This window comes from Tenrec ecaudatus, chromosome 3 (assembly GCF_050624435.1).
Source record: "Tenrec ecaudatus isolate mTenEca1 chromosome 3, mTenEca1.hap1, whole genome shotgun sequence".
Taxonomy (NCBI): domain Eukaryota; kingdom Metazoa; phylum Chordata; class Mammalia; order Afrosoricida; family Tenrecidae; genus Tenrec; species Tenrec ecaudatus.
The window spans coordinates 101251183-101362727 of NC_134532.1; the positions used below are offsets into that span (position 1 = coordinate 101251183).

At 42.5% G+C, this 111545-nt stretch overlaps 1 protein-coding gene, 1 long non-coding RNA gene and 1 other non-coding gene across 4 annotated transcripts; 1 reads left to right on the forward strand and 2 right to left on the reverse strand.

Moving 5' to 3' along the window:
* The first annotated feature begins 816 nt into the window (after positions 1-816).
* PRSS12 (serine protease 12) lies at positions 817-87924 on the forward strand. Of its 2 annotated transcripts, none has more exons than XM_075543884.1 (13): positions 817-1324; positions 22280-22418; positions 26071-26249; positions 28155-28305; positions 35398-35576; positions 42752-42893; positions 46779-46975; positions 51641-51782; positions 66034-66239; positions 72195-72273; positions 73456-73578; positions 84991-85271; positions 85778-87924. In XM_075543884.1, the coding sequence occupies exons 1-13, from the start codon at positions 871-873 to the stop codon at positions 85930-85932; spliced, it is 2427 nt and encodes an 808-aa protein (XP_075399999.1). In that variant the 5' UTR covers positions 817-870; the 3' UTR covers positions 85933-87924. The 2 variants fall into 2 exon arrangements, with proteins under 2 accessions (XP_075399999.1, XP_075399998.1); XM_075543883.1 differs by having other exon boundaries at positions 820-1324; positions 85723-87924.
* On the reverse strand, positions 87811-88725 carry LOC142442684 (uncharacterized). Its single transcript, XR_012783453.1, has 3 exons — positions 88363-88725; positions 88069-88105; positions 87811-87956 (listed from the first exon to the last, which is right to left on the reverse strand). It is a non-coding gene; the product is annotated as an uncharacterized LOC142442684 (long non-coding RNA).
* LOC142444125 (small nucleolar RNA SNORA24) lies at positions 88176-88306 on the reverse strand. The gene has a single exon (XR_012783788.1). It is a non-coding gene; the product is annotated as a small nucleolar RNA SNORA24 (small nucleolar RNA).
* Positions 88726-111545: the final 22820 nt, after the last annotated feature.

Below are 111545 nucleotides of genomic sequence, written 5' to 3' on the forward strand. Positions count from 1 at the left end.
CAGTCAGTGGCCGGCACGCGTCCATCCAAGCACCCGGACGCAAAGCCAGGGCAAGGAGGTTTCAGCCTTGGAGGGACTCACAGTTTAGCCAAAAGGCATTAACGTTCTTCCTGGGCGTTGGTAACCTTTATTTAACCTGCGTGCACTCCGGGGAAAGTTTTATCTCAAGCTGTCCAGACTTTCCTTCCAAGGATTTCAAAACAGAAAACGCGATCCGGGATGGAGGGTGGAGACAAGAAGCGTTTCAGGGATGGATGTCAGGCTTGGGTGCAGCCCGACCAGGAGCCGGGGTGGTAGTGTCTGCCGGCAGGAGTCAATCAGGAGCCTCCCTGGCACTGGCACGCTCTGGCTGGCGGCTCGGACGCAGCCAGGCTGGGCAGCTGGCAGCCGGGAGCCAGACAGGGGCCAAACAGAGGTCTGGGGAGGCTGCGCGACTCGCGCCTACACGGGCAGCGTCCTGGGCTCGCCCCCCGCGGGCCCTCCAGGGCTCAGGTCCCACCACTGCCCGGCAGCGCTGCGCAGGAGCTTGCAGACGGAGCTCCAGGTCGCACCGCCCGGGGCTGCGCAGCCCCAGCAGCCCACCCGCTATCCCGGGCCGGGGGCGGGGCTAGAGCGGAGCCGGGGGCGGAGCCGGGTCCGGGGGCGGGTCCGGGGAGGGAGTAGGAACCCGGTGGGGACTCGCAGCCGGCGGCGAGAGAGGCGAAGGAGGCGGTCCCCGCGCGGGGGGGAGGGGGGCGGGAGGGGGCTTTAGAGGGGGGATTCGAGGCACGCTGCCGCCCCGCCCCCCGCCCCCTGCCCGCCTCCCTTTCCAACCCCGGGAGCCCGGGAGCTCCGGAGCATGGACCAAAAAGCCGCGGCTGCACCGGCAGGATGCAGCTCGCCGGGATCGGGGTGGCTCTGTTCTTAGGGGCGATCTCCGGAGTGGGCAGCTTCGATCCGATGCTCAGTTCTTCCCTCTCCCTTGCCACCCAGCCGCTGCCGCGGAAGACCCCGAGCCAGCCGGCTTTGCCCCGGGTCCCGCGTCCCCTGCGGGCGCTCGCCGCCCAGCGCCTGCACCCCGCGCCCGCAGCGCACTCGCCCCGGCCGCCGGCTGCGGGCTGCCCCGCCGGGGGGCTGTGGGTCAACGTGACGGACGCCGGCGCCGCCTGTCTCCGCTGGGCCGAGGTGCCGCCGTTCCCCGAGCGGTCGCCCCCGGCCGGCTGGGCTCCGCTGCGAGCGCAGCGCCACAACTTTTGTCGGAGCCTCCAGGGCGGAGGGCGACCCTGGTGCTTCTTCGAGAACGCCGCCGGCCAGGTGGACTGGGGCTACTGCGACTGCAGACACGGTGAGTGCACCGGGCAGCGGCGGAGCTGCCCCCGGAGTGGGGCCGCCGGGCTGCGGACGGGCACGGGTGTCTCTGGGCGAGAGCGGGTATGCACAAACGCAAAGGTACTCGTGCGTGCAGTGTGTGCAGTGCAGGTTGTCAAGGGTAACAGTGTCTGTGTAAGGTGCCACTTGGGTGCCTCTCTGCTGTGTTTGTAGTTCCGCCAGCCTTGAGGGTACTGCCGTATTTGCATAAAAAGAGTCAGAGAAAGGGAGGAGATGAAGTTTGGGAATAGCTAAGTTTGGAAAGGTAAATAATACGTTTACTATGATCACCAACAGCCCCCTCCACTCCCCGTAGTTTCCATTTGGGAAAAGGTAGATTTTTGTGTGTACGTTGTTGCAGTTTTTGTTTTTTTTTGTTGCCTATTTAATCCTATTGTGGGATTGAAAAAGTACAGCAGAATTTGCCTGTTTCTAGTTTTGTCAAATTAGACCTTGCAGTTGACCACGGACCACAGTGTAGCTTGTCTGATGATGACGTTCAGATCCTGAGGGCACAGCGCTCTTAGAGTAAAAGTCATCAGGCAGGGAAAGAAAGAAAAAGGGAAAACAGGAGGAATAGTAACTTTCTTAGTATAGAAGTAACTGGCTATGGCTAAGTATTGTTTATTTCCACCGTTCCCTTTTATATGCTATTTGTGGGAGATTGAGATTCGTGAGCAATATTAAGGGTTAAAGTTAGGAAGGCACTTTCATGTGCTCACGAACAAGTCACATGAATACATTTAATGTAAATGACAAAGCTACCTTTTAACCGTGGCCCCATTTGAATTGATGGGGTTTGGTTTAATTAGGACTTTTTAACCTTATTTTACTTAAACAACTGGCGGGGGTGGGGGGTCCTCTGTCCTTCAGATTCATTTTAAATTCCTCATCAAACATCTTTTTTGGGCAGGTGGAAGAGGGATTTCGTGACTTCGGATCACAAAACAATTTTTTTTTTGCAGGTTAGCTTTTCTGACGTCATTTTTACCCTCACAGAAATATTATTTATCTCTGCCTTCCATTGCATTAGTGCTCCGAGTTAAAGGAAAGGGATAGGAAGGTTACGATCAATTATCCTTCATCCTAGAGAATGAAGTCATCACTATCCTCGTGTTTCATGGACGGAATGCAAATGTGACAATAGAAAATTGTGGTGACAGCAAGCAAAGAGCCCTAGCATTGTCTTATTATTTACTGTAAAGGATCTATTATAATAAAATCTAAGGTTTAGTAAACACTGATACTTTGTTTCCTCTCCGATTATTCTTCACTGCCTAAATCAGGGTGCAGAATTTTTAGGAAAAGGATACATTATTTTAACACCTAAAGTACACACCAGAGAAAGAGAATAGAATTTAAAGCTACAAGGCCACCGGGTCATATTGCTCTTTCTGATTTCAGACACATGACTGTTCTTTATATTCCAAATGAAAACAATTTGTCCTTCAGTCTCATAGATCCTCCTTTTTTATTTGAATATTTTTACGTACTTGAATCTAATGGCAGCTCAGACATTTAATGTCCATAACTAACTCTCATTAGACAAAATTCTAAAGGTGTCTTTTCTGGAGTAAAGTGAGTGAATACAACAGAAACAAAAGAAACCATCCAGTAGGAACCAAATGCCTTTCTACCACGCCCCTCCCCACCAAAGGAAAGCAACCAGCTATGTAATAGTTAAATTACTTTAAAAATTCAGGCCTCATATTCAAAGCTTCCCACTCTGTCCTTTCCACCTCAGGTTCTGGGTAAGCATGATCCATAGCTTGGAAAGGATAAGCAAATTCCAAATCCTAAGACTGCCCTAGCCTGTATATTTCAGGTAGGTGTGTAGTCGAAATATCCTTGAACGGTGAAAAGCATATTGATTGAGCTACTGTGTTTTAGAAAAACATTGGTGTCAGTTTTAGCTATGTCAGTGCTACGCAGTGTTGGGTAAGACTATTAACTCTTTGTTTTCTTCATCTGGAAGGTTTTCATTCTAAGGACCGCCCCAGCATGCATTCAAGATGACCTAAACCCAAATCCAAATCTACTGCCACCAAGTCCATTCAGACTCACATTGACCCTATAAGACAGACTATATCTTCCCCGAATGTTTCTGAAGTTGTGAATCTTTACCAGAGCAGATGGCCTCCTCTTTCTCCCTAGTAGGCAGCTGGTGGATTCGAACTGCTGACCTTGCAGTTAGCAGCAGTCCAAATTGTAATCCACTACACCATGGCATCTTGGAAATGACTGGTCTGATAAAATCAGGATTAACAAGCATTCTTTCTGTGCTGGATAGTAACCCTGGTGGCCTAGTGGCTAAATGTTGTACTGTTAGCCTCAAAGTCAGAAGTTCAAAACCACCAGCCCTCCTTAGGTGAAAGAAGAGTTCTCCATGAAGAGTTACAGTCTCAGAAACCCATGGGGGCAGCTCGATCCTGCTCTGTAGGGTTGCCGTGAGTCTCAATTGACTCGATGGCATCGAGTTTGGTTTGGTGTGTGGTAGATGATGGATTAAGCACGTTATGTTCATTTTTTCATTTACTCTTGCAGCGACCTTATAAGATAACATCTGATAGATGAAGATGCCAGAAGGCACAGTACGAGACATTTAGAAGTAAATACGATTAAATGTGCACACTCCTCTCATCTTACGGCTCACTTTGCTTTCGTTGTCTACTTATCTACTCATGTGGAAGTAAGTACTTGTGCTCAACAGTGAGCCTCGTTTTGTAGATAAGGGATAACATGAAAGAAATAGAGAGAGGCATTATCTTTGGTGAAATGCACAGGACTTCCACTTTCTTATGACTTGAAACTTTCCAGGTTTGTTTGTTCTGACTTTTAAGACATGTGACAAAGGCAAAAGAAAAGAATTTATAACAATGAGATCTCTTCTTAGAAACCTAAACCCCAAACCATTCCCCGATACTAGAGTTGGAGAGAGAAATGGTGTGACCATGGTGGAGAGTTTGATGAAGCCCAGTTGAAGGGCTGGGTCAGGAGGAGGCAGAGGCAGTCCCAGATCCTGCCCTCCCAAGTGAGCCAAGGCAGGGTGTTTGCTTTTATTTGGGCCTCTGAGGTGCCCGTGGCTCAAATGTCTGGGATAAGGACCATGGTGCCCGGGCCTTAGTTGTCTGAGGCTTCTAAATCTGTGCTGAGGAATCATTCAGGGCACCGTGCCAAATCAGAACTTTACATCAAGAAGGAGCCCAGGCCAGGCCCAGCCCATAGATCTAAATGCTTAGCAGGCCCTCTGCAAACTCAAGTAGTGGAAACAGCAGGGTGAAGTGGGAAGCAGAGAGATCAGAGGCCAGTGGGTGGAGTCATGTGGCTCCAAGGATGTTGGATGCAGGCAGGGCTCTGACAATTCTCAGGGTACAGGGAGCCCGATGGGTCCACTCCTGGCAGCAGACGCCTTAGCCTGGAGGAAAGCGAAGTGGCAGAGAAAGACAGTGTGTCAGTTAACATAATCTACTGTTAGTTTAAGGAAGGGGTGGCGTCTAGCCTGTCAATCAGGTAATAGGCAGTGAGGCCTCTGTGTGGGCATGGCCTTCTGAGGATTCTGGGAACTCAGGTCTTTCTCCCTGGAGGTGGGACACACATACTCTCTGCTTGATATTCCTGTTGACAAGCCACTTGGAGGCACACTGATGGCATCAGAGCTCTGGACCTGGAGGAGCCATTGGAGATCCACCACCACTGAATCCACAAAAATTTCCACCCACTGACCTGTGATCTTCCATTGCATGTGTTCCCTCAGTCTGTAGAGGAATTTATAGACTGGTATTGGACATATGGGCTAATATTGGACTTATGGACTTGATCTGGACTGGGCTGGGATGTTTTCTTAATATGAAATTACTCTTTGATATAAAGTTCTCTCTTATACACATAAGAGTGTCTCTGGATTTGTTTTTCTAGTCAACCCAGACTAACACAGGCAGTTCCCAGAGTCCCTCACTCTTATACAAAAGGCCACAACCCCAAGGTGGTGTCATCAGGCTATCTCTTGATTGACAGGTTTGAATACCCCTATCCAGGAGTGTCTAGTTGGCATATCTCCGTCTACCACAACAGGGCTGAAGAGTGACCACGTCTAAAGAGGAGTTACAGTGATTTGGTATCCAAAGATTCATTCTCTGGCTACAGTCAGGGAAAACCTGTGGCTGAGCATCCTAATCCACCTAGCATGTTTTGTGGGAGGTGATTCTATGAGTTCTCTGCCCTCCTACCCTCTTGTAACTTAACCTTGCTAGGATGAGGTGTAAGGTATGCTGACAGTTGCTTTTGTGTGACTTAGCAAACAGTGCGCTGTTTCTTATTTGTCCAGGGTGAGATAATCATGATCTAGTTCACCAGACTATGCTTATTAATTACTGAATGGGAGGTAGGTGATTTTGGCATAGTGGTTACACTTTGAACTGCTAGCCACAAAATCCAACAGTTTGAAACCACCTGCTCATCTGGAGAAACACGAGGCTTTCAGTTTCCATAAGGAGTTACACTCTTGGAAACCCACAGGGGCAGTTCTGCCCTGTCCTGTACAGACGCTATGCATCAGAATCCACTCAATGACAGGGAGTTTGGTTTTCATTTGAGAGAAGGAATGAAGAGAACTCGAACCCCTCTGTTTCCCCAACAGTACTTTGCAACAACAGAATCTTGGCTGAGAGAAAAATCACCTTTCCCATCTCTAGTTGGCATCTGGCACTAGGGACATCACTTTGTTACAAGAAGTTAAATGGAACTTCCTGACAGGTGGCTTACACCTGATGGGTAAACGGGGAAGACTAAATGGTAATGCTCTCCTAGTTGAAATGTTACCAGCGAGAATGGTGTAAAGACCTCATTTTTTATGGTGCCGCCCTTGACTGTCCAGATGAACCGACCCAGCTCCACATGTCTGATTCAAATCGAGAAAAGGGACATGTTGGACAAGTACCACTGCTTATGGCTGTACTCTTTGAAGTCCATCTGTTGTTGGAAGCGAATGTGAATTTAAAAATTGCCTCGAAGCTGTTCCTCTTTTTTTCTTTCTAATTGAGTCTATGTAGCAGGTGCTAAAAAAACATTTGTTAGCAATACCAGATTGGATTCATTCTCTGGCTTGATATTAAATATTTAGTTCAATCTGCTTTTCAGGACAGACTGATTGTAAATTACTTTCGATTTGGGGCATCCCTAACTCTTGGCTAGATTAAAGAGTCTTTAGAAAGAAATGAGATGTCTGACAACTTTACCATTTCTGAGCTATTATCCAGAGGTGTGCACAGATATAATTAGTTACTATATTCTCATGCATTAAGGGAACCATTGTAAAGGCAATTGGGGTTTAACTAAACTCTCCGTTAGTGAGAACGAGCCTAACTAATAGCAAAGGACCAGTAGCAGTACCTTCGTTTGATGGAAATTATGCAGCAAATAAAGTGATCGTTGTAAAGAGTAGAAGTAAAAAATGGGGACAGGCTTATGACAAAGGCAAAGGGAAAAGACAGGTACAAAATGACACATTGTGCGAAAATATGGATGGCTGTGGAAAGTTGCAAAGCGAGAAATGATAGCTATGTGTCTGCAGTACAAAATGCCTGAAACAAAAAGAGACTCGTTATTCATATGGCAAGAAATCCATGCTAGAGGTAGACTTACCTCAACTACACTCCTGGCCTTCAGGTCGATGCTGATGCTTAGTGATGCCATGGGACCCCGGGGAGAAGGGACCCTGTGATTTCCAGGATTGTAACTCTTTACAGACCAGAAAGCCCTATCTTCAAAGGGTCAAACAATGGTGTGCGGGCTCCATCTGACCTCCTCCAGCTTCAGTAGGGAGACTCCGACTCTTCACCATCCAAGGCCAGTTACCACAAGACTTGCCTCCCCCTCCATTCTTCTTTACCCAGTTCTGATATCCACCAGTCCTCCCATCGCGCACTCTACTAATATCTCCACTACATTCAATATCTGTTGCAAATGGTTACACAGAACTCACACACAATACTCCCTATTCTGGGGGCTTATTTGGGGAGTTAACAGGTTACCCCACAGGAGGAGAAAACATTAAGACACAGTCCTTCGTCCAGAGCAGCGCCTCTTCTTAACCAGAAGCCAAGTCTTTCTGTGGGTCTCAGACTCCTAGTTCTCCGCTCCATGTTGCCATTAGCAGGAGCCTCTGCCACGCTGGGCAGGGATCACGTTGGGCAGGGATCTCGCAGGTGCTCTGCTGGGGGCTCTCCTCTCTTGGCAGTCCCCGGAATCTCTGTTCCTGATTCTAAGTTGGCTCTCTCACACTCCGGGGAATGATAAAAATGGACCAATTCCCCCGAATAGTGTTTCACACACCCATTTTGCACAATCCCACCCACTCATTTGGTGGGAGTCCCAGAGAAATGACTAGAAGAGTCCTTGGTAATTTCACTTCCCTACACGGGACCGCAGCTGTATTTCTCTGCGATACTCTTGGCTCCTCTCATCCTACGGTAACTTTAATCTTAGGCTTGTAGCAAGATGGAGGTCGCTGGGTGGTAAAAATGGTTAGTGCTTATCCACTAACCCAGACACTGTTAAAATCCACCAATGGCAGTGGGTTCAGTGTGGATTTGTGTGGTGTGGACCATTTGTACTTAGCTACTAACCAAAAGACAAACACTTTGAATCCACTCAGATGCACTGTGAAAGAAAGCCCTGGTGATCTAATTCCTTAAATGCCCTCCCACCGATCCCCACCTCCCGCCTCACCAAACCAAACCCAAAGAGCTATGGAGCGCCCTCTGACTCACAGTGGGTTAGCAGGAATGGACGCAGGGCATGTGGATTTACATGAACAACAATAGAGCTTGCCGATCCCCACCTCCCGCCTCACCAAACCAAACCCAAAGAGCTATGGAGCGCCCTCTGACTCACAGTGGGTTAGCAGGAATGGACGCAGGGCATGTGGATTTACATGAACAACAATAGAGCTTGGTCTGGCTAACTGAGCATGCACTCTTGTTTTTAAGATACCGTGTATTTGACTGTTTTTCAGATACCGTGTATCTGAAGTACATAATCCATAGCTGTTGAGAATACTGATATTAGGTCAGTTGTTAGATCAGCTATAGTTTTATTTTTAGTTTCTGAGCTTCGCGCTCACACCATGTTTTCCTGAAACGTTTCCTGAGCTCGCGTGAGATGATGCAGCCTCTACTAGATGAACAGACCACCTGGGTCCTCTGACAGAGGCCACGCACTCCACGGCTGAGGCACCACGAATGATCAGCACTTCCTTTACCTTCCATGTGGAACATGTTCTGGAAGACAGATACAGGGATGAGTATCCAGCATCGTCTAATTTCATCATTCTGTGCTGCGCAATAAAATGGTCATCCCGATACCATTTTTTTAACCCAATACCATTTGTTTATCCCAATTCTATTTGTTTATGTGGAACTCAGGGACTCATAATTTGAGAGCATGTCTGCTAAGGAGACATCGTTTATTGCTGGTATACCCTAACTAAACCCTAACTAAAAAGGCTGCTCCTTTTTCTGTAATCTCATATAAAGTTTTAAACCAAGAAATAATTTATGAAATTTATAAATTTCTAATTAAGTACAATGTAATTGGGTAGAATCGGTCATTCAGAGGAAGGTCTCTCATTTTGAACTAGATCAATTCCATTTTCTTCTCCGCAGTAAAGGTGGCTTCATGAATAATAAATGAACAGTTAATATGAATTATAGATGGGAACTAATGGAGGCAAATCTAGTTGATTTTGCTCTTCGTTCAAGGATATACCATACATTCAAAGCTATCTTGCTTTCTTTTTAACCTGGGTCGATTCAAAAACACTTAACCATTTCTTAGTGCTAAACAGGTTTACGTTAGAGTAAAACATAATTATAAAAAATTTGCACACCTCATTATGGTATAGAAAGAACATAACGTGAGAAATAACAGCATCCCCTCTGGTACCTGAGTAGGAACCCCGGTGCTGCAGTGGTTATGAGTTGAGTTGCTGAGTTAGTTTACTGTGCCAACCTGGCCTATAAACACATGAGGGATTAATTCAAGGGCGGAGGGATAAATGGCTTGGTAGGCCTCGCCTTTCTAGTTCTTGGGTCTCTTGCTTTGTGATGGCTGCACCAGGGTGCAGCTGCCTTAGCCAGTTCCAGTTCATCTGGCAAGGCTGACTTCCTGAAAGACATCTCTGAGGAGAAGCCACATGGACCTACCCTGATGCAGCCCTGGGTGCTGGAGCAGCCATGTGGAGACCCTGCCAGTGCTGAGATGCTTACTTACTCACTGATTCGGCTTTTCTCCTGCAGTTGGCATCATTGTATCTGTTTTGTGAGCTGGAGGAGGACTTTGTGGACTGGTGTTGGACATATGGGTTAATGTTGGACTTGTGGGCTTGGGCAGCACTGGGTTGGGATGTTTTCTTGTTGCTCACTTACCCTTTATATAAAACTCTCTCTTATGCATATCAGTTGCTGTGGATTTGTTTCTCTACAGTACCCAGACTAACACATTATGGTACCTTGGGGGTGGGGTATTGGAGAAACAAACCATAAGATGGAGAGTAGATGTTTGTTTGACCTCTCCCTCATGGTGGTTTTTCTTCTTTGGCTAGCCAGAGGTCAGAGAAAGCCACACTGTTTACTTGGTTGTTTTCTGGGGAAAATATGGGAAGTAGGAAAATAGAAAGTTTGTAAGCCCACTTGATTTCAGTCATTAAAATGTGATGTTTAGATGGGTTTAGGCCACATCTTCAAAGAAAAATATGACCCACCCAGTGCTTTGGAGTACTCAGGAACCAGTAGTCTTTGTCAGAAGCTGGACAAAGTCTGGAACCATGAAGAAAATTCCTCTCTGTGACTGAATGTTAAAGGGAGCCTGTGAGCAGGCTGAAATGCTTGCCAGGTGACCACCTGGATCCACTTGTTGAGTGGAAGTGGGAGAAATGCACCAATAAAGAGACGGGTTGAGTTTGGCCACTGACACCTGTGCACTTGGTTTACAGGAATAAGAGGAGACGACGAGAGCGGGTTGACTGGTCTAAGTTTCATGACGTAGCATGAGGGGACCAGGCTTGTTGAGTATTGATGAGAACCCATGGTCTAAAGGCAAGGCGACCAATCGGCACCCAGTGGAGGCTGAGTGAGGCAGCCCACATTGAGTTGACCAGAACCCGACCAGCTGGAGATTTTTTAGTCTGTGAACTGGTGCATATTGTTGCTGACGTTATGGATGGCCTGTCCGGATTTGACTTTGTTTATGGATGCAGATATCACAAGGTTCCAACTGGAATGAAGACTCTTCATGTCTAAAAATATGATTGTCTTCTCAGAGTACTGGGTTGATGTAAGTGGGCAGTATATAAATTGGATACCCAAAATTGGGGAAGGTAAAGGCATGAAGTGGTTGGCTTACAAACTTTCATAGTTGGGGGTAAAATTCACAGGATAATAGGGTTAAGGTGTTACTTAACTGCACTTGTGAAGCTGAAGAATTATGTACAGGTGCCAGGTTGGCAAGGGGTGGGTTGAGTTAGTTTATTGTGCCAACCTGGCTGATAAACACGTGGAATTAATTGAAGGGCGGAGGGATAAATGGCTTGGTAGCCCTCGCCTTTCTAGTTCTTGGGTCTCTTGCTTTGTGATGGCTGCACCAGGGTGCAGCTGCCTTAGCCAGTTCCAGTTCATCTGACAAGGCTGACTTCCTGCAAGACATCCCTGAGGAGAAGCCACATGGGCCTACCCTGATGCAGCCCTGGGTGCTGGAGCAGCCATGTGGAGACCCCTGCCAGTGTTGAGATGCTTACGTACTCACTGATTTGGCTTTCCTCCTGCAGTTGGCATCGTTGTGTCTGTTTTGTGAGAGGGAGGAGGACTTTGTGGATTGGTGTCGGACATATGGGTTAATGAGTTAATGTTAGACTTGCGGGCTTGGGCAGCACTGGGTTGGGATGTTGTCTTGTTGCTCTCTCTTTTACATGAGTTGCTGTGGATTTGTTTCTCTAAAGTTCCCAGACTAACACAGTTCTAAACCACCTGCCCCTCCAGGGAGAAAGATGAGGCTTTCTACTCCTGTAGAGAGTCAGTGTCTCAGCATCCCAGAGCAGCAGTTTTACTTTGGCCAAAAGATTGCTACGAATCAGTATTTACTTGATGGCAGTAAGAGAGAGATTGTACCAACAGGTCCCAAATAAGTTGTTTCAGATAGTGTTTTATTCCCTTCATGTATTTCATAATGACCATTTAATGTATTTTCCTTAATGTTGTATCTGGTATAATGCGGCATTACATTGAATGTATTTGCCAAATATGTCAAATAATTACACCTGTTGTGATGGATGTAAGGATTTGAACAATGGCTTGATTCCACCTCCATTCCCCCAGAAAACTTGGAATAAATTTTTTGAATGTTTTATAAACCTGTGAAGTTCAAATGTAAATGAAGGCAAATTTGTGTGTGATCACATGAATTCTTAAATCTGTTAATTCGATGCTTTTAGTTATAGTTTTATTGAGAAAACACTACTGAGACGGGCCTAAATTTACTGTCTCATCTTTCTCTCAAACCAGTGCAGCCATTGTCTGCGTGCAAGTGGAGCCATCGATGAATTGCTGTGGTTGGTTGTCATTGAACCCTTCTTCATTTTCATTGGCCCTCTACCAAACGTGGCGCCCTCTCCTGGTCAACGGCTTTTCAAATGCATCATTTCTCCTGTCCTTTTTCAGTGTCCAGATTTAAAATGGCTGTGACGTGAGTGAAAATGATGGCTTGGGTCATTGGCATTCGGTCACATGCTTAGCCCTAAAACCCGCTGCTGCCTCACTCAGAACCATTGTCAAGATTGGATTTCAACTTCTGGCGGGGGGGATGGAAAACCTCCTCTTTCTCCCGTGGCCTGGATGGTTGTCTCAGTGTCCGACCTTGTCCGTAGCAGCCCATGCACCACCTTCCATGCCGCGGGCTCCCTGAAGCCACCAGCACTCTTAATCGGCAGCAGGGGTAGGAGCTTCCCACCATAATGCAGGGGAACGCTCCCTCACTCCCTTTCAGTCAATTCTGACTCCCAGTGACCCTATTCCAGCCCAGAGGGCAGCTATCACCCAGAAGCAGGGTCTTACTTGTGTGTACTTACTAATTGTGGAGGCGTAAAAACATGAAACTGAGTTTGTTCATTATACCTTAGCAAGTAAGCACGAGTAAGCATTTTGTGTTGTTTTTTTTTAAATTATGAACTAAGTGGTGGTGATGGGGAGCTAGCCTTTTGTACGGGGTGTTCTGTGAATTGGAAACAGGGCTTCCATTCCGGGAGAAGAGGCCGTGGGGCTAGGAAAGAGGCAGATACCAGCCAAACTTAGAAGCAGAAATGTTGAGGGGGTAGAAAAACATGAACATTTCCCAGCAGGATTAGTAAGGAAGCACAAAAACACCCAGGCCCACCTTGCTTAACTGGGTGATAGGCCTTGAATGGTGCCCACACGTGTGCAAAGTAGAACTTCTCCCTAGTGTTCTCAATGAAGCGACCTCTGGAAACAGATGTACGGGTCTTTCCTTTAAGGCACCTCTGGGCGGGTGCCATGTCCACTTTCTGGTCAGGAGTGATGTGCTTAGCCCTTTGCACCACCTGCTCCCCAGAGTCCTTTCACCAGGGTCAAGAAACCCAGGGTCAGTTCTTCCACTGGGAAGCAGTGTGAACATCCTGCCTTGGTTCACCCATACATTTTCACACTCTCCATCTCCTCCCCTGATAAGGAAATGTGTCTTATCTGCCCTTTACGTTTCATTGTCAGGGGAGGCCTGGGGGAAGGGTGCCCCCACCTTGCTTTGCTGTAGGATTCCTTGCATGGTCAGCCTTTCCCCCTTTGCCAGATTCCATCTGACTAACAGGACAACTATGCAGTATTTACCAATACTGGTCTAGAATGTATCTGAAGAATTGTATTTTTAGTGACATAGCCATAGAAATTCATTTACTTGACGTTGAGCCTGTTTCTTCTTCACTGAGCTAAGGGTATGTCCCCACCTCCACCTAATAATTTTGCACCTGTACCTTTGTGCAAGCACATTTTTGTACAGATTGTACAGCACATGCGTCACACCCGTCTAACTGTAGGATAGTCTACACTGCCAGGTAATCTGACTCGTATAGAACAGAGTAGAACTGCCCCCCACTCCCCCCGGGTTTTCAAGGTGGTTCTCTGTAAAGGAGCAAACTGCTACATATTTCTCCCACAGATTAGCTGGTGGTTTCAAACCCCTGAAATTTTAGTTTGCAGCTGAGCAGGTAACCATGATCAGCTAGCTTAAACTGAAAGAACTCAAGAAAAAAAATTAAAGCCTTGAGTTGCAATATTGAAAGACTCAAAGAGAAAAGTCTTGAGTGATGCAGGAAACATCAAAAGAAAATGGAAATGATTCACAGAGTCACCGTACCAAAAAAAATTCATTGACATTTCACCATTTCAGGAGGTAGGGTATGAACAAGAACCAATGGTGCTGAAGGAAGAATGGCATGAACACACGAGTCACACGCAAGGCTGTAGGAGTCAGTGGCATGCTAGCTGAAGTGTTTCAACAAGCTGTTAGGAAATTTGGGAGACAGCTGTTTTGTTTTGTTAATTTGACTGGAAGAGATCTATATCTGTTCCAAAGAAAGATGACCCAACAGGATGCTCAAATTATAGAACAATATCACTGATATTACATGGAGTATAATTTTGCTAAAGAACAGTCAAGAATAGATGTAGTTGTACATTAACAGGAGTTATCAGAGGATATGAGTTAAGGGCTTTCATTGCTGATGCCTGATGGATCTTGGCTGAAAGCAGAGATTACCAGCAAGGTGTTTACTTGTATTTTATTGACTATGGTAAGGCATTTGACCCTATGGATCATGACAAACGATGAACAGCCTTGAGAAGACTGGGGATTCTAGAACTTTTATTGTGTTCATGTACAGCCTGTACATGGATCGAGAGGCAGTTGTGTGAACACAGCACGGGAATACTGCAGGGTTTAAAATCAGCAAAGGTGTGGGTCAGGGTTGTATCCTCTCACTACACTTATTCAATCTGTATGCTGAGCACATCATCAGAGAAGCTGGCTTATATGAAGACTAGGACACCAGGATTGGAGGAGGGCTCATTAGCAACCTGTGAAATGCAGATGACACGACCTTGTTTGCTGGGAGTCAGAAAGACTTGAAGAACTTGCTGACGAAGAGCAAGGATTGCAGTCTTCAGTATGAATTACAACTCGATGTCAAGAAGACCTAAATCCTTATAACTGGATTAATAGGTAACATCATGATAAATGCGGAAAAGCTTGAAGTTCTCAAGGATTTTGTCTTGCTTACATCACAACTAATGCTCACGGAAGCAGCAGTCAAGTGATCCAACCACACATTGCACTCGGTAAATCTGCTGCAGAAGACCCCTTTACAGTAACGAAAAGTCATGACATTTTCTCTTGCCTCATATGCATGTGAAAGTTGGACATTGAATAAGGACGCCCAAAGAGGAACTGATACATTTGAATTGTGGTGTTGGAAAGAAAGAACCATGGACTGTTAAAAGTACAACTAAATCTATCTGGGAAGAAGTAAGACCCGAGTGGTCCTTATAAGCAAGAATGGCAAGACTTTGTCTTACATAATTTGGACATGTTGTCAGGAGAGCTTGGTCCTCAGAGGATGACATTATGTGGGGTAAAAGGTGAGGAACGGTAAAAGAAAGGAGGGCCCTCAAGGAGATAGATTGGCATAGTGGCTGCAACAATTGAATCACGCATAGGAACAATTGTGAGGATGGCGGGGGATTGGGCACTACTTAGTTCTGTTCTGCACTGGGTGGTTATGGGATTGAACTGACCCGATGTCACCTACCAACAACACCAACAACCAAATTTTCAAGACCAAACTCACTGCCATTGAGTAGATTCTGTCTCATAGTGACCCTATAGGACACACTAGAACTGCTCCTATAGTTTTCCAAGACTGTCCATCTTTATGGAAGTAGAAAGCCTCATCTTTCTCCCTTAGAGTGGCTGGTGGTTTTGAACTGCTGCCAAACTCATAACACAAAATACAACTCAGGCCCCTTCAGGGTAATCTGAAAGGATAACCAGAAAGCCACTCTTCTGCTGTGCCACAGTATGCAGACAATTTTTTCTTCTATCCCCTTAAAATGTCTGCTAGAGATGGACATTGGTCCTACACTCAAGTACTCCCTCAATGAAAGAATACTTTGTTCTATTAAACTGGCATTCTAGGATGCTCACCATTCCGATGTGATCACTGAAGGCAAAGTGGGTGCATAAGCAAATGTGAAGAAAGCTGATGGTGCCCGGCTATCAAAAGATATAGCATCTAGGATCTTAAAGCCTTGAAGGTAAAAAAGTGGCCATCTAGCACAGAAGCAACAAAGCCCACATGGAAGAAGCACACCAGCCTGTGCGATCACGAGGTGTCGAGGGATCAGGTATCAGGGATCATCAGAACAAAAATCATATCATTGTGAAGGAGGATGGGAGTGCGGAGTGCAGACCCAAAGCCCATATGTAGGCCACTGGATATCCCCTCACAGAAGGGTCTCGGGCAGGAGATGAGCCAGTCAGGGTGCGATGTAACAACAATGAAACATATAACTTTCCTCTAGTTCCTAAATGCTTCCTCCCCACCCACTATTATGATCCTAATTCTATCTTACAAATCTGGCTAGACCAGAGGATGTACAGTGGTACAGATAGGAACTGGAAACAGGGAATCCAGGGTGAATAATCCCCTCAGGACCAGTGGCAAAAGTGGCAGTACTGGGAGGGTGGAGTGGTAGTGGGTTGGAAAAGGGAGACTGATTACAAGGATCTACATATAACCTTCTCCCTGGGGGACAGACAACAGAAAAGTGGGTGAAGGGAGATGTCGGACAGGGCAAGATATGACAAAATAATAACTTATAAATTATCAAGGGTTCATGAGGGAAAGGGGAGCGGGGAGGGAGGGGGAAAATGAGGAGCTAATGCTAGGGGCTTAAGTGTAGAGCAAATGTTTTGAGAATGATGAGGGCAATGAATATACAAATGTGCTCTACATGATGGATGTATGGATTGTGATAAGAGTTGTATGAGCCCCTAATGATAAAAAAGTGCTAGATCTTTTTTAATACTTCAAATATTGTGGTGAAAGTCAATATGAGATGATGTGTAAAATAATAGCTGAAGTTTTAGAGTTGTTTGTTGTGTGGCAGGGTCTTTGCTTAGGTTTGTATGGTGTGAGAGAGCTTAAATTCTAAGCAGTAGAGCAATATAGGGGGATAGTTTTAAAGAGTAGGAGCCTAGCAAATAGTTGCTGCTTTTCAATTGCTTATTTCTCTGGTCTATACATGTCCAAAATAAAAAACAAGCAGAAGTTTCTGCCTATCTTAAATACATAGTAATACCGATTGTGTACTTACACTTTTAAAACTATATTAGAATCTAAATTCTGAGCACTAAGTTTTCAGAAGGCTATAGATTACAAGAAAAGCCCGAAATCCAATTTTGAGTCTCCATGTGGATTAAGCTGTCATGAATTCCCTTTGACCATTAATCTGCAAGCCTTGCCCTCAGACCGAGTGTAATCAAATGTGAATTATTTATCAACCTATTAAAGGAAGAAAAGAAAAGAAAATGGATTACTACCACTCCCCTGTGGAGGGACAGCAAAAAAGAGGAAAGCCCTGGACAGGATGGATTGACTCTGACTGCAATGGTGGCCTCATGCATAGAAGCCAGTTTGAGGATGGCGCAGGACTGGGCCTTCCCGTACTGCTGTGCATGGGTGGATCAGAACCCCCCTGGATGTTACCTACCAACACCACTTCCTTAGCCATCCAGGGTAGTCTTAGACCTTAGGGAATTGCCTGGATACTTTTTTAAAAAATTAAAATACCATTTTATTGGGGGCTCTTACAGATGTTATAACAATTCATATCAAGCATTTGTACATATGCTGCCATAATCATTTTCTTTTTTAATAAATCATTTTATTAGGGCTCATACAACCCTTATCATGATCCATACATACATCAATTGAGTAAAGTACCCTTATACATTCATTGCCCTCATCATTCTCAAAATTTGCCTTCCACTTGGGTTCCTGGAATCAGCTCGTTTTCCCTTTTCCCCCTCTTCCTCCCTCCCCACTCCCCACTCCCTCACGAACCCTTAATAACTTATAAATTATTATTTTATCTTACATTGCCCGGCGTCTCCCCTCACCCACTTTCCTGTTGCCCATCCCCCAGAGAGGAGGTTACATGTAACTCCCCAAGATTGGTTCCCCCTTTCTACACCCCCTTCCCTCCCGGTGTCGCCACTCTCACCGCTGGTCCTGAGGGGTTCATCCGTCCTAGATTCCCTGTGTTTCCAGATCCCTACTGCACCGCTGTGCATCCTCTGGTCTAACCAGGTCAGCAAGGTAGAATTGGGATCATGATAATTAGGGGGAGGATCCAGCATCATTTTCTAAACAGTTACTTTCTATTGACCTTTATGTACCAGGGTAGCATAGCAATGAGTTACATCATGACTACCCTCTTGGGAGACTACCTTGGACCGGTCTTGTAAGCTCTTCTTTCTAGCATATTGTACTTGTCCAATCAGGATTCCATTCCTGCTTCTGCCATCTCTCCTGCAACTGCGATGTATTGATTTGCTGCTAATAATACTTTTGTGGGTTCTCTGTAAACCCTCAGATGCTATGATGACCTTGTGCTAATGGTCTCCCTCATCCACATAGTGTGTCTTTGTTTTGTTTAAGACTTAATAAAAGTTCTCCATCAATTATATTTAAGATGTAGGGTCTCTTTGTCCCCCACAAATATTCAGAAGCACGTTATTATGCTGATAGTAAGGATAACATTTTTTACATAATTATTAGAAGAATCGGGAACTTCATAGAATTATACATCATGTATAAACACTCAGCCGGGAGACCAAGGCAAATGGATTCTTTGGACTATTTCACAGCTTTTGAAGATCCTAAAGAAATGACAAACTTAGTGTTGGAGTACTGCTTAGAAAGTGTGTGAGCTGAGGATGAGGGTGCGAATTCTCAAGGAAAACTAAGTAATCATTGACATGCAAATGAAATGTTCAGAATGGCAAATTTTTTATTCTTTGGTAAAGGCAGATTGGAAGAGCAGCCTGCTTTCCTTTCCATCGAGCAGGTCTAGCCAAATGAATCCAGGTGTGTTTGGAGCATCTGAGAAATGATGATGGATTGGATGTGGACCTGGACACTATTTCGGCTTCTACGTGGCCATCAGAAGGAGTTTGGGACCATAATTAGATTTTAGGCAGTGTTTTCTCCTCACCATCTCTTCGTGCCTTAGACATTGAAGTAACAGGCATACATTCATTTCCTTTTGATTGCTTTCTGATGAGGAATGCAAGACGCTATTGTGACGGTAGGTACATTATATTACTTAATGATGTGGAAGCAGAGTTTCAGTTTACCTACACATTTTCCAGCCATTTACTAGAAAAGATAATTGACATTAAATAGATACAACAAAAATATAATTTTAACCATTCTGAAAGTAAATAATTCGGTGATGTCAACAGCGTTCACCACACTGTGTAATCCTTTCCCCAAAGTCTTCATCATCTTCAACAGAAACTCAGCACCACTTCAGCAAACATTCCTCGTGTCGCTCTCCCCGGGGCCCTAGTGACCACCAATAGGACGTTGTCACTTGCCTCTCCTAGCTGTTTCATGCAAGTAGAGGGCATAGTTGAGGTGTTGTCGTTGACTTATTGACGTCCTCTGATGTGTTCTAGAGTTCTCTGTGTTACAGCAAGTACCTGAACTTCCTTTCTCTTTCCGATGGCATCGTGCTATGAGAACACTAGTAATCCATTCACCTCTGTACCTTTAAAAAATCCTATGTTCCATTTTATGTTCCAGTTTTTGAACCTCTGTATCTCTGATTGCCATATATGAATTTTAACTGTCCTTTGTATATGATTGTAAAATCTGAGTGTGCTACACGACCATTGAAAAATGACTGTTTTTCAGGTGTACAATATGGTGATGTCAGTTACACTAATCATCCCCCAAACCATGAACAGAAACTCACTGCTTCCTTAAACTGTGGCTCCCACTTGCCCCCTCATTCTCATTCTTGGGAACCACGTAAAACTTTATAGTCTCTCTCCACTTGCCTATTCGTGTTATTTTATGTAAATGTGATCAAATAACATTTGTCCTTTTGTGATGGACTTACCTCACTCTGAAAATGTTTTCAAGGTTCATCCATGCTGTAAAATGTATCAGGACACTAGTGAGCATTATTCCTTTGCATGTTATTACTTCATTTTCCAATCTTTTTGAGACAGGTAATCTGGTGGGCAGTTAACAAAGAAGTAACATATTTATTTAAATATCTCAGAGAATGCTTTATTTGAGGTGAATACATGAGTTTTTTTATTTGCAACAAACTTCTGGTAATTGTGGTAACCGTAGAGTATGTAGATCTCTGTAAAAGGGATTTTGTGATTTAAAAATTATTGAACTGCTATTGAACTCTTCAGACACATTTCTTAAAAATCTTCTGTAATTTTTACTTTTCACTGGATGGGGCAGTGCTTTCCTCATGCTTAGACTGGATGAAAAACCAAGTCAAGCCCATCCCCGCTCCTGGCAGCTCCCTGTGTGTCTGAGCAGGCTGTGTTCTGTATCAGAGGCTGATTTCTTTCCGAGCTGATTGCCAGGCCTCTTTTTCTGAGGCACCGGGGGTGAACTTGCACCAGCAACTTTGGCTGGCTGCTGACGGCATTCACCCGCGGCTTCGCCAGGGGCTTTCCCCTCTCACTCTCTGCCATCCAGTCAATTGGGACTCACCGTGACCCTACAGGACAAGGTCGAACTGGCGCTGGGAGTTTCCAAGACTGGAAATCTTCATGGGAGTAGAAGGCCTTGTCTTTCTCCCATGGAGTGGCTGGTGGTTTTGAACAGCTGACCTTGTAGTTTGTAGTGCAATGAGTAACCACTATGCCACCGGGGCTTCTCAAGGGACTCAGTGTCAGAGAGGTGGGAAGAGTATGAAGGAATTCCTGAGTGTTGCCAACGGTTGCATGTGCTCACGTGTTAGATGGCAGGTGGGTGCTTCAAACCCACTGAGAGATTTGGCAAGATGTGCAGGGAGAGGTGAATTTCTAGAACGATTTAATTATCCTAAACAACTGCGTACGCTTTCCTTAGACTAACATTAGGCAATGTTTGTGAAATGAATGAATGTTTCTTCAAATGATGGTCATAGTCTTTAGAACTCTCTTGACTTTTGCTTGATGCTAAAAGGAGGGGAAAGCACTTTACTCTTCATAGTGGCTGAGCAAGTCCAACAGAAGCACACCATATCAAAGCAGGTCTTGGCTATGTTCTAGAGAATTGACCATTTTGTCCTGTGTTTCGTATCTATGGCCTCGTGTCAAAAAAGAAGGTAAGACAGAAATGATAAGAAGTCAAGGTTAAAAAAAAGAATTCAAGGTAATAGTTATTTTAGTCATTTCTCCCCTCGTGAAACTATAATCGAACCGTCTGCTTAGTTTCGAAAGAAAACCGTGTAGCTATTTTACGGAATCCTGGTGCGGCAGTAGTGCAGCTCTTGCCTGCTAACGGGAAGATCAGTGGTTCAAGGCTTGAACCCTCCAGCCCCCGAGCCCCACGGGAGAAAGATATGGCATTCTGCTTCTCAGCCCGAGATCACAGCCCAGGAAACCATGCGGTGCCTAGTTCTATTCGGCCCCACAGGATCACTGTGAGTTGGAATCAACTCAATAGGAACACATTTTTAAATCTGTTTTCAAAACAACGACATTGCATTTTATAATTTACGCTGATAGCAGAATGAGTTCTATTCGGCCCCATAGCATCACTGTGAGTTGCAATCAACTCAATAGGAACACATTTTTAAATCTGTTTCAAAACAACGACATTGCATTTTATAATTTACGCTGATAGCAGAATGAATTCCAAAACAGCTTGTTAAATCCTAATTTAAAGCAAAAGCATAGACTCTGAACAGTGGATGTCTCCCCTCCAGTGTGAGAATTGTGACCAGTAGGGCTTGCAGGCAAACAAGCGGCCATCTAGCAGGGAGGCAACACAGCCAAGGAAGCACGCCAGCCCGTGCGATCACAGGCATCCACAGAATCAGTTATCAGATGTTAGAGGACCCCCAAACAACCATATTGAGGAGAATGAGGCGGAGGGGGAACGGAGTGGAGAGCCGACGCCCATCTGTAGACAATTGGGCATCCCTTTACAGGAGACTCACAAGGCAGGGATGAGCCAGTCAGGGTGCAGTGTAGCAACGATGAAACATACAACTTTCCTCCAGTTCTTTAATGCTTCCTCCCCACTCAGTTCTACCTTACAAATCTGGCTAGACCGGAGCATGGACACTGGTACAAATAAGAACTTCGGCACTCGGAATCCAGCAGAGATAAACCCCTCAGGAACAATAATGGGAGTAGTGATACCATGAGGGTAGGGGGAAGGTAGGGAAAGAAGGGGGAGAAAAGGGGAACTGATCGCAATGATCACTGTAGAAATGCTCCCCCCCCCCCCCCGGGGGAGGGCAAACAATAGCAATGTGGATGAAAGGAGACAGCGGCTGGTGTAGATATGAAAAAAAAATTTATATTTTATCAAGAGGTCACGAAGGTGGGAGAGTGACAAAGGGAGGGAAAAAAGAGGAGCTGATATCAAGGGCTCCAGGAGAAAGAAAATGTTTTGAAAAGGATGATGGCAACATATATACAAAGGCGCTTGATGCAATTGATGTGTGGATTGTTCTAAGCGTGTAGTGGCCCCCAATAAAGAGATATATAAAATAAATAAATAAAAGAATGGGCTCGGTATGTTCTGTGATCTGCTCCTGAGGGCTTTGGGACTCCTGTTTTACTTTAGGGGCAGTACGACTTCGTGGTGGCAAGAATGAATTTGAAGGAGTCGTGGAAGTGTATGCACACGGTGCTTGGGGCACAGTCTGCAGCAGCCACTGGGATGACTTGGATGCGTCTGTCATTTGTCACCAGCTGCAGCGTGGGTGAGTTCGGTCCTCGCTGATCAGATCAGTCTGCTCCCATCTGAAAATAAAGCTGGGCACCCGCCATTGCTGTGGGCGGGTTGTCCTTCTTCACGGTCACTCTCCTCGTTCTCTATGAACGAGCCACGAAGAAAGGGCCCAGGGGAGAGGAACATGCTTGAGACACATGTATTTCATGCCACCTCACAGAACAAAGAAATGAGCCAATACCAAGTGCATGAAAGTTAAAAAGTATCTTTTGGGTTTGGCGTTAACGAAATCATTGTTTAGGTATAGGAAGCAAGCCATTTGAGTCTAAGAATGATAATTTTTTTAATAGTCTGTACAGCCTAGGTTGCTGTCATGGAGATTAAAAAATGTTTTCTTAAAAATACAGAGAAGGGCCTCCTCCCAGGGGGCCACACAGCAGAAAAGTGGGTGAAATGAGACAGAGGTCAGTGTAAGACGGGGGAAAAAAAAGAATTTATAAATTATCAAGGGGACATGGGGGAGGGAGGGTGGGGAAGTGAGGGAGGAAAAATGAGGAGCTGATGCCAAGGGCTCAAGTGGAAAGAAAATGTTTTGAAAAAGATGACAACAGATGTACAGATGTGTTGGACACAATGGATCTATGTATGTATGTATGGTGATAAGAGCGGTAAGAGCCCCCAATAATCATAATAAAACAATACAGATTCACCAATTCAACATTTTCCCATGTGTACACTTCAGGAACACCAGTCACTTCCCTCTTGGTGTATCACCGTCATTAATATTCATTGCCAGATTCACCTTGACAGAAACTGAAACTCAACTGGTACTCTTTTACCAATTTAATTAACCAATTAAAACGTTTTACTGTGGATCGGTGAAGATTGAGCAATTCCGTTTTCCATTCAGTAATGTCATGCACATTTTAGTGCATGCCTTTGATTGCCATCCTGCAAGGTAACTTCACTCCTTCAGCGCCCTCCCTGGGTCTCCCCTTCCCTCCCCCCTCTCTTCTTAACCCCTGCTACTACAAGAACTTTGTCCTTAGGCTAGTGCTGCCTTTTGATCTCAAATGGTTGACTGCTCTAAGAACATACCTCTCGGGTGTTTTGCTTTACTTTACAGACCTTGCTGGAAATTGAACCCCAGGTGTGAGTTTAGTCCCAGGTCTGAAGGGTGACTAAGGGTCATCAGTCTGGGGTGCAGGGGCGGGTGGTGGTGGTGGCAGATAGGAGGGTGGATTGTATGGCCCCGTAGAGTTTCTAGCTGAACAGTGTGCTCGCTACTTTCAAGGTTCTTTAATAAATGAATTTATTTTATTTTAGCCAATCTAGTAGGACTGAGGCGGTATCTTTCTGTTGATTTTGATTTGCAAATCTCTCATGGCTAATGATGCTGAGCTTCTTTTTATGCGTTTGGTGGCCATTTGAATAACCCTTTTGGGGAAATATCTATTCAAGTGCTTTATTATTTTTAACTTTCTACTTTTAGTCATCACAAATTCATTTTTCTTTCTGCGTGTGCAGGAAGGGATGCTCACCTGCGTTCTTATTGTGTGCAGAGTTCAGGCTTGCTGCCCCGGCCCTCTGGTGCTTCCATCCACCCAGCAGTGTGCTGCCACCGGGAGAGGCTGTGGTCCCTGCTAACTCTTTGAAATGGGCTGTGCACAGGGAACGCTCCCAACCCCAGCTCATCTATGCCTGTGCCCGGCGCTGCACCTGAAGCACCTAGCTCCACTTTGTTGTTTGTTTCCATTGTGGTGCTTAGTGTTCTGTTTTTGTGTCTTATGATTTTTCCCCTTGATAATTATTATCAGAGACCTATATAAAGCACAAGCATATCTTTACATTAGAAACCCAAGTCAAGAGCACTAGAAGCCCTCATGGTCACACCTGGTAGTGAGCAGGTCTGTACTTAGTCAAAAGCGCTACAGGGAGTCCTTTTGAGAACTGAGCGATGTAATAACTGATCAGGACAGTCCAGTCTCTACATTTGTTGAGGACTTGCAGCTGTAGCCAGTGTATGGACTGGCTTCTCCTTATCCACCTAGCTGCGTGTGCTTTTATTACTGCTGAAAATCTGGCTAGAAACATAATTTCCTGTGAGTCTCAGGGATGAAAAGGCAAGGATAATAGAGTGGAGATGCAAACGATAGTGTGGTTGGTGAGGAGGCTTGCTGTTGAAAGGATGTAAGCTGCCCTGCAGCAAACACCAAGGTAAGATAAGCCCATCTGAGTACATTTATTGTCTATTTGTGAACTTTAAAAGTTGCACAACAACAACAGAGGAAGCCAGCTTTATTGCTGTGGCAACACATTCATCTTTGAGACAGACCCCAAATATTTACGATTTGTTTGATAGATGCTGTTACATGGAGAAAATTCTAGAGGTTGCTATGCTGATCAGAGAAACATTTAGTTTAATTAAAAAAATAGATTTCATATCAGCTCATACATAGCAGAAGTTATTTTTGAGAATATGTGGTTTGGATGGGCTAAGAATGGAGCCCATCTGCAAGTTATTATTGTCACCGCCAGTTTCAGACTTTTACTCGCGAACGATTGCGGAAGGGGCTCGAAAAGTGCCTGGAAAAATGGAATGAAAAGATGAGATCTCCAAACGATTAGTGGATTGCTCCCTTGACATCCTCTTGTTTAGATGGAGTAATACTAATCATTGTGGGAACATTAGCCTAGGAAACTGGAGTTAGAATATTCAGCCCGCCAGTCTTCACCTTTTCTACAGTAGAAGACAGAGCCTTAGAGAGTGAGTCCAGACCAGAATCCAAGCCTTATTGGGCTTGATGTGGTCCCCTAGACTTCGCTTTCAGATCTATAAGAACTCTAACTCACTGCTGTTATAGCCATAAAACTCTTAACGCACTCACTTCTGGCTCATAGCAACTCTATAGGACAAAGTGCAATTGCCCCTTTGGACTTCTTAGGCTGTAAATCTTTACGGGAGTAGAAAGCCTCATCTTTCTCCTGAGGACCAGTGGCTAGTGGTTTCAAACTACTGATCTTGTGGTTCACAGCCCCATGTACAACCCACAAAGACGTCCATGTGGAGTAAGGCACATACACATCAATAGTTAATCAAGATTGTGAAAAACCTCCTTCAGATTCCATAATCACTCCAAGGGCTGATCAAGCATTTTGTGTCCCATGAAATGTACACAATCTAGTATGCTTTTCTTCTTTCCAAATTAATTTTGGTTGGTTTTCTCTCTAGTAGTAAATTTAACAGCTTATCATGTGATCTCCCTTCTGACCCATTTTAATTTGGTCTAGTTTTTAATATTTTCTACTTTTTATTGACAGATGTGTTTCACTGTTCTACTTTGTTACTGTTGCTAGTTGTATGATTTTCTGCATTTGACTTCCAAGATAGGTAAATCTATAGAGGCCATAACTGGATTAATGGTTTGTTTCTTGGGGGTATGACAGGGGATGTTGGGGGGAAATGGGGGAGCTAATAGCAATGAGCACAAGATGGAAGAAAGTGTTCTAAAATTACTTGTGAAAGTGATTGTACATCTCTTCTTAATGTGATGGAACTATTGAATTGTGGGATATGTGAATTATATGCCAAATAAAGCGGTTATTTTTTTTTTTAATCTAAAAGCTTGGTAAGAAGTCTCACCTGCATTTGTACAATCTGACACTGCTCATTCTACTTCCAGAAGAAAAGGAGTAGCCAAAACAGCACCACTTTCTGCACTGGGCCTCCTTCCTGTTCACTGGAGCAACGTGCACTGCCGCGGAGACGAGGACAACATCCTGCTCTGTGGGAAAGACGTCTGGCAGGGCCAGGCCTGTCCTCAGAAGATGGCAGCTGCCGTCATGTGTAGCTTTTCCCATGGTAAAAAGCAAGTTATTATTTTACGTTACTATTGCCGCGTTTCAAACACAGTCCCAGGCGGTAAGAATCTCTTTGTTAACTCATTTCCTGGGAGAGTTTGAAACACAGTCACAAGTTTGTAGTGTCATCTTCTACATTTTAAACAAATAGTCTTCGTATGAGTACATCTAACAATTTGATTTTCATTTTATTTTTATAGAATTTCTTATTTAAGTGTCAACTTTATATGCTTATGGGTATATTATACTATTTACATGCATAGTATACCGAATTACATACTGTATAAGAAACATATCTTTTGGTAATGGAAAATCATAATGGAATCTAAATGCAAAATCCTCTTTAAAACAAATATACAGAGTATACAACACAATATTTTTTTTCTTTGGAGAAGGGAATATAATCATGAGTTGAGATGCTAACTGCAAGGACGACAGTTTAAAACCACCAGCCCCTTCTCAGAACTTTCTAGCCTTGTAAAGAGTTACAGTCTCGGAAACTCCCGGGGGCAGTTCAGTTTTGACTCCATAAGAGTGAGCTTTGTTCTTGAGGCGGTAGACTTTTATGGGAGCAATTAGCCTCAGCATTCTCCCTCGAGTGGCTTGTGAGTTTGAACCTCCAACCTTGTGGCTTAGGAGTCCAGCATCCAACAGCACCTCCCCTGTGCTGTAGAGGGGTCAATTTATATCTAAGCCTGATGTCGCTTTTTCATTCTGTTGCTTGATTTATATAATTAGCATGGAAGATTGCGTTACCAGCACTCAGCTGAGAGCTAGCAGGTCCGTGGCTGGCACCCACTCGGGGGCTCCAGCTGTCACAGTCTGCTTTCCTGAAGATTCCAGCTGTAGAAACCCTACGGGGCGTGATCCTGGGTTCAGCAGAGATGCTGTCAGTGGGAATTGGCTCAATCACAGCAAGTTTTACAAGCATGTGCTGAAAATAACACCCTTCACAACAGATAATCGGCAGCAAATGTTTCTCCTGCTTTCATTCAGACTTTATCTCTCAAAGTGATGACTGTTAAGTGTCTAATTTTGGGGGCATATCTCATTGATTAAAAACACATGATATCATTAAAGACAATTATTACTGTTTGGCTTTTACACAACATCTGAGTAGAGGGCAGTCTCTGGGGTAAGGGTGGGAGAGATGAGTTTATCAGTTTGATATGCCCCTTAATGCTTGGAAAGTATCATTTATGCTTGGCCGTGCCTGCCCCCGTGTGTTGGTTGGATTAAACATTTCCACATAGACTTGAGAGAATTTAGCAACATTCTATTCTGTTCCGTTGGCCCATTTATTTAACACTGCCTCAATGTTTTCGTTGCAGCTGGGTGGCTTTAATGAAGAGAAATTTATTTTCTCAGAGTCGAGGAGACGAGATGACTGAATTCAGGCTCTAGGGTCTAGAGGACTCTGCTCTGGTGGGAAATCCTTCTCTCAGGTTTTAGCTCCTTTGTCCCTTGAGGTTCTCCACATGGCATCAGCCTTTCTTCGCTTGCCCTTGCAGACTTCTGGGCCTAAATTGTTTCTTTTATATTCAGAAGTGATTGGCTTAAGATAAACCATACAACGATAGCGCAAACCCCCTGTCTCCAGGTCTGTTCTGACTGTTGTGTGAAGCAGCGCTCTGTGGGTTTCTGAGACTAACTCTTTACAGGAGCAGACAGCCTCACCTTTCTGCTGGAGAGGGGCTGGCGGTTTCAAACCACTGGTCTTGTGGGCAGCGGGCCAATGCCAAGCTCACAGCTCCACCAGCCTCGTTGATGTAACAAGCAGCATCCTCCTGCGGATGCAATAGAAGCTGCGGTTTACAGCACAGATTTTGATGGGACACAATTCAGTCCCTACCACTGCTCCATCTAAATATATAGGTTTAATTGGTTTTAATGTCACATTCCACAGCCCTCCCCTTCCCAGCCCTCCGCCTTGCTGGGGGGAGCAGCGTGTATGAAGGCCGCGTGGAGGTCTACCACGGGGGTCAGTGGGGAACCGTTTGTGACGACCAATGGGATGATGCGGATGCCGAGGTGGTGTGCAGGCAGCTTGGTCTCAGGTGTGCTTTTGTTTTGTTTCATTTTTCTTTTTATCTATTATATTTACCCAAGGCAGGTGGTATTTGTTTAAGCTGTAGGTTTCCTTGAACAAAGAAAAAGTTACCTTTGGAATTTTTTTTTTTGTACTAGGCTGTGGACTCCATGTAAAGAAATTGCCCGTAGTCCTGCAGGTTCCACGTGCTTGTGTTTGCGTTTAGGTGAAACTCTAAGCCTTTAACGGCTTTTCATTGTTAGCCTTTTCTTTCCTTCCAGGGAACGAGCAGCATTGTCAACCATGGTGACTGGACAACGTAGTGAAACACAAACACAGTGGTTCTCAACTGTCCTCATGCTGCGACCCTTTCCTACAGTGCCTTGTGTGGTGGCTACCCCAGCCATAAGATTATTTTCATTGCTACTTCACCACTGTCATTTTGCTACTGTTATGAATTGGGGAGCCCCCATGAAAGGGCCATTTAACCTCCAAAGGGGTCGATACCCACAGGTTGAGAACCGTTGACTAACAGATGTCTAAACGTTTGAACTCTGCTTCCTTGTTTGCTATAGAAGTGCTTAGAACAAAGGTTCTCTTTCATGTACAAAGTTACCATGTAGGCTGTGGAGGAATAACATGTGCACGCAGGACAGCGTGCCCTGATGCTTCCGTTGCGATTATTCTAGGATGCTGGGTGATTAATGCAGATCTTCTCGTCTTTCTCTTCAGTTCTCCTGAATATTTGGGATGATAAGTCTACAAGCCTCAACAAAATTCTCTTCAGGGATTTTTTTGAAGTTAATATTTTAATTTAAATTTGTATAAATGATTCTGTTTTACATTTGGAGGGTAGTGGAAAGACCTCTTGAGATTGCAGCTTTGTCCATTGTGTCCCATTAAGCATAATCCTTTACATTGAAATATGATTTAGAGACCTTAACCACATATGCAATACTTCCCACCAGCACCCACCCCCGTTGACTCCTTTGTGTATGTTTGTGTTGACATTTAAAAGTAAAATTGAGAAAATTAAAAATTTTACCTGTAAATACTTTAGTATATACCTTGCTTAGATAAAGTACAATGATCACAAATATAATTGGCCTTAACATGATTAATAATCATAATAACATGATTAATAATCATAATATTCAAATGTCCATAGCTGCCTTTACAATATCCTTTACAGCTGATTTGTCTGAAGCAGGATTTAGTGCATACTTTGGCAGTGTCTCTGGATATTATGTCTCTCTCTCTCTCTCTCTCTTCTCCTCTCCTCTCCTCTCCTCTCTTCTCTTCTCTTCTCTTGCTGCCTGATTGTGGAGATCAGGTCGGTTGTTCTGGAAAATGTCCTACCTTCTGGGTTTGCCTCATTTTTTTCTTCCTAGTGTCATTGGTTTATTTTTCCCTCTGGTTCTTGTCATTCCTGAAACTGAAGGTCCAGGGCCAAAGACTTGAGATCAAAGTAAGCATTTTGGCTAGAAATTGCCCCACGTGATGCATTCTCCTCTGTAGGAGCCCCAGGGACGACCTCTGGTTTTCCACCACTAGTGAGACTAAGATTAAAGGCGATGTCGGCTACATTTTTAAATATTCTGACTGTGTATCAGCTTCCAGACCACTTTTCCCAATGTTTCCAGGTGCTGTGTTTAGAGTGGGTATAATATAAGAATTATGAGCATGATCACTGGACTCCAAATGACTTGAATTTGAATCATACCTCTGGATTTGAGAGTAGTTACAGCATTCTTCCTCATTCACAGCCTATTTTGTAATATATAGGATATAGAGTCTATAATTTTACTTGGATCCACAATCAATGTCCATGGAAGCAGCCATCAAGAAATCAAAGTACTGCAGTGGACACATTTGCCCTGCCCAAGACCGCTAGTTGAGTTTGATCCCAGCCATAGCCTTTTTCATGAGCTCCTGTGCACGAGAAGGCTGGGCGTTGACTAGGGAAAGCTGAAGGTGAATTCTGGTTGGGCAAAGACTATGTCATAGAAAGCAGGAGAAGGAGCAAATGTGTTTTGGAGGAAGTGAGGATGATGAGACCGAATTACTCGATGAGCTCGTGGAATGGGGACATGCTATCTGAAAACATCAGACCCTGGAGAAGGGTTTCATCCTCATTGAAAAAAAGGAGCCCCTCCAGGACAGGGATCAGGAAAACGGCTACAAGAGTGCGTTCACATAAATGATGGTGTGAGGATGACACAGGGTTGGATAGTGTTTCATTCTGTTGGATCTAAAGCCGCTATGAGTTGGAACCAACTTGACTGCACCAACAAGTGTCTCAAAAAGGAGCTCTGGAAGGACAGTGGTGAAGTCCTTGGCTGCTAATTGAAAGGCAGATGATTAAAACCTACCAGACACTCTATGGGAGACAAGAGTGTCTTTATTGGCTGTCTACTCTATGAAAATGTATGGGACGTAGCTATGCTGTCACATAGGGTTGCTATGAGTTGGGATTGGCTTCACGGAACACAAGTGTTTACAAGTGGGCACTGATGACTTAGTGGTAGAATCCTCACATTCCACATGGACATCAGCTAGGGTTCCCAACTAATGCACCTCATGTGCTCATCACCTGTCGGCTAGTGATGGCTGTGTACTGGTATGATGCCAAACAAGTGTCAGTCAATCCAACCTAGGATGTACTAAGGTGCAAGGGCTAGTGATTTACTTCTGAAAAATCAGTCATGGAAAACTTAAGGTTACAATAGTCTGATCCAAAACTAATTATGTTGCTGGCTCAGGACTGGGTGGCATTGGGTTCTGTTGAACATATGGTTACTATGAGTAGGCTGCCAGATCAGAGACATCAAACAAGAATGTGTAAAGCAGTTAACACACATAGAATGTTCCAACACACATTAGCGGTCAAGGTCAGTCTAAGAACTGTTGTATTTCAAAGAAGGAACCCTGGTGGCACATAGATAAGCTACTTACTAGAATCCACCAATGCTCTTGGAAGCAGCAGTCAAGAGATCCCAAAGCACATTGCATTAGGTAAATCTGTTGCAGGAAAACTCTTTATAAAAATGAAAAGCAAGGATGTTTCTCTGTGCACTGTGGTGTGCCTGACCTAAGCCATGGTATTTTCAGTTGCCTTATGCATCTGAAAGTTGGATGTTGAATAAGGAAGAATTGATGCATTTAAATCATGTTGGTGTGGAAGAATTTTGAAGGTACCATGGACTGCCAAAAGGACAAACAGATCTGTATTGGAAGAAGTATGGTCAGAGTGCTCCTCAGAGGCAATGATGGCAAGACGTTGGACATATTGTCATGAGAGACCAGTCCTTCAAGAAGGAAATCATGCTTGGTAAACTGGAGGGGCCATCAAAAAGAGCAAGACCCTCAACAAGATGGGTTGGCACAGTGCCACAACAATGGACTCAGGTGTGGGAACGATTGGGAGCATGCTGCAGGACCATGTGGTGTTTCATTTGTTGTGCACAGGGTAGCTATGGGTCAGAACTGACATGATGAGACCGTAACTTTACAGGAGTGGAAAGCTTGTTTTTCTCCTTTGGAGTGGCTGGTGGTTTGGAACTGCGAATCTTGTGGTTAGCAGCCCAACCTGCAGCCCCTCCATTGTAAGATGTTCTATTTTTCTCCGGCCTGAGTTCATCCATGTCTTTGTAATGCTCACCAAATGACTGGGTGAGACCCTGTGCATAGGGCATGAGAAACACTAAGGGAGGGGTGGGTCAGCTTTACTCTTCCTCTGGGTACAAGAAGCCATCTCAGGAGCAGGAGCCAGGCACCCTGCAATCATCAAGAAAGAAGAGCCACCATCAGAGCATATTGAAAGCCCTTCCTGAAGTGGCAGCGGCACAAGAGACAGAGCAGGGGAGCTCTGGGAGGCAGAGTGACAGGCTTCCTAGCCTGGGGAGAAAGACAGAGCCTTGGCTTTGAGAGGCTGAGGATCAGAGAAAGATATACTGCTGTGGACAAACAATTGTATCCTTAATTTCTTTGGTTCACTTGATTTTTTAAATCCTGACTAGGGAAGGTAACCTGTAACTTCTCTAGTAAAGCCCCCTAAGCATTGCCTCTGACTTCGGTGTAGTCTTGCAATGGGTTATTGAACCCAGCAGAGAAGTAGAGTGCCTTGGGAGGACCAGTTAGTATCAGAATAGTTAGGGTAGCGGCTGTCTAACCTGGTGGCACTCACCCGTGGGCTGTGTTTAATCGGATTCTCCTTCTCCCGACTGAGGCCAGAGCAGCCAAATGTGGCCTCTCTGCCATATCCCCACTGTGGTTTTAAAGAGAAGTTTCTTGTTTGGAAAAGGGATTGAAAGGAAAAATGCCTCTAAGTGGAAAGGCAGTAAATCCAGTTTCATCGAGATTTGCTTTCATGGTACGTGCTCTGATCCTCTGAGGTGACATGGTTCGTGTGTCTTTCTTTCATCTGTTGTTACGGGTCTCTCATAAGATTGCAGTAGAGCCAGATTCTGTAGCTTCTCTTCCTCTCTAATTTGCTTTGCTCCCTTAAAGGCTAAGCACTTTGAGATGAAATTGGTTTTTAATGGCATGTGGTTGATAGCAGGTAGCTTATTGTTCGTCTGAATTTATGATCTGTTATTAAGCAAAGTTAATCTCAGTCTTATTTGCTTTGTTGAATTCCCAGTGGGACATGACATCAAGCCGCCCTGGAGTGGTGCTTGCAATTTCTTTGTGAGATGGCATCTTTGTTAACCCTCATCTTTTAATGGTATCTGTATTGCTTGGTGGCTGGCAGCTTTCCAAATACAAAAAGAATTACTGTACGTAAATTCAATTAACCTAGAACTCGGAGAAAGATGAGGTAACCAGATGTTAGGGAAAAAGATACCTGAGGATGTTCATGTACACAGTGATGTTTCAGACGAGACATGCTAATCAGAATGTTTCAGGTGAGACATGCTAATCAGCTATTTTTGTGTGCTTCACATTAAAAGCATTTTATCATGTTTTTTTAAATTTCAAAAAGCATACTTTGGATCTGGACATCATATTCTATATTTTACTTCTTAATATGCATAACATTACTTAGCAAAGGGTTAGAGAGATAGAAAGACTTTCTTCCCAAATGTACTGATTTAGATGAAGGACACATCAAGAAATAGTAGCTTCACATTTTGGTTTAATAAAGGTTTCTATGATTTTGACTTATTCTCATTAATAATTCTATCTAGAGAAGCACAACACTTTTGACTTATCTCCACACTTTCATCCAGAGAAGTAGAAACTAGGTTTCTATTCTGCAATTAAATTTATTTTTGGCAAAGCTGATTAAAAAACTAAATTCTTTTTGGCAATATCATTCACGCTAGATTTTTTGGGTGAGTTTTATATTTCTTCCATATTTGTCTGAATAGAAAGATATGGATCTTTAATGTTTGTCCAGCAAAACTGCTCAGAGTTCACTGTTCTATAAATACCAACTAGTGATTTAAGTGTTAAGATATTGGGTTTAAAATGTTAACCTTGTCCAAATGCCTTATCAACAATCTATTTTTTCTAACTGTTGTTCACACCTTCTCCTTTACACATTTCTTTATCCTTGGCACAGCCTGCCTTTAATGGAAGCGTGCTCGGTGTTTAAATTGCTGTGTCAAGAGCCCTGGCGGTAGAGTGGGTTATGGGCTGGACTGCTAACCCCAAGCTCAGCAGTTCAAACTCACTGGCCACGCTGAGGAAGAAGGGTAAGACCTTCTTTCTGTTCCCATGAAGATTTTCGGCCTCGGAAACCCACGGGGCAGGTCCACTCTGTCCTGTTGGGATGCTAGGAGTTGGGATTGCCTTGATGACAGTGAGTTGGGTTTGGGTGTTTTTAAATGGCAATTTTAGATGGATAGCAGATTTCAGATATTTTGAGTTTCTAATACACGTCCTCCCTCAACAGACACTCCCCTTATGTCGACTGAAGGTAGTCAGGCCAGGTCCCTTTTAACCAAATAACTTGGCTATCCAAGAATTCTCCAATGTTGGGATAGTATAGCCATTAACAAACTTCTTTGCCTTCTTTGGTTATAAAACCTCAAGGCAGTTATGACGTCATAAGAAAAGGGCATCTTTGGGGGATTAGATACAGTGTTATTGAAAAACAAATTGAAAAGCGAATACTCTAAAAATTAAATGGCTAAAAGAGACTCAAAACACTCATCTGAAGTCACTTGTAATTTTGGTTTTCCTTGAAATAAAGAGCTTTTGAATATGGCTCTACTTTTATTGTGGAGGAAATAAATTTAGCACAAATAAGTGTTCCCAATAACAATGTTTTAATTAGAAGTAGGCTTATTTGTGAGTAAGAGAACTACAAATAACCGCAGCTTAAACAAGATAGGAGTGCATTTCTCTCCCAAATAGAGACCAGAGCTAGTTAGCGTGATGATTCCCCAATCATAAAAGTACCAGACTCATTTCAGCGGAATGTTTTCCCATCCTTAGCATGTCAACTGATGGCCCAGGACACCTGCTCTTGTTCCAGCCGCCACCTTGATGTTACAGTCCATAGGAGGTCTTCCTGCCCCCTCCCTCGAAGAGATACGTGACACTTCAACCTCCATCTCAATGGTCAGAATTTAGTCATCCAGAACGGGAGGTTGGGAAATGTCTGGAGAGTTTCTGACCACTTAAAAAAAATCTGAGGTTCCATTACTACTGAAGAAAAGAATAATAATTGAGTGATTGAGTAACAATTGAAATGTATGAAGACAGAAAAATACATGATCATTGGGTTGCATTGAAAGGGGAAAGCATGAGTTAAACATGGTGATGCTACTGTTGAATTGACCTTGGACCCAATGTAATATCGAGTGGCATGAAACACATTTTTCCTGGTTACTCTTCCTAGCCCATCTTTGTCTGGAAGCTCTGCTGAGACCTGTTCGGCATCATGGCAACATGCAAACCTCCACTGACAGCTGGGTGGTGGCTGAGCAGGAAGCTCAATGGCTAGGGATGGAACCCAGGTCTCCCACAAGGAAGTCAAGAATGCTACAAACGAATCACCAGTGCTCTCATGTGAAATCATCATAACTATTTCTTTACCAAAGACAAAGGAAATAAGCCAGATCCCTAAATAATAGTGTTTAACTTGGAGTTCTTTTATTTTCATGGTCAGTGGCATTGCCAAAGCATGGAACCAGGCATATTTTGGGGAAGGATCTGGCCCCGTCCTGCTGGATGAAGTCCGCTGCACTGGGAATGAGCTCTCTATTGAACAATGTCCCAAGAGTTCCTGGGGAGAACACAACTGCGGCCATAAAGAAGATGCTGGCGTGTCCTGTACTCCTTTGACAGGCAAGGGTTTCACATATAATTGTTGCTGATGAAATTTTTTGTAAAGTTTTAATTTTGTAAAGTTTTAATTAATTGCTTAATTTAAACATTTGTTTGGTAGTAAGTCTAAATTGAGAAGTTGGGGGAGGTATGGAAGTCCAAATGGTGCTATGGACAAGAGTTTTTACGTTAAAAATGCTATAAAATTAAACAAAGATATGAGTATTAAATATTTAGTGTATTCACTTATCTTGTTTTGAGTCTCAGAATATAGCTGTTAACACTGTATATAAAATTGTTAATTAGAGCACCTATTAAAGAGACCAAAGTAATTGTGTTTTAACAATGTCAAGTAGCAGTCCACTTGTCAAAATCTCAAGAAAGGTAAGAAGATTGTGGGTGAAGGCAATAGAGTACACAACTATGTTCTTATACATTTTGTGGGGTAAAAGGGGAAATGGACAGGCAAGTGTGGCTGGGGCATTATGAATCTACTCTAAAATAAAAAGAACTTAAGAAAAAAGATGCTTAAAAAATCTTTTGGGGGGATTTTTTTTTAACGATTTGAGGTCTGGTTGCATAGTGGTTATGCACGGGGCTGCTAACCACAAAGTCCACTGTTCAAAACCACTCACCGCACCACTGAAGAAAGACAAGACTTTCTACTCCCTTAAAATGTTTCCGTTTGAGGAACCCACAGGACAGCTCGATCCTGTTCTATAGAGCTGCTATGAGGATGGAATTAGCTCAATGGCAGTGAGAGTGTTTATCGAGGGCTAAATTCGTGTCTTTCTAGTTAGCACTGTGGGGTAAGTGTTGAATTGCTAACAAGATCTGCCACTCAAACACTTGCTGATGAATACGAAGGAATGTAGCTGTCAGTGTGGATGACAACGCAATTAACAACCCAAACCCTCACAACTGGACTGACAGGTAACATCATGATAAATGGAGAGAACTGATATCACAGTTGTCAAGGATTTTGTCTTGCTTGGCTCCACAGTCACAGCTCATCAAGAGATCAAAAGATGAGTTGCATTAGGTCAATCTGCTGCACTAGACGTCTTTAGAGTGTTGAGAAGCAAGGATGTTACTTTGAGGACTAACGTGCATCTGACCCAAGTCAGTGCATTTTTAATTGCCTCATCAGCATATGAAAGTTGGATAATGAATAGGAAGAGCGAGGAAGAATCAATGCATTTGAACTGTGGTGTGGAGATGAATATTGAAATTACAATGGCCTATCAAGATGAGGTGTCCTGTTCCCCTACAGGTGTTGTTGCTGTTGTTATTAGGTGCAGGCTGCTTGGTTCCAATGCACAGCAACCCGATATGGTAGCTTGTTTGTGGCTGTGATGCTGGAAGCTATATCAATGGTATTGCAAATGCTAGCTGGGTCACCCAAAGTGAACCGGTTTCGGCAGAGCTTCCAGACTGTGCACGGACTACAAAGAATAGGCTGTTCACTGCTGAGGAACTAGCCACTGAAGATCTATGGATAGCATCAAAAGATTGTCCGAAACTGAAAACCTCAGGACTAGAACAGAATCTTGTCAGAGAAAGCTCAGGGAGATGATCTCCACCGCCCAGTCATCGGTGGAGATGGCTGAGGAACAGCTTCCTCCTCAAAGTAGAGTTGATCATAATGGATGGAATGAAGCTTGTGAGATTAAGCCTTCAGGACCTTCATTTGCTGGTGGGCACAACTCACAACGAAAGAAGCAACTGCAAGCATCTATTAATAATTGGAACTTTATAACATTTATTTAAAATATCATTTTATTGGGGGCTTGTATAACTCTTATCACAATCCATGCATACATCCATTGTGTCAAGCACACTTGTACATTTGTTGCCCTCATCATTCTCAAAACATTTTCTTTACACCCGAGCTCTTGGTATCAGCTCCTCATTTTTTCTCCTTCCTCCCCCACAAACCCTCAATAAGCTATAATCATCATTATTTTTTCATGTCTTACACTGTTCGATGTCTCCCTTCACCCACTTTTCTGTTGTCCATCCCCCAGGGAGGGGGTTATATGTAGATCATTGTGATCAGTTCCCCCTTTGTCCCCCCACCTTCCCCTTACCCCGCTGGTTCTCTCTACTCTCATTATTGGTCCCGAGGGATTAATTTGTCCTGGATTCCCCATGTTTCCAGCTCTTATCTATACCAGTGTGCATCCTCTGGTCTAGCTGGAATTGTAACGTAGAATTGGGATCATGATAGTGGGGTGGGGGTGGAAGCATTAAATAACCAGAGGAAAGTTGTATGTTTCGTTGGTGCTACCCTGTACCCTGACTGATTCGGCTCCTCCCCATGACTCTTCTGTAAGTGGATGTGCAGGTGCCTACAGATTGGCTTTTGGTCTCCCCTCTGCACCCCAATAATTGGAACTTTTAATGTATGAAATGTGAATCTAGGAAAACTGAAAGTCTTCATAATAGAAATGAAATGTGTAAAGAAAGATTGATATCATAGGCACTAGAGAGCTCAAATGGACTGCTTTGGCCATTTTGAACCAGAAAATCATATACTTTTCCCTCTGCCTGCAATGACAGATTTAAGAGGAGTGGCCTTTGTCACATTCATCATCAGAAAGGACATGTCAAGATCGCTCTTGAAGTACAAATCTATCTGTGATGGGGTTATATTTATCCATATACATGGACATCAAGTCAATACAACTGTTATTCAAATGCATGCACCAACAACTAGCTAGTGATGAAGAAATTGAAGAATTTAACCAAAGTCTTCAGTCTGAAATGGATCAAGCATGCAACCAAGATGCGTTGATAATTACCGGGGCCTGGGTGTAAAGGCTGGTAACAAAGAGCAGCAGGAGTTGGGAAATGTGGACTTGGTGAGAGCAAGGAAGCTGGGGATCAATCACAGGACAGAATTTTGCCAGACCAGCGAATTGTTCATAGCAGGTACCTTTTGTCAACAACACAAAAGGCTGCTATCTATACACGTGGGCTTCTCTAGCTAGGATCCACAGAAATCCAATGAACTACGTCTGTGAGTGACAGGCTGGAGAAGCTCAGTATCCGAAGGTGAAAGCAGACCAGTAGCTGACTGTGGAGCAGAGCACGAATTGCTCATGGAAGTTCAGGTTGAAGCAGGAAAAAATGAAAAGAAGGTCACGAAGGCCAAAATATGACCTTGAGTGTATACAAGTTCAACAGCTGCGAAGCCCTACATCGGTTTGCTGAGTCAGAATCAACTAAGTTTGCCTATGCTACCGTTTTTATTAGCAGTAGAACACAGCTGTACTGGTGAGAGCTTTGAGCTAGGGAAAGGAGAGCTTGTTTCCTAGTGCCTAATTCTCTCTTGGGACATTAATATGATGCCTGAGCATTCCATTTTCTTCAGTGTTGATTTTCTGCTCCTTCGAATGAGGAAAATAATGCCTGGAATATTCGCCTTGTAGTGCCGCTCTGATGAACAGCTAGAATAATATGGACACCAGTGCATTGTCAATTACTATAGTAATAGATGGTTCTGGGTTTTGCCAAGTCATGAAAAGTATAATCTCTATCCAAGGTTGTTTCATTGAAAGGTTTGGCATTATTTTGCATGGAAACACATTTTAAATTTTGTTTGGTATGAGTTTATGGTATTGTATCTGTTTAGAAGTTCTTTCTGTTATTCTCTGGAGTTTATTCATTGAGTTTAAAAAATCAAATTTGGACTATGGTTTTTATCATTTGAAGATTATTTATGAATAATTAAGCACTAATTTTGATGATGATAGTTCAAAGATGGCTGCATCAGTATAGTGATAAGAAACTTCCAGAAATCTAAGCCAGTGTCAGAAGAGGGTGTAGAATGAGGGACATCATTGATCCTGGCTGAAAGCAGAGAGTACCAGAAAGATGCTTCCCTGTGCTTTATTGGCCATGCTAAGGCATTCAATTATGTGGATCATAACAAATTATGGATAGAATTGTGGAGTGTGGGGACCCCAGGGCACTTAACTGGACTGTTCAAGAGCCTGTGTGAAGACCAAGAGGCAGCAGTAGGACGAGAACAAGGAAATCCCGTGTGGTTTAAAGGCAGGTAAGCTGTGAACCAGGATTGCATACTGTCACCATTGTTATTCATTCTGTATTGTGAGCAAATGTCTGAGAGGATGGATTCTATGAAAGAGAACACGGCAGTAGGGTTGGAGGAAGACTTAATAATAAATTGATATGCAAAGAACGTAATTTTGTTAAAAGTGAAGAGAGTTTAAGCACTTGATGATGAAGGTGAAAGACAATAGCATTCAGTATGGATTATACCCCAACATAAGAATAAGACAAAAATTTTCACAATTGAATCAACAATGTCATGACGAAAGGAGAAAACATCAAAATTGTCAAGGATTTTGTTTTACTTGGATCCACAATCAATACCCATGGAAACAGCATCGTGACTCCTTGAAAGTCTGAAAAGCAAAGATGTCATTCTGCGGACTAAAGTGTACCCCCAAGCCATGGTACTGTCAGTCATTTTATGTACAGGTGTAAGCTGGCCAGTGAATAATGATGATAGATGAAAAACCAATGCATTTGAATTGTGTCCTTGAAGAATATTGAACGTACTATTGACAGAGAGCATACAAGTAAACGTGTCTCAGAAGTGGGGATGGTGAGATTTCCTACTCTAAGCCTTAGACATGTTGTAAGGAGGCGAGACCATGCTTGGTAAAGCAGAGGGCAGCCGCAGAAGAGGAAGAAGAGCTTCGAAGAGATGGGTGACACAGTGACTGCAGAAAGGCTTCAAGCATAGTGAGGATTGTGCAGAGAGTGCAGAAGTGGACATCTAACAACAACACCAAGAAATAATTCTATCATGCCATTGTGCATTGTACGTGGTGCTGCGATCCACGGGGTCGGCCGTTTGAAACCACCAGTAGCTCTGAAGGAGAAAGACTGGGCTTTCTACTCCTGTAAACAGTTACAGTCTCAAAAACCCACAGGGGTCTTTCTGAGTCAGTATTGACTTGATGTCAGTGAATTTGACTTGCTTTTTACTGTTATTTCAACCACCCCTGTTATCACCCGTGGTAGAGAGGTTTCAGCAGAGCTTTCTGACTAAATTGATTAAGAAGAAAAGCCTTTCCATCTGTTTCCAGAAATTAAAGCCCACTGCCATCGAGTTGATTTGGATGCATAGCAAACTTATAAGTTTGAATGTAGTCACTCCTTAAGGATTTCCAAGACTGGAAATCTTGATGGGAGTACATAGCCTCATTAAAAAAACAAACTATTGAAAACCCTATAGATCACAATGAATACTGATACTTCCACAGAGTTGATTCTGAGTTACAGTAACTCTGTAGCACAGAGTAGAATTGCCCTTTTGAGTCTGAGAGTTGAAATCTTTACAGGAGCAGACAGCCTCATCTTTCTTCCTCAGAGGGTGACTGGTGGGTTGGAACCACTGACCCTGTGGTCTGCAGTTCAATACATAGTCCACTATACCACCACAGATTTGAAACCTCTAGGTTGGAAGGCACTCAAAATTGGCAGTAAAATGGACTTGATTATACCAGCATTCATCAAGATGTAGCTTCATTCTGATGGAGAGGTTGACATGAGTTGGCCCTAAATCAATAGCAATTTATGATACAGAATAATAAATGCATTGACATCGCTATGGATAGAGGTATAAACATAGGTGTGTATATATGCAAATACTTTAATTCATAAAAATAAAGGTATTGGCCTATGTACATATATTTATACGGCAATACACTGAGGTAGTGGATGGACTCTGGGCCTCTGCTCAAGCCCTGCTTCAATGCAGGAACACTTTGTTCTAACAACCTGGCATTCTGTGATGCTCACCCTCCTGGCACAATCGCTGAAGACAAAATGGGCTCCTAAGGAAATGTGGTGAAGAAAGCAGATGGTGCCTGGCTATCAAAAGGTATAGCATCTGGGATCTTAAAGGCTTGAAGATAAATAAGTGGCCATCTAGCAGAGAAGCAACAAGCCTACATAGAAGAAGCACACCGAGCTGTGCAATCATGAGGTGTTGACGGGATCAGGTAATACGCATCAAAATACCCCAAATAAACACACACAAAAACCCCTTATCGTTGAGAATGAGAGGTGTCAGAGCAGAGACCCAAAACCCATCTGTAGACAATGGGACATCCCCTCACAGAAGGGTCACCAGGAAGGCATGAGTCAACCAGGGAGCACTGATGAAGCACACTATTCCTCTGATTCCTTGAGGCTTCCTCCCCGCTAACCCTAGCCCTGTCTTTCACTTTGGTCTAGACTTGAGCATGTGCACAGGTACAGATAAGAGATAAAAGTTCAGGACACATGGAATCCAGGAATGGGAATGGAACTATTGCTACCAGGAGGATAGGGGGAGAAGAGGACAGGAAGGGGGAACTAATGAAATGATTGATACATAATTCCCCCACTTCTACCCACCAGGAGGACAAACAACAGAATCGTGGGTGAAGGGAAACAGAGGTTGGTATAAGATATGAAAATAATAATTTATTATTTATCAAGGGGTCACGAGGGAGGGAGGGCAGAGGGAAGGAAAAAATGAGCTGATACCAAGGGGTCAAATAGAAATTACGTGAATGTTTATGAAATAATGATGGCAACATATGCACAAATGTGTCTGATAGAATTGATGCGTGGATTGTTATCAGAGCTGCAATAGCCCCCAATAAAATGCCCTTTTAATAAAAAAACAAAAAAAACCAAAAAATGCATTGACATTATAGATCAATCTTTATGTCAAATAGCTAATTCTGTCCTCATAGTGCAATAAATTTTCCATTTGCAGTTAAATAATTTTGGATCGCTTTTGTTCTATTACATTTCTTTTCCTTTTTCAGTTTGGTTTTTAAATTTAAATGAGCAATGTTGCTCAGAGGTGACATTTCCCAAATATTTAATATGAAGGAATATAAGTAGCTACTTTGGAATTATATCATAATATATTTATATTATATGTAACGGAAAGAAAGGTTATTTTGCCCATATAAATATGTGTTAAATCAACCTTCAGAAACTATTCATAGGCTTCAGGGTCTCCATACAGCACATTCCTACTACACGTTTACAGAAGACTCAGAGAGAGGCCTGAACACGGTGATATCTCGAGTGAAATGAAATTGCTGCTTTTCTTTCTTGGAGAACTGCTTTGCTCAGTCTCCCTGTCTCTCTCATCACAGATGGGGCCATCAGACTTATAGGTGGGAAAGGCAACCACGAGGGTCGCTTGGAGGTATATTTCAAAGGACAATGGGGCACTGTCTGTGATGATGGCTGGACAGAACTGAACACATATGTGGTTTGCCGACAGCTGGGATTTAAGTAAGATTCATCTGAATTCCATATTATATTTTCAGAAGTCTCATTTTTCTAATCTCTATGTGTGATTTCCATTAACACTAAACATACATGTTCTATCTATGTATTAACCATTTATTGGTCTATCTATCTTTCTGGAAGCAATGTGGTAGAATTCCCACCTTCTCTACAGGAGACGCCGTTTTGATTGCCTGTTAATGCATCTCATTCACAGCCACCATCTGTCATCTGTGGATGCTTGCAAGTTACTACAATGCTGTGTGGGTTTCAGTGGAGCTTCTGGATGAGAAAGAAAGGCCAAGTGATCTACTTTCAAACATTTGCAGTGAAAATCGTATGGATCACAATGCTTTAATTTGAAAACCATCAGGGAGGTGGTTTAGGGCGGGGCAGTGTTTCACTCCTCTGTGCATGTGGTCACCATGAGTTAGGTCCAACTCTATGGCACCCAACAACATCCATCCTTCCGTCTATCGATCCATCTATCCATCCATCCACATCCATCCATCCATTCATTAATCCACCCATCCATTATCCATGGCAATATCATAATAAATAATAATTACATTTCTAAGATGATGACTCAGACCTACTGTTTATAAATCTTCTTCCCCTTCACCACTCCTGACGTGAATAGCTGATTGATATCATGGATGACTGCTTGAGCTGTGTGTTTCTTCAAGTAACGTTGTATGTGTTAAAGGGTCACTTTATTCTCATGCACTCAGAATGTGATGATAATTGTCGATTTTATTTGAGAACACCACCTCTTGTCATGGGATGGTAGCCTTGGTGGTTAAGCATGAGGCTGCTAATTAAAAGGTATGCAATTGGCTACTTTGTTGAGAAAAATGTGGCAGTCTGCTTCTGGAAAGATTTATAGCTTTGGAATCCCAGTGTGCAGTTATATTATGATCGACAGGGTCATGATCCGTTGGAATCAACTTGATGGCAACGAGTTGGGCTTGGGTTTGGTTTTATCATGAGATGACCTCAGAATTCACCCTTGCCCTCATCGTTCTGAAAGCTGAGTACTACACTTGGGAAATATAGTTCAATTCTCACAAATAATACATTCCAGAATAAAGACTTAAATAGGTCAAATAACTGTAAACGATGTCTTTGAGTTAACATTCAAATGGGGCACATAATGTCCTCTCTTTTTATTTTCTATGCTTCTGTGTCATGCTTACAGTAATTGTCTCAATCTTTACTACTATTGGCAAAATGATTTCATTTTAGTATGAAATAGAGCTAATTCACTAACCTTAAAGATAGACCTTTACTCATGCTTAATCAAGGCCTTGCTTAAACAGGTTTTTCCCTTAATTCATAAAAGTCAGTAAAATTAAGGAACATTTGGGAAAGAGAAAAAATAAGAAAATAGCTGGCATTGTTCACTAGCAAACCATTACCATTACAACTTAGGTTTGAAATGTGTTATCACCTGTAATAGTGAACATTTAAAATTTTCATTTGTTTTTAACACATGGAAATTTATTTTCTCACCTATAGCCTAATAGGGAGGCTAGAAGTCCAAATTCAGGGTGCTCTTGGGCCATCTTCAAATGGCATGGCATGGGTCTTCTCCATATCCTTGCCGCTCCCTTTTGCTTGCTTAAGCTCTTTTTATTTCTCAAAAAGAGATTGACTTAAAACACACCCTCCACTAGTCATGTCCATTAACATAACACCACTCTTCCCAAATGGGATTCTAACCAGAGAAACAGTGTTAAGATTAACAACACAACTTGCTGCCATTTGGGCGATGCTGATTCAGCAACTCTATAGGACAGGCTAGAACTGCCCCTGTGGGTTTCTGAGACTGTGATTCTTTAAGGGAGTAGCAAGCCCCATCTTCCTCCTAAGGAACTGGTGGTTTCAAACTGCTGACCTTGCGAGTCCCACCCCAACACAGAATCACTATGCCACCAGCGACCACTGAAAATTCAGGACATGTAGTTTTGTATTCCTGCTTATTTTTCACTTTATATTGTTACATAGTTATAATTTTTAAATGATAAAATGCCCGTTCAATGTTCATGCCATGATTTACTTAATATTTTGGTTAGTTTAAGTTCTCCTGTTTTAATTAATGCTGTCATGAAAATTAAATGCACATAATTTTCCCATACTTTGGATTTTCTCTGCCAGTGCAAGGAGTGCATTTGTTTCTGGGTGGACGCAAACGGCCGACCTGTAGGTTAGTTTTCAAGTACTTAATAACTTGCAGCGCCCAAAGGACTCCATTCTTAGTAGAGAAATCATAAAGTCACATGTTAAGGTAAAGGATTTGTATAAAATTTATGAGGAAGATTTGAACTTCATAGACTCTTATAACTTAAAGAATTTTTAGTTCAGTGATTTTTGGAGTTTTAGATTTTGCAGAGCAGAAAAAAATCAAAATTGATGAAAGGATGAAAGAAGGGGCAGGGTGATTTTGAATTTCTTCTTTCTGCACTTCTTTCCTATTTCTACAGGTAATGCATTATATAAAGAATACCTATCGGTATAGCGATGAAGTGCTTGGCTCAAACCCTCCAGCCACTTCTTAAAGATGTGAAAATCGACTTTTGTGAAGATTTACAGTCTTGGAAATCCTTCCGGCAGTTATTACTTTGTTGATAGAGTCACTGTAGGAATTAAGCAATGAATTGTATACTATATGCAAATTATGACTTTCATTGTTGTTGTTTGTAGCATAGTATTATATAAAATTAAATGAAACACAAACTTAATTTATGAAAATCACAACATTGAGTTCATATCATCTTAGGAAAAGCCAAAAGTGCTTTGGTGGCTAGATGAGTTAATCGTGGGACCACTTAACTGAAAGATTAGTGACTGAGCCCACCAGCCACTGCTCAGAGGAAGATGTGCAACATGCTTCCACAAAGGTTGATAGGCTCCAAAACTCTGTGGAGCAGTTATACATTACCCTATAGGTTTGATGCAAGTTGGATAGACAGCAATAGGGTTTGATTTGGGTTTATAGAAAATTAAGAACTCTGTCATTCTTGTTTTGATGTGTAGGGAGTGATTTTCATCACAGATTAGGAACAGTACTTGAGGAATCATTTTACTAATACGTAACTTTCATTTTGGAGAAGGAAATACTTTTTGATATCTGTATCAAACCAACTTGGGAGAAAGATGAGGCTTTCTGCTCCGTAACGAGTTACAGTCTTGGACACCCACGGGGACAGTTCTGCTCTGGCCTTATTGGGTCACTGTGAGTGAGAATTGACTCCAGGGCAGTGAGGTTTGGGTTTCTGGGTTTTTAGAAATCAGAGTACATCTCAGTGCCATCAAGACAATTTCCACTCATTGGACCCCTACAGGACAGGGTAGAGCCGTCTCTTTGGCGTTTCCAGACGGTTCATCTGTGAGGGCGCACAAATCCTCAGCGTTCTCTCTTGGCATGGTGGTGGGGTCAAAGGACTGCCCTTGCAGTCAGCAGTCCAGTTCATAACCTATGTCCCATCAAGGCACCTTCTGGGAATCATGAGGTCTTAAGAGAAGGCCTAAAGGAGGCGAGTGGAATGAGCTCAGACGGCTGATCAGAGTCACGCATCCGAGAAGCAGTCTTGCTCTCTAGCTCACAGAGTTCTCTCTCTGGAAGTATACCGATTTTAGCAAATTGAGATCTTTTTCTTTTTCTCCATTCTCCCTAGTAGGTGAGTGAATGCAAGAATGAATCGCACGAGCCAATTCTTCATTAGCTGCACTGTAAATGAATATAAGGTGCTCAGAGGGTTTAAAGGTGGGCTGTAGCGACCACTGCTTTTAGAGTCAGGTTCCCCCCGTTGGGTTGCTTGTTTTCTGGTTTGTGGATCATTATAGCAAGAGATTGCCGTTCTGTGCAAAATGTTTTTGTTGTTGCCACAGATACGGCAAGCAGGCCTCAGCAAGCCCTTTTGAAGACAGCACCGGGCCCATCTGGCTGGATGATGTCCGCTGCTCGGGAAAGGAGACCGGTGTCCTCCAGTGCTCCAGGAGACAGTGGGGGGCACACGACTGCAGCCACCGCGAAGACGTTGGCCTCGCCTGCTACCCGGCGGGCCACGGACACAGACTTTCTCAGGGTGAGGCCCCAGCATCTGTCACCGCTCAGCCTCTGCGCCTCCGGTGTGGTCTGAAGTGTGAAATGTTCCTCTCCTTCCACCTCTTTGACAGCACATTTGCTGAAATTCTCGATTTTCAAGTGTTAACCGTTGAGAAAAGTAACTTTTGGAAGCTGCCGGCCAGTTTTATGGATTTTTCCCCTTCATCTATTTCCTTACCTGGGAGCCCGAGTTCCCCCACCCCATGGTTGTAATTATGTATATCTGCAAGGGGGGGATAAAGAAGCCATCTTTCTGTACCCTTATCCCCTCATTACCTGGTCTACCGTTGACGTTAATGAGCTGGAGGAACAATGTTAAAGTATAAAAAAAGAAAGAATAACCACCCCTAGACTCCCATGCATTTCATCATTAGTCCGGGGGTCCCTGGGTCTTCCCTGTTGCCTCTTAGTAGGTCCCAGCTCTCAGGGGAGAACAGATGTGGCCCATGGGGTTTCCATCACTGCCACCTGGATAGCCGCAGACCCTCCGTGTGTGCTCCTAAGCGAACCTTCCTTTGGAATTAGTAGTTTACTCTGCTTGATAAGGTAGTCTAGAAACTCCTCAGGGATCTTTGCTGTTCCCCGGTTCCCAAACCCTTCACACTTACAGACTGTCGACAAGTCTATAGCTCCTCCAACAACCCTGAGCATTTTACAGACAGTGACTTCCCCCCCTCCCACCCCGCCCCATGAGCAGAGAGCATCACTGACATCCTCAACAACCCTGACAATCTTTCACATCTGACAAGGAGCCATATAGAACCACAGGTACAAAGTACTTGCTGGGCTGCTGCCATAGCTCCCTTTTATGTCGGCACACTTATTTTTGTGACTGAATGAAGTTGAGCTGCAACCACCACAGGTGCCCTGCCCTTTTCTCCTCATGGTAACACCAATTCCTTTCTTTTTCCATAGTTTATTTAAGCTGCTGTTGTTAAAAACATACACCGCAGAACTTCGGCCAATTCAGGAGTTTCTTCCCGTGCGATTCAGTGGCATAGATGACGTTGTTCAAGTTGTGCGGCCATTTCCACCATCCTGTTTTTCAAAGGGCTCGCTCCCTGTTAAGCTCACCAGCCCCTCTGCTTCCTATCTAACCTCTCTAGTTGCCACTGGCGATTGTTCAAACCCCTCTGGCAGCCTTCTGTTTAGAGACCATCAAGTATACACCTTCTAGGTTCTAAAAATAGAGAAACCATTCGATCCCCTTTTTGAATATTCCAAACAGGAAATGATTGATTCCTCGTTACAGTGTAAACTGTAGGTCATGGTAACACTGAAACTAATGATACCAAGTAGAAATACATTTTAATCTATCTCTTGGAGACCACATTGCCAGTTTTCTTTTAATTTTACCCCCTCTCCCCCTGACCCCCTTCTTATTGAGGATTTATGATGAATTGTTGAAGGAGCTAGAACCTCTTTACTAAGAATGAGCCCTCTCAGCCTCAGGTAGGTAGCATGTGTTTGGATAAGATCTGTTCTCTTCAGGTTGGCTTCCTCTGGAAAACTGGTGTCAACGAGTTCTCTGATAGCCTGAGGTTAAATATGTCTGTATGGTGAGGACAGCTCATCTTTTCAGTTCCCCTGAAAGTCTTTTTAATTCTAGATTCTAGATGTATTTTTTTAAATATTCAAAACTGGGTGGTAATAATTATTAATAAAATATGCCATCATTATTACAAAACCCATAGGTTCCAATCTCAGTAATGTGTCTATTAACTAAAATCATTTGTCTGAAGAACATTCTGTCTGAGCCAAATATTCTTTTGACATAGAATCATATTCCTATTTCTTTAACTCAGAAAAGTCATTGTTGCATTGCTTATTAGATAATATTATATATTTTAAAATGAAGCTTAGATATAATCCTACAATAGTGACATGAACAGCATCTTTGAAGAAACAGAAGTTTCTTTGTTTGTACTTCTTTGGGCAGTACAATAATAGCCTATTGGGCTACTAAAATTTTCAGTTATTTAAAGTGTAAATTCTGGATCTTTGAAGGTTCATGAAACTATTTTTAAGACGAGTTGAAGCTCAAATGACATTTTCTAATTTTGGAAATTTGGTAAGTGGGGTGCTCAGAACAATTGTCTAGGTCAGCAAAAGGAATCCTAGTAAGAACCTAATTAATGTCTGTGTGGATGCGCGGGGTATTTCTGGGGTGCTGGGCATGTGGGTTTCTCATTTTAATACTGCATAGAGTGTAACCCTCTAAATAGTTTGTCCTATCAAATATTTCTTTAAAACGAGCTTGCCTCTTAATTCTTTAGCATAGAGTTAGAATTCTAACTCAGCTGTATGCTATCCTTTACCTTTTTTCCGGAGCCCTGCTGGAATGGTGGGCTATGAGTTGGAATGCTAGCCAACCAGTCAGCAGTTTGACCCCACCAGCTCCTCCATGCGAGAGGATGCGGCTCTGTACTCCCATAAAGGTTTGACCGTCTTGGGATCCCACAGGGGCAGCTCTGCTCTGTCTTATAGCGTCGGGATGAGTCTGAATAGGTTTTCTAATTTTAATATATTCAGTCATGGTTAGAGGGGAAATGAAAATATAAGTCTAATAAACAGTTTGGGATATAAAATTAAATATGCTGTAGGCTTGCTTAGTCTCCTCAAGCATTTTTAAGTTATCTTTTAGTTTCTTTAATTTTATTACTCAAACAAGGAAAGTATTATATTAAGAAGAAATCCTAAGTATTAGTACAATCTAATTTTCCAGATTTAATTTCATGACTATAAGCATTTAAACTGTATGCACCTTGAAGGAAGACACTGTGTACAACAGAATGAAACACAACGTGGCCAGACACCGTCCTCTTATTCATTGTTATGTTTAAACTCATTGTCACCGCCATGGTGCCATCCTATACTGCTGAGGCTCGTCCTCTGTGTAGCTGACTTCACTGAGCATGACGTCCTTCTCCAGGGCCTGGCCCCTCCTGGTAACATGCCCAAAGTACATGGAGCCTTCTGGGTTTATTTCTTCCAAGATAGATAACAGTAGTTCCCCGTTTGGGCAATTTATGGTATATTTACCTTATATTTAATGCATTTGGCAATGCTATAAGTCAAAGTCATGAATTCTTCTTCCCTTTTCTTTATTCATTGTCATAGCATTAGGTTCATTCAAAAACACCAAACCAAACTCACTGCCATTGAGTCCGTGCTGACTCATAGTGATGGCCTGTGGGTTTCTGAGCCTGTAACTGTTTTCAGGAGTAGAAAGCCCAGTCTTTCTCCCCTAGAGCTATTGGTGGTCTCAAACTGCTGACCATGTGGATCGAAGCCCAACTCGTAATCACTACACCCCCAGGGCTCTCAGGCTCTTTCAGGTTATTCATGTATGCCAAGGATATATCTATCTATTCCTTCCCCCAAATCTGAGCTTTAAAGTACACCTTTCTAGCTATGTTCACAGAGGAAACAAAAACACCACCAATCTAATGTCCTTTTAAAATGTCCTTTTGTTATTCAATTTTATCCTCATTTAATGTCCATTTATTACTTAGAAGTTAGCGGTAGTAAACTAATTCACAATTCGATGTGGGTTTACCCTTGGGTTGCTATAGGAAGGAGCAGCAGTTTGAGTCCACCAGGCGCTCTGAGAAAGGGCGGTGAAGTTGTCTTCTCCTGCGCTAATGTGCGCGCGCTCTCAGGAGCTCTGGGAGCAGGTCTACTCTGCCCCAGAGGCTGCGAGGAGAGCGGAAGCTTTATTCACTCTTTATTCCGACGTTCACAGCTACTGCACGCGCTCTGTCTGCTAGACATGTTTCCAACTGTTGGAGACACCGAGATGAACAAGGTGCGCTCCTTTGACCTTAAGGCCTCAAAACATATATGGTTCTTTATGGACATAGTTTACTCTCTCTCAAATTTTACTCAGGAGTCTGGCTGCTGGCTCCATTGGCCGCACCTTAAACCATTGTGAGTGTTTTACCTGGCAGACCTCAAGGAGAATGCTAGCTACTTTTCCCAACTAGGCTTGATACACAGTCAATGCATTGCAATCCCCGATGGAAAGTTCAGCCAAGCACACCCCCGCCCACCTCGACATGCCATTTTTCACATCTGCATTCCCAGACACCTGAGAATGGAAGCCTTGCCCAGGCCGCTGTGCTGAAGCCCGTGTGTCCAGGGGCAGGGGAGGGGAAGCTGGCATATGCTTTCTTCACACTGACTCAGGACTCACGTCTTTCCTCTTCCCTTCCTCTGCCCATTGGCTGGGCTTCCACAAAACTGGGACTCCCCTTTTCAGGGTTCCCTCAGCACTCAGATGAGTCCCCAGGTTTATGTTGATCTACCTGACCCTGGCCTGAGCGCTGATCCTGGGGAAATAAGGAACAGTGGGGGTGGGGGGGGTGGCTGAATAGGTATTTTCGTTGGCTTTCTCCTGCTTACTTTCCCAGCAAGTGATTAAAGGCCTGGCTGTTTCTTTCATTTTGGCTCCTTGTCCTAACCCGCAACTCTGACATCTCACAGCTCTGCGAAGCTCCACACAGCTCAGCCCCCCTGACAGACACTGCCCAGAGGACTTTATAGCTGATGATGTGTGAAAGGAAAAGCTATTTTGTAAAGTCACTCATGTTTAGCATCAGCTTGCTTGTTCTGCCTTTTCTAATGCTTTTGAATCATGACTTAGGTTTTCCCGTCAGACTGATGGATGGAGAAAATAAGAAGGAAGGACGCGTGGAGGTCTTTATCAATGGCCAGTGGGGAACAATTTGTGATGATGGATGGACTGATAAGGATGCAGCTGTGATCTGTCGGCAGCTTGGTTACAAGTAAGGAAACCATCTATAGTTACGAGATTTGCCTGATGGACATCTTTCTTTCAAGGCTTCGTCTAGTGAGTTATTTCCTACCTAAAATTAAATGCCATCATTCACTTGAAAAATTCATGGCAGTATGCTGATTTGATTCATAATTATTCAGAAGTACTAAGTCAAGTCTATTTAAAATGTTCCAGCTTCTCTTAAGGGATGCACATATGTCACATATCAAATGAATTTTTTATTTCTAATAGGAAAATAATCAAATATATCTTACTCTTAATAATGTTTCTTTCCTAGTCTAAGTAGTTCACCACCTTTACATGGTGAGTTATGTCATGTCAGTCTTACCTTTTAAGACTCATGAGTTATTGAAATGATACCAAATGCTCACTGTGTTCTTGGGCAAATGAAGAAAATAGGGTAAGGACATTTAAGTGGAAAGATAACTTTCCTCCCATTTGTTTTACTTTTATTTGTTGTTTTTAAAATATTTTTATTGGGGGCTCCTACAGCCCTTATAACAATCCATACATCCAGTGTGTCATGCACCTTTGTACATATGTTGCCATCATCCTTTTCAAACATTTTTGTTCTACTTAAGCCCTTGGTATCAGTTCCTAATTTTTTTCTTCCCTCCCCCAACCTCTCACCCTCATGAACCCTTGATAAATTATAAATGATTATTATTTTCATATCTTACACCATCTGCAGTCTCCTTTCACCCATATTTCTGTTGTTTGTCACCCTGGGTGTTGTGTCTGGGGTGATATGTCAATCATTGATATTGGTTCCCCCTTTCTCCCACCACCTTCCTTCTACCCTCATTGTATTGCTACTCACATTATTGTCCCTGAGGGATTTATCTGTCCTGGATTCCCCGTGTCAGGATCTCCTGTCTGTGTACTAGTGTACATGCTCTGGTCTAGCCAGATTTGTAAGCCAGACTGGGGTCATGATAGTGGGGGTTGGGGAGGAAGCATTAAAGAACTTGAGAAATGTTTGTTTTGTCGGTGCTATACCGCACCCTGGCTGGCTTGTCCCTTCCTTGTGACCCTTCTGTGAGGGAGTGTCCCCTTGCCTACAAATGGGCTTTGGGTCTCCACTCCGCACTCCCCCACCTCATTCTCATTGAGATGATTGGTTGTTTAGAGTCTTCTGATGCCTGATACCTACCTGATCCTGTTGACACCTTATGATCACACAACCTGTTGTTCTCCTTCCACATGGGCTTTGTTGCTAGATGGCTACTTGTTTATATTCAAGCCAGTAAGACCCCAGACTATATCTTTTAATAGCTGGAAGCTGGACACCATCAGCTTTCTTCACCGCATTTGCTTACACACCCATTTTGTCTGCAGTGATCCTGTCGGGAAGCTGAGCATCAGGGAATGCCAGATTATTAGAACAAAGTGTTCCTGCATTGAGGGAGGACTTGAGTAGCGGCGCAATGTCCTTCTGCTACCTTAATAATAAACCTATAAATATATGCGCACACATTGATTTCCCATTGTTATATGTAAATATATTTACATATGTATGTGCCTGCATTTAAACCTGTATAAATGTCCTTGGCCTTCTAGTTCTTTCCTCTATTTCCTTTTACTTTCCTCTTGTCCTACTATCATGTTTGACCTTTATTTGGCTTTCAGTAATTCCTTTTGGCTACGTTGTACTTGATCAAACCCCACCAGGCATCCTATGCTCTCCTTCCCATTGATTTTTAGATCACTTGTTTTATTTTGTCGCTGGATTTGTTGGCTATCCCCTTCCTTTCTCCCTCTTCCCCATCTCCCGTGTTCCTCCAGAACCTTTGGTCCCATTGTTTTCTCCTCAGAGTTGTTTTCCTGCCTATTATATAGATAGACACGGGAGTTAAAAAAAGAGCCTATCAATCAGTGGTGCTCAGCCTTCCTCATGCCGCGACCCTTTCATACAGTTCCTCAGGTGGTGGCGACCCCCCAACCATAACATTATTTTCGTTGCTACTTCATATCTGTAATTTGGCTAATTTTATGAATCAGGCAACCGCTCTGAAAGGGTTGTTCAATCCCCGAAGGGATCACAAACCACAGGTTGAGAATCGCCACTATAAGTACTTCCAGGTCTGACTGTTGACCTTTATGAATGTTTTCCGATCGAGTCTGATGAGGTGCCAAGCCCTGCCCCCAAAGTCTGTTTTGGGAATTCTTTGGGGACTTGGTTGCTTTACTCCCCTTGCTGCTCTGTTGTGTTCCCTTCATGCTTTGCCCCAGTGTGTGTGTGTATGTCGGGGGAGGGGGGGAGGGGTGTATCAGACCAGGCACAGTCCCACACTGTGTCTCCAGTGTTGTTCCCCCATAGTGATATGGGTGAGTGAGGGGATGCCGTATCTTGTGGTGGGGCCAGCCCTACAGTCCTCTGTGTGCATTGGCTGCTTCGAGCAGGACTATCATCCTCAGGGCTTGGTGGGCCAGGATGCAGTCCCCTCTCACCTCTCTCTCCTTCCCTCTTAGTTTGCTCCAGTGTGTTCTGAGCAAACCCACCCCTCGCCCCAATCTGTCTCTTCAGTGCTGTCCTCTGTAGTGGATTCTTCTGGGGAGGGTCCACATAGCTGGGATTGGCCCCAGCCCCACAGACCTCTCTGTTGGTTCACTGCTTCATGCCAGTATGTTGCCTTCAAGTCTTGGCGTACCAGGTTGAAATCTGGCCCTTCTCTCCCTTTCCTGTGGAGACATAACCAATACCCTCCCCGTGGGTGGGTTAATGCCCTGTCTCCCCACCCCATGTCCTCTTCTTTTTTGTTTCCCTTCTGTTCAGTTGGCTGCCATATGAATCCCTGGGTTGGGTCTGATCTCTGACAGAGTGCCTGGACCTTACCCTGGGAACTTTTGCACTTAGTAGCTTTTCTCCTATGCCCCCTGTGCAGAAAGTCAATTTTAGAATTAAAGTACTATTTGTCTTTCAGGGATTGAGAAACCATGGCCTATATATTGTATAAATCAGGGTCTTCTTCAGTCTTTATAAATCACATAGGACGAGGTACTAGGGGAGTTCCTGGGCTTCATGAATCTGATGTGCTCACAGGTCGGGTCAGTCCTCTTGTAGCTCCCGCATTGAGTGAGCTGCGAAGCTGTCTATGCCCGCTGAGTCAATTCTGACTCTTGGTGACCCTGTAAGGGCACGGATTTTCACAGGAGGAGAGAGCTTCTGGGTTAGCAGCCCGACACTAAGCCAGTGCCACCACAAGGGCTCTTGAAACTGTCCATAAGAATCCCCAACCTTTCCCTCGCATCAGGCCAAACTTGAAAAGTTAACTGTCAAAACATAACCAAGAAAACCAAGCTCAGTGACATTGAGTCAACTCCAGCTCATGGTGACTTCCCAGAACAGAACGGAAAGGACCCTCTGTGTTTCAGAGACTGCCGAGTGGCTGGTGGCCTTAAAATGCTCATCTTACAATCAGCAGCCAGACACTCTAGGACTGATTTTTTTAAAAAATTAAAGAAATGATGTATTGAGAAATATTCATGAGTAACTTGTCTTAATGGTGTGTCAGTATTTTTTTCTTTTGCTTTCATTTTGGTTACAGAGAACATTAGAGAGTTTTTTTCTCCTTCAACTCGTGGTTCATGCTTTACTTGTTCTGCTGTAAAGGATTCCATTACTGAATAATCAATTAGAGAGACCTTGGAGCGCATTGAGAAGCTCACAGATAGATATGTGGGTTGGCCTTCCATCCTTTTTGCTTTCCCGCTGTAGAAATGGAGTTCCTCATTTGGCTGTCAGAGTCTGGAAGTGGAGTGGGGGCCACACTTGAAATCCTCCATCCACACGCGGGGGATGACAGGTACACCTCTACCCTCCAACCTTCTTTATGCTCTTCTGACCCCACCCATCTCTCTCATGGCACCCCGCTTCCTTGCTGGGTACAGTAAGCCCCGCAGCACTCACAGCCCGTCCTCGTGATTGTGGGGGTATGAGGTGCACTACAGGTTACAGACTGCCAAAGATGGAGTTCTTTTGCCCACAATGGCCCTTCTCAGCCTTCCTGGCAGGCTGCTTCTCTTTGGTTCTCGCCTCACAGCCACATGACCTGTTGGTTTCTGTCCGGCTTGGGCAAGTGTTGCAAAGTTCCTTTAGAGCTGATAAATACCCAAAGGGCACCACATTCTGCTAACCAGTCTCCTGCTGAATGGCCCACAGCATTACTCATTCCTTCCTCGTGGTCTCCGTGCTGCTCCTCGGCTCTGTCTCATGGTCTTTGTGCTGCAGCTCTGGTGCCTGCACCACTTTCGGCAGCCGTCTATCCACTGGCTGCTCTTCTTTCTTGATGGTAGTGGGATTCCTGTACCTGCTTCGGAAATGGTTTGTTTTACACCCATTGAAATGGCAAAACTGACCAGTTCCCTCTCTTAGTATCTACTCCCATAGAGAGTTACCCACAAGGACAGGTCGATTCTCCCTCTAGAGTTGCTGTGAGTTGGATTTAGCCTGATGGCTGTGGGTTTTGAATTTTGACCCATTTGTATGGTCTCATCAATCGTTTGGTGGGAGCTATAAAGATTATGCATAGAAGAGCCATGCCAAGGAATTTCGCTTTACTGAGCCTCAGTAGCACAGAAGGTTAAATTCACAACTACTAACTGATCACCTGTTGACTGTTTAAACTGACCCAGAGGTACCTCAGGCAAAAGGCTTGGTGGTTTGCCTTTGAAAACACCATGAAAAGCCACACAATACCCATGGAACACAGTTGTACTCCAACACATGGGATTGTCATGAGTTGGAATGGACTCCATGGTCACTGTTTTTTTGTTTTTGTTTTTAAATTTGGGCATGTCTAGGAGCCCTGGTACTGTAGTGGTTATGAGTTGGCCTGAGATGTGTATGGTTGAAAATTGAAACCACAAGCAGCTCCCTGGGAGAAAGACTGGGCTTTCTACTCCTGTAACAGTTACTGTCTTGGAAACCCACAGGGGGTCGCCATGAGTCAGCATTGACTCCATGGCAGTGAGTTGTGGAGGATGACTTAAATTGTCAGGTTGGCCTACATTCAGATTTATTGTTACTCTTACATAAATGACCACAGTTTCAGGTCAATGTAATGATAGTGCCGGTGTAATGATAGTAACAAATTGGGCAACCCTGTATTTTAGCCAATATGTGAATTTTTAATCAGGGAGTATTTAATGAGAAAAATCAGTTATTTAATAAATGTAAATATATTCAAATGTTTAAAAAATTTTCCAGTGTGCTGAAATGGGATTTCATATAAGAACACACACACACACACACACACACAAGAGAGATATGTGATTAGTACACACAGAGAGATATGTGATTAGTACATGACCTCTTTTTACTGTTTTCAGCATCTTTATTTTATTATTTTTAAATCATATTATTGGGGGCTCTTATCACAATCCATGCATTCATCTATTGTGTCAAGCACATTTGTACATATTTTGCCATCATCATTTTCAAAGAATTTTTTTTCTACTTGAGCCCTTGGTATCAGCTCCTCCTCTTTTTTTTCTCCCTCCCCTATTCTCCCTCCCTCATGAACCTTAATAAATTATAAATTATTATTATGGTCATATCTTACATCATCCATTGTCTCCCTTCACCCACTTTTCTGTTGTTTGACCCCCCTGAGGTAGGGGTTATATGTCAATCATTGTAGTAGATTCCCCTTTTCTCCCCCTACCTCCTCCTTGCCCTCCTCGTATCTCTATTTACATTATTTGTCATGAGGGGTTTATCTTCTGTGGATTCCCTGTGTTTCGGGCTCTTATCTATAGCAGTGTACATGTTTTGGTCTAGTCAGATCTGTAAGGTAGAATTGGGATCATGATAGTGGGGAAGCATTAAAGAACTAGAGGAAAGTTGTATGTTTCATTGGTACTATACTGCACCCTGACTGGCTCATCTCTTCCTTGTGACTCTTCTGTGAGGGGATGTCCAATTCTCTACAGATGTAGAGGCATGACATCTTTTTCTCCATGTGTATTTCAAATTGCTAACAATCTTTAGTGAAGTGATGTTTTACTTCAAGCTGTCTAAAGGCCGTGTCCTTATTTAATGGAAGTTCCAGAGCTCTGTCCTGCAGCCACCTTTATCATGTTGCAGGATTAGTATCGGATGCATGGGTTCAAAGTGCCGGTACAAGCCGCTGCATAATAGGAAATGCAGACACGAAGTAACAAACCCAGGAAATATGAATGGTAATTAATGTATAGATGCTTAGCGTGAACAAACACTCAACGATGCACTGCACCGCGCCTGACAAGATTTAGCATACAACATACTGTTTTGAAGAGTTGATAGTGAATGTGTTGGGAGCAGTTAAACGTATGGAGATAGACCGCATAGCTGTGCTGGAAATGCCATTCTATTAGGGCGAATCCAGTAGCAAATGCTTTGATACGGGATTGTTCTTGAACTGCATATTAGGAATGTTTCTTTGGAAAGAAATAAAAACGCTGTATCTCACTCTTTTAGTTGATAAGTAAGTAATAAAAGACAAAATATACAACACAATTTGATAATTAAATCTAAGGGGAAAAATTGCCAATGCTATTTATTTGCTCTTTTCTTAACTTGTACATTTCTTTAAAATGTCAATTTAACTGTTTCCTCGAACATTATACTGTAGTTTCCCAGAGAGCTGACAGAACGTATTAGTCTCCCATTCGACAATGTACTCTTGGTTTGCTTCCTGCCATTCGTGCAGGCTCCTCTGTTACCGGACCCTTCCAGTCCTCACTTCATTGACTCGATGGGAGTCCTTTTCCCTTTTGTTCTTGCCCACAACTTTCTTCCTTTTGAACTCTGTTTTTAATGCAAATGCTGGTTTGGGTTTCTGGTGTTTGAATTAAAAGACATTTAGTTAACACCGTATATTTTGCTGTGTGTGTTTGTGTGTGTGGCTAAACTAAAACTCACTGCCATCTCGAGATGAGTTCAATCCAGAACGACCTTACAGAAGAGAATAGAACTGCCCTGCGGGTGTTCGGAGACTACATCTTTACAGGAGTAGAAAGCCTCATCTTTCCCCCAAACCACATGTAATAGGTTAGTTGAACTAGTAAAAAACGTCTGCTTTGAGCATTATTCTCATTTAAGGGCTATCTGCAGGGAGTCAAATTAATCACAGCAGTTTGAAAACTTAGATAGGAATCTTAAGGGTCAGGGAATGTATAAGGAGGAACGATTGACGAAGGCTAAGAATAGTTGCAACCTGAAGAATGCAGTCGATGTTATTGAGCAACATGTTCAAACTGTGATTTGGTGTAGGTTTTGCTGTTCATATTCTGAACAGCAAGAAAGTGTTGGGGTAGTAGTGTCGTAAAGGAAGGATTGTTATGTGAATGGCGTGGGTGATTGTCTACCCAGACAGCTCAAGGGAACCAACTGGAAAGATCAGAAATACATATTCGTTTAACAGAATAAAATACTTTAAATGAACCATCACTGCTTCTGCAGTATATCTAGAGAATTAAAAAAAAATCTTATTGACAGGGTCTCTAAACCTAAAAAAATTAAACCAGATAAACAAAAGTACTAGGAATAACTTTTACAAATATTGAGACCTATGTAAAAAGTGAAGTGTTGACCAGAACAAGAAGACCTAGTAAGTGAAGAGAAAATACATACAATATTATGATCTTCTGTACATCTTTATGAGAGCAGAGAATTCCATCTTTCTCCCTCAGAGCTCCTGATTGTTTCAAACTACTGCCCATTCTGTTAGCAGCCCAAATTGTGATCCACTTTGTCATCAGGGCTCCTACATAAAATACTACTACAAGTGAAAATATGTCCTCTCCCCTATCTCATTTGGGGTGTGTGTGTGTGTGTGTGTGTGTGTGTGTGTGTGTGTGTGTGTGTACTAGAAAGGGGGCTTAATTCTCCAATTCATCTTAAACTCAAATCATGTGATATTGGCACCACACTAAAAACTTGCCATCCTTGTCGATAGGTCAATGACACCAATTACTATAACAAGTGTTTCGCAACCTTGCTTGTACATTAAAATCACTGATTTTGATGGTTTTTTTTTTATATATTAGCTTGGCAAGGCCCATCATGTACCTCTCCTACTCTGTTTTGCTGGAGGAGGACCCTGACGGAGGCAAGGGCTTAAGGAAAATTATGTACGAGGATGCTCAACCTCACTCCCACAGATTCTACTTTAATTACTGCGGTCATGCTTTGCTCTATTTTTAAAAGCTCCCTTACTTAATTATAAGATGTAACCAAGTTTGGGAATTACTGGACTATTGAGACCAAGAAAGGGTCTGCATTTTTTCTTAGAATGATAAATAAATTTTAAAAGGCTTTTCAATTAGCAGCAAATGTTTGTGGGACAAATGAGCATGAATTTAAGGAATAACCTTAAAGCAAGACTTATCCTAATGCTAACCAGAAATAGATTCCAGAAGGATACTTGCATTTTAAAGACTTACCCTGTAATACAGTCATACATGAAGAACTTTGAAAAATGTTTTTTTACCAAAAATTCCATGCTCAGGAAGAAATATAAACTGCCCAAAAGACTGATGTATAAATATAGATACTGCATTGTGTAAATCTGCTGCACAAGACCTCATTAAAGTGTTGAAAAGCAAGGATGCTACTTTGAGGACTAAGGTGTTCCTGACCACAGCCATGGTATTTTCAGTCACCTCGTATGCTTGTAAAACTTGGATACTGAATTAAGAAGACCAAAGAAGAACTGAGGCATTTGAATTATGGTGCCGGAACAGAATATTGCAAATTCTGTGGACTACACGTAGAACAAACAAATCTATCTTGGAAGAAGTATAGACAGAATGCTCCCTGGAAGCAAGGCTGGGGAGACTGAATCTCACATACTTTGGACATGTTGTCAGGAGAGATCAGTCTCTGGAGAAGGACATCACACTTGGTAAAGTTGAGGGACAGCAAAAAAGAGGAAGACTCTCAACAGGATGAGGTGATACTGGCGTCAGCGATGGGTTTGAACACAATAAAAACTGTGAGGATGGCCCAAGACCATGCCGTGTTTCCTCCCATGTATACAGGGTGACGATGAGCGGGAACAGTAGTCAGTGGCACCTAACACCGTCACACACGCACACGCACGCACGCACACACACACAATCATTTACCTCATGTGTTAGTCCAGGTAGACTAGAGAAACAAATTCATAGAGACTCATATGGGAATAAGAAAGAGGTTTATAAACAAGAGCAATTGAATATTGAGAAAACATCCCAGGCCAGTCCAAATCAGTCCCGTAAGTCCGATATTATCCTATTTGTCCGACACCAATCTATAAAGTCCTCTTCAGACCCACGAAGCACATGCAATGATGCCGAATGCAGGAAAATCACAGTTCGGTGGGTTGGAAATCTTTTATGAATTTTGATATAATTAATTAAAAATTGAGTGAGTTTTATATTTAGAAAAAAACTTTAAAGATATTATTAGTTACTTGTCTGATGGGAAGTATCTTCCATGGCTCTAATGTTTTTAAAGGGTTGAATAGTTTTTTCCTTTGTTACTTATGTAAGAACAGCCATGACTAATACTGAAGAAAGGACTGGGTTTCGGTATGCCGTGAATGTGGTGCCCGCTACAAACATGTGAGCCCATGTCTCCTTGCCGAAAGGGGACTGTAGGTCTATATCGCTCAGATCATCCAGTTCAATCAACTACTTTCCCCGAGTTCAAAGATTAGCACAAGGAAAGCCCAATAACTTTAGCTTCATTAACTGGAGTCATTTTGATGTTAGAATTCTAGCCCAAATTTTAATGAGCTAGCTTCTTTTTTACTTAAAACGTGTCATCGTGTAGTGACAACGCATGCGTGCCATTAGTACTGTGGGTACCAGAAGAGAAAGTAGCTCTGAAACTGGACGCTGAGCCTTCTTTTTTAATCTGACATTTGCACTTGTAGACCAGTAGACAGGCTACAGGCACTTAGACAGCCCAGGCTGGGACGGCCGCCCATGTGTTTGCTCAGCATACCACATTCGGAAAATGTGCTGGAGCAGCGCCTCTAAGCGGGATGTACATTTCACTTTGTCTTCCTGCCAGAACTTAATGAAGGTTGTTTCCATCATTGAATGTCTGGAAGGTAAATAACTTTGAAGCTTTCTATGATTGCTGTTCTTTCTAATGTTTTACTAGGAATTGCCTTTTATCCCAGTGCCCCTTTTGCATATGGTGTGCATATGAACACAAGTAAATATGCAATAGCTGTCTTCATAGGGTGGAAATGAAAAATGAAATGCTGCTGAAGAAAAATGTGAAGTGATGATATTTTAAAGGATATATACTAGCTGATTGTTTGCATTTTTTTGTTTTCACATCATCGTTTTTAATATCCTCCCCCCGCCTTTCTTAGAAAGCATTTCATTGTTTACAATGATCAAATCTATGAGTCATTTGCACAACCCAGGATCTGGGCTCAGTGAGCAGTCCCCTTGAGTCAGAGGTTGGTCCCACCTCTGGGGAATGCAGAGACTCCCAAACATTCGTATAAGTCAAAAAGCAGAGCACCCACCTTGGCCATTTCCCCAGAGAAGGTGGAAACATGTTATGACGATGTTCCTTCGTCAGATGGGTCCCCTGTAGAAGGCTATGAGAAGGACAAGCAAGTAGGCACAAGACATAGACTCCCTTGGGTTCTACTCGTCCCTCCCTCAGTGCAGGAAGAAGGCCTGCAGACAGGTGCAGAAGGCAGTTTCATACAAGCTTCTTGGCCTTACCCTTTGTCCAAGCAAACCTATCCTCCCCCAGTCGAGAGTTGAGACAAGAGAAGTAATAAGACGAACTCCACTACAGTGCCCCCAGCCCATTTCCCTGTCATGCCCTCTCTAGTTAAGGCCACTGGTTTCAGATTCCCCTGGGCATTCCCAGGCCAAACCTAGTCTCTGTGTCAAAAGGATGAGATGCCAGGTAATTCCTATAATTCCATCAGTCAGTTTGGCAGAATTGTTCTTGGTAAGCAAGCAGTGGATCTCCAATGCCCCACTATAGATCTTCATTTGTATCTAGACGTGGGGACTCGCTGACCTTTCACCTTCAGGACAGACTCAGACCTCATGTGGGCATGAGGGAATGCAGGAGCAGTCTGATTCTTGCTCTGCCTTGCAGGCACCTCTGTGAATTTAACATCCCGGCACTGACACTGACCCAACAGCCCATGGCAGTTGCAGGAAGGACCTTTGCTGTTGGAGATGTAGAAGCCCAGGTGCTTTCGCTGGGTTTGTATAGAGATGAATGAGGATGACAAAGGCAATGGTTCCCCCATTGGTGGATACTGATATCTTCAGTCCCCACGCCCAACCATCACACTCTGATCACAAGCCCTCCCTCTTAATTTCTGCATGCTTAAATGCAATCAATTTAATAACTACAGTAATAACTAAGTTATACTAATGCTGAATGATATAGCTATGTACTAGGTATTGTCTCATTTAATCTTCATAATAATCAAATGAGGAAGTTACTGCTCTATCTAGTTTACAGGTAAGGCTGTCCATTGGTCTTCGCCAGAGAGGTTGCATACTTGTGTAAGTTGTCATAACTAGTAAGTGACACAACTGGGATTCACACTTAGCTCTCTAATGCCAGAGCCCACTTTCCGGACCACCAGTCATGCTGTCTCTTAACCTGGTAGTGATATTCACCAAACTCCAAACCCAACTCACTGCCTTGAAGTCTATGTCAATTCATAATGGCCCCACAGGAGAGGGTAGAACGGCCCCTGAGAGTTTCCAAGACTGTAACTCTGTACATTAATAGAGAAGCCCATCTTTCTTCTGTGGAGGGACTGGTAGTTTTGAACTGCTGACCTTGCAGTTAGCAACCTAATGTGCAACCAATATGCCCTGAGGGCTCCTAGTGACATTCACAGCCCTCTTAAATTCAGTGGTTGGGTTGTTTCAGTAATAAATGCTTGTGCATCTAGTGGTGAGTAGATTGCAACCATAGCAATGACAAAACATAGTTTCTCAACAACTGTGTTCTTATGATTTGTCGTTATTTTCAAGGCATCATTGCACTGATGATAGATAACATTTGTGTCTAACATAACGCATTATTTCCTAAAGTCAAATTCAATCTTTTTGATCTATTAACATCTTATTGCTAATTATGAAACCAATTCCTATTCATTAGATATTATTTTAAGAAAGCTAGTCAATGAAAAAAAGTGGGGTTTTTTTTGAGTATGACCTATCTTGCCTAGTCGAATGTCCCCAAGTTCCATTCATATTGTAGCTTGTATCAAGACTTCCTTTTGCCAGCAGGCTGAGTAGTGTTGCATTGTATGTATCTATCGCATTTTGTTTATCATGTAATAGACATTAGTTGTTCATAGCAGTGAACAAATTTTTCTGTATTATTTTGCTTCTGTTCCCTGTTCAGCTCATTCTTTTTGTACCTGTCACTCCACCCATAAATGCTCCAAGATCACCAAGCCTTACAGCACTTGGCTCTAGTTCTGTGGTCCGCAAACTGAGTTCCCCCAGTTCAGGGCCTGGGGGCATCCCATTCTGTGAGCAAGCCTCATACCCAAAGGCACGTACTAACTTTGGGAGCAGAAATCCCACCATTCTGTCTCATGCTTTGGCATGGTTGATAGAACTCTTCTGAGGTGTTCCGTGGCCATTACTATAAATTCATTGCGCCCCTTAAGTTTCCTGTGTAATCTTTTGACATGCTGGTGTCACTTTAATTCCATGTAGATCGTTCTTAAAAGAGCGCAATGCTAAAACAGACATACTTCTGCAAACAACATTTTGATTCATCTTTTTAAAAAATGCTGTCTCGTTGTTTTGTTTCGTGTCTGATCTGTCAAATGACTGAGGATCATAAGCAGCTCTTCATGTACAGTAGTTGTTGGCCGCTTGAATGTCTTCTGTGGTGAGAAATCCTCAGCAAGCAAGGTGGCGTCATCTGCGTGTAGCAGCTGGCTAATGAGTCTCCCTCCACGCCTGCTGCTGCATCATTCATATAGAAGACCTGACTCTGATTGTTTGTTGTTTGCAGACTGAATAGGTACGATAACCCTGACGCACACTGCGATAGTTTATTGTGCCAGCCTGGCCGATAAACACAAGTAGGATTAACTAAAGGGCAGAGGGATAAATGGCTCGGTGAGCCTCACCTTGGTTGTTCTGTGCCTCAGTTTAAAGGGGTACACTACCTGTGGGATGCCTAGCCTGTGGACTGTGTCGCTGTAAGTTGAGGTCCCTTTAAGCCCACACGATTGGAATGTTCATCTCTGGAGCTGGGGACTGACAGTTGGGGATCTGCCTTGCTGCTTGCTGCCTGGGTATATATAGCCCAGCTCCCTCTACAGAAGGGGACTGGCAACTGGCAGCTCTCAAAACTTGAAGGACTGCTAGTGTCTCACAGCTTTATAATTTAACTGTTAGTTTCTTGTATTATCTATCTCTATATTATTTAACAGTTTATTTCTTGAATTATATATCTATCTTTATAATTATATTTATATATAATTACTAGCAATCTGGTTTGTCTCTCTAGAGAACCCTGTCCAATACACACACCTTCCCTGATGTCAAACCACAGAGGATCCCTTCATTGTGTTCAAAGTACTGCTTCTTGGTCTATGTACAGATTCCACATGAGCACAATTAAGATACAAGGGTTCTTATCCTTTGAAAGGTAATTTGTCATGATTGACACAATCAAAATGCCTTTGCATAGTTAATAAAACTATGATCGCGAGCCCACGGTATTATTGCAAGAAGAAATGCAAGCTGGACGGAAGGCATCAGTGAAAATGGGATTCCAGATGCTTCAGCAAACACGCGCTCAGTCATCTATGTCAAGAAACTTGAAAGACAGGACCTTGGCCACATGATGGAAGAGATCCATAGTTATGCTCATTCCAAAAGAAACCTGGTCAACAGAACACACTAATGATGGAGCAATAGCATTGATGTCACACGAAGAAAAATTTTGCCGCATATAATTAAAACATAGTTGCAACAGTGTATCGACAGGGGACGGCCATAAATTCCACCCAGATTCAGAAGAGAACATGGTATGAGGAATATTATTGCTATTGTCTTCTAGGTTGAAAACAGAGAATACCAGGAAGATGTTTGCTAGTGTTTTATTGACTATGCAAAGGTGTTTGTATCCAGTATATGCAGATGCCCATTTCAACATCCAAACTTTAAACGGAACTGTAGAATGAGAGCATATGTTGTAATTCATTTCGGTGTATGATTGACTGAATCTCCACATGTTCCAGGGGTCCTGCCAGAGCAAGAACCATGGCTTATTTTGGGGAAGGCAAAGGCCCCATCCATGTGGATAATGTGAAGTGCACAGGAAATGAGAGATCTTTGGCTGACTGCATTAAGCAAGATATTGGAAGACACAACTGTCGCCACAGTGAAGATGCAGGAGTCATCTGCGATTACTTCAGCAAAAAAGCATCAGCTAGCAGTAAAAAAGGTAAGCAGCCTTTGGGATCCTATAAAAAGCAAACAATATACATCCCCAGTTCACTACTATACAAGGGAGCTGCAAAAGGTTGATGGTAATTTTCTATCATTTTTCAATTCCATTTTCCATCAACCGTTGAACCCCTTTGTGTGTAGTACTTTGATAACAAAAATCTCATGCAACAAGAAAATATACTATCACTGTGTGTCTGGTGCTAGTATTTAAAGGCCATGGTAAAGCTTATCATGAGCATAAGGTTCAGAGGCTGGAGTGGATTTACAGGATCTTACAGTTCCTGGGAAGGAGACTTGGCGGGGCTGTGGGCTGATAACCACAAGTTCATAGATTCAAACCTGCTGGAAACTCCTTGGGAGAAGGATGAGGGTCCCTGCTTCCATGAATATTTACAGTCTTGGAACCTCAGAGAGGGTTACTCTAAGTCAGAATCCACTGCATGGTAGTAGTTTGGGTTTGGTTTTTGTACAGTCCCCGGAATTCTCCACTTTTTATATTTACAGCCAATTACATACCATTCCTTCTCTGAATGTCATAAGAATGGCCAGATACGTTTTTATCTTTAAAAAAATACACCAGATTTATTTCATTAAAAAAGAAATGAGATGAGAGGATGAATCAATGAAAGGCACTTACTTCACTTATTGTAATTCTTTTTAAAGAATAGAGATCATTTTTAAAAAGAAAATGACATTGTATGGGTTCTACCTTCTGAAATTAAAAAAATTAAGGAAAATGAAAAGTAGTCTTTGGTATGATGCAATAAGTAGGTGTTTCTGCTTTTAAAAATAGAAAAGTTGTTTCAAGTCCAAAAGAAACATATATGGAGAAATTTCTGGTCATGTTTTATGGATAAAATAATGATTTATCTGGGTTAAAAGTTCATTATTATGATACATTGGGTTGTCTTAAAACACTAACTGAGGGTTTTCTTTTTCTAACATCTTGTAAGGATTGTAAAAGGCTAACAGATGAATTGGATGTTGTAAATAAAATTTTCCCACCTAAGGGGCTTCAGCGTGTGCAGAGGAAAAGACTTTGTACTTTGTTTTATGTACTATTAATTAGACATATATATATATATATATATATATATATATATATATATATATATATATATATATGTATGTATGAGGGGTACCCAGAAAAACCCGGAAAAAGTTCCACTGGGTGGAGCTTTCATCACATGCATTTTTCCTGCTAGGTGAGCATAGAGCAATTCCCTCTGAATTAGTGCACCCAGTGGCGTTGCCTGGGAAGGTTCTCTGTGGTCACAGTGAATTTTTTCTTAAAAGCAGTTTCACTTGAATTTCATTTTTAGTGATGACCGATTTAAGAGAAGAGTGTGCAACTGTGAAATTTTGTTTCCTACGTGGGAAAATGCCGCATAAACTGTTGTGATGTTGAACACAGTTTACAAAGACAGCACTAAGGGAAAAACTCAAGTGTACCAGTGGTTTTTTCATTTCAAAAATGGTGAAATGTTGGTCTATGACAAACCTCACTCTGGACATCTGTCAACTTTCTGAAAAGACAAAAATGTCAACAAAATTCATGCACTTGTTCTCAAAGACCTATGATGGACCATTGAAGAGGTAGGGAAGTTAATCTGGACTATCTTGGAGCTTGGATCAGTGAATTTTTATGGAAGATTTGGGGATCAGAAGGTCACTGCAAATTTGTGCCTCAGGTTCTGACTGACCAGGAAAAGGGGCATCCAGTGGACACCTGCTGTGTTTTGAAAGAGCGACTCAGAAGGGAGCCGTACTTTTTGTCCAAAGTCACTACTGTGACTAGATGTGGTGCTGTCCTATGAATCAAAAGCAAACGTCAATCAAGCCGGTGGAAGATGCCATCATCACCTCACTCCCCCCAAAACTCCACAAGTGAATCCAAAGACCAAGACGATGCTCATTTGGTGTTTTTTAAATTTTTTTATGTGATAGTGCATATGGAGTTCATTCTACCAGGTCAAACTGTTAATCGAGCTTTCTATTTAGAGATTCTGAAAAGATTGCATAACAATGTGCGACAAAAAAAAGGACTGATTTGTGGCAGATGGAGGACTGGTTTTGCCACCAGGACAATGCACCTGCTCACACAGCCATCTCAGTGCGCCAGTTTTTAACCCTAAAATCAGCATGCCTCTCTTGCCCATGCACCTTACTCACTGGACCTCACTCCATGTGATTTCTTTTTGGTTCCGTGAATGAAGAGGCACACGAAAGGACAGTGATTCGATGACTCAGAACAGGTGAAGAAGAAAACGAGGGAGGTGCTGTCAGCCATAGAAACAGACGAGTTTGAAAAATGTTTCCAAGAATAGAATAGCAGATTTGACAAATATATTAAGTGTAATCGGGAGTACTTTGAAGGTGATAAGGTTATTTTGTAAAAAAGGCTAACTACCTAGCTTTGAAAAAAATTCTGTTTTGTGGGGAGTACCCCCTTGTATCATGGTAAACCAAATTTCCCCCTAAATATTGATTACCACTTAGTTTATTAAATTCCTTTTAATTCTTTAAACTACAATTTTAAATGGAATATTAGAATTAATGTTACACAGGTTGCTCTGAAGGAGTTGCCAATGCCAAGCCAGTTGTAACAAAAGGAAGGATTTATTGTTTTGACACATGGCTCAGTGGATTCTTTTCTGGAGACTGAGCCCCCCGCTCCCCGTCTGGGAGCATTATATAAGGGAGCGGAGTGGATTCACGTGGTTGTCTGTGGTTGGCTGGAGAGCCAGAAAGCAGGAAATACTGAAGCAGAAACCAGCAGTTACACAGGGCTTGAAGGGTTGACTGATGTCGCCCCAACTAGCAAATTGATTAAAGAAACTCGCCAGGGCCTTTCTACTCTTCCACATAAACCTTCTTTAAAATATGCCATGCCATGCTTTTGTTTTTCATCATTTCTGCATTTGCTCTAATGCCTTCTGACAGTTGTGGCAATGTTGATGTTGTTGTCCGTGGCCATTAAGTCAGTTCTAAGTCCTGGTGACTCCTGTGTGCACAGCCGTGCTGCCCTCGAGGGTTTTCAAGGCCACGGCCTTTCAGAAGCTCTCGGGCTTAATTTCCATGGTATCTCTGCGTGGGCTTGAACTCTCAACCACTTGGTTAGTATTTGAGACTTTAAACATTTTTGTCACCTGAGCACCACACCTTAAATCAAATCATTTCAGTCTCAGACCAGTGTGGTCTGACTCATGAACCTATTGACGTTGTGTTGAGACTCAGGCTCTTGTGACATCTATCAAGGTGATTCAAACACAAGCCATGTGAAGTAATCCTTTTCAAAATCAGTTTCCTGTTTGCTCCCCCACCCTCTTCATAACAGTGGATTTCATGGCTTTAAGTAAGGTCGAGGTTTTACTCTCTGGAGCTCTGCCCAAGAATGATGTCACCTTTAAGGCTTGCCTGCTCAGTATGACATCAGTCTTTGTCCTGGTGTTGCATGCACTGATTTGGTTTGGAGCGTTATTGGAAGCATGTCTCGCTACAGTCTTATCATTTACGGTGTCACTGTAAAGGTCAGACTCAGAGTCTCACGGCGAGCCTCTGCGATTGGACAAATCATCAAGTGGGAAGGGGAATCAAATGAACTTGGCCGCAGCCCAAAGCTGATTCCTATGAAACGAGGGCCAGACATGCTTGGGTCTTTCAAAATTCTTTTCCCAATTCTGACACCAGCCAGCACTCTCTCCTTCTCTGCTGGGTTCAGTAACTCATCGCAATGGCCAGACAGAACTCAAACAATGTTCATGCTTATGGGGCTTATGGGGGAAGTTCACAGGTTACAATTCACGTTCAGAAATGCTCATGATAAAGTGCTTTGCTCAAGACAGCCTCTTCTTAATGCTTCCCCACCCCCACTATCATGACTCTAATTCTACCGTACAAATCTGGCTAGACCAGAGCATGTACACGGGTACAGATAGGAACAGGAAACACAGGGAATCCAAGACAGGTCAACTCCTCGGGACCAATATTGAGAGTAGCCATACCAGGAAGGTAAGGGGAAGGTGAGGGAAGAAAGGAGGAACTGATCACAATGACCTACCTATATCCCCCTCCCAGGGGGATAGACAACAGACAAGGGGGTGGAGGGGACGACATCAGACAGTGAAAGACTTGAAAAAATAACAATAATGTGTAAATTATTAAGGGTTCATGAGGGAAGAAAGAAGGGAGGGAAAGGGAGAGGCAAAAAATGAGGAGGTGATACCAAGGGTTGAAGTAGAAAGACAATGCTTTGAAAACAATGATGGCAACATATGTACAAATGTGCTTGAGACAATGAATGGATGGATAAATTATGATAAGAGTTGTACAAGCCCCCAATAAGATGCTTAAAAAAAAAAAAAGACAGCCTCTCTGTTGTCCTTGGCCACAGCCACACAGCACTTTGGCCTCTTTCATACTTGGGCAGCGGTTCAAAACTCATGTGGCCTTGCTCATAGATGCCCATGTGGGCGTGTCAATTCAACCATAATCCTTAGTGTTAATGGGCGGAGCGCTAGCTCTGTGTGTCAGCAAGCGAGCTTCTCCAATCCTTGAAGGCACCTCACTGCAGTTTAGCATCTTGCCTGAAGGCCCTGAGCTTCCTGCTGCTCTGCCACTCCTCAGGCACTACCACTCTGGCTCCTGGATTGAGGAGGTCCAGCAGGCAGGGATCTTGGGGTTCAAAGAATGCGCTCCAATCCTGGTAATGGGATCATTTTATTCCTATCGGGATATCAGTATTAACCAGTTCCCACATTACTACCACAATTAATACTGTTGAACAACCACTCAACATGGAATCATATAACCCTCTCAGCATCTCTTCCCCCACTTTCTCTCACCCAGACCTATCAGGAAAAGGACGGAAATCTGCATGGTCCCACATGGGAGCTTCAAAGATTATAGCTAGAAGAGCCGCAGCAAGTACATCGCGGCACCCAACTACCCTTCGTGTGAACAAAAGGACTGAACCAAAGGAATAAAATATTCCTACATAAATTAATGTAGTTAATTTCAAAACTAGGCATACCTTGTTCTTTGGTATAGCACCGTTTCACATATCCTGTTAAAGTGACTCTTTCATATTCCATTACAAATTTATGACCTTCCATAAAACAAACACCGTTGAGTTACCCTCTGCGTTTCAATGCTGTGGCATCTTTGATAGCAACCATTTCCTCCAGGCCCGTTCAAATTTGACCCTGCCATGGTTCAAAGAAGTAGCTGCTAAAAAAGACCCAGATCTTCTAGTACAGAAAACCGTTAGTGGCTAACATCTGTGTACACAAAGAGCTAACCACTACTGTTTCTGGGCAACTCCTTTCTTGGATACTCTGTGTGTCAATGCAAAGTCAGATCAAACTTTTATCCCAGGATTTTGCCCTTACTTAGCAAACTCGCTCAATGGCACATGACTATCGAGTGGCAGACTATCTGATTCCAACGCTGGGGGTACTTACAAACAGTACGTCTTTCTGTTGCTTTGCTTGAATGTATTTTACTCCCCCGAATTACATTTCATATGTGGCTTAAAACAGTGCTGCAGGTGGAAAGTAGGTGATGCAGCCCATTACTGTGTTTGCAAGCAATTGTCTTGATGTCCGTACTGCTGCGGGACTTGAATACAGCTACTGCCATCAGCAGAGAAGACGCAGGGAGGAGCCACCTGGTGGGGCTGGCCCATTAGCTGCCTGTGAACCCTTCTGAGAGCTGGATTGGTAGGAAGCCTCACACACTGCCTCCCTGGCTTGCAAATTATTGCCACGTTGGTCCAATTAAACAACAACTTTTGCTTTGCTGAAAAGAAAAAGTATTGCATAATTTTCAGAGAAATGGTATTTTAGAAATAGTGGAGGAGGGAATAACTAAGTAACACTCTATCCTTTAACGTTTCTTGTCCCTCCGTCCACAATGTGCTAGTTTAATGGATGACCTGTTTCTGCTTCAGGTTCCCTTGCATCCGTGTGTGGTTTGAGGTTACTGCACCGCAGACAGAAGAGGATCATTGGCGGGAAAAATTCTTTAAGGTAAAAAACCCGTAGACGAGATTTTCTTTTTATATTACAGAATTTTTGTGTACACATAGAGTTACAAATTTGGAGTTGTCTACTCTTATACAAGGGTTTATCTTATCCATTTTTATCTTCGACATTATCCATTGTAATCTTCGACAGATTATTTTGAAATTCTACTGTCATTCGACATATATTTTGGGAGCCCTATGGCACAATGTTGGGGTGTAGTTCAAAACCGCCATCCCATCCTCGGGAGAGAGATGTAGCTTTCTACTCCCAGAAAGCGTGCTAAAGTCTCAGAAGCCCCACAGGCACAGTGTCCCAGCCCTACAGGGCCACTCACTATAAGTCGGAGTCGACTCAGTGGCAGTGAGTTTGGTCTTTGTGACTTTGACCTATATTTGTGTAGACCATGTTTTTATACCACAATCCCCTGATCATGAAATGAATATGGTGCTGGAGTATTATGTGACAGCAACAAGATACTATATATATTTGTATACAAGCCGTTTTCCAGCACATTTTTAATGCAGTTTTTGTGATAAAATTAGGTACCTTGGCTGATATTCAGGTTGGTTTATACTCAAGTATCAGGAAAAAATATTCATTTCATTTAGACTGTATTTGTCACATGATTCATGCTAATCTAATTTTTATTTGTTTAATAATTATTGAAACACTCAATACTTTATTTATTAAATACTTCTTTAGACTGCTCAGGGGAAGTAGTTGAATGAGAAGTTGATTTTACATCTAAAGCTTGAAATGCAAACCTGTTTACACGAGTGTCAAGGGTAGGTGAGATGCAAAAAAATGTCTATAAACAAATTTTCAACACTGTACAAGGATCCTTCTTGAGAAAAAGGGACTTTTGCCATAGAATCATTTCCTATCACTATCACCAAATGTCCACTATGATGGCTTTAATCAGAATTTTTCTTTGCTTTTCATTACTCTGTGGCTGCTGTCTGTGGGTAGTGGCAATAGTGACGCACGGCTGCTAGTTCAAGGTCGACAGTTTGAGTCCAGCCAAAGGCACCTGGGAAGAAAGACCTGGTGGTCTACTTCAGAAAGCATCAGCCAGGGACAACCCTATGTCGTACAGCCCTCCTCCGACACATGTACAGTGTCAGGAGGGGGAGTTGACTCAAGGACAGCGGCAGGTTAATATGTGCTTGCTTGCTTGCTTTCTAGGGGGGGTTGGCCTTGGCAAGTTTCCCTTCGGCTGAAGTCGTCCCATGGCCACGGCAGACTCCTCTGTGGAGCCACCCTCCTAAGTAGCTGCTGGGTCCTGACAGCAGCTCACTGCTTCAAGAGGTACGTGTCCACCCTACCAAAGAGTCCCTGTGAACTTTTATTGGCCAGCTCTTCCGATCTCATCCTACTGTACAGCATGTTACAGAAGCCGTGGGCTTCTGTCTGTGCCAGTCGTCTGGTGGAAGTGAGGGGGTGAGATAGGAGTAATGCCACTGATATCTTGGAAGCTTGGGACTCCTCTGCTATCCTGGTGTTCAAGCGACTCTGGGTTTAGGCAGAAGATGGGTTAGTCCTCGCTGCCCATCTCATTATGTGACACGATGCACTTACAACGACTTTGAAACAAATCTTAGGTCTCCTACATGGGCCCCTGGCCAGACCTGAGTTGCCTTATATGTACCATCTCAAAGGCTCCCACGGAGGGCCCGGTGATGGCTGGACCACATGGAGGACAGTGGCTGACTGGCCAGGGATGCTGTCTTCTCTTCATTCTTGATGTCTCGGTCCGGCCAAAGTGGGTAGGGGGCCACAATGGGATGAAGCCAGATTACAGGTGGAGAAGGGGACTCTGGGCCAGAGCCCAGAGATAAGGGAAGAAAGCTAAAGAGTCTGAATGGAGCTCAGGGCTGGTATAGACAGAGGATGAGGGGTCCAGACCCAAGATGGGTGACATGAGGCAGTGAGCGGAGAAAGAGTGAGGTCCTCGCACAAAGCAGGTGATGGGAGGAGTGTTCCGCAGCCAGTACTGACCAGCACCACCTCCGACCACACGTGCTGCACAGTAGAGAGGAAGGCAGCGTGGAGAAGGGGGCGGCTGTGTCAGGTGCACCGCAAGGTGGCATAGGGGCACTCGACAATGAATGACAGGGCCACGGAGAACATTGTCACCAAATGGGCTCAGTCCCTGACTGCGATTGCACCGGAGGACCTGGTCTTTGGGATGGAACCATAGGCAGGAGTGGCTATTCTTCTCCCAAGAACATATCTGAGGGCAAAACCATATCCTTGAATATTTTGATCTTCTGTATTTATACCTTTAAGGAGCAACTTTAGATTACTTACTGCGTTTTCTTATGCATTATGCACACATGATATTCCCCCAGTGGCATTATTCATATAAGTGTACTATGCCTCTCTTATTATTTATTCATGTTACCGACTTCAGTTGGCTTTAAGAAGACAGAATTAAGCCACGAACCAAGCAGTCCTAATATATCGTAATGGTTTTACCTAAGATGATATGATAAGGTTCTCACGTTCAACTGTTGCGCTAATGCACTGCCATTATCTATGTGAGTAAATAGAAACAGATGCATAGTTTTGATCATTTCTTTTCCGATTACCAGAGGGACTACACAACTCGATCTGTGACTTCTTAACCACAGTTTATATCTTTATTATAGAATTATGATAGAAGTCACATTTTCAGACTTTTTATGCTTGCAAGCAAGGAGGTTATAAAAAAGGATGATCCCTTCAGGACCAGGGGTGTGAGGGGCGATACCAGGAGGGTGGAGGGAGAGTGGGTTGGAAAGGGGGAACCGATTACAAGGATCCACATGTGACCTCCTCCCTGGGCGATGGACAACAGGAAAGTGAGTGAAGGGAGACACCGGACAGTGTTAAATATGACAAATTAATAACTTATAAATTATCAAGGGTTCATGAGGGAGGAGGAGTGGGGAGGGAGGGGGAAATGAGGAGGTGATGCCAGGGGCTCAAGTAGAAAGCAAATGTTTTGAGAATGATGAGGGCAACAAATGTACAAATGTGCTTGACACGATGGATGGATGTGTGGATTGTGAGAAGCATTGTACGAGCCCCAATAAAATGATTTTTTAAAAAGAAAAGGAACAGAGTAATGATGATGGGAAGACAGGTGAACGAGGCCAAACTTCACTTCTGGGAACGTTATGAGACATGCGCAGGGTGTTCTTAGGTGTGCCATGCTAGAACTGGTTTCCTTAACGTCATCATTTCCATGTGTTATATCTGTTGGTGCATTAATTATGTGGAAATGTTATTTGAGGGGGAGAAGGACAGAAGTGATAAATTTGAAGGAAAAAGTAGTGTAGTTTTAGTGTTTTTGAATCTTCTTTATGTCTTTGGCATTTGGAATGTCTCTATTTTTACTGTTTTGAAAGTCAGGTCTCATCTATTTCATTCTGGACTTTAAAACAATTGAGTCCTGGTTATTCCCTCTTGTCCCAAACATTGTATCAATCCAGTCTGAAGACGTCTCAGTCCAGAATGGGGGCCAGGCACAGGAAGTCCGAGTACAGAGTTAGAGAATTCGCAGGGGCGGGGACTTTTTCCTTCTTGGTTACTAGCCATGTCCACATCATGGATTCTGGTGTTTAAAAATGTATTCTGATGCTTGTCGTAATATCGATGATAATTGAGGCAAAGTGATGAGCCCATGGTGTTTCATTATATTATTGTCTCCTAATTTTGTGTATTTGAAACGGCTTTAAAAAATATTTTTAAAATGGGTGCCATATGACTGAGAAAGCCACTCAGGCAAAAATATGTTTTGTATATTTTCATTTGTGACATCACATGACACATATTTTTGTCTCGTTATGTAGGTTTTGCTCATTCACATTAACTGCCATGTGAATATTGCTGGCGTCGTCTGTTATGTCTTTTGGTTAGCAGTTCGAGACCAGTAGGGTAAAGATGAGGCATTCTACTCTTGTAAGAACTGGAAACCCACAGGGCTAGTTCTACCGCGATCTATCAGGTCACTATGAGTCAGAATTGATGGGATGGCAGTGAAGGTCATAGACTCAATCACAGTTGACTTATTCACCTACTGACGATAGGTGGTTTCTACTCTTTCAGTTGCAAAAACCAATGCAGTGCCCTTGTACTTGTGTGTACCTCATTTGGCAAATATCCCAAGGGGTCATTTGGCTGGGTGTAGCATATGGTTCCTTCATTTTCCTAGTCACCCCGAATGTACTCCATAGAGTATCTGTGCCAGGTGAAATCACAGTAGGAGGCCTGGTGGCATAGTGGTTTCACACTGGGCTGCGCTGATCCACAAGGTCAGCACTTTGACGTGATGAGCCGCTCCGAGGGAGAAAGATGAGACTCTCTATTCCATTTAAGTTCCGTCTGGGAAACTCATAGGGTTAGGTCTGCTCTGTGCTACAGGGTCACTGTAAGCTGGCACCCACTTGATGGCAGTGAGCTTGCTATTTGTCTATCACAGTTATGGTTTTCTTTCCTCACAGACCTTCCTAACTTTGGTGCTATCAAAGTTTTAAATTTTTATTTCTGCTTTAAAAAAATAATTTTATTGGGGGCTCATACAAATCTTATCACAATCCATTCATACATCAATTGTGTAAAGCACATTTGTGCATTCATTGCCCTCATCATTCTCAAAACATTTGCTCTCCACCTAAGCCCCTGGCATCAGCTCCTCATTTTCCCCCTGCTCCCCCTCCCTCATGAACGCTTGATAATTTATAAATTGTTATTTTGTCATATCTTGCCCTGTCCGATGCTATTAAAGTTTTAAATTTTTATTGATCATAGAGTTATTGAATTTCCTTTTCATTATAATTGCTTATCATTCTCTTCATTTTGGTGAATTCTTTGTTTTTATTCTTTTGGTTTTATTTTTTCTACTGGCTCTACTACCTTTCTATAATTCATTTGTATAAGTTTTGGCTATGTCCCATGTTTTTGTTGTTGTATGTTATAAATATCTTTTCTCAATTTGGGGCATGTCCTTTCACTTTATAGACTTTTTCTTTTAAAAATAGTTAAAATTTTAATATAGTTAAATGTGTTAATTTATTCTTTTAACATTTTATAAAAGCTCTTTATATCCTATTTTAAAAATCTTTTCCTAGCAATGAAGATGTTCTCTTTTATCCTTAAAATATTACATTTTTGTTTTTTTATATTTAAGGTTTTAATCTAGCTACAGTTTATTTTTTTATATAGTGTGCAGATGAGACCTGAAATCTATCCATTAGTTTCCCCAGCACTTTTAATAAGACATTTTAAAAATTCTTGACCCACTAATGCATGCCCACTCTGCCCTTGTTATATGCACATGTATTATTGTTTCTAGGTTCTCTATTCCACTTGTCCATTTCAGTAAATGTTTATGTATTACCTTTCCATAACCTTGGTGATTTGGAGGTTATAAATATATAATGGGGTTGCCATGATTATGTTTGAAGAGTTATGGAGAAAGCTATAATGCGGTCACCATGATCCTTACCCTTATCCTATTGAACATATTAATCATTAAACCGAAAAAAGACACTGATGGAAAGTTAATTATATTTTTGAAAGCCAGGAGTCTGGGAGGGAAAGCAAAAGTGTTGGAAGACAGGACTGTGCTGGCAACGCAATAGCCTTGATTCCAACAGTCTGAAACAAGGACAAAGTTAACTGCTCGTGAGAGAAACTTGTGGTCTTTAGTGCCCTGCAATTCTGTGCCCACAAGCTTAATTCAATCTTGGGTGGCACAGACAGAAAAATAATGTTCAGACAAAGCAGCTAAGAGAGCCTTGATATTCTCCATCCTACTATCTTCCAGTCACCGTGAGGGATAAAAGTACTGGTTTGGCCTCACAGATTGTGCTTCCTTTCGGGTGCCACACCATGAAAGACGCACATGAAGAGGCAACAAAAAGGAAGATGTCTCAACTATTTGTAAGAAACTGAGGATGCTTGAAGAGAACCTTTGCAGGGTCACATAACTGGCTTTTAAGATATTTAATACTGATTGTGTTGAATCACATTAGATTTTTGGCTGTGGCTTCAAATACTAAGATGATAAAGGAGATAAGAGAATTGTTGTTTTATCATTTAAAGGGGAGTTTTGTTGTTAGCATTGTTTTTATTTCTTTAGCACTTGTGTTGTTCCATCTGTTCTGCCTCATAGCTACCCTGTGCACAAGAGAACAGGACCCATCCCCGTCCCACACCATGCTCACAATTGCCGTCATGTGTGAGACTGTCGCTGCAGCCACGGTGTCAACCCTTCTTAGGGAGGACCTGCCTCTTTTTTGTTTTACCCATTGGTGTCTTTTTGCAGGGCCGTGCCCAAAGGACACGGGACAAAGTCTTGCCGTCCTCACTTCTAAGGAACTTTCAGTTTGGACTGTTGCCAATGCAGATTTCTTTTGCTGGCAGTCCACAGTTCAAAGGTGGAATAGCAAATTTGGAAGGAACAGTAAATTCTGTTAAGGAGTCTGATCAAGCTGAAAGAGAGGGACTGTACTTCCATATTTGTACATAATATCTATAGTTGTAAAAAAGGAGAGGGCAGACTGAAAGATGGAAAGCTGAGGGGAGAGTGTTGATTCAGTGGGAGAATTCTCATTTTGCATGTGGGAGACTCATGTTTGGTTCCTGGCCCATTCAGCACCCCTCTGTCCATAGAGGTTTATATGTTGCTAAGATGCTGAGCAGGTTTCCATGGACTTTTCAGACTAAGAGCGACCCGGAAGAAAGCCTAGTGATGGGGATCATCTTCCCCTAAGCAGCCAATGAAAACCCTACGGGTCAATCATGGCGCTGGCCTGGGACTTGCAGCACGTCGGTCCGCTGTGCACAGGTTCACTGCTAGTTGGGGGTTGGATCTGGGATTTGAGTGTGTGTGTGTGTGTGTGTGTGTGTGTAAAGGAATTGAAAAGACATGAAAAATCATATAATGATTTTCTACTTCATTCACTAGGCGATTGGAAACCACTAAAGGTTTTTAAGACTTGAAATTGGCTCAAAGATGAATTTTAAGAGTTCAATCATTGAGAAATGTCCTAGATAAATGATGAGGGGGTAAGACAACATTCTTAATCTATATATCTGTGTGAAAAGTAGGGGTGGTGTCTGACCACCTCCAGCTACGAAATGGGTAAGGAAATGACCATCATCAGCATTGGCTGCCAAGGCCAATTCCTCTGGGGCTGAAGTGAGACATGCCTCCACCCACCAAATATCCTACCAAGGTTGACATCATCTGCCCCTCCCACATCACCGTGTTTTAGCTGGGTTCAATAATTCATTGCCATAGCTACTCGGAGCACACAGATAATACTCATGATTATGGTTTTTATTAAAGAAATTAACAGGCTACAGATGTACAGGATCCAGTCCATTGAACAGGACAGTCTCTTCCTTAGTGCCTACTTGAATGCCTCTCTCTGGTCTTTGGCTTCTCAGCCACATGGCCCATTGGCTTCTGCTTAGTCATGCAATATTGCAAAGCTTTTTAGCACTACCAATAAATGCCCACAGGGAACACTACTCGGCCATACGTCTCAGCCTGAAGCTACCCATAGATGTTCTGTGGACTGGGAAGCCCAACACGCTGTCTCATGCTCTTGGTTCTGTTGCTCCTTGTTGCTACTCTGGTATCACAACTGTCTCCTAATCCAGGAAGTTTCAATTGGCTTGGATCGTGGGGTCCAAGGAATGCACACCACACCTGGCTATTCTCTTTCGAGCACTAAGAGTCCCCATTTCCTGTGCCTGAAAAAGCTCCTTTTATACCCAACTAGGTGTCAATCACAATCTACCCTGGTAACGTTCATTCACAGCGGAATCATAATTTCCTGTCAGTGTCCTCCCCTACCCTTTCTTACCCAGACCAATCAGGGAAAATATCATTTGGTGGAAGCTACAAAAGCTATGGCTAGAAGAGTCATGTTAAAGAATGTCCTGCAGTGCAGTCGGTGAATGAACAGAAATTACATTTTCTACGCATGCCTATGTGCCTTTTTTTCAGAGGAACTTGTGTTTGTCCAGTATCCCCCAAAGATGAAGACAATCTAGGATAGGCATTGCAGGGAGATCAACTGTAAGCCTACTGTAATAACTAAAATAACAGATGTAAAATGTAAGGACGAGAGAGACGGTGACAAGGATCTTGGTACAGTCTGATAGATAGACATTTGGATCTGACCATCAAGATAAAGGTTACAGTTTTAGCTTGTCTAATTGTTAATTGCTTAAGAGCCCCCTCCTCTGGAAAACACAGGGGATACCTCTTCACCTTCCATGTGGGGGATCCAGGATCAATTCCTGGCCAATCCATCTGGTCTATGTAGCCAAGACCCATCATCTGTCAACTAGAAGTATGCTGTTTCTGAATAAGGCACAGATTATTGCTAGTATGAAGGTTATTTTATTGTATGTAATGAGAGCCTGTATGTTTATGTTCTTTTTCTTTATAGTCACCAAAATAGATAAATAAATTTAAAAATCACAAACCTACTGCCAGAATAGCCACGATTTTATATCTTTTTCAGGTGGAAAAACTCTAGGAATGGTGTCTTGGGGAGAATGAGCTCAGAATGCAGTTCCTCAGCACCACTGGTCTCGGCTCGCCTCCTGTTAGTAGCCTCTTTTCACAGATCAGGCATCTTATTAGAGGGATCCCCATTTCTAGTCATCAGCTTTTAACTTCCTGAGTGCCCTACAGTTTTTGTATATTTTGAGGCATCCGGTATGAATCACTGGTTAAAGGCTGTCAATATCTTTTATTCTTCACATTTTTTCCTTAGGATTAACGCAATGCAGACTTTGGAATATAATGTCCAAATAGCTGAGTGTAGCAATGAATGTGCGCATGACTCAGGACTGGGCACTGTTTCCTCCCATTGTGCATAAGGTCACGAGGAGTCTAAACGGCATTGGTGGCATCTAAGAGCAACAACGGGCAGGTTGAAGAGGAAACTTGGATAACGGTTCTTGTTGTTCTGTTCATCTTGCACAATGTAGCTTGCCTTTGCTGCCTGCTATTCTAGGTGACAGTTAAGGACTCTCAAAGCATGCTGTTGACTGCCATCACGTTGATGCCAACTCACAGTCAGACTAAGGGTCAGAGAAGAACTGCCTCGCTGGGCTTCGGAGGCTATGCGTCTCGACACAGCAGAAAGCCGCGGCTTTCTCCCTCAGACCAACGGGTGGTTCAAATTGTGACCTTGCCGTTAGCAGCCCAAAGCATAGCCCACTACATCACCAGGTTTCCTTGTGAGGACTATAAGCACCATGTAAAAATCATCTCTCTATAGAAGTGCAGCAATATATGTGACAGGAAAAAACCTTGCAGACTAAACAAATTCCTTGTCATTTCTTACTCGGATAACAAGCAATCTTTGCAGGGCAGTGTTACCTGAAAAAGCATCGCCTCTCCTATTTCTGCAATTCTACCCCAAACTTGATTTCTCCAACATATATAGGTTTGCTTGATTTTATCTTTTTGACTTTTTGCCCGGAAGCGCCATAGCAGCTGGAAGTGGTTGGAAATGTCTAGATCTTGGGAACTCGGAAGACGATCTCCGGAGCAATGAGCCGTGTGCCCTTACCTAACATTATTCTATCTTGATCTAGTGGCGGTTGGAGCTGACGAGACCCAAGAACATGGTCTCCGTGGACATACACAAGACGATAACCATTTCCTGAGCTCACATGTGTGAGGCACAGAGGAAGGCTCTGCAACTGGAACCATTTCCACCAGTTGCACTTCAGTTAACCACCTTTTTAATTTCCTCCAGACAGCGAGAAAAACAGAGCTTAGCAGTTGCAGATGTGCATGGACTGATGTAAAATGTTTTCTTGTAGAGATGAATCCATGGAGAGACGACAATAAAGAATATGATCCTGCAGCTTGAATTGTTAACTGTTCCATTTTTATTTCTAGTACATTTTTGTTATTGTTTATTTTAAGAGTCTCAGAGAATCAGGCATGTACTGAGCTACATGTCTTAGATTCTCTCGTGTTTAAACTTGTCTGGGAATTTCAACCTGCTTTTGAGGGGGAGTTAAGGCATTTAAGCAAAAGAAACATCTGAGTGATGTGTCAGCCAAAATGAGAAATGTGTGCTTTAGAAGCAGCTTTGAATATCATAAACAAAGTCTATCAAAATAACAAATGCTCAACCCCAAAGGCTTGAATGTAAACTGTAGAAACCCCGTGAGAAGCCTGGCACCATAATAAATGCTTTCAAAGTTGGCATATTGGGAACCTCAGTCAGTGTTATTCGTAAAGTTTACAGTCACACCCACTGGAAGAGGTTACACTAGAAGACAAATATTTGGTTGGACAATGAGCCCAGTCTCATGCTCTTCAAACCTCAAATCTATTCTAAAAATAATCTAAGTTACAGGAGTGTGGGAATCATGGCCCAAGTTCAGTCAGTCCGTTCATTACCTTTAATCATGTGTCAGTAACCCTATGTGAGTAGAAGGCATCATTTTTTTGCCTCAGAGCAAGCTGGTGGTTTCAAACTGTTGACCTTGCAGTTTACAGTCCAATGAAGAACCTGCTACACCACCATAGCTCCTCCTTAAAAGCATCGATACTAATCAGTGACTTCAATTTGGCAAAAATGGTGCTCCTTGTTATGTAAACACTTTATTCATTTTTAAAAATTTGAAGCCAATTTAGGCAGTTCCTGTTATATTCAGAAATAAAAATAATACACACTTGCCCTTTAATATTCTGTAAATTTACCCTCATTTTGAAACCTTGAGCCGGCCCACACTTTCATTTGCTGCCCTGGTGACTTTAAAATGACTGAAAAGAAATGGAGGCTTCTCTTGCACTGAAGTCAGGTTAAATAAGAATCCTATGTACCCGTTCCAACTACCCTACAAAGACACAGGAATGGATATTGTGTGTGACCTAGCAGCTGCCTGTGTGACCTCCTGATTTGTGAACATATGAATAAATTGCCTGGGTTTAAAAACACGCTGAAACATAGAACACAGTGTACATGGAGAATATGTATGTTTTTGCTTTGTTTTGCATTTTCATGGTAGCTGCTAAGATGCTTACTTCACTTGGTGAAATCCTAGGAGTTCAGGGGTAACAGTTATGTCCAGTTGGGGAACAGTGGTTAAGCCTGACTATTTGAATTACCTGTGTCCCTACCCCACCTGTATTCATTTATACTCTGAGATGATTTGGGCTGGATATTTGCATTTAAAAAGTAGCACAGATAATTCTGATGGACACCCAACATTGAAAAGAGCATTGATTCATTGGGGGGAAAGGTTTTTGTTTTTCTTCCTGAAACAAAGACTTTTGTAATATTTCTATTACAGTATGGTAATTGATCATCTTTCCTTTGGTTTCTGAAGTTACACGTGAGAGGCCAGTGTGCAGGTATACATGGATGTCTTCAAAAGAAGTCACTGAGCATACACTGATTAAGTTTTCTCTGTGGCAAGCACTTTGTTTAGAGCTGAGGGTACCAATGGCCCTTGCCCTCAAGTCATCTTTAATTCGGGACAACTGCTGTCTTACAAGCTAAGCCCTAGAGAGTGTTAGAGCTGCTTTGGCACTTTGGGAATGATCCCAGTGTGAGGATCTGTAAGGGCTTCCTTGAAAGATAAGATTGGCCTCTACGATCCATACCTGTCAGAGAGGAGCAAGGGATGAGAGTGGAAATAAAGACACAGGTGTGAGGCATAACTTCAAGGAGTTTAAAGGACACGGGCACAGGGACCAGACTGGAGGCGCTTGTTTATCACTGAATGCATCTTAACTTTTTTCTGTGGAAGCCTTTGAACAGTTATGATAGCAGACAGAAATACCACTCTGCTGCAGTGCAAAGGATGGAATACAGGGAAACACTGAAGCAAAGAGGCCATTGAGTCGATTATTACTGTTGTCCAGGAGTGTGCACATGTGATCAGAGAGCCCAGGCCCTGACAAAGAACATCATGCATGGTAAAGCAGAGGGGCAGTGCAAGGGAAGACTGCCCATGAGACGGATACACTTTTGAACAGTTGTGCCCTCCATTCACAGGGGATAGACAGAGAACATTAAACATAGAAATTAGTGAACTGGGTAGTTTTTTAGAAAGTTGTAAATGCTAAGAAACAAAGGAAAAATAGGACAGCATAATAGGGGTTGGGAGTGTTGGAGCTCGGGAGACTTGGAAGGTTGGAGTTGAGATTATTTCAGGGAGTATCAAACTAGGCTCCACAGAAGTGACCTGTGAACAAAGATTTAGGAAATTAGGGAATAAAATTAATACAAAGTTCAGCAAAGGGAATAATTGTGCTAAACATGTGAGGCAGACACAGTCTCTGTCCTTATACGGCTTCACACTAAACTAACAGTCTCGGAATTGACAAAGAAATAAAGAGCAAACGCAGACAGTAACTCTGCCCTTTACAATTTGTTCCTTTTGGTGGGGAAGTGAGAAACTAATGATTCTCCTTTCTTCCCTACTCATCTTACACATTTGTTTCTTCTCAGAAGTTGGATTAAGACTAGAAAAGAATGTGGGCTAAATCGTGAAAATGGTCAGGACAGTGGGTTTTCAGGTAAAGGGCCAGGGGGCCAGACAAACGGAACGGGTGCGCATACAAAAGGAACTGATGCCTTGAACAAAGATTCACAGCATGTCTATGAACTTTTCTTGCTGTTAATCACCATTTTCCAGTGACTTGAAATCAAGCCTTCATTTGCTTTCTCTGCCTCTCAGGTACGGGAATAGCACGCGGAACTATGCTGTTCGAGTTGGGGATTATCATACCCTGGTGCCGGAGGAGTTTGAAGAGGAAATTGGAGTGCAGCAGATTGTGATCCACCGGGAATACCGACCCGATAGCAGTGACTATGACATTGCCCTGGTCAGATTACAAGGGCCAGAAGAACAATGTGCCAGATTCAGTAGCCATGTTTTGCCAGCTTGTTTACCACTGAAAAGAGAGCGGCCACAGAAAACGGCTCCCAACTGTTACATAACAGGATGGGGTGACACAGGTAATGTAAATAATTCCAGACTAGAGAAGTCTAGGTGTTTTCCTGTTAGGGATTATCCACCCCCTTGAGTGTGCAATGGATGGTAAATCTTTAAATGGTTCCAGGCTTAGTGGTTTGGAATTACCAACTGTGAAACTATATCCTGGGAAGGTACCCTTGGTTTCAGTTAGACCTGTACCGTTGGCCTAGTGGGTGGTGAGTTGAGTGCTAACTCCAAGGTCAGCTGTTGGAGCCCACCAGCCACTTCAAGGGAGAAAGAAGAGTCTGTCTGGGAAACCCACAGAAGGCAATTCTACTCCATGGGAGGCAGAATCTATACAATAGCCATGGGCTTGCTTTTTAAGTTTTCCCCAATAGGGATTCTTGCCCTCTACCTCCCTACCTTTAACTGTTTAAAGTAGACGTGTTGGCTGGGATCTCATTGACTAATTCAGCTATTTGGTGTGAACAGGACAAGCCTATTCAAGAACTCTACAACAAGCAGCCATCCCACTGCTTCCCAAGAGGTTCTGCGAAGAACGCTACCAGGGCCGGTTCACAGGACGGATGCTGTGTGCTGGAAACGTCCGGGAGCACCGACGTGTGGACAGCTGCCAGGGCGACAGCGGAGGACCACTCATGTGTGAACGACCTGGAGAGAGCTGGGTGGTTTTTGGGGTAACCTCCTGGGGTTATGGATGTGGAGTCAAGGATTCTCCTGGTGTTTACACCAAGGTCTCAGCCTTTGTACCTTGGATAAAAAGTGTCACCAAAATATAACTGTTCATGGAAATGGCAAGAAAAAATATTTGAAGAACAAGATGGAAAATTCTCCATTGCTGTTCCTGAGCCTGAGATGGTAACTAATGGGGGACTGATCTTGATGTTTCTGCTGTTGTGAGAACCTTTAGATTTCAGGCTCGTGTACCCCTTGCTGCTTTGGAAGAGTTGTGATGTGAACATTCTGGTTATAGATACCTCAGTGTAATATGATCCTTAATCATCACTTGGCTACTCAAGTGTCACTACATTCTCTCGTTTCATTCCCCAGATTTTACATCCTTTTATACTTGTTAATTTCATAGAATCCAACCAAAGTGTATGGACTGAGACCACATCTGTCATGATGAAATACCCTTTACTGCACTCAAAATCAGAATGCAATTATAAATTTGTGTTGCTGTAAACTGAAGTTTTCAAAGACTTCAGGAAATCTTTGTATCTTGTTATGAGTAAATGGAGGGCCAAACGTGTAAATCCCAATTATAGAGTGAAATAAGATCATTGAGTCAAATACATTTGCCCATCACAATACATTCCCAAGGGATCTGGCATGCAGACATGTCCATGTACCCAACACTGCTTAAGTCCTAAGGAAGAAAGGGCACCGCAACTTTTACATGAAAAGATGTAATGGACTTTTTACATAACAGACCTAAAGTTGTTACTAACATTTATAATTTGCCATTCAAGAAAATTTTATACTTGTTCCTTCTGGTGTGGATGGCAACAGTAGAGAATCAGGTATAACCAAGGATTTTAGCACTCCCAAACTAGGTCCCTGTTGGTAATGTGGAGTTACAGAGTTGAGGGTTGGCAGCAACCAGCTTCTCTGAAAGCTGCCCAGTCACAGGGTTGCAGATTTGCGAATTGTTAGGCAGTGAATTTTGTTCCGCCCCCCAAAACAAAAAAACCCTGCCATGATGGGCCACATACTACAAGGCCAGCAGTTGAAACCATCAGTTGCTGAGGTCAAAGTTGGTAACTTTTCATTCCTACAAATATCTGGAAATGCTGTCCTATATGGTCACTGAGTTAGCATATCAACTCAATGGCAGTGAATTTCCCCCTTATTTAGTTCTACAGTATTTGATAGGGAGGTGGGGGTACTAATACTTTTCAGATTTTATCAAAGTAACCAGGTAAGTCTCCCAGTCACGCTGCTCTTCTAAAACATGTTAGAGCGCCACCTTCTGGTAACTTGACTTTCGGAAGAATTCCCCCACATGCACTTACAATCCATGAGGCAAGATTTAATAGGAACAAATGGTTTAGCTATTGAGTCAATAGTCTTTCCCCTTGGTCTTTAACTCAAGAGCAACAAAGTATCAAAACCAGTGATTATGTAAGGTGTACTTATTGTAGCCCTGCTACATATACTGGTTTTCTCTAAAGGTGCTTTATGTATCTTGCAAAAATTGTAATACTTGTCAGGCATAACAGTATTAAAATTATCCACAAGTATCCTGAGGTATATACAGTGTCACCCAGGGGTTTGGAAAAAACATTTAATCACAATCTTTTACTAACACTTTCCAGACAGACCTTATAAATCAGTACTAGGCACTCAACATTTACACGACTAGAGATGTGTTGTCCGGCCTGCTGGAACTAGTCGATATAAACACTAATTCCACATGTTCTTACCAGGAGATAAGAGGAGTCTTTATCTCCACACTATTTAAATATGCAAAGGACACTGGTTGTACAAATGATATCAAGTCTTTTATTCCATTTAAACAAGCATACATTTTATTTTCTGCTTGAACTCTTCATTGCACTCACTTAAAATAACATTTAAAACCAATTAAAGTGCGGCTTTGGAATGTCTGCAACCATCACTAACATGCAAGTCCGGGCAGTTAAGATTTAAAATAAAATTTCATCCAAGCTGCTGAAGACTCTTCACTTGGGCTTTACTGGGATCTGTGAGGAAATAAAAAAAACAACAACAAAGAACACGTAACTTAGTTGTATCTTAGCTAATTACTGACTTAACAACTAATGCAGTTACACAACTCAGAAAACTAAAACGTACCTTATTTTCTCCTCCGTCCGTGGATTAGCTCTGCACCCTAGAAATAAACCAATTACAGTTAAAAGTTTGTCCGATATCCACTTAAAACGCATCAAGTTAACAGCTAAGAATGTTCCTTGTGCCAGTCAGAATCTGATACCAATTAAATGGTGACAGCTTTGCCAATAAACAAGCATATACTCTTCCATGGCTAGGAAGGGAGACTGCCACAGCCGGCAGGTCCCAAAGATACATGGACACTCCCAAGGCCGGAGCCGGTCAAGTTGCATTCTCCACCACAAAGCGCTTACTCACCCTCCGCAGAGAACTCGGTGCTGGGGTGCTGTGGGCTGACAGCGACGGAGAGGAGACTCCCCTGATCATCATCTCAGGACACCCGGGGGACCGGGCTCACGCGCTTCAGCTTGCCGCCCCAGGCCCCAAATCGCACGTGGCCGCCCAGCGGCCAAGACGCTGTGCAACGCCGCCTGCGCCCGCGAACCCGCCGGACTGCAAACGCCGTTGCGGCTCGCCAGCGGGGCGGTAGCCTAAGAGCCCCTGCATTTTCGCTTTCAGCCCCGGCCCTTGATCCCAATACGCTCGTGCACGAAAGCACAGGCACCTAACCAAGCGCTGCATAGCGACGCTCCCCGGATGCGAAAGGCCGAGCGTGCGTGCGGACTCTTTCTTATAGAGCTCATGACGCTCTTCCGGCGACCCGCCCTAAGTGGGCGGGCCTCAGGCTTTTCCTCCACTCCAGACCGGTTCCCGCCCACGCCCCGCCCCTTCCGAGGGCTGCCTTCTTCCGGGGCTGCCTTCTTCTTCCGGTGGCTACCTTCTCCTTCCGGGGGCTACTTTCTCCCCCGGGTGTCCTCCCTCTGTTTCCCTCCGCCCTCTTTCCCCGCCGGTCTCGCACCCTCCGCGCCCTTCCACTACGCGTGGGCTTCGCTTCTGGTCCCCGCCCGAATTCAGACGTTTCTCCCACAAACCCTGAGCCAAATCCCGCCGCCATCAACTCCACTGTAACATGTAGGGTCTCCCCGAAGGCAGAGCGCAGGTGTCCTGATGGCGTAGTGGTTACGTGTTGCTCCGCTAACTTCAAGGTCAGTTGTTCGAATCTCGGAAACTCACAGTGCCATAAAAGGGCGGCTCTGAGTCGAAATCGATTCGGTGGCGGTGAGTTTGGTTTGGGGTTTATAGGACGGAGTGTTCCCATACGGGAGCAGACGGCTTCCTCCCCAGGAGTGGCAGGTGCTGACCCTGTGGTTAGCAGCCCAACGCCCGCCCACGGCACCATCTGGGCTCCTTATGCTCAGACCAGGCGGCCAGAACGTTCTCCCTATATGCTTAACAAGCAGGGACTGAGCAGTGAGAAGACTGGTGTTTCTTGGTAAACCGTAGGAGAGTTATTTTAGCAGCGTTACAGAAGCACCAGGGGCCACAGGCCCTTTTCTAGGAGATTCATTTGTAGGGACTAACTGATACCTTTGTCTCTGCTCTCCGTGACTTGCCTTCTGTAGGATTTTCTCTCCGAGACACGTGTCAGAGGTTTAAAATAACAAGTTATTTTTTTCATTTCATGCTTATACCCATGCCCATTTTAAAGCTCAGCCTAAATATTTGTAATGTGTTTAGACAGCATGGAATGGCGAAGAAGAAAAAAAACCGGAGAATCACCCACTTGTTCTTCAATGCTTCCATTTGAAGGGGCACTTCGTACTTCGACTCATATTTCGCCCTAATTGAAAGGTTGGTTTTTCTTCTGAAATCCTCCTGTGTTCTTCAGAAGTAATCCCAAACGTCACAAATATCTGTAAACATCACTATTGATTTCTGCACTAACCGAGTCATGACCCTTTTTACAATTATATTTATCTTTTCTCTATTGTCATACTACTAATCTAAGACAACTTTCTAAATTGTCTCTGTACATTTCTGTTCTCCCTTGCAATCAACTAAATGTTTTCCTGCAAGATTAAATTTGAGAAGTCATCGTTTTCTCCATGTTGTTCAATTGCTGCAAAAATGAATTGGTTCCTCCCATTCAGAAGGCAAATTTCACATCCCTGATCAACACAGAGTACATTTTACACTTAGCATGGTCATTCTCAGTTTTGTTTGTGTTTTTCTCATTGGCTACCATGTATTTCCCATTCTTCCTCCTTGTCCTTTAAGGTCAAGCACAGTTCTGTTTGTTTTTTAAACAAGACACTTTACCACTTTTTAGGAAAAAGATGTTTTCTTAGCTCTTCCCTGGTAATTAAAACGTTTGTTGCACTCCTTTACCTAACTTCCTAGATGATGGGATGAGTGGTAGGCACCTGCATTTGCAGCCCCTTGGATAGTTCCAGTGCTTCTAAGGTCTAGATCATCAATGAACAGTGATTTCTTTCTTGTCATCGCAATACTTACTCATTGCATTTGAATTGTTTGTCAATGAGTATTTAATGAGTTTCTATTACATTTTAGCTTTGTTCTGAGCATTACAGTTAGGACAGTAAATGAAACAGTTCAATATTTCTGCTTTCCCAGAGCCATTTTAGGGATGTCAAAGAGAATTAGAGTATTATTTTAAGAGAGAAGCAGAATCATTATGGTTAATATTTAGGTAGATCTAGAATATGTATAAGGAGTCCTGGTGATTTCGTAGTTACAGGTTGGGCCACTCACCAAAAGGTTAGCAATTTGAAACCACCAGCTTCGCTTCAATAGAAAAGAGGATTTCTACTCCCAATAGAGTGACCATCTCAGAAACTCACAGGACCAGTTCTGTCCTGTCTGATTTAATCCCTACGAGTCAGAATCGACTAAATCGGAATAAGGTTTGAATATATATGGGAGTTCCAAAAAGTTCATGGAAAAATGGAATGAAAATATAATGGAATTTTTCCATGTTCTTTTTGAGGCATGTATATATATATATATATATAAATTTATTATAGAAGTTTGATATTACACAATTATGGAATGGAAACAATAAGAACAACAAATGTTATCTCTAAGGATCTCTTGCTTCCAAGGCTCCAACTTCGATTGCTGGATTCCCCTGGGGGAGAAGCTCCTGCCCTTTGTTATAGATCAAAACAGTTGGAGCTGCCGAAGCTGAAGCAGAAGATCTGCAAGAGCTGGAGAAGCTAAGAGCAGGCTACTTCTCTACAAGTACAAGATGAGCTAGCAAATAATTAAGTTCGTGCACGATGTGTCCGCAACTCTACCTCACGGTGTGCACTGACCTTCCCAATGTGAAAAGCAGATGGCTGTGGCTTCACTTAATCTATCAAGCCTTATGTAAAATATCCCTCATTTTTACCCCATTTTAACCTGGAACCACACGGAGGGAGAAAGGAAAATAAACCACTGGCTTAGCAAGATTGAGGCAATACAATCAACCATGAGAAGTAAATTGTATGGCGTGTTAAAGTTAAGTAGTATGAAGCAAAATAACACACAAAAGGAGAATAACAAATATATAGGGTGTGGGGGTTGTCATTTTAAGAAAGGCTTTTTTAGGGGAAGTCTCACCGAGAAGGTGAGACAAAACCTTGAAGGAAAACCCAAACCCAAACTCACTGCCATCGAGTCAGTTGAGACTCAGATCTACCCTATAGGACAGGACAGAATTGCCGCTGTGAGTTCTAGAGACTAAATCTCCATGGGACTAAAAAACCTCATCTTTCTTCCTCAGAGCAGCTGGTGGGTTTGAAGTGCTGACTTTGCAGTTCATAGGACAATGCATAATCTACGATGCCAGCAGGACTCCTGACTTGAAGGAGGTAGGGAACAAAACTAGTAGATATCTGGGAAGAATATTCTAAACTATGAGTGACTTCTGAGTGGGAGCAGCCTTCCCAAATGGCTATTTCAGCTCCTGTTACTCCCACCCATACGTAATAAGCGCACCTACTGAGTGGGAAAGTGTTCAATGTCACCAGAGTAGGTTGTAAAAGACTGAAAGGTCACTTGCTAGTACTCCTCTTGTGTTCTTGAATTGTTTGCTCTCATGCAGCAAGCTGCCATGTGGGAGATAAAAGTGTGACAGGAACATCGGGCAGTATCTGGCCAACAGACGAACTGAGATCAGATCAGTATCCCATATGAAATTGAACCTGTCAATACCACATAAATGAGCTTGGAAATTAATCTTTAACAAATAAAGAATAGTCTCAGAGAGAATAGAAAGAGAAGAAATGGAGACAGTCAATTGGGATAGTTCTTTCTGAGGAATTGGGCTGCAATTCTCATGATTGGCAGTTCAAAACCATCAGCAACTCCATGGAAGAAAAACTGGGCTTTGTACTCCTGTAAACAGTTCCAGTGTCTGAAATCAACAGGGAGTCAGTATGAGTCAGGGACTTGATGGCAGTGAGGTTGGTTTGGTTTACTGTACAGAGGAAGAGAAATTGAGCAGTATCTACAGAGGGTTGAGGGATCAAGAGAGAATATTTTTGAAACATAGGAGAACTTAATGCTCTTACAACTAAATACAGAGATGTTTTTAAAAAGTAATTTCTACTGAAACGTTTCACAGAAAAAGAAAATGCATGCTTGGGAATGATAGAGTAAAAATGGAAAAAAATTGATGATGCAGGCAAGATGTGGTGAATTACTTGGGAGTTGAGGTATCTAGTACACAAATATGAGATTTAGTAACGGACAATTCACTTGGAATGAAATACCAACCCTCACTGCCATCTAGTCGATTCTGACTCCCAGCGAACCTCTTGGACAGAATGAAACTGCCCCTGTGAGTTTCTGAGACAGTAACTCTTTACAGGAGTAGAAGGCCTCTTCTTTCTCCCAAAGTGGTTGGTAGTTTCTAATTGTTGACCTTTTGATGGACAGTGTAGCACATAACCGGTGCACCACCAGGGCTCCCATGTAACAGTATGAGTAGGGAGATATTGGTGCAGATGCTGATAGCTGAATGTATGCGGTGGGGCAAATTTATGAAGATTCCTTTTCCTTAATACAAGGGTCTACCCCCCCCCCCCCCAAATCCAATGCTCTTTTTTGTTTTTTTAATGTGAGGGGGATAGTGCATTTGGAGTTCACATTAACAGTTCAGACTGTTAATCAGGCTTTCTATTTAGAGGTTCTGAAAAGATTGCATAACTGTGTGTGACAAAAAAGGCCTGACTTGTGGAAGATGGGGGACCGGTTTTGTCACCTCGGTAATGCACCTGCTCATGCAGCCATCTCAGTGTGCCAGTTTTGACAAGCTGCTTGCCTCTCTTGCTCCACACACCTTACTCATCTGACCTAGCTCTGTGTGACTTCTTTTTATTTCTGAGAATGAAGAGTAACATGAAAGGACAGACATTTTAAGTAGAAAATGAGGGAGGTGCTGTCAGCCATCCAAACAGATGAGTTTGAAAAAAAGTGTTTCCAAGAATGGAATCACAGATTTGAAAAATGTATGAAGTGTCATGGAGAGCACTTTTAAAGTGATATGGCTGTTTGTAAAAAAAATTAAAATACATAAAGCTTTGAAAAAACCCATGGTTTTTGGGATACCCCCTCATATTTTCTTTAGGGTAAAGGGATGGAAGAGCACCAACTGAGAGTGAGAATGAGATAGGAGATGTTGGAAATTTGAAGACAGAAGAACAAGTATAATTGGAAGACATTAGAATGGAGATGCCTTGACTACATGAAGGCCCCACTAGAATTTCTGTAATGAGCTCAAGTTTACCTCCTTAGTATGATTCTGCATTCTTCTCTAGACCAAGTCCAATTGTAGAGGTGGAATGCACTCAACCCAAACTCAGTGCCACTGAGTCTAGTCCAACACAGTGACCCTAATAGGTTAGATTTCCAGACTATAAATCTTTAAAAAAATCATTTTATTGGAGATTGTACAGTTCTTATCATATTCCACCCATTGTGTCAATCTTACTGGTACATATGTGGCCATCATTGTTTTCAAAACATTTTCTTATTTGAACCTTTGGTATCAGCTCATTTCCCCCCTCTCCCACGTACCCTCTCATGAACCCTGGACAATTTATACATTTTTTTTTCTTGTCTTACACTGACCGATCTCTCCTTCACCCACTTGTCTGTTGTCTGCTCTCATGGGAGGTAGTTATATATAGATAATTGTGATTAGTTCCTCCCTTCTCCTACCTTCCCCTTACCCTCTGGTATCTGTACTCTCTTTATTGATCCTGAGGGGTTATCTCTCCTGGATTCCTAGTGTTTGGAGCTCTTATCTGTACCAGTGTACATGATCTGGTACTAATCATGATAGTATGGCCAGGAGGAGGAAGTATTATAAAACTAGAGGAAAGTTGTATGTTTTTTTCAGTGCTATACTGTACTCTGACTGGCTCATCTTTTCCTTGTGACACTTCTATAAGGGGATGTCCAGTTGTCTATAGATGGCCTTTGGGTCTCCACTCTGTACTCACCCTCATTCACATTGATAAGATTTTTTGTTCTGGTTCTTTGATGACTGATATCTGATCCCATTGACACCTCATGATCACTTAGGCTAAGTGTGCTTCATCCATGTGGACTTTGTTGCTTCTCATCTAGATGGCCAAGGCCGCTTGTTTAGCACCAAGTCTTTAAGACCCCAGACGCGATCTCTTTTATAGCCAGGCACCATCAGCTTTCTTTACCACGTTTGCTTATGCACCCATTTTGTCTTCAGCGATCTTGTCAGGAAGGTTAGCATCACGGAATGCCCAGTTATTAGAAAAAAAGTTCTTGCATTGAGGTAGCTTAATACTTAACATAAATATATGTACATAGATCTAGTTCCCTATTATATAAAAATATATTTACATATATACATGCTTGGATTTAGACTTCTATAAATGTCCTTTGCCTCCTAGTTCTTTCCTCTATTTCCTTTTACTTTCCTCTTGTCCCACTGTCATGTTCGGCCTTCATTCGGGTTTCAATAATTCCTCTCGCCTACATTGCCCTGGATCAAGTCCCACCAGGCATCCTATACCCTCTGCACCATCGATTTTGGATCACTTGTTCTCTTGTCCCTGGATTGGTTGACACCCTGCTTCCTTTCCCTCACCTCCCTCTCTCCTGTGTCCACTGGAACCATTGGTCCTGTTATTTTCTCCTCCAAGGTGTTTGTTTATCCTGCCCATCTTATCTAGATAGATATGCAGAGACAATAATAAGCACAAAACCAAGACAGAGCAAAACAAAGCAACAAAACATCAACAACAACAAAACCCACGACAAAAAGACAAAAAAAGAAAAGCCTCTACATAGTTCTAGGTCTGTTGGTTGACCTTTAGATGTGTTTTTCAGTTGAATCTGATGGGGTGCCATGCCTTGGCCCCAAAGTCTATTTTTGATATTTCCTGGGGACTCTATTGCTTTGTTCCCCTCGCTATTTTTGTTGCATACCCTTAAAGTTTTGCCCCGGTCTGGTGGGATCAGATTGGGCATAATTCCCACACTGTCTCCAGTGTTGTCCCCCATAGCCTATTGGGTCAGGGACGGCCATCATGTCTTGTGGTGGGGCCAGCCCTATGGTACCCTCTGTGTATTGGCTGATCTGAGCAGGAATTTCATCCTTGGGGCTTGGTGGGCCAGGATGTCTTCCCTCTTCGTTTGGACTATAAATCTTTACAAGAGTAGGAAGCCTAATTGTTCTCCCATGTCGCAGCTGCTAGTTTCAAACTGCTGTCCTTATAATAGTACCCCAACTCATAACCTGATTTGCCACTAGAGCTCTTTTGAAATTAACAGACTGTTAGAATTCACTAAGGTTGGGTTTTTCCAAGACAGTTAGCAACATGTAAGAAGGAAATGTGATGTATGTGTAAGGGAGTGGCTCTATTGACTGGCCATGGAACTTAAATCATTATTGTTAGGGGCCATCAAGTTGGTTCCAAACGCATAGTGGTCCTACGCACAACGGAATAAGACACTGCCCAGTTCTGAGGTCCTGCGACGTCTTCACAAATGTTCCGTTGCTTGCCCCCATTGTTGCTGCCACTGTGTCACTCTGTCTCACTGAGGGACTTCCTCCCTTTTGCTGCCCCTCTACCAAGAATGTTCTCCTTCTCCAGGGACTGGTCTCTACTGACAACATGTCTCTAAGGATTACTCTGGCCATACTTCTTCCAAGACATATTTTTCTGTCCGCTTAGCAGTCCATGACACTTTCAGTATTCTTCAGCACCTCAATTAAAGCCCACCAATTCTCCCCCCAATAGTATTACTTGCACATAATTTACATATCATGCAGTTCAAGAATTCATTCACATTTAGAAGAGTTGTACAGTCATCACCACAAACAGTTTTAGTTCTTCAATCTTCTGCTCATTGTTAGTACGTTCCCATTTCCCCCCACCCCACCTGCCATGGACTATTAATCCAGTAATTGTCTCTATGGATTTACCCATGCTAGATCTCATACACAGAAACATATTAAAAGACAAACCACAAGACCAAGATAAACCTAACAAGAATAACAAAGTAAAATAGATAAAACCTCAATTAAAAAGAAAGCAGAAAATATGATAAACTAGAATAAATTTGAATGAGTCATAAGGAATATCAAAAAGAGGGTGCTAAGTTTTGATCTCACCGCTCTTTCCACTGCATTGTGCATGTGAACAGGCTATTCCCATCCCTGCCATGGTCAGAGGGGATGCCCCACAGGCTTCATCCATGTGTATTTCCTGTCACTTAAAAAATAAAATCGAAACAGCTATAAAATGGGTCTAAAAGATGATCAAATGAGAAGATACTACATTTTCACCCAGTTTTGTCTTCCACAAAAAATTTCTTTCAGACAAAAATACCTGCTTTTTGTCTGAAAACAGGGCTATTCACACCCCTCAACTATGACGGAAGGGTTCTCACTGGAGACCAAACCCTTGTGTGGACCCTGGAAATGGATTTTGCACTTTAATTGCCATCCATAACCTTCTGCAAACCAGGTGTCCACAATTTAAGCTCAGTGCCATTTCCTGATTTAGATTTGGATTATATTATTTACCATACTTGGATCACAAAGGCTGATGGACTTCTTCCACATGGACTTAGTTGATTCCTCAAGCCTATCAATTCTTATTCTATCTTCTTTATTTAATGTCCAATGTTCACAGACAGATGAGACAACCGCAAATACCACGGCTTTGGGCAGGCACATCTTTGTCCTGAAAGTACCATCCTTGCTTTTCAGTACTCTAAAGCCATCTTGCACAGCAGCTTTGCCCAGTGCTGCCTGTGGTTTGACTGCTGCATCCATTCCATTGCGGATCCAAGCAAATTCCTTGACATGAGTCTTTTCCCCTTTATCATGAGGTTACCTCTCGGTTTAGTTGTTAGGATGTTGGTCTTTTTTCATTGTGTTATAATCCATACTGAAGACTATAATCCTTAATCTCCATCAGCAAGTATTTCAAGTCCTCTTCACTTTCAGCAAGCAAAGCTGTGTCATCTGCATACTGCAGGCTGTTAATAAGCCTTCTTCCAATCTTGATGCCCAATTCCATCTTGAACTATTTTGAAGTACAATACTGTCTGTGTTAGGATTATATCTATCACCATTCAAGGATATCCATTTAATACAACTATTATTTAAATTTATGCACCCACTTCCAAAGCTATTGATTCAGAAATTGAATAATTCTATTATCATCTTCAGTCTGAAATTGATGAAAATATGAAATCAAAATGAATTGATAATTATTGGTGATTGGAATGCAAGTTTTGGAAATGAAGGAATAGTAGTTGAAAAATATAGTCTTGGTGATAGAAATAAATCTGGAGATTGTATCATAGAATTTTGCATGACTAATGAAAGGTCCTTAGCAAATACTATTTTTAGAATAACACAAATAACAACCATCCACATGGTCTTCTACCAATGGAATACACAGAAATCAAATAGACTATATCCAGAGGAAAATAAGATGGAGAAGGTCAGTATCAGAATCTAAGATCAGGCCAGGGGCAACCTGTGGAAGAGACCGTTAGTTGCTCCTATGTACATTCATACTGAAGCTGAAGAAAATTCAAACAAGTCCACAAAGAGCCAAAATAGACCATGAGGATAGCCCACATATATTTTGGGAACATCTCAAGAATAGGTTTGATGCTTTGAGCACGAATGATAGAAGACCTGAGGAGCTGTGTGAGGACATCAAGAACAGCGTTCCTGAAGAAAGTAATAGGTCATTAAAAAGACAGGAGAAAAGAAAAGATTAAAGTGGATGTCAGAAGAGACGCTAAACTTGCTCTTAATCATAGTGTATCTAAGACAAATGGAAGAAATGATGTCAAAGAGCTGAATAGAAAGTTTCAAATGGCATCCCAAGAAGAAAAAGTAAAATATTGTAATAAAATGTGCAAAGACCTAGAGTTAGAAAACCAAAAAAGATCATGCTCAGCATATCTGAAACTGAAAAAAACTGAAAAAAAAATTCAAGCCATGAGTCACAATATTGAAAGATTGGGGAAAATGTTGACTGATGCAGGAAGCATAAAAAAATATGGAATGAAAACACAGTCAGGAGGTAGCTAATGGTGCTGAAGGAAGAAGTTCAAATTTCACTGAAAGCATTAGCCAAAAACAAGCTTCCACCAATGGAGATGTTCCAACAAGCTGGTGAAGCACTGGAAACACTTGTCTATACCGGGATATTTGGAACAGAGCTACCTGACCAACTGACTGGAAGTAATCCAAAGAAAGATGACCCAACAGAATGCTGAAGTTATAGAATGGTATCTTTGATATCAAATGAAGGTAAAATTTTGCTGAAGATCATCCAAACAGTGGTTGCAGCAATTCAATCACAGGGAGGAGCTGCTAGAGATTCAGGAGAGGATGTGGAACAAAAGATAGCGTTGCTGATCTTAGGTGGATCTGGGCTCAAAGCAGAGAATACCAGAAAGATGTTTACTTGTGTTTTATTGATTGTACAGAGACATTCTACTGTGTGGATCATTACAAAGTATTGTTAGTCTTGAGAAGAATGGGAATTCCAGAACATTTCATTGTGCATATTTGAAACTTGTACATGGATCATGAGGCAGTTGTACAAACAGCAAGGGAATACTGCATGGTTTAAAATCAAGCAAAGTGTGCCTCAGGGTTGAACGTCTCACCATACTTATTCAATCTCTGTGCTGAGCAGATCACCAGAGGAGTTGGCGCATGCGAAGAATGTGGCATCAGGATTGGAGGAAGGCTTATCGACAGCCCGTGGCACGCGGATGACACAACCTTGCTTGCTGAAAGTGAGGAGAGAGACAGAAGTTGTAAACGTTAGTAGAATCTATACATTTTGGGGTAATAGGTCAAAAGAGTGTTTGAGTTGAACTATTAGTGTATGTTTAGTGAGAAAGTAGGAAGTCACAGACTGAGGCGTTTTAAAAGTAAGCCTGACCAACGGTGGCGTTGCCCGGTGAGTGTGTGTTCTCATCGTGGCTTGCTGACTTCGGGAGTGATGGCGTGGCTGGGCTGCCCATCAGGATGGCAGTTGAGTCGTATGCACATCTCATTGCAACGTTGTCGCCTCAAAAGCTGGGCTATTCTCTTTTTCTCTTCCCAGAAAAAGTTCACTTCTTGGCTTAATCTATTTCCTAGTCTGGTTTCTTTCTGCTTCTTATGTCAAAGAAGTTCTGTTTATTTGCAGTTCACATGTACTATAGCATATTAAAATGGGAGGTGTTATTATAGTTTGGGAGCATCTGTACATTAATATTTTAAATAAAATAGTGTTTTCATACCAGCTATGAGACACTAATTTGAAAATGTAGTGCTCAACTGATAAATTGATGAATTCTTTTATTTTTGCTAACACCCCCCTGATGTTTTTATATGATGAAATTTGAATATAGTGGGAAGATAAGCTTATAGTTATTTGGAACTACATAAAGCAAAATTACCTGAGGCATTCCATTTTTGAAGCCACTAGATGGCTCTCTTATCTTATTATTTAGGTTTTAAAGTATTTCAAGTCCAGGAAGCTACAGTCATTGTTATTGAGCCTGGATGTTTAGGTGTAGATAATAACCTCTAAATACTAGCATATACAATGACTCTACCAACCTGCTTTCTGCATTCCCACTTTACCTAATAAATATGCATGGATAGTGACTATTGAATGTCTTAAATGTTACTAGAAAGGAGTAACATTTAGGTGCAGATTTTAGGAATATAACTTAAATAGCACCAACCTCTCTTATATGTGAGCTTTCAGGATAGTTTTCAATATTGATCAAATTAACCAAGTGAATAATTAATATTTTCCTATTTTTAGATGATTTCTGTTAATGTATTTTTAATGTCGAGTATATCAAATATAGACAATGATTCTGTTGCAGAAATGAAATCTTGCTGCCCAGTCTGCTGAGGGGCAGCGCTGTGATCATATTCATCTCACCTATAGTTAATAATAGTACTGGCGCTCTGGTGGCATGGCTGGTATGTTTTGGGCTGCTAACCGCAAGGTTTGCGGGTCAAAACCACCAATTACTTTGGAGGAGAGAGAGGCTTTCTACTCCTGTAAAAATTAAAGTCTCAGAAACTCACAAAAGGAGTTCTCTCCCAACAGGGTCACTATGAGTCCGAGTCAGCTCGATGGCAGTGAGTTTGTTTTTGGTTTCATACCAGTCTTGAAATCCCCGGATAGTGCAAACAATCAGTTAACATGATCTCCTGCTAACCAAATAACTGGAACTTTGAGTCAACTCAGAGGCACCGTGCATGAAAGGCCTGGTGATCTACTGAAAATTCAGCTGTTGCGCAAATCTGTGGAGGAAACTATGGAGGCAGGGAGGGTAGGCGGGGTGAATCCCATGGATTCGGAGTTTAACGGGATATTATTCCTCATTGGATTTGATGAGATGGACTGTGCGGCTACACAGAACTGTTTTTTTCTTTAAAAACTGAAATAAACAAGTAAATAAAGGATTTTTTTTTTAATGTGAAGACTCCTAGATTTTAAAGGCCTCCCGATTCTTTACCCCTCAGATGTAAACTTGGGTCTGAGTGGCCTTAAAAGGAAGAAAAGTAAAACTGACGTGGACTTGGATTCTTCAGTGATACAAGCTCATGTCAAACCAAAAGGAAGAAGATAAACTCCGCCACACATGGGATCCCCGTGCACCTGGGTGGCAGTGGATCTGGCTTTAGTGCAGCACTTGGCACATGGCACAGGACTACTAATAGGTCGTTGAATGAAGAAGCTGGGAGATCAAAGTGAAAAGGAAATTCTGGGGATTTTATATGATGAAGAAGAAATGTTGCTGGGTGGTAAACTTAAAAACAAAACTGACAACATTTTTTTTTAAACTGTAGGCATATTTTTTTTCTGAAAATGTTTAACTTGAGCTGAGTCTAAAAAAAAAGAACACTTCTCTTTTTCAATGTGAGATAAAGGACTTTGGATGGGCTATGCAAATACTCCAATATAATAGAAAGATGATGAGGTAGTTAGTTCTTGGTACAGTCACCGTCTCTAACCAAGTAGAATGAGAACCAGAGTTTGTATTTCTCTAGTTTAAAACCTGGTTATTCAAATGACGATTTATGTAAATGGACACCATGTCTTCAAAGTGAGAAGGGTCCTCAACAAAATCCCTGGAATTCAGGACTCAAATTTGACAAAAGCAGCACGAATTTTTTTGAACAATCATGACTTTTTTTCTGAATCTTTTTATCACTACCATTATTATTTTCTTGATGATTTTAAACCAGGCAGTATCCTCTTCTGTTTGTTTAATTTATTTTTAAAAATCATTTTATTGGGGGCTCATACAGCTCTTATCCCAATATGTACATCCATCCATTGTGTCAAGCACATTTGTACATATGTTGTTTTCATCATTTTCAAAACATTTTCTTCTATGTGAACTCTTGGTATCAGCTGATTTCTCCCCCTCCCTTCCCTTTTCTCTTGAACCCTTGATAATTAATACAAATATATATTTTCATGTCTTACATTGACTGATATCTCCCTTCTCCCACTCTTCTACTGTCCATCCCCCTGGAAGGGGGTAATATATACCATATATACTCGAATATAAGCCGACCCGAGTATAGCCGAGGTACCTAATTATTACCTGGGAAACCAGAAAAACTGATTGACTCGAGTATAAGTCTAGGGTGGAAAATGCAGAAGCTATTGGTAAGTTTCTATAATTAAAACAAATGAAAATAAAATTACCAAAAATTGAGACATCCGGGGGTAATGTATTTAAATATTTATTTTAAATAAAAAACATAAATAAAAGAACAAGTCATTTAACATTAGTAAACCACCACAGTAAGTGGAAAATAGGTTCCACAAAAACAATAAGGTATCAACAATGATACCTTAAGAGTACTATTCCCTGAGCTCAATCAGCAACCAAGCTAAAATGTAAAGAGTTCAAATCCTTCAAAACTGGATTCCTCATCATCATCCGTATCCCAGTGCAGAGCTTCAGCTGGTGTGAGGTCATCATAGACGCTGCCCTCACTGAGATCGCCGTCATCACCATCACTGCTGTCATTTTCATACAAAGCACAGTCTCCACTGCCATCCATAGCATTACTAATACTACATTCTGGAAGGCACGTCACACCATGTCTTCTGGAATGTCTTCCCATGCATCTCGAACCCACTTTGCTATTAACTCTATGTCAGGCTTCATGAGATTTCCTCCTTTTGTTAGTTGGGCTTGACCAGATGACATCCATTCATGCCACATCCTTCGCACAGGGTCTTTAAAAGGCTTATTCAAAGATACACGCCATAGGATGGCTCTGATTGGTTAGATGTGAGTAAACAAACATTGAAAGCCCAGCAGTGTCAGCGGGGTTTTGAATGAACAGCAGAGAAATGGCAATCACCTGTGAGATAACGGGCGCTTGTCCTGTTACCTGGGGGGGGGGGGGGTAGGGGGTGGGGCAGCAAGATGTTACATCTCACTGACCCATGTATAAGCCGAACTCCCATTTTTGGCACATTCTTTGTGCTGAAAAACTCGGCACATACATGAGTATATACAGTATATTATTGTGATCGGCTTCCCCTTTTCTCCTCCACTTTCCCTTACCCTCTTGATATTGCTACTCATGATTGGTTCTGAGGGGTGTATCTGTCCTGGGTTCCCTATTTGTGAGTGCTTACCTGTACCAGTGTACATGCTCTGGTCTAGCCAGATTTGTAAGGTAGAATTGGGGTCATGATAGTGGAGGGAGGAAGCCTTAAAGAACTAGAGGAAAGTTGTGTTTCATGGATGCTATACTGCTCCCTGACTGGCTCGTCTCTTCCTTGTGACCTTTTGTAAGGGATGTCCAATTGTCTACAGATGGATTTTGGGTCTCCACTCCACACCTCCCCTCCCCCATTCCCATTGATATGATTTTTTCATCACATTTGCTTATTCACCCATTTTGTCTTCAGCGATCTTGTTGGGAAGGTGAGCATCACAAAGAGCCAATTATTAAAGTGTTCTTGTGTTGAGGGAGTACTTGAGTCGAGGCCCAATGTCCATCTGCAACCTTACTTCTTAACATATAGATATAAGTACATAGATCTATTCCCCTCTCATTATTGATAAATATATTTACATATGTACATGCCTGTATTTAGACCTCTATAAATGTTCTTTGCCTCCTGTTTCTTTCCTCTATTTCCTTTTCAATCATGACTTGTAAGGGTAACAGATGTAAATGACTTTGAAAGGCCTGAAGACATGGTGTGCGGGTAATCTCTCCTCTGGCTACATAAAGAGTACATCCAACTCCACAAAGCACAAATCAGGCATGCTTCCACCCTCCATCTTTCTTCACGCTATTAGGATACCAACCATCCCTCTCACCACAGTCTACTTCTCTGTTGGGTTCAATAATTCGTGCTGATGGCCAAACAGAACTCACAGACAATGCTCACCATTAGGTTGTTTATTAAGGAAACTAACAGGCTACGAAATGTTAAGGATGCAGTAGTTTTGTCTGCATTGCATCTTCTTAGCCATACTGGCAGGCATGTCTCCATCTGGTCCTAATCCTCTCAGCCATCGGATCCATTGCTGCCTGCCTTTTTCTGTGGGCTGGAAAGCTTCCTGCTCCTGCCTTATACTCTAGGCTGCTCCTTTGTTCTGCCTCGTGATCTTGGTGCTGCAACCTTTTATGAGCTCCATGAAGGTTCTCATTGCTTGATGATTTTGAGATTCTCTCTCTTCTTCTGAGATGGTTTATTTATATACTCGATAACCAACCATCCCCTCTATTAGGGCTTCAAACACCTTATTGCATGTCCCACCAAATCATTTGGTATAAGTTACACAGACATGAATGAAAGAGCCATGTCAAATAATTTCGTTTCATCACAAGGCCTCGGAAAGAAAACTATGGAAAACAAGTCCACACAAACCAGGGTTCTGACAACACTTACTAGGTGAGCATCAGGTTCTTGTTATTGTTAGGGTCCTCAAGTCGGTTCTGCCTCAAAGTGGCCCTATGTACAGCAGGATGAAACACTGCTCCTTCCTGTTCATTTGTTTCAGCCTCTGTGTCAGTCCATATTCTTGAAGGCCGTTCCCTTGTGATGACCTTCTACTTTATCAAGCATGATGTCTTTCCAGGAACTGCCCTTCCTGATCACATGCCCAAATTATGTGAGATGAGGTCTCACCATCTTTGCTGGTAAGGAGCATTCTTGTTGTATTTTCTCCAAGATAGATTTGTTTGTTCGTTTGGCCATCTTTGGTCTAGTCAACATTCTTTATCAACAACATAATTCAAATGCATTAGTTCTCGTTGTCTGTCTTTTATGCGCATAGGACGTGATTGTAAATATCATGGTCAGCTCTAGTCTAGTTCTCAAAGTGGCATTTCTGTGCTTTCACACTTTGAAGAGGTCAATTGAACTTGACCACTGTTCCATGGGTATGAATTGTGATACTTGAGGATTCAAACTTTCCCCTGCTTATCATGATGTTGTTGATTGCTCCAGTTGTGAGGAGTTTGTTTTTTTTACAATGAGGTGTAATACATGCTGAAGGTTGAACTCTTTGATATTCCTCAGTAAGTGCTTCAAGTCCTCTTTTTGTTCAGGAAGCAAGGTCATGCCATCTCCATGTCATGGCTAACAAGGAATCCTTTATTAGTTAAATTCAAAATTAGTTAAATTCAAAATTTACTATTGCTATTTCAAAGAGTTGTAAAATCCTCAGTATGATCGAGTATATAGCTATTTCTGTTGATCAGTTTCTTGATTTATCAAAAGTTATACTTTTTTCTTAAAGCTTAAATGTAAAAGTAAGTAAAAACTATTGATACAAAATCATAGAAACCTTTACTAAACAATCCGTATCAGACTATGAAGTTTTGTTTCTTGACATTCTCTATATAAATGTATATAGTTCCAAAGGTGGTGTTTCTGTCTCTCTAAATCTTCCCTGAAGAGTTCTGTCCTCTTTGTTTTTAAAAATATTATTTTAAAATTTATTATTAATTGGGAGTTAATACATATAGCATATCATTTCATAGTTCAGTCACATCAAGCAGTATTATACAAATGCCACCACAATTTCCAAACATTCTTTTTCTTTGATTTACATCATTGAATAATATCATCAATATCACATGATAGCAACATTTTGCTGTAGCCATACATCAACAGGGAATGGCCAGAAATTAAAGTTGGATTCAGAAGAGAACATGGAATGAGGGACATGTCAGATGGACTTTGGCCCCAAGCAGAAAACACCAGAAAGGTATTTTCCACCTGTGTTGTATTAATTATGTGAAGGCATTTAACTGTGTGGATCATACTAGGTTTGCTGCAAAGATAAACTGAGGCCAGGCCAGACAGGAGGAGAAGGAGAAGTTTATTCTGTGTTCCTGGGTGAGATTCATGGAGTTTATTCTGTATTCCTGGGTGAAATTGAAGGAGAAGTTTATTCTGTGTTCCTGGGTGAGATTCACAGCTGGGGAGCCTGTGAAGTCACGCCTATCTGCGGCAAAGAGCAAGTTGTTAAGCTGGTCAGAAGGTAAACAAGAAGGGAGGGGTCAGGAGCTGCAGCTGAAGGAGCTTAAGCTGTCTCCATGCATGAAATTCGGAGGTAGGGTGGTGACTTGATCATTTTGCCTAATATCGAGGAGCTGACTCATTGTCCCGGAGCCCCTTTGAAGCTAGCCGTCTCAGTCCGATAAGGGCAGGTCAAGCTGTTCCTAATGCCCAGGCCAGGCCAGTGCCTGACCCAACAGATGATAACACATTATGATCAGCATTGTAGAGAATGGGGTTTCCAAAAGTTGTCAAGACTTTTATTCTTCTTGGATCAGTACTCAATGTCCCTAGAAGCAGCACACCAAGTGATGCATTGCATTGGACAAATCTACTACTCCAGCTGTCTCTTGAGTATTAAAATGTCCCTTTGATGACTAAGGTCTGCCCGATCCCACCCATGGTATTTTAAGCTGTGCTCTGTGGCACCTGCACATGCATTAAGAGTTGGTCAATCGAAGGGAACCAGGGGAAGCTGCATGGTTTGCAATGGAAAAAGGTCGATGGCAGGTGCATGTGCGTTCACCATACTTGCAACGTATTATATTCCCAAGGTCTTCGCGAAACTGCTTGAAGCAGACCGGAGACACTACTAATGGCGCAGTCAGCAGGCGTTTATTACCCACAGAAGAAGTCAAACAATAAACAGCCCCATCAGCCAAGGTTCCCTGAAGTTAGGCTCCTGTCCCAGCGTGATGCGTTTTCACATCCAAATGTGTCCTGTTTTTCACCATGGAAGAGGAACGTGGAAGCCCCACTCTCTTGAGGCTCCAGACTAAGAAAACAGCCATTTTAATATCCCAAATAGTATATCCAGGGTCTAGGAAGGAGAAAGGGGTGAAAAAAAATGGTTTAAGGAGTAATAAAATTGGAAGCCCCACTTTAGGCAGTGGCCACTATTCATTGTCTCTGTTGGCCATTCTAGATTGATGGCCCCAGGAGCACTCCTTCTCCCTCTGCTCCTTGAAGTGAGCTGAGTGTCTTTAAAGGGCAAGCAATCATCTCCCCTTAAGGGACATATGAGTATGATACTTCATGCCCATTGGTGGCTACAATGTCTTTTAGGAGCTAGGGAGACTGTATGTAGCAGACAGAGATTATAGCGCAGCTGTGCACCAAACATTATTCAATCTATCTGCTAAGCGAGCAATCCGAGAAACTGGGCTATATGAAGAAGGATTGGGGGAAGGCTCTTTAACAACCTTTGATATGCAGCTGGCACAGCCATGTTTGCCCAAAGCAAAGACCATTTGGTTCCCTTACCGGAAGAAGTTATGTAAAAACCTCCAAAAACAAAAATTCTTACGGGCTCACCTTAGACTGTGTCCACCGTGTGATGGTTCTTCTGTATGGTTATTTTGATTTCACCTCATACTGACTCAGTATGACATAGAACTTCCCCATAGGGTTCCCAACCTGTCAAACTGCTCATATTTGAATAGCAGCTGAGCGCTGACTCACTGCGCCACCAGGGCTTCTTTCTCACCAGGTGGAGCAGATTATTTTGGAGTGGAATCACAGTATATGCCTCCCAGTAAAGTGGAAGCTGGTCCTGATTCATGTAGCTGCAGGGGCTCATGAACCAGGAAGCAGGAAGACCACAGGCTGCTGATGACGAGCGGAACACATTGAGGATCATCAAATGAACCCAAAGTTGGTAGCCCATTGCTGGCTCCATGCATTGGTAGGTGACATGACAGGAGGTTGATGAACCAGCTGCAGTATCCAGAACCAGCAGAAGTGGGCTAGCTTCCCCACAGTCAATCAATACGAATGGGCCACAGCCGGCAGGAAACCGCTCCTCACTTGCAACAAGTCTGAGATCCAACTAGGGGCTGGTATTCCACCTTATTCTTCCCACCACTACTTACTTGGCTGCTTCACAGAAGATCCCATCATAGAGTTGGCCTCACAATATTATACCATCTTAGGGAAAAGTCCTGCCCCAGCCAAACGGACTTCACACCTAACTAGTACAGCACCTGTGCCTGACTAGGACATCACCTGTTCTCTTAAGGATATTGCTCCTACAGCATTGATTGGCAGAGCTCATGGAGGAGGCTGCTGTTTTTTAGAGTTTTAGTTGGGGGCGAGGATATAAGTTTTCTCTATTCAGTCTTAAAGAAGGTCTCTCTAGTTCCATTTTTAGGACTCCGCTTGATGGCAAGGAGGAAGGGCCAGTGGGAGAGGAAGAACATGCCCACTGTTACCTTTCTCCCCCCTTTGTAGCATGCCAGGCAACTTCCAGTCCAGGAGTGGAATAGGAGGTGGTGGAGGGAGGGATACAGCAGTCTGACTTTCCGTCTAGTTTCTCTTCTATTGTGTTTTGTGTAAATTTTGGCTTGTAGTACTTTATTTTCAATCACCATGCCAGCAACTCTCATATGTTTTTATATTGGGACCACTTTATATACTTAAACACTATTGGGGAACCCAAGAACCCACCCCTCCTTACTACTAGTTATATCTATCAATGTAATTAGATATTTTATATTATATACTATCTACAAATTCATATTAAATGATATATAAATAATTATATAATCGACATGATTATAGGAATATATTGAAAAATATAAAGTTAACTTAATAATAAACTAACAACCCCATTATAAAACCAGAATTTTTATGTAAAATAACTTTAAAAATAATTTTTATAAAAGAGTGGCATTGTGATAACATTTAGCAAATCCCTTTAATGCTTGGCTTAATAGAAGACATTTGGATTCCTTTATAAACTTTTCTATTCAATCTTTAAAAAAATTCTAGCTGCCCAAAGGTATGTGTTTGGAAAAGGGAGGTTCATATTAATAGCCATTTTAAATGATTCTGGATATTTACTAAAATCTGCTTGGTGGCATAATGGTTATGAACTCAGACATAGTCCGAAAGGTCAGAAGTTTGATACTACCACTTGATCCAAGGGAAGAAGATGGGGCTCTCTATTCCAGTAAAGAGTTACAGTCTGAAAACTCACAAGAGCATTTCCACCCTGTCCTACAGGGTTGATGTGAGTCATCATTGACTCCATGGCAGTGAGAGTTGATTTTCCTTTAAGAACGTCTGTGTGGTCGTGAATACACACAACGAAACGTATGGCCACTTCGGTGACATTGATTCCGTTCTTCGAGGCCTGCATCTGTTCTCCCTCTTCCCCGAGTGTTTCCTCCAGTCTTTTGAGTGAGTTGCTGGTACCCCTCTGAAACCGGAGAGACCCTTCTTAAAGGCCACACTGCTCAAGGCAGACTTTGTGTTTTACTAAATGAGAATATTTGGTTTTAACAAGACTTCAGGAGATATTTTCAGTTACGTTTTAAAGATTATTTCCAGGAGTAGTCTCATGGTCTCATCCACCCTTCAGAGCTCCAGGATTTGAAAATTGAAATTCTATTTCGCCTTCGTTTTCTTAAATGATACTAGCTATGTGGAATATGAAACCAAACCCACAAACCCATGTTCACGGCTGTGTTAATGTCTCCTGGCTGTTCTTGTTGATAGAATGAATCTTTTATCACTACTGTGATATATACTGATCTTGTTACCTCTCCCACTGGTTATTTGGAAAATCTTGGTTCAAGGGCTATGCAGGTCTTCCAAATACTGATGTATTTTATTACATAATATTTAAAAAACCACATTTAATAGCACCATCAATCTCAACAGAAAGTTCTTTATATATTAGGAAGCTGTCATGTTCATAGTTTCATATACAAATTTTACAGAATACTAATTTTCACTTGAAAGCTCAAATTTTATCCTGGGCAACAAATACTGTCAACTGTTGCCCTTGAAGTGACAGGCTCATTTTGTTCATATTCAAGAAAATGTCTGCCCATTACTCAAGTCTGAATAGCCACAGGTGTCTGTCAATCATTCTTTCAAATCCAAATGATGCTCCAAGAGTGAAATAGCTAGTTCAATCGGAAACTCAGTTGCTGAAGTGCTTTTCCTGGCGACAACTACTGCATCTCAGTACGCAGTGGAAGTGTGTTATGTCTACTTCACATTTTCCCTGGTATGTACTCAGGGCTTGAAATTTAACAATAATAATTGTCATTGCTCCATCAAGGGCATTCTCAAGTGACCCTGACCTTTATTTCATTTTAAAGGAGAGTGCATGGTAGTGAAGAATGCAATGATTACTAGTACAGATTGAGGCCATTGTCTTTGATTTGTCTTTAAGAACCAGCAGCTGTACCTATTACTATTTTTGAATCATCAGTGAATATATCAACACAATGAAATGTATATAGTGAAGGAATGTTATGAACATACGTCTAACCTTGCAAAATCTGTGCAGAGGTCTCGAGTCTGCTAGCAGAACTACTCATCGATACACTAATGCCTTGTTATCTACTGGGGGGCCCGTGTTGGGCTGTGAACTCCAAGATCAGTAGTTTGAAACCACCAGCTCCTCCCTGAGACAAAAGACTAGGCTTTCTACTACTGGAAAGAGTGATAGCCTTTGAAATTCGCAGAGGCCGTTCTACCCTGTCTTTGTTGATGTCTATTAGTAAGTTTCCTGGATAACATTCATCATCTGATGCTAAAGTCAGCTTCTACTTAGGTCTCTTGCTTCTGTGTCTTTCTATCAGAATGGATATTGCAGATCCTGAATACTTACAGGCTCTTAAAATTATTGATTTTTTTGTAACAACCTGAAGCAATCAATAATGAAAGTAGCACATGCACTTGAAAATAAAAATTCATATACTTCTCCCTGTCCTCCACTATCAAAGGTAACCCCCATTTTCTAACGCTATTAACGTTTTCCTGTGGATCTTTTCCGTAATTCCAATGACCCTTTTACTGAATCTTCTCATTTGTCAACTTTAAGCAGTTGAGGACCCACATAAAATATGAGACATTTAGCTCATTTGTATTACTGTTCTTCACTTACACACTAGTTTATCTTCATACGTAATTACATACGCATATGTTATTTCTATTCTTTTGTTTATGTTTGTCACTTTACTGTTGATTTTGTTTAAACTCACCACAGGCTCAGAGCAGACACCTGCTCTCTGCAGGCAGATGTGTCGTTTAGAAAGTGAGGGGTAGGTGGAAGTTTGAGTTGCTCAAGACTAATTTCTGCTCCCAAATTTAATACTTAGATAACTCATGGCTTTTCCCTTGTGGAGAGTATGTGAGGACCCGGCTATGTCTACGAATTCCACATAGCTGATGCACCTCTGCTTGGAAAAGTGAAGCAGAGGAAGAAGTGGTGCCTTCGCTCTACCAGTAATCACGGAACTTCCTCCATTGGCAGTTAGAGAAATTGAGGCCTAAGGACAAGTGGCCCTACCAATGTTATTTAGTTAAGCACATGTGTTGGACTGTAGCCCATGATGTTATCTTTGATGTTCTACTTGTGTTTTCATCTCAGATAGGAACATGTGTTAGGCTGGGTTGACTAGATAAACATATCCAGAGACACTGATATATGTATAAGAAAGAGTTTTATATCAAGAAGTAATTATATAACAAGAGTACATCCCAGCCCAT

What these genes read in the sequence shown, in the direction of transcription:
- PRSS12 (XM_075543883.1), top strand. Translation starts at nt 871, where the DNA reads ATGCAGCTCGCCGGGATCGGGGTGGCTCTGTTCTTAGGGGCGATCTCC. An exon ending in CATGTGTAGCTTTTCCCATG is followed by an intron (nt 26,250 to 28,154) that starts GTAAAAAGCAAG and finishes CACATTCCACAG; the next exon opens with CCCTCCCCTTCCCAGCCCTC. An exon ending in TGCCGACAGCTGGGATTTAA is followed by an intron (nt 42,894 to 46,778) that starts GTAAGATTCATC and finishes TTGTTGCCACAG; the next exon opens with ATACGGCAAGCAGGCCTCAG.